This window comes from Enhydra lutris, unplaced genomic scaffold (genome assembly GCF_002288905.1).
Source record: "Enhydra lutris kenyoni isolate GAN:26980312 unplaced genomic scaffold, ASM228890v2 scaffoldscaffold35, whole genome shotgun sequence".
In the NCBI taxonomy this organism is placed as follows: domain Eukaryota; kingdom Metazoa; phylum Chordata; class Mammalia; order Carnivora; family Mustelidae; genus Enhydra; species Enhydra lutris.
The window spans coordinates 1,350,148-1,493,071 of record NW_019154119.1 but is presented as its reverse complement, the minus strand read 5'-3'; the positions used below and the strand labels follow the sequence as shown (position 1 = coordinate 1,493,071).

General features: G+C 50.9%; 2 protein-coding genes across 2 annotated transcripts in view; both read right to left on the bottom strand.

Moving 5' to 3' along the window:
- Positions 1 to 45,400: 45,400 nt before the first annotated feature.
- Positions 45,401 to 121,026, bottom strand: LOC111154055 (polypeptide N-acetylgalactosaminyltransferase 14-like). The gene is made up of 16 exons (XM_022513416.1): positions 120,981 to 121,026; positions 115,669 to 115,781; positions 115,200 to 115,369; positions 88,299 to 88,397; positions 80,767 to 80,834; positions 79,556 to 79,621; positions 79,285 to 79,406; positions 71,694 to 71,781; positions 70,904 to 70,988; positions 68,137 to 68,240; positions 61,019 to 61,145; positions 58,920 to 59,012; positions 55,332 to 55,415; positions 54,729 to 54,873; positions 47,132 to 47,251; positions 45,401 to 45,966 (listed from the first exon to the last, which is right to left on the bottom strand). Exons 1-16 carry the CDS (start codon positions 121,024 to 121,026, stop codon positions 45,808 to 45,810), a joined length of 1,689 nt encoding a protein of 562 aa, XP_022369124.1. The 3' UTR covers positions 45,401 to 45,807.
- Positions 121,027 to 127,930: 6,904 nt separating this feature from the next.
- Positions 127,931 to 142,924, bottom strand: part of LOC111154121 (polypeptide N-acetylgalactosaminyltransferase 14) — a 203,971-nt gene continuing 188,977 nt past the window's right edge. The window contains exons 11-15 of the mRNA XM_022513524.1: positions 141,449 to 141,541; positions 137,861 to 137,944; positions 137,258 to 137,402; positions 129,662 to 129,781; positions 127,931 to 128,496 (exon numbers count right to left, since the gene is read on the bottom strand). Of these exons, the coding sequence (XP_022369232.1) occupies positions 128,338 to 128,496; positions 129,662 to 129,781; positions 137,258 to 137,402; positions 137,861 to 137,944; positions 141,449 to 141,541 (601 nt within the window). The 3' untranslated portion in view covers positions 127,931 to 128,337. The remainder of the gene's footprint in view (positions 128,497 to 129,661; positions 129,782 to 137,257; positions 137,403 to 137,860; positions 137,945 to 141,448; positions 141,542 to 142,924) is intronic.

Genomic DNA, 142,924 nt, shown 5'->3' with positions numbered 1-142,924 from the left:
TGATGAAGTTATCTTTTTCAATACCAATATCTTTCTATTATGAATTCATAATTCACATGAATTGGCCATATGTACAAGTATATATATGTATATATATGTGTATATATGTATATATATATGTGTATATATGTATATATATGTACATTCAGCAAATATACATATATTTATATTTATATATGGCTGAATTGGTCATTGATGTCTATAGTGGGCCCTAGAATAGACTGTAGTGTATTATACTGTGGAATATTATATATCCACCAAAAAGTATGAATTGGAAAACTGCCAGCTGACTTAGAGGGAATTCAATGGGTTTTATCGGAAGAGAAGAGATACAGAAGGGTATGTATAATATAATCTGTATCCTTTTAATAAAATAACTAAAATGGGTAGTATAGTATATATGCATATATTGACTATATAAATCCATACAGGATTATACTTTTAATATACCTATAAAAACAGAGCAGGGAAAAAGATCACTCTGGTGGTAGTGATTGGGAAGATACTTCACAGGAAGCAAAAATGGGAGGTACAGAGACCAGTTGGGAGACTCCGGCTGTAGTCCAGGAAAGACATGGTTAAGACCTTGACTACATCAACATCAGAGCCCAGGGGATTGAGCATCTCTCAAAAGTTCTGCTGGGATATTCTCTCTGGGGCTCTCTTTTGGGGGTCAGATTTCCTGCTTACCTTTTCTCCTGTAGACTGGATCACAGGCCTGCTGGTTTTCTGCTCCACGGCCAACATCCATTCCTCCATCCCGGATTCTCTCTTTCCCACAAGGCCAGGGCGTAATGAAAGCATTTTCACGGTTTCTCCCTGCCCCCAGGCTTGCCCTAGTCATGGTCCTGAGCATGCCCTCATATCCTGCTGACATTCTCCGTGAGTTTGGACCATGGAATCCCAAAAAACAGACCAGGTCAATGAGACATCTAAAATAATATCTTACCAGCCTTTTCCTATATTTATCTGTGGTCTATATGAATAATAAAGACATCCAGCTATGGTCTTCCTTTACCTCTGCATGTTTTCTGTCTTCATCCTTCTTCTGGGACTCAACCCTACTCTGTCTCCATCTGAACTTTTGGGTTCTCTCGGAACTGCATATACTCCTCCATCCGAACCCAACTCTCTTTTCTTCAGACCTAGACTAGCGATTCTCACATTGGGGTGGGTTAGCATATCAGAATCCTCTGAGAGAGAGATTTTCAAAATACACATGCCTGCTCTCCTCCCCATGTGTCATAGGTTCTGGAAAGATGAGCTTTCCTTTTCTTTTTTTCCCCGCCAATGATAGCATTAAGATGATACCATTTACTATCTCCATTTTACAGACTAGGAAACTAAGGGTCAATGAAATTCAGTGATATTCCTAGGACCTTCTGACTCTAGAGCACATGCTCTTTCCTCTGTATGCCCAGCTTTTTAGGAGAATTCACCAAAGGCTCTGAGGAGGTGCCTTTACTTTTTAGAGGAACCCCTAGGGGTCTACTACCCAACAGCCCGTTGTACTTTTCCCTTTTCTGCAAGGAAGCACTGAGCTTGTAATATGTGCCAGGGATTATGGTAGTGCTTGGAGCTGGGGGTGAGCAAGTTGAAGGACAGATGTGGAAATACGAACATAAACAAAACAGGGAATCTATTTCTGATGATCATGTGGCTAGTGGGTGAGGACATCAGTGAAAAGAGGCACTTGCAATCCATGTGACTGGTACCTTTACAGACCGAAGGAATTGGGGATTTATCTTACCTGTGAGCGAGTGTGAAGGCTCCCGGTGATCAGGCATTTAAGATCCACATACTGGGGGTCCCTGGGTGGCTTAGTTGGTCGAACATTTGACTCCTGATTTCAGCTTATGTCATGATCTCAGGGTTGTGAGACTGAGCCCCATGTTGGGCTCCATGCTGGGTGTGGAGCCCGTTTAGTATTCTCTCTCTCTCTTCTGTTCCCACAAGACCCACATAACATAAATGGGTCTATTTAGAATTACCTGTTTCTGAAAGAGAGTAGTCCTGCCCCTCCCTCTGAATATGTAAAGCTTACCGTCTTGGGGACCATCATATTTAACCTGGGGGGCAACTCAAAGTAGAACAAAGTCTACGATATCTTGTGATTTCTCAGGGCTCTGCATGGACTTGGCTGTCATGAGGTTTTGGCAGTAGGACCTGCTAATGCTTCACAGCATCAGGCAGATAAAACAAAAGCACCAATAAACACATAAGTGAGTAAGTGTTTAACGAAGTGAGTGTGATTTCCTAAGAATAGAGGTTCAGCAAGTGAAGAAAAAGGAGGAGAAGATAATGTAGAACAGATCAGGGAGTATAAGCAGAGGCATGAGTTCAAAACACTGCCTTAGTCATAGGTCACGGCCTGTGGAGCTAGCCTGCCTGGGTTCGAAGACCAGCTCTGCCACTCCCTCAATGCGTAGTCTTGGGCCGCTTGCCCAAAAAGAGCAGGATATTTCTGATTCTGGAACAGAGAAATTTGGGGAGGGAAGTGGGAGGCAGCAGTGACATTTAAATTATAGGTTGGTTCCAGATTGTAAAGGATCTTGCGTGATTTTAGACCTGAGTTGGGGGAAACTGGGAGCAAGAGTAGATATTTAAGGTGAGTGTGGCAAGGTCAAAAAATTATTTTAAATCACTTCTCCATAACTCACCGGTGGTTTCCCTACCTGGCGGGGATTCCCATGAAGCATTTGCAGAATGCCCGTGAATGGAACCAGCCACAGAGAGGTGACAAGAGAAACACACAGCTGCTGTGGATGTGTCGTCGTGTATCTCTTCAAAGCAGAGTAGAACCCGGGGAAGGAGGGAGGTGTCCCAGGGTGAGAGTGGGAGGGGGCCGACAGAGCCAAATACGTCTGCAGCTTCCGCCTTTTGGGCCCAAGGACTTCTGAAACATCTGCTCTCCCTCTGCGCTTTCAACCTATAAAAGCTGCCTCTTTGATCTAAAAGAAAAAAATGGATTCAGCCTCTAGGTTAATGCTGTTGGTTAAGTATTTCAGAGAGGCTGCCTGATTTGGCCTGAGCCGAGAACCAGACATCAGAAGCAACTGTGGAAATAAAGCCAATCCACTTAACCTGTATGAATCACAGTGTTCTCGTTTAGAAAGTGGGTGAGGTAAGCATTCCATCATCCCAAGGAGAAGACACAGGATGTCAATACAAAAAGCAAGTCTCTTCATCAGATGGGCGCTGCTACAATCGTGACCTTTAACGACACCCTCAGAACCACAGTGGCTTACAATAGGAAACACTGAACTAGCTCACAAGTCTGTGGGGTCCAGTGGATCTGGGCTGAGCTGCTCCTGGCTGTGATTCCTCAAGTGCCCGTGGGCAGCCAAAGGTCCCCTGATCGACTCTGTGGATTGGGACTGGGCTCTCTCGTATGACTCAGAGTTGGCTAGCTATTTCTTATCTAGGATGGCCTTGGGACGACTTGAATCCTTAGCTCTATTCCGTGGGTGCGTCCTTCTAGTAGAGATGGCGCAGGGAATGAACACGGGGAAACACACAGGTGCTTTTCAACCCTCTGCCTACATCACGTCTTCTACAAGCCCATTAGCTAAAGCAAATCCCATGGTTAAGCCTGGCATCAGAATGGGAGGACGCTGCAAAGTTACAGGGGCATAAAGTGAGGAGGATGCAGGGAGGGGCTGCAGAATTAGGACCATTTCTGCCACCTACCATGGCCTCTATAAACTGTAAGCTATGCAAATAAATGTAAGGTGATATTACCATCCAAAGGCAATTTAATCAGTGTATGCTTGTTGAATTGATTTACATGAGCCACTGGCCTGTCTTGGACCTGATTACTTTCACAAGTTTTTCCAATTGTCCCATGGTTTTTTCAGAGCTAAAATAAAACTCCATTTAAAAACAATCTATAAATTTTTCTTGGACAGCTGAAGCTCTCCGATTTCTCTCCGTCTGATACAATACTGTGTGTGGGGGTGGGGGTGGGGGTGGGGGCCGTTAGTGGTGATTTTCTGTTTCCATTTAGCTTAAGTCATCAGCGATAACTTTAACTTGGCAGTTTCATCAGGGCTCTTTCTAAATGTGCTGACATTTCAATTAAATGTCAGTGGCATCATTCTGTTTACCAGCTGGAAGATTTGTAATGGGGAATATTGGTAGTGCCAGAGACTAGAGATTTCCATTTGGTGAAATGCCAGCCAATGCCTTTTGTCTCAGCTACACCCTGAAGGTTCTCTGCACGTGTGTTTTGACAGACTGATCATCCCTTCAATATGTCCCTGGTGCTCTAGGTCAGGAATTTTCAAACTGTTCCCTGAGTCCTAATGGGGTGCTTCTGGGGGTTAGGTCATTTATTTATTTTTGGTTAAGACATGGAATAAAACTGTTTCTACCCTCCTGGTTTAATTAAAGAATAGCCCAATTTTGCAGGGCAGGCAAGACAAACCATAAGAGACTCTTATCTCAGAAAACAAACTGAGGGTTTCTGGAGGAGTGGGGGGTGCGAGGGATGGGGTGGCTGGGTGATGGACATTGGGGTGGGTTTGAGTTGTGGGGAGTGCTATAAATTATTTAAGGCCGATGATTCACAGACTGGTACCCCTGAAACAAAAAATACATTATATGTTAAATAAAAATTATCATTTATAACTACATATTTATATATACAGTTGACCCTTGAACAACACGGGTTTGAACTGCACAAGTCCATTTATAATCGGATTACTTTTTTCAATACAGTGTGGTACGGCATAAGTATTTTTCTTCAGATTTTCTTAGTATTTTCTTTTCTCTAGCTTAATTTATAGTAAGAATCCAGAATATACTGCATACAACATACAAAACATGTGTTAATCAATGTTTATATTCTCGGTAAGGCTTCTGGTCAACAGTAGGCTACTAGTAGTTAACTTTTTGGGGAATCAAAGGTTACACGTGGATTTTTGAGTGTGCCTGGAGGTCGGCACTCCTAACCCCTGCCACTGTTCAAGGGTCGACTCTATTAGGCTTTTCACTGGGAGCCACAAGGAAATAGTTATTCTAATGACAGGCAATGGAGCTAGCCTGCCTGGGTTTGAACCCCAACACTGGCCACTCCCTAGCTGTGTGATCTTGGGCCACTTCTCCAGGTCTCTGGGCCTCCGCTTCCTCAAATGAGCATAAGAATATCATCTATTAGAATTCTGAGTGTCATAAGGTAAAATATTTGAAGCACTCAGAGCCGTGCTGACGTATTAGTTATTAGGTATAATTAATATGATACAAACAAAATAAAATACAGATAAAAATCAGAAGCTGGAGCTGTATAAAAAAATGCAACTGTCATCCTTGGTTCCTGATCTCATCTTATTTTTTAATCAAAACAACTTCATTATTGTCACTGATTGTTAAAAAAAAGGTAAATATTAATTAGAAATTACAAAATAAACACAAACATTTCAGATGATATTTTGTTTGAGGGAAAATGTGTTCTGCCACTTCAAACATTTAAAAGCCACTGCTCTGGGCGCCTGGGTGGCTCAGTGGTTTAAAGCCTCTGCCTTCGGCTCAGGTCATGATCTCAGGGTTCTGGGATCGAGTCCCACATCGGGCTCTCTGCTCCGCAGGGAGCCTGCTTCCTCCTCTCTCTCTGCCTGCCTCTCTGCCTACTTGTGATCTCTGTCTGTCAAATAAATAAATAAAATCTTAAAAAAAAAAAAAGTCACTGCTCTTAGCCCTCTCATAGATTCTGATTTAGGGACTGAAAAATCAGATCCAGTAGGGATCCAGGTCCCAAGCTCTGTGGCCCAGGAGGGCAGGTTCTAGGCTGAGGGTTCTCAACTCGTGAGAGTGTTAGGTGACAGTCACCTTCCGTGGAGATGGTAATTGCCTTGTGCACTGACGGGGGAGCTGAAAGTGGCTCTCTGAATGCTTGCTACTGCACGAGGTGTCGGAGGTACGTGTGGCGGACCTGGGCCATCCTTGCAGTTAGGGCCCCCTTCTAATATTGTGGTTCAGCAGAATCCACAGATACACCAGGACTCCGGGGGTGGGGGGCCGGGGCCTGTTCCTGCCTCTCCACTCCTGCCACCCCGTGGACAGACAGCTGCAAATCAATTTGGTTCAAGTCAAGGAAGAGCCTGGGGGGCCAGCAAGTCCAAAGGGCACAGTGGCTGGCCCCATCTTCTGCTGGGCCACCATGATGTAGTGCTTCTCACTCTCCCGGGGCTTGGAGGAAGCACAGAATGGGGTAGCTCACTCACTGAAGGGGTGGCAGGGGGCCCCACGAGTGGGAGTGTTCCCGGCTGCCAGCTGTGCTCAGTGCAGCTGCCCACAGTGGATAGCATCCTCCCCATTTTACAGATGGGCACACTGAAGTCTCAGTGACCCTGCTGGGCCTTGAACTAATGGTTTCAGACTCCAAGTCCATTGTGATATTTTGTCTCCCACCTACCCCCAAGGGACTGCTTCAAGGAGGAGCTGGCAAGTGCTGGAGACTTGAGCTTATAAAATAATGCAAAGTTGATTAATCTACATTATGGCTATTTTTATTGATATTATTATTATGGAGCCCAAGTCAGCCACTTCTGGCTTTGCTCAATGTCGTATATGCCCAGGTCTCAGAGAGATCCGGTCTATTCTCCCTCAGCTGTGTGGGCAGCCAAAGGCTACTTCATCATGGGCTCCTACTTCCACTGTAGTGGCTTTATATTAATCTACAAAATAGAATTACCCTATTCTTAACATTTCTGTTGTGGTTGACCATGTACACTGTTTTTCCTTTGCACTTTTCACTGTAATGCATATATTGCTGTAATAAACATCTTTAGGTTTAATGCCAAAACACCTCTCTCAGTATACAGGTATTTAAATGGTTTTTTTTTTTTTTTTTTTAATGATGGCAAGAAAAAAAGCTCAGTTCTGAAAGTGTTGAAGGAGCATAAACATCGGGTTTGCTCAGACACCTCCCTTGGCTGAATGGGGATGGGGGCTACTGCAGGGGAGGGTGGGACCAAATTGTGGAGGGCCTTGAATGGCACCTGAAGGTATTTGGACCCTTTTTCTTGGCAAAACGGTATTGCCAAAGAGAATGCCAAAGAGAAATGGAGCGCAGAATGTGCAAACTGGATGTGGGGCTCTGTATGTGAGGTTGAAGGAGAGAACTGAATGGAGCACAGGGACAGGAGGTCAGGTCCCTACTGCTGTGTGATTATAGCTCTCCCAGTGTCTGTGTCCCTATCCATGGGATGATTGGTTAGAGTACAGAGGAAGGGTCCCAGCCCTGGAGCTAGCCAGACCTCCAGGTAAATTCTCACATGGCTACTTATCTACCTGTAAAATGGGAGAGAATTTTACAAACCCCACAGGATCATGGTGATGACTACAATGACGGTGTAAGGAATGCGGTCCAATGGTTGCACAAGCTTGGATAAGCAGTAACTGTTCCATCCTCATTAATTTTACAGCCTGGAGATTGCCTGAACTGTCTTCTAGCTCAGTTGTGCCGTGCTTCTATTATGGGATGCGATAACAATTTAGAAGAATGAGGGCCCAGAAATTAAATCAGTGGTTAATGGATTCATGGTTTAATCTATCTAGAAAAAAAAAAAAATCCCCTCCTGGGATGAGCCCAACAGAAAATATCAATAAAGACTCAAACGTTTTGCAGAGAAAAAGTGATGTTGACCCGAGGGGTTTCCTTTAAAGTGTGTTTAATTCACACGACTTGGCGTTGCCCAGGCCTTCCGGGTCAGTTTCTCCCAGCTCCCGGGTGAGGAATGGAATGACACGAGGAATACACCTTGAAATTCTTGGATGATAAAAAGGATTAAAAATCAATAGTCTTTCTGCTTCAACTCTCCCAATTTTGTTTTCATCTCCCTTCTGTAGATAGAAGCACAGCTACTGAAGAATGACTAGTGCATCTGGAGGGAGGGGCTGGTGTGTTTTGCCAAGGGGTATGGGGAAGTTTCTCTAAATGTCAGTGCCGACTGCAAACTTCCACTGCGTCAATGTCTGGCAGAGGCTCGGGTGCTGGGCCTTGGGGAAGGGAAAATGTTAGCACTGTGCCCTCCCACATGGTAGTCACTGGCCACAAGAAGGAAAAACTCAGCTCCTCATTCCAAGCCACATGGGACCAGTGGCTAGTGTACCGGCATGGCCACAGAGCATTTCTCTCACTGCAGAAAGAGCTCTACTGCACAGCACTGGTCTAGGGATGAATTTGCTGAGTCCCCAAATATTAGAGAGCACCAAGAGATATTAGAGATGGTCTAGTCTTGTTCCAAACCAAACCAGGAGGCAGAAGACCTAGTTCCCATCCCAGCACTGCCAAAACTCCCACGTTGCCTTGGCCTATCAACTAAGGATCACACGCCTTGGTTTTCTCATCTATAAAATGGGTTTAATCACTCATTCAGTCTGTTAGCTAAGTATTTTTTTAAGAGATTTTTATTTATTTATTTACGTTAGAGAGCAAGAGTATGCATGAGCTGGGGGGACGGGGCAGAGGGAAAAGGACCAGCAGACTCTGCGCTGAGCGGAGAGCCTGACATGGGGCTCGATCTCACAACCTTGAGATCATGATCTGAGCCGAAATCAAGAATCGGATGCTCAACTGACTAAGCCACCCAGGCGCCCCTCAGCTAATTACTTTTTCATGCCTACTAAGGTGAGGAACTGTGCTATAGACTTAACATGAAGACAAGGTTCCACTGAATTTCTAGCAGTACCCCTCAAGTCTGATTGAAAGCAGTGTCATGGCACTGCCAGCAAGAAACTCCCAGATAATGTGCATTGAGTGCCTTCCCCTGGGCTTACCACCCAGGAGGGGCTCAAGATGGTAACTGTGCTATCAGAAGTCACTGAGGACAAAGAGCTCCTTCCAGAGAACTTTTTTCTGGATTTCCTTTCACACTTTTCTGGTCTTTACATATTTTTGCAAGAGGACAATGGCTTAGAGAAAAACAGAGCAGGGATATAGACGTTCTGTGTCTGGGCAAGGTCTACCCTCCCACCCTGCTCAGATGAACTTGGAATATCTGCTCTGGGGGGAGAAGATGGAGGGATTGCCTCCACATCACATCTTGGGCCGCAGGCGTCTTAGCCATAAAAGCATCTCCTATTTACAGGGCATAAGTGAGGATGTGGATGGAGGAAGTAAAACCCAGACAGAATAGAAAACCCATCACACTCACGGTTGTTGGTACTCAGCCTCCTGAGGAAGACAGCATGGGCCATGAGGACCACACTTCAAGTGCTGAGGCCCATCTGGCCCTTTCTGCATACATCAGCGTGGGTCTGCTTCTGTCATGTGTAGACCAAATGAGGACCCCTCAGCTCCATAGCTGATGTTTCCAGACGAGTATTCTGGGCTAGAGGAGATGAGATCCAAGGTCCCATTTCAGCCCTACCATTCACTTAGCTGAATGATCTTGGACAAGGCAACCAATCTCTCAGGTTTGTGTATTAGTTGCCTACAAATTAAGCCTCAGGCAAAGATATTGGTATTTTGTGACTAGGAAGGGTACTCTGGAGAAAAATTGCCAATGCCTGTTCTACTATCCTATGCAAGAAAACATAGGATAGGTCCTGAAGCTTCAGGACCATGGAGAGAGAGCCAAAGGCTAGGACAAGACCCTCAAATCTTTCCTCTACTACAAATCTGAACCTGCTTGAATGCCCCAGCTTCCTTCCCTATCTCTAACCATGGAATCTTCGGGATAGTTGGGCTCCAACCTTCACCTGTGATCGAATCCCCATGGCAACCTCTCTGCACATAGGTCACATAGCCTGGGCTAAGACAGTACCAGTGACCAAGAGCTCACAACCTCTTATGCTGGCTCATTCCATCTTTAGGCTGGCCTAGCTAGTAGAACTGATTTTGAGAGCTCGCCCTAATTTATTGTTAGTGACTGCCTAGAGGACAAGTTAAGGTGGATGCAGAGGCTGTCCAGGTTCAGTGGTAGAGGATAGATTAATGAACTATGTTTGTCACTGATATCGAAGGGGGCAGTTGTGGAATGGATGCAGTATATCTGCACGCCCCCACGGCACCCTCGCCCATGCTAGAAGCTCTTCTTTCTATGAGTCATCTGCTTCTAACTATCAGTCCATGTTTTTCCCTGCAGCAGCTCCAGGTTGGGACACGATCATCGGGCCAATCAAAATAATCCCACCTCCCATACTACAACGGTTAATTTAGAAATGAGGGTGTGATCCCATTCCAGCCAGTGAGATGTGATCAGCAATGTTTGCTGAGAGCTTCTATGAGCTTTCCTCATTTTTTTTTTTTTTTTGAGAATTATGGGAGGTCAGTTCTTGCTTTTCTACTGATAGTGAACAAGAGAGCATGTTGCCTTTACTGTTACTGGTGGCCCCACAAGCCACTGTGGATAGCAGAGAGGAGGAATGAAAGAGTCTGAGACCTAGATTATATCATTGAGCCCCTGAATCAACCAGACCTGAAGCCCATCTTCTTCTGGTCCTCCAAGCTATGTCAACTAGTAAATGTTCCAGTTATTTAAAACTATTAGAGCAGGGTGTTCTGTTATCTGCACTAATTCTTCTGGGGCCATGCAGATGTAATGAGTCTAATTTATGTTGGAATGTCTAAAGATAGTGCCCCCTACTCTTGTGTCTTCTTTTCTCCAGGTTCACCTATTTCTTATATAGATTGGCTAGGAGTAATTAAGTATTTTGCAGGCTCTCTTCTGAGTATATTCGAATTGTTTTAAGTAACTCTATAATACCTGATAATAGCTTCTACTTTCCATCTCAGCATCTGGTGAGGTCTGTAGAAAAGTGAACGCCAACTGTGTACTCTGCCACCCAGCCTCCTGACATTGCTTCTGGAATCCATATGCTGCTAATGGTCACATGGGGTTTCTCTTCCCCAGTGTGCCCAAGGCTGCCAAGTTCTTCCTGGCTTCTGGGTAAATAACTCATGTTCTCGTCACTGCACGTCACAGATAGAGAGTTTTCAGTGGGATTCAATGTAATTGCCACCATCTATCACTTTAATAGCCTAATGAAGGTGAGATGTAATTAGAAAAGGTGTCACTGGAATATGGAGTTTGTTTTACAATTATCTATACAGCCAGGGGGACCATCAGCACAGAACATTGCCTTTTAAAGATTTTTTTTTTTTTATTTGACAGATAGAGATCACAGGTAGGCAGCGAGGCAGGCAGAGAGAGAGAGGAGGAAGCGGGCTCCCCGCCAAGCAGAGAGCCCGATGCGGGGCTTGATCCCAGGACCCTGGGATCATGACCTGAGCTGAAGGCAGAGGCTTTAACCCACTGAGCCACCCAGGCGCCCCAGAACATTGCCTTTTAAAAGCCCAAGAAACATGTGGCATAAATGTTCATCTTTGAATGACTTAAAGGGACCAGTGGTCAAATTCCACTGGGTTTTCTTGTAGCTCCTTTGAATACTGATGATGCAGGTTGTCTGTGTTGGACAATAGTTGGGCTCTGAAGAAAATCTCACAAAAACAGAGTTTTCGTAAATCAAATCCTTATTTCCTACTGACTTATGTTGACACTGCTGAGCTATTTCTCATTCTCTTGTCACCTCTTGAATGTTCTTGGCTGCCCCTTCTTTGATGAACAGTTAATGATTTCCAAACAAACGTTATAATCATCCTGGACTCGCTAGAGAATAGAACTCTGGGAGCAAAACATTCCTCTTCTTCAACTGAAGAATTTCTCCCTGAGGGCTTTTTTTACTGTCATAAAATACACATAACATGATATTTACCATTTTAGCCATTTCAAGTGTGCAAGTCAACGGCAATAAGTGTATTCACAACGTTGTGCAACTATCATAGTTACCCATTTCCGGAACTTTCTCATCATCTCAAATAGCAATTCTTTCCCTGTTAAACAATAACCCCCACTGCTCCCCTCCCCTCAGTCCAGGGAACCTCCCTTCTACTTTTTCTCTCTGTGAATATGACGACTAGGTACTTCAAATAAGTGGAAACATAGAGCATTTGTCTTTTGTGTCTGGCTTATTTCACTTAGCACAATGTCCTCAAGGTTGCTGCAGCATGGGTCCAAATCTGCTTCCTTTCTAAGGCTGAATAATATTCCATTGTATGGCTATACCACATTTTGTTGGTCCACTCATCCATTAATGGACACTTAGGTTGCTTCTGTGTTTTGGATATTATGAATGATACTACGGTAAACATGGGTATTTAATTATATGTTTCAGTTCCCTTTTAATGCTTTAGGTTATATCCAGAAGTGGAATTACAGGATCATGGCATAATTCTATGTTTAACTTTTTGGAAACTTATGGCAAACCGCTATACCATTTTCCACAGTGTTTGCACCATTTTACTTTCCTGCCAGCAATGAATAGGAGTTTTAATTCTTTCACATGCTTCCTTGCACTTGTTATTTTCTGCTTTAAAAAAAACAAAACAAAACAAAACACTAACTATGCTAATGGATGTGAAATGGTGTCTCATTGTGGTTTTGATTTGCATTTATCTCTGGGGTTTTAAATATCCAAATCCCTCCAGAGGAGATTGCTAGTCCTACTACGCTATGGTAGCAAGGCCTCCAAAGATGGGGCAGGATCCATTTGTAAGAGCCTCCCAGAGTCTCAACTATCTGGAATGTAAGCCACAAATTTTTGCTTCTCCTTAGAGATGGGTCAAAGCACAAGGTTATAATCTAGTTGTGTTGGGGGAAAGAATTCTGGACTTGGGAAAAAACAGATATGGCCCTCAACACTATCTTGTCATTGGGTTATCTTGAATGGATCACTTGGCCTCTCCAAATTTCAATTTTTGCATCTGTAAAATGAGGGCACTCTGTACTCTGAATGGAACATAAAATAATATGATGATATGGAAGTACCGGGCACTGTTTAGCACATGTCAGACCCTCATTAATAGGATCCAACTATAGAGATATTCATAATTGTACCTTGGCTTCTACTGGGCTCAATTTGTCCAAATGTGAACCTTATAAATCCCATGAAGGCACACAGACTAAATCATGTTTCTTTGGAATCCCTGTAGCCTAGTTCAGCCTGGGCTCTCTATTAGTTGATGGTCTTAGTATTTGGACAGTGGCTTTCAAAGACCATAAGAGGTGGAACAACAGAAAGAAGGCTAGTCTCTAAGTCAGCAAGACTCGGGGGGTGGGGGAGCAGTACAGAGCCAAACACTTCAACAACATCAGTGAAATTGCTAGACCTGAACCAAACATCTGTAGCTTACATGTAGAGTATCCTATGGTCAACACAGCATTTCTTATGTATTATTAATCTCTTCTAATCCTCACAACAGCCCTGTGAGAAAGGGTCATTCCCATTCTCATTAGTCAGATGAGCAAATCAAGGCTCTGAGAAATTTGGGTCCAGGATCCAGGAATTTGTGCGGTCTGGACTTAAGACTTCTTCTTCTTCTCCTTCTCCTTCTTTTTCTTCAAGATTTTATTTATTTATTTGAGATAGAGAGTGAGAGAGAGCACAAGCAGGGGGTAGGGCAGAGGCAGAGGGAGAAGCAGATTTCCCACTGAGCAGGGAGCTGGATGCGGGACTTATCCCAGGACCCTGGGATCATGACCTGAGCCAAAAGCAGACGCTTAACTGACTGAGCCACCCAGGCGCCCTGGACTTAGGTCTTCTGATGCCAAGTCCACAGCTCATCTGATGACAGTTCTTGCTGAGCTCTGTGACTCAACCCCATGCCAGATTCTGGTTTGATGACAGGAAGAAAAGCGACAGAGATCAAAAGCCATAAGAGCCTTTTCTTGCACCTTCCTTACACCCAGAACTTTACCATCCATGTAACCTACCAGGCACTCTGTCACATTCATGTATGAACATTTGCTGAAGTGGAAATGAGGATTCTCCCTAGTATTATCTTCCATATTCTCTGAAACATTCGTTCAACAAATATTTGTCAGAATCCAAAAGCCTAGAACAGTTTCTTTGGCTCAGCTATGGAAGGACCTCCTTCCCTGACTGCCTTCTTCTCTCTTCCTCCTCTCCAGCCCCAGGGCCCCCACTGCCGTGGTTTGAATGTGGCTTATTCCACAGGAAGAAATCAACAGCAGACAGACCGCTGGATTGCTGACCCTTATTTAGAAGATACTGTCAGTGGGAAGAACATTGCCACCAGATAACGATCACTTGCTGCTAGATAAATGCCAGGGCTTGTCTCCTGATGGATGTTGTGCAAGGAAATAACAATTATTCACCATAGCTTTGCTGGATTGCTGTAGTGCTCACCCTTGCCAAGGGGCACTGGCACCCTTTGGGGAACTGAGCCACGGGGGACAGAGCACAGCCTACGTTTAACACCCGGTGTCTAGACCAGGGTCTAGAGGCAGGAGATGCTAAACTGACAAGGGGGAGGGAGAGAGGAGGTTCCATCTCCAACCTGTTATGTGACTTTGGGGTGCTTTCCTGATTTAACAATGCCTCTGTTTCTCTACCTAAACTGTAATGGTTTCACTTGCCACCCAGGGCTGGGAAACACTGAACAACTAACATGACAATGTCAAATGGCATTGCTCATACTGATGAAATGTCCATATCAGCTACATTTTCATAGAGAGGTTGTGTGGGGGCTGGAGAGTTGGAAGGAGAGAGTAGGGAGTGAGAGAGGGGCATGAAATAGGGTGGAGGCAAGGGCTCCCCAAGTATGAGGACACTGGCAGTGAAGGAAAGCTCACAATACTCCTGAGCCCGCATTCCCTTCAAGACGAAAGAACATTGGATTTGGAATCAGGTTGTTCTGGATTCAAATCCCAGAGCAGCCGCTTAGTAGCTGTGCAATAATGAGCCAGACAAGGGCTTGTGGAGTTTCAATTCCCTGATTTTAAAGTGGGAACATGACAATATGACTCTGTCTGAGCCTGAATTATTGCAATAGCCCCCTGACCTCCTGCTTTTCCCTTTACCCCTCTTCAGAGCTGGAGTGAACCTTTTGAAACATGGTCAGATCATGACACTCCTGTATTTCACCCCTCAATGGCTTCCATTTCCCTGAGAAAGTCCATCTTTAGGATGGCCTAAAAGTCCTCCCAGGTTCCTGTTCCTTCTCTGACCTCATCTCCCACTTTCTTTGTTCTACTCAATCTCCTTGGCCCTTCCCACTGGCTCAGTGCCTTTGCACTGGCTGTTCCCTTGGCCCAGATACTTGCCTGACTTACTCCTTCAACTCCCTCAAGTGCTTTTTAAATTAGTTTTTATTCAAGTATAATTAATACATTGTTATATTAGTTTCAGCTGTACAATATAATGATAGGACAGTTCTGTGCATTTCTCAGTGGTCAAGGTAAGTGTAATCCCCTTTATCTATTTACCCATCGCACCCACCTCCCCTCTGGCAACCACCATTTTGTTCTCTGTATTTAAGTTTGTTTTTAGTTTGCCTCTTTTCTCCTTTGTTTGTTTACTGTGTTTCTTGAATTTCACATATGAGCGAAATCATATGGTATTTGTCTTTCTCTGACTGACTTACTTCACTTAGCATTATACCCTCTAGATCTATCCATGTCATTGTGAATGGCAAGATTTCATTCTTTTTCATGGCTGAATAATATTCTTTTGTATATAAATATCACATCTTCTTTACCCATTCTTCTATCAATAGACACTTGGGTGCTTCCATATCTTGGCTAATGTGAATAATGCTGCAATAATCCTTCTTAAGGAAACCTACCCTCCCCATCCTTTTGAAAATTGCAATTTCAGCTCCCTCTAATCTTCCCAATTTGCCTTATCTCACTCTGTTTCTCTCTGTTAGCATATACTACCCTCAACCATACTAGATACTGACATTATCAGGTAGTCATTACATTTATTGCCTCATGAGAATGTTTGACTCCTGATGGCCAGGGATTTTTGTTATTTTTACTCAGTGCTCTATCCCCAGCACCTAGAAAAGTGCTTGGCACATAGTAGATGATCACTAAATAAGTATTAAATAAAATGGATGTTTAATTACACCTGTCTTTCAGGGCTTTGTGGAGGATTCGAAATAATAGATGTAAAGCATCCCCAATAGGACTCCATTTCTGGCAGGTGTTCAAACGTCATTAGTACATGAGCACATAAGGGGTGTGGTGTGTTGGAGGCCGCAGGCTCTGCCAGCTTCACTGATGGACATACGAGACTTTCTGGGACCCACATGGGAATATGGATATCAGCATGGAGGGACATGCATATGTCTACAATTACACTTTGCAGAATGTACTATTATCTTAATTGTCACTGGAGATGAGGTAAAAAGCCTCAGAAAAATTAAGTATCTTGCTCAAAGTCACACAGGTGGGCTTCTAATGGAATCACCCCCTCCCTCCCAGTAAGGGGAATAATTGCACTCATTTTGCACAACTGGTGGCTCGCATCTTAAAAAAATGTTTCTTGTAAGAGTGTAAAGAAAATTGAAATCACCTATAATATCATCACCCAAAGTGAAGTATGATCAGAATTTTGGTATGCATCCTTTCAGGCTTTTATTTTGTGCATAGATTATAAAGAGTATTATTTAAGAAAAGTGGGCTTGCACTATAAATATTATATATCAACTTACTTTTTTTTAAATAAAAAACTATATTATGAAAAAATCCCCCAAATTTAAAAAAAACTAAATTATGGACATTTTTTCATGTCTGCATTTATTTGTTTTAATGGCTATAGAGTATTGCATAGTAAGAGAGAAAATTCTATTGATGGAATTTAATTTTTCTCTAGTTTTTCCCCCCATTACAGATAATGCTACAGTGATCATCCTTGTACATATTCCTGTTTCTGTGGGCTAGAAACCTAGAAGTGGATATTCTAGACATGAGCATTTTAAATTTTGGTTAAGCTGTCTCATTGTTCATAGTAGTTTTTGGAGCAATGTTTCTGCCCAAACTCATTGTTCATGTGGAATTTTTCCATACTATATCTGTCTCTTCAGTTTGAAGAAGAGACAAACATTTCAGCTTAAGAACATGAGTTTAGAACATTTCCCCCTGCAGTCTTAAATAATCAACCAATGACTGACCCATGGCCCACGGGGTTCTACTGGAAAGCTCCCTGCAGAAACTGTAGACTCTTTGTCTCCTAAATATCCAACTTTACCATTAAGTATAATGTAAGCCACACAATTTTTGTCCATGTGTTTTATTCAACTGAAGAAGTTCCTTTCCCTAATTTTCAAGTATCTTAATCATGAATGGGTGCTGAATTTTGTTAAGTTCTTTTTCTGAATCTATTGAGATGATCAGATCATTTTTCTTCTTTGTTCTGTTTAAATGGTGAAATACATTGATTTTCAAATGTTGGAACAACCTTGTGTTCCTGGGACAAACTCCACTTAGTCACGATGGATTCTCCTTCTTGCTGGATTCTACTTGCTATAGACTGCTTACGATTTTAATATCTGTATTCATGAGGACTATTCATCTGTAATTCTCTTTTCTGTAAAGGCTTTGTCTGATTTCTGTAGGTGGCCTATGTGACTTCATACGATGTAATGGGGGATGTTAGCTCATCCTCTATTCTCTGAGGGCATTTGTAGAAGATGGACATTTCACGTTCCTTAATTTTGATAGATAAATTTCAAGAGTGAAAGCATCTGGATTTAGAGTTTTCTTGGTGGGAAGGCTTTAATAGCTAGGTGGGAAGGCTTTAATAGCTAGGGCTATTCAGATTTTCTGTTTTGTTGTGTCAGTTTTGGTAAATTTTGTTTTTGAAGGAATTTGGCCATCTCATCTAAGTTATCAAATTTATTGGCATAAACTTGTTTATAATATGTCCTTATGACTATTTGAATGTTTGTGGGATCTGTAGTGGTAACAGATCCTCAGTATAGATTATTTGTGTTTTCATGATTTAGTAACTTGTTTTCTCTCTTTTTTTTTCTTGACCAGTATTGCCAGGGATTTTATTGTTTTTATTAATCTTTACATAGTAACAGTTTTTGGTTTTGTTAGTTTTCTTTATGGCTTGTTTTATATTTTATTTATTTCTGCTCAAATCTTTATTATTTTCTCCCTTCTCGGTACTTAGGGTTTAATTTGCTCATTTTTCTCATGGTAGAAACTCAGATCATTAATTTTAAATCTTTCTTCTCTTTTAATAGAGACACTACATCAGTGAATTTCCCTCCAGTGCTGTCTTAGATGTGTCACACAAGTTTTGATATGTTATATTTTCATTACTATTTAGTATGAAATATTTTCTCATTTTCCCATGGTTTCTTCATTGGCCTGTTACTTATTTAGAAGTGTTAACTTCTAAATATTTAAGGCTGTTGTATGTATCTTATATTGGATTCCTAATTAATGCTGTCATCATTAGAGAACATAATCTGAAAGACTTCAGTCTTAGGAAACGTATTGAGACTTACTTTGTAGGCCAGCATATGCTCAGTTCTTCTAACTTTCCAGCTGGACTTTTTGGAGACCCATGAACAATTCAGGGATCCATTAAGAATTTGGGCAGAATTTATAGGAATATTTTGTGTCTCCTCACTTTGTGGCTCTCTCCTTTCCATGATTCCCTCTTCACTTCCCAAGTGCTCTGGCAGCCCTGAAATCACTCTTTTGGCTCCTTACGCTTGTGAGTCAGTGGTTTCCTGGTTGAGCTGTAGCCTCGCTCGGATGTGTGTCCTGACCTGGGAGTATAGGGGAGGAGCCAGCAGGTGAAAATTTGTATACATGCGAATCTCACTATCACATATCTTTTCTTGCAAGGGTTAATCCTTCTCCAGTTTCTGCCTCCCTTTAATCATTTTTCAGGGCCTTCCACTGGCTTTTTGGTTGTTCGTCTGGAGTTTATAAGTCTACCTGGAGGACAGTTAGTCTAAGACAAGATACCCTACCATTACAAAAACCAAACACCGGTCGTATCTGTGCGTGCAAATTGCTTGTTTTACATCTTCCACCCTTTTGTTATTGACATATTTATGTTTTCTTATTCATTTATAAACTCTTCCTTCTGAGCTCATTTCCACATCTGTTCTGTTCACGACCTATTTGAGCTGGCTGGTAGAACGGCTCCTGTTTCACACTCTTGTAACAGGACGTAAAGGATAGCAAGAGAAATTTACAACTGGATCAAGAACAAACGTAAATATGGAATTAGAAATCACTTCAAGGTGGGATCCACCTTCGCACCGTGACCTCGCTGCTGGCTACACGCTATGCCTGTCCCCAGACCAATTCGCTTAGGCTCTTTTTCCCATTGTGATGTTCTACACATGATGTGAATGCAGACTTCCTCACCACGGTGTCTAGAGAGCAAACATCACTGAGCACTGGGTCAAGAGACCTGGAGTGGGATCGCGCTCATCATGGTCACACCTATGTCATATCACACCATAGTCAGTTTATAAGAAACTGTTTCTCCACCTGAAAACTGTCACAATGAAAGGGGATTGTGCTGTGGATAGAATGAGGTGGGCGAAAATACCAGCTAGCAAGACGTGGGGCACACAGGAAATCTCCCTGAAAGAGGAACTTGAGTTCTTTCTCGAGCTCTCACCTGTCTAACAACGGAGAAGAGAGGCCAAGGCTATTGGCTATGGGTGCTACAGATTCCACTGTGGGGCTGGTGTGCATGTGGGTGGGGGTAGCAGCCCCACGTGGCTACGGGAGAGAGGAGAGAGGGTGGGTGGCTGGGACCAGACTCCTCTATGCACTCGCTCACTGGAGCAAGATCAAGTAACTTCTGTTCTAACCCATTACAGGTCAGACGATCTATTGGGCGGAATTACTGTGGGAAAAAGCAAGCAAATACAGGAGCCTTGAACCCAGCTAGTATGGGGAAGTTTGGATTCAATTTCCGGCCTCTCTCACCCATGACGCCAAGCATTTGCACACACGTGGATCTGCTGGACAGTGTCCCTGGTTTAGAGAAGGCACTCAGTGAATCCTAAGATCTGAGTCTGAATCTGACCTGCCTTGCCAGTAACTTCTACTGAGCCACATGGAACTGAACCTGAGGACCCCGGACAATCTCCATCACAAAGCTGCCATGCTCCTCTGCACCCAGTGAGCTGATTGCTGCCCTGGGTGGGGATGGTGGCTGGGTACTGGGAAAGAAACCCGCTTAGGTGGAGATCTAGCGTCCCGGCTCTTGTCTGCCTCTACCTTCCCCAGCTGTCTGGCCCGTAAGGCATGGGGGACAATGCAGGCTGGTGTCCCCGTTGGCTTGAGCTGTCAGAACAGAACCCTACAGACAATGGCTTAAACAACAGAAACTTTGTTTCTCACAGTTCTGCAGACTGGAAGTCCAAGCTCAAGGGGCCATCAGAGTTGGTTTCTGGTGAGGCTCCTCTTCCTGGCTTAGAGGGGCCCACCTTCTCACTGGGTCCTCACATGGCTTTTCTTCTGCATGAGCACAGACAGAAAAGAGCGAGCTCTGGGGTTTTGTCCTCTTCTCAGGTGGCTACGCTCTTATCGGAGTAAGACCCCATCTTTATGATCTCATTTAACCCCTACTTCCTCCTATGAGGTCTATCTCCAAATATAGTCATATGGGGGGGGGGGGTTTGAACATATGAATTTTGGGAGGGGGCATAATTCAATCCACAAGAGATGGGAAAATCAGAGCCATGAAATGAGGGCGCCTGGGTGGCTCAGTGGGTTAAGGCCTCTGCCTTCAACTCAGGTCATGGTCCCATCGAGGCCCGCATCGGGCTCTCTACTCAGCAGGAGCCTGCTTCCTCCTCTCTCTCTGACTGCCTCTCTGCCTACTTGTGATCTCTCTGTCAAATAAATAAATAAAATCTTAAAAAAAAAAAAAGAAAAGAAAAATGAAGAGGGGAGGGCCCAAGGGGGCCAGAAAGCAACAGAAAGACCAGAGCAAACCTTGGGCTCTGTGAACTCGGCTGCCTGATGGGGGCCCAGCTCTCCTGGCGCTGGGCCAGTCAGCTCAGAAACTGTAGGTATTTGGTTTGTTCCAAGATGCCCACTCTTTGTGCTGAGTGGAGATCAAACCAGGCCTCTTGGTAGACAAGAGGGTGCCCATAAGCTTGTGTGTGTGTGTTTTTTAAAAGATTTTATTTATTATTTATTTGACAGAGATCACAAGTAGGCAGAGAGGCAGGCAGAGAGAGAGGAAGGGAAGCAGGCCCCCCGCTGAGCACAGAGCCCGCTGTGGAGCTCGATCCCAGGACACTGGGACCATGACCCAAGCCGAAGGCAGAGGCTTTAACCCACTGAGCCACCCAGGTGCCCCAAGATTGTGTTTTTAAGGCAAGGAAAAAAATTACATTTCAGATCATCATACAGATACTCTCAAATACACAAATGGGGGTAATGACCAAGTTCCATGGGGTCTGACAATAAACTGAGGACACACCTGAAAGCTTTGGAGAATATGTACTGGGACAGGACAAACCTCATCTAGCTTCCAAAAATCCAGAATTAAAAATGAAAAGATAATCAAGGGGTGATTCTCTCTCTCTCTCCAGTCAGACTCTCCATAGGGTTCCCTCAGGCCGTGTGCTCCCCGACTGCCACTAAAATATTATTTGATTTACAAATTGTAATTATGTCTTTTTCCAGAACACATCTATTGTGTACCTAGCTACCCTGGTTTGACATAGATTCCTTTCGTCATGTTCATTTGAGCATTTCTTGTCCTGTGTGAGGTACTGTGCTAGGCACAAGGATATGGTGGCGAGTTAGACTCAGTACCTGACCCCCAGAGATTGGTGTTTACTGGGGTAGCTGCCGTGTGTGCTGACAGCCAGAATGCTCTTCTAAAAATGTCCACGGAGTGCTCAGAGGGCACAGAGAAAGAAGGAGTGGCTTCCGTGGTGGCCATGGTGAGAACACGTATCCCAGGGACCTCAGCAGAGAAGGCCACCCCTGAACCGGAATTCCACTCAACCATTCAGGTCACAAATATTTGGTGAGCACCTACTATGTGTCAGGCCCTGTGCTCGGGTTGGCAGTACCACAGGGATGACAGGCAAGGTTCCTGCTTTCAGGGAGGTTCCAGTGTAGCCACAGAAATCATGAACAAGTAAACAAGACAATTATAGATGGTGATGTGGCCAATAGGAGAAGTAAAGAGGGGAGTGTGATTGTCCCTACATCGGGGAGGCCTATTTTAAATCCTGTGGGTGGGGAAGTGTTCCAGGAGGGGGCATTTGGGCTGACATTTGAAAGATGATATGAAGTCTCTTACAAGCTCCAGATAGAGGAGTCAGCAGGTGCAAAGGTCCTGGGGCAGGGAAGAGATCAGGCATGCTGGGCAGGGCAGAAGGAGAGATGCATGGTAAAGAACTGCCTTCCTACATTTGGGGAAAAAGTAGGGGGTTTAAATGGGAGAAGGAAATTCACTGGGTTTTATGGTTAGAAAGACAGTGTGTGTTCTGTGGACAGTCTCAGCACTTCCCATCTAGTTTAGGACAATTCTCCCTCCCTGACTGATCCTGTCTTTATTTAAAATGTTCATCTTTTCCTCATCATGAATGTTTGCATTTATTTTGATATTTCTCTAATATTGACTAAAACACAATTTATCTTAATTACTACATTCTTGGCACCCCCTTAAATTTTGTGCCTGAAGTCCGTACCTCACTCTCCCCATGCTAGTTGCAGCACTGGCCGCTGGGCCCCTTACCCTCCTCCTTCAAATCTGAGATGTGGCTCAAAGGGTAGGGAGTTGGAGATGGCCCAGCTTTTCTTTTCCTGCTGAGAATGTCAACCCCCCTCCCCCACCCAGGCACTTTTCTCCGTGTGTCACCCCATGCGGACAGAGACAGAGCTTTTCTCCATCATCTGATCTCTCTTATGTGCAGAGGAGTCAGACGACCACCGTCACCCCCAGAAGCCAGCAAGCAAGGACAGCTACAAGATAGCACGGGAATCCAGACTCTCAAGACACCTGGCAGTAGAGGGTTCCTCTGTGGCCCTACAGAGCTGGCTGAAACGCCCCTTGTCCCACACAGGGCACAGCCATCTTAGGGGAGGTTTTCCTTTCTACGTGGAAGAGATAAGGGAACTGACAGAGTCTGGGGAAGGGCATAGAAGAAGGAGAACTTTGAATACAGGGCCTTTGGTAAACTCTACACCCAGCAAGGTAGCATGCTAAGTAGACATGGATTTTGATGTCTATACCTCGGTTCCTCTGAAACCTTGGCACATTTCCTGGTAAGTAAGTAAGACGCCCATGTGAAACAGAAACCTCTGTTGGAGATGCTGGGTGAAGCAGAAGCATCCCGAGGGGGAGCCTGGCTAGGTCAGGGGCCTGGGGCTCAGCTCTGTCTCACTTTCTCAGCCACACCATCTCACACCTCCGCGTCTCTGTGATAAAATCCCCACTCAGGCTTCCTAATTCCCTACTGGACTCTGGCTCCTTAATGGCTAGAATATGTCTTAACCACTTTTTTTTTTCTTCTTTTTTAAATCTTCTGCATGTGCTATGTGCCCGGCACCTAGTGCATCCTTACTACATCTTGGTTACATGAAATGTTGAACGATGTGTAGGATAAAACAAAAATTGCCAAGGGGGCAGTGAAGTCCTATACCAAGGAAGAAGGGGCTGAAGGCACCCTGGGGCCCCTTTCAATTGTCCTTAACTCATTAATCCTTGTCTTCTCCCTACCTTCTCAGCTGGATGTATTCTTATTAATAAACTCTTTGTCCCATCAGAGGCTAAACTGAAAAATTCTTTGTTCTTAAAGAACTTTGAATAACGTCTCAGGTGTAGTTAATATACTGGAGGGGAGGCTGGATTTAGAAAGAATATGGATTTTATGCACAACAGACCTAGGCTTAGAAATTGCTTTTACCCTTTTCCTAATGGTTTTTTAAGTATTATGTAACTTTTGAGCGCCAGGGATATGCACTCATGCAAATTCCTCCCACTCTTGCCACGGTCGATGGTGACCTTTTTGTAGGAAAACCAGCACACAAATTTCGTGTGAAATCTTGTGCAGACCTCATTTTATGAGTCTTCTCTGCAGGATGTGGCATCATTATACTCTCTTTCCAGAATCCTCTCCTCTCCTGGCTGCCACGATTAAAGTTCTGATTCTCTTTCTTCCACCTGAAATGCTCCTTTGATTTTCTCTCTCAGCCTGCTGTCTCTGTTTCCTCCTCCTACCCTGTGAACACCGGAATTCCCTGGGATCCTCTCCCGGGCTGGCCTCACTGTCCTTGTGCCCTGGGCTGTCACTGATCCACCTGTGATTTCCACCCCTTTCCCTCCTGCTTCTGCTTCATCCTGGGGCTCCAGGTTCATATTCCCAACCTCCTCGGACTACTCCATTTGGGTTCTTATTGTGTCCCAAATTAGATTTGACTGAGAAAAAAAAATGGCTTTTCCTCTCCACCCCCTAACCTTCTCCTCCAACCTGGATTTTTTGTCTCGGGTGATGATTTCACCACCGATTTAAGCAGGCTAGAGCTATCTTTGATGCTTCTTGCCGGCTCATCTCTCCCAGATGGGCTATGGGTTGGTTTTTTTGTTTTGTTTTGTTTTTGTTTTTTAAAGATTTTGTTTATCTATTTGACAGACAGAGATTATAAGTAGACAGAGAGAGGCAGGCAGAGAAAGAGGGGGAAGCAGGCTCCCCACTGAGCAGATAGCCCAATGTGGGGCTCCATCCCAGGACCCTGAGATCATGACCCGAGTCGAAAGCAAAAGCTTAACCCACTGAGCCACCCAGGCGCCCCTATGGGTTGGTTTTGAGAGTATGTCTAATCTGTCTTCCTCCTCTCCATAGCCATTAGCTCTGTTCTATTTAAACCCTCACATTTTTTTTTTCTCTTGTAAAAACTTTGCACATCCCCCAAAATGGGTTTTCCTCTCCTCAACCTCCTACTTTTCCAATCTGTCCTCCACCGCTGGGTCTATTTCATTGCTGTTTTACCATTTAAAACCTGTTGCTGGGATCGTTGTTCTTCACTGGCCAAATGAATGGACCCATGGAGCCATGGGACCAGCAAGTGCCTGGGACAGTCCCACGCTGCGCCCCTGACCCCCACCCCCCACCACTGCAGTCCCCTTACCCTGCCTGGGGAGGTGGGAGGATAGAGCTTCTATCCATACTGGGTATCTGCACTGCAGGAGCTAGTAGTCAAGCATCCTTTTTCTTCCTCGTTCCCACTGTAATCTCCCACTCGAGTGGAAGCAAAAAGCCAGCGTCAGAACTAGGACTGAAAACTTCAAACATGTATGGAAATAGAAAAGTATAATAAACCCCAATGAGCCATTACATAGCTCCAACGATTTTTAACTCGTGGCTCATCTTGATTTTTCTCTTCTCGGTGCAATCCTCCTCTCCCCACCCTGGGTTATTTTGAAGCAAACCCAAATTTAAGATGTTGGGTTTTAACAGAGTGAAAGCACCAGGGACGCAAGCCCATCGGGGATTGACAGCGTTGGTGCCCGTGTTTGTCCTCAGCACCTCTCAGTGTGACAGCTCATAGGGACAGGGCACTGCAAGGGACTGTGGGAGTTGGCCGTGGCTAATCATGGCTCATGACGCTCTGCTCTACTGTCCTCTGTAGGTGATACCACATGCTCTCCATGGGTGCAGAGGGCTCCTTGGGGTCACATACCTGGTGTCCCTGCATGGGGTTCCCTACCAAGCCCTACACTGCCCTCTGCTGGAGGGATCTGGGGCAGCTGACAAAACACTGCCCACCCCCACCCCCAAGCGGATGTCTCACCAAATGGGGGCTCATCAGACTTTGCAGCCAAAGTTAGAATCCATTCTTAAGCTTAATGGGAGGCTGAGGGAGAAGGAGCAGCAGCATAATAAAGGGAAAGAACCCAGAATTAAAGTGAAAATATGGTGTCCGGGTTTCTAAGAATCCCTTGGAGGGACCCAACAGTGCTGTCTGGGGCAGGAACAAGGGTGACCGAGACACAGGTGGCAGAGCGAGAGGATACTGTGCCCAGGCAGCCGGAATACAGGGGTGTCAGGCCAGAAACCGCAGTGGTTCATTTCCCTAGGGACTCGGCACAGCCTTTTTTGTAATCAAAAACATTTGCAGGGCTCTGGGCTCAAGATACAAATTTGCATATTGCTTTACATAAGTCAGCATATGGAGTTCGCTCACCCCTAACACCAAGAAAGGGAAATTAAATTCAATTAGATTAATTAGTACAACTGATTGCAAATTGTTTTCAGACCTAATATTAAGGGTGCTGCATGCAGGAAATACAGAATAGATGTTTTAATTGGAAGGGGGGAGGGGAGGCTGGGAGCGAGGCCGCCTGGGGAGCCCCGCCAGGTTCGCCAGAGAAGATAGAGAAACACGAGCTGGGAGGAGGTTGCCTGTACTTCTTCGGGACCTCTTAGCCCCCCACCCAACCCTCACCCCGCCCAGTCTGTATAATGGCTCCAGACTGGGCAGAGGCTGACTTCCTTAGGGAGGATAAGGCTTAGGCTCAGGCCACTTTCTGGCATGATCTCTCACAAGGCTTCCTACCCAGTGCGGCATTTGTCCTTTTTTAAGAGAGCCCACCAAATCCTAAGAACCTACAGTTGCCCCTGTTACTCTTACCCCTCCCCCCCCTCCTTTGCGCCTTTGATCCTCTACCTTCCGGCTCTGTTTCTAGGAATTCAGGGTGGGAGAAAAGGGCCCAAGGGAAGAAAAGTCATAGGGGGGTGGGTGCTGGGGGAAATCCCTGCGTTACCAGCCCTCCAGATCCACCGTGAGCATAAGCCCGGCCCCATCAGAGCTGAACCAGTCCTAACTCCCAGTCGGGTACCCAGCCTCAACCACTAGCTTCCCAGGGCTGGAGTTAAACCGCCCACGCTTACCAGGTGTCTGCCTGGGCCGGGTGTGTTGGGGCCTGCCCCTCCCTGTCCTGCTGGAGTTGCTCAGTTTATGAGGAGGACGGGCAGCTGCCCCGTGTCCTGCGCTAAGAGGACCCCCATCAAGAGTCCCAGCTCACCTGGCTGGGGGCTTGACATCCCGCAAACCAATTCCTTGCCTTGTGGGCTGCCAGCTCCACCTGACTTTCTCCTGCCATCCCCCGTGCCCCCCAGCCTCTGGCCTCCTCCCTTCCCATGCACATTCTCAGTAAAAACCCTGAGGATGGGCTTCCTGCACCAGGAGACACGGTGGGTGGCGCGGGGATTCCGGGGTGGAATGTGCAGGGTCTTGGAGACTCTTACATTTGATCAGGTGGGAAGGATTCATTCATGTCTGTATTCCTTCATGCAAGCATGTATCATCTCTTGTGCGCTAGGCCCTGGGAGATGATTCAGAGGTGGGCCCATCCAGCCTACCGAAGAGCGTTATGACAAGTCCAGAAATAACCATGTGAGACAGAACAGGAGAAGCCTTCGGAGAGACACAAGTGGGTTCTAGGTTATTTTGAGGTAGGGAGAGCACATCTGGGTGGGCAATCAAGAAAGACCTCAAAACGAGACCATGCAAGCTGGGCCTTCCAAGCAGGGTAGGATGGCAGCAGGTGGGGGCAGAGAGAAGGGCCCATAGTGGAGGCACCCGCACAGTCCCTGGGGACAGTGGCATTCAGCTGGCTTTAGAGTGTGGGTAGAGAAGAAGTTGACCATCTTGGAGAGCTTTGTGGGCCGAAGACAGCCTGAAGGTCCGTGAGAAAAAGGAGAAGCATAGGAAGGAGTTGGGGGAAGGGTGGGAGCACAGGGTTTGCGGGGGCACGTGCAGGTGTCCAAGGCCTGTTGTTTCTTTTCAGAATTTCCTGGCCTTTCCCGCTCCTCCCAGCCCACGGCCAAGAGGGAAGTTAGTGGGCTCCCTCTCACTGCCCTCAAAGTCAGCCTCGCTCAGATGTGGAGGCTTCCCTGCACGGTTCAGGCTGGAACCCCCTCCCTCCCGACCCCAAGCCCCCACTAGCACCCAGAGTTCCTCAGTGGGGCCTCACACTTTGTGAACACTTTGTGAATACGTCTCCTTGGGCATCCGAGGAGTCGCGGTGGCTCTCCGTCCAGGCGGTGGCCCGTTCCGCGGCACAACGAGCTCGCTCCTGACATTGCTAACCACCCGTCTACTCCCAATAAAGCCCACGCTGGTGGGTGCTGCGCGCGCAAGGTACTAATCGCTCTTCCTGGCTCATTCAGACCACAGTCAGGATTATAAAGGCCCATGAATCAGAGATGGCAGCCCAGAACAAAAGCTTTACCTCCAGCTGTTTTGTTCATTTTCTAAACAACAACAGAACATTCCCTCCTTCACCATGCCTCCCTCTTGTTTCTTTGTGTTTAGGATCCATTAGGAGTCAAATGCATTCATTGAAACCTCCGGGCTAATGCTGCTTGAGGGAGGGAGGCCAGAAATGTCCATCATCCCAGGAAGCTCCAGGTCCCATGTTACTCACCTCTGCTCTCCTTGCCGGGGATCACCTCCCACCTGGAAAGGGATCCCGGGTTCCGTCCTGCCTTGCTGGGCACAGTCCATCTCCCCTGCTGGCTTTGCTCCTCACTTGACCATCTTCCAGACTACACCTGCTCGGGAGACCTGGCCCTATCTCCTGGCCTAAGACTTGGCCCCCATCATCTATATCTCTGCTCAAGTACCTGACAACCTGGTCTTGCCTGGTGCCAAAGGTCATCCTAGGGGCCTCCCTTATTTTTTTTTCTTTTTAATTGAGGTGAAATTCACATCATGTAAAACTCACCATTTTCAAGTGAGCAATTCAGTAGTATTTAGTACATCCAAAATATTGTATAACCACTACTATCTTGTTCCAAAATATTTTCATCACTCCAAAAGGAAACTCCATATCCATTAAGCAATTACTTTTCATTTCCTTCTCCCCACATTGCCTGGCAACCACCAATCTGCTGTCTCCCCGGATTTACCTATTCTGGAGATTTCGTATAAATGGAATCGCGCAATATGAGAACTCTTGTGTCTGGCTTTTTTTTCACTTAGCATTATGTTCTCAAGCCTCATCCCCGCTATAGCGGGAATTGGTGCTATGTTTTATCTTACATGGGATAATGTCTCATTGTACGCTTGTAACGCAACTTGTGTGTCCATTCCTCCATTGCTGAACACACCTATCATTTCCATCCTTGGATGTGGTGAATAGGGCTGCCATGAAGACGTGCGTGTGTGTGTGTATTTGTTTGAGTAGCTGTCTTCCTCTCTTTGGGGCATATATCCAGGAGCAGAACCCCTGGGTCCTATGAAAAACTCTATGCTCAACTTTCTGAGGAACCACCAACTGTTTTCCATAGGAGCTGAGCATTTATATTCTCACCAGGAAAGTACGAGGGTTCCAGTTTCTCGACATCCTTGTCCCAAATTGTTTTATGGGTTTTTTTTTGTTTTGTTTTTTGTTTTTGTTTTTGTTTTTGTTTTTGTTTTTTTTTTGGATGATAGCCATCCCAGGGGTATGAAGGCTATGTCCTTGTGATTTTGATTTGTAGTTTTCCAATGACTAGTGATAGGGGGCATCTTTTCAGGTGCTTTTTAGCCATCTGTAGACCTTCTTTGGAGAAATGTTGATGTAATTCCTTCCTCTATTTTCAAATTGGATTGTTTGCCCTTTTGTTGTTGAGTTCTAAGAGTTCTTTATATATTCTGGATACCGGGCTCTTATTGGATATATGACACGCAAATATTTTCTCCCGTTCCGTAGGTTGTCTTTTCACCTTATTGATGGTGCCCTTTGAAGCACAAGAGCTTTGAATTCTGATGTAGTCCGATTTATCTGTTCTTGTTCTTGTGTTGCCTGTGCTCTTGGTGTCCTATCCAAGGAATCATTACCAAAATTGAGACCATGAATATTTACCCAATGTTTTCTCCTAGGAGTTCTATGACTTCAGCCCTTATATTTGTGTCATTGGTTCATGTGGAGTTCATTTTTGTATATGGTGTGAGGCAGAGATTCCCAACATACCCTTCACTCCTGCGCTCTAGCCCACCTCAGCTTGGGGTCCAGCCTAGGTCATGTGGCCTGCTGCCAATGGTCGCTGACGGCTGCACAGCCCAGTGTTTCTTGCCCTGGATTACCTGTAGGTCAGGGACACCCTTCCATTCTATTCAGTCTCCGTGATGTGGATTGCTTGTTCGCCCTGCTACCTCTTGCCTGAAATCGGATGCCATTAGATAGGGCTTCCTCTCGGCCAACCAGCAAGGTCTGTTCCTCCAGCTACCATCTCATTCCTGTCACGGGTCTAACCCAGATGCTCTCTCTCCCCTGAGACGGAGCTCTCTCGCTATTGCCAGCACACCACTCTGGCCATGTCTTATGACAAAATCAAGTTTCCCCAGCAAAGTGCAGTTGTTAAGGGTGTGGACTCTGGAACTGGTGACCAAATCCCAGCTCTGCCACTGACTACAAGCGTGACTACAGAGAGCTCTTGAACCTTTCTATGCCTCGGTTTCCCCATCTATGTCTGGGGACACCTATCTCACAGGGTTGATATGGCATTTCGGTGAGTTAATATATAAAAAGCGTTATGAAGAGTGTCCCACACAAGCTAAAACCTCCATGAGTGTTAGCTCTTCTCAAGAATGTCTAAAAATACTCCTGGTCCCTAGGAGGGAAGGGTATTACAACTGACCCGTACAACATTTTAGCATGGATGAGTTCATTGTTGTCCCAGGTCCAAGGTCAGGAAGAGGTTACCTACCAGACCAAGGAGAACAATAAACCTACTCATGTCAGTGCCCACAGAGAGGCACAGGGAAAAGGAAAGAGAAGGAGGAGCAGGGCCCCAAACCAATTTTGCTGGTTGCAAAATTCTGTCAGAGCCTCCAGGCTAGATAAATCTACAGTAAATTCAGACGCATGATACCTGTGATCTAATAAAAGCTCCAGAAAGCAGGAACTGATTTTGCTGACTTGTCCTCGGTTGTTCTCTCTCTTTTTTTTTTTTTAACCCTGATCTGCCTGCTACTGAGCTCTGGGGGGAATCTTGCTATCCCGGATTTAATCCATGGGGTGGTTTGTATCGTGGGGCCAGAATCCCAAAGGTCCCCCAGAGTCACCTGTAAAAAAGCCAGGGAGAAGGACCCTTCCCTGTCACCACCCTCTTGGCTGTGTCCTTTACAGAGCTGCTGCTGATTCATCCCCAGGAGGGAGGTTAGCACTCGGATTTACTGTCTGTCTGAACAGGCTCTGTGCAACACGACCAAAATAAAAGGGAACGAAATAGAGCTGTCTCAGCAAAATCTGCTGAATCAGAATTAACAAGAAAATCTTGTAACTAATGATCAGAAATTAAAATGTACTCAGGAGCTTTACTTTTAACCAAATAGCAGGGCGGCAGGGTGATACTGCGTAGCAAATTGGGACAGCTCAGATTATGCTGGAGGCGAAGGGCAGACTACATGCGGCTTATCTAGATGGGAGGCTGGTCCCCCAGCCACCTGGGGTACCGCTTTTGGACCAGAACCTCCTCCTCCCCCCGCCGGCCAGCCTCCCCCCACATCCTCATGCCAGCCTCACAGTACAGGTGAGACATGTTCATCCCATGTCTCTCCATTTTACAGACATGAACACTGAGGTGCCGAGCGGTTCTGCCAGTAAGTGGTAGAGCCTGATGAAGGATTCAGGTTTTTGAACAGTGGGAATTCCTATACAGAGTCATTCTTGTCAAGAGTTAAATAATCTCCTATAGTTTAACTTTCCCAGAAACCTAGATTCTCATGTACTGCACACTTGAAAGACTGTCTACCCCAGCATGCTGGCAAATCCTAGAGTCTGAAGTGCAAACGTGTGGTTATTTTCTGTACCTTAAATGTTAACAATTGGCTTTCATTAGAGCAAAAGTCAAATATTTTCTTGCTTGCCTAACTCTAAAAGCACTTAATTTTTACAGAGTAATTCAGATTTGGGGCTGCACTGAACCATGAATGTTTTCAGTTTCCGAGCAAATGCCTCAGACAGCTGTGGGGGATGAAAAGAAAGGGTGTCGAGTGAAACGGGCCTGCAGGCTTTCTGTGCCACCTCGCCTTTCACACCACTCTCCTGGCCATCCCATTATCACCACCACGATTAGCCACACTTCACCTCCCAGAATAATGGACACCCACGAGGGAGGAGCCCACGGTCTACATGCTGAAGGGGAGACATAGAGTGATTTGATTGGAGTTTTATTTGCAGATGTCTCCCTGGGAAGAGAGAGGGGAGGTGGCTTCTCTCAGATAGAGGAGCTGATGCTTTAATTACAGGGAAGCGGCAGGGAGTCGACGGCAAGGGGAGAAGAAACCAGTCAGGAGACTGGGCTGCCAGGCTTCCTTAGAGCACTTACTCATCTTGAGAGAATGATTCTCTGTGCCTCATTTCTTACATCTCTAAAATGGGGATAATCACGTCTTGTCGGGTTGTTGAAAAATCTCAAATAATATATGGAAATATATTATTTATGTATGTATGCAGAAGTATATGTAACTATATATGGGTGTATATGTATAAACACATACATATGCAGGGTTTATCTTAGAGGAGGGATTCAATAACATATGATTATCAGTAGGAAGAGTAATTATAGTTGTACCTGTACTGTAACAGCAGGAGACACTTGTAAGTTTTCTAGATTTGACTTTGCTCTCCTCTATGAATATACAAAAAGCCTGGCTGAAATTCTTTCAGTGTGACATGCTTGGAAGCCATGTCTTCCTCCTTTGTCTGTTCTTTGTCTGCATCTCTCATTAGACTGAATATTGTAACCCTCAATAGCATCTTTTCTATTTACGGGACCTGTGGCATGGGCAGATCCAGATGGTCCAGACAGTGGGGCAAGATACCAGGATGTGGGTGTGGGGGTAGGGGTAAGGTAGTGGAGGAAGGGGGAGGGAGGACAGGACTCTTGGTGAGGGCAAGTGAGTCCACAAAGCCAACCTGAGACCAGAGGCCAGGGTGAGGACCGAAAAGAATCAGGGTGGGAGGACCATAGCTGGGGGGTGATACGAAGTTTAGGGTCTGGTATTTAGGCTCTGTCCAGCAGGGCAATGGATTGGCCGAGGTTCCAGTGGGCAGATAGTCTGCACCAGGGACAGGAGGCCCAGGTCATCAGAACTCCAAATTCAGGCATCAGTCATGACAGGCAAAAATATACAGATCCCTATCAACTAGGAGGACACCAGAATCACTTAGCGGAATTTCCCAAAGTACAGCTTCCCAGGCCCCAGCCACTGAGATTGGGGATAGAGTAAGTCAGAGGTACTGCTGGAAGAGATTATGGGCTTCCCCACTCTGCGAGCACACATGCAGGTGATGACTAAGGGAGTGACCTTGAAACTTAGGACTTAATGAAGTTTTAGCAAGAGGCAGAAGGTCCGCAGGGAGCTCAGGAAGTGAGTGTGATGAGTTCACAAACACTCCGTGAAGGAAAATTTTTAAAAAGAAGGGAAAACACCACCTCGAGGGTCAAGAAATCAAGGTCAAATGACATAAAAAGAAAAAGGAAAAGCAGTAATTTTCTTCACAAAGCTCCATGCAGAAATGTTTCTACCAGGATCTCTGGATCTCCCGTGAGAATGTCATGTGCCAGATACTCCCCCCAGACCAACCCATGAAGACTGGCAATGTCTGTGTGAGAGAGAGTGCAGGTAAGGTGAATCAGTGAGTATTTGAATCATACATCCTGCTGATCTGATCAATTTCTGGTGAATTTCCTCTGTACCATAATAAGAGTCTCAGGCTCTAAGCTAAGGCCCACCCCTGAGACAGTGGGAATGGGGATGGGGATGGGACTACTGTGAGGACACAAGGGTCATGGGGAATTGGTTTACCACACATATTTATTTCTTTTCCTTCACAAAAATATGCTTGCTAAAATGTGGTGGCTCAGCTCCATCTCCTAACTTACAACCAGAAATCCAAACCTGACATCAGATGTTTTTCGAGAAACTAGAGGAACCAAGAGCAAATACCTGCTAATATTGACCAACCGACCATGAGGATCTCCTCACAATGAAAAGCCCAGATCACTTTTGATCACCTTATGTTTCAGCTCACCAGGTGGCATGCCCTGTCCATGCACACAGGATGACAGTCTGTTAGTGTCTCTTTCTTAAATATACCCTTACGTTCACAGTAGGTGGAAATTTGAGGAAACCCTCCAAACTAAAGGACAGAGAACGAACCAAACAAACAAATCCAAAGAAAACTAGAGAATTCCATAAGAGGGTTCAACGGAGAAGAAAACCATGTAATAACTAAAGAAATATGTCAGAAAAATCTCCAGAAGTGTAGGATACAGGAATCTCCAAATTGATATGTCCAAGTATCAGAAGACCAGGTATAAGAAGATGGTCCCAAGTCTTCCAGGAAGGGAGGGAAAAAAAGGCAAGAAACTAAAGGAAATGATTACCCTGATATCAGTGGAAGAAAAGCTTTAGGTAGTTCTTGACAGCAATGCCTTCAGAATGCGGAAGGAAATGGACCTTCACGTGAGTATCTTATACACAACCGAAGTACAGAATACATGTGAAGCAGAAAAAAGACATTCTTACAATTCAAGAATTTTACCTTTAAAAAATCAAATCCAAAAAAGTTTACCTCCCATTCTCAGGAATGTCCTCTAGGATGTAGTCTAGGAAAAAAGAAAAGAAAAGAAAAGAAAGAAAAAGAAAGAAAGAAAGAAAGAAAGAAAGAAAGAAAGAAAGAAAGAAAGGAGAAAAAGAAAAAGAAAAAGAAAAAGAAAAAGAAAAAGAAAAAGAAAAAGAAAAAGAAAGGAAATCAAGAAATGAGATCTCTGATCCAGGAAAGAGGGGAACCAAAATTAGAGATCAGAAAAGAGAATCTCCAGGATGTCACACAACCTGCAGAGAGCGCTACCAGGAACACTGGGACATTGGACAGAGAGCCTCTTGAGTGAAAATTCTTAAGGAAAGAAGAAGGAAATAAGACGGAATGAGGATTTGCTTGAAATCACAGGAAGTATTATTAAGACATGTTGGAAAAATTGGAGAAAAGTGTGAGAGGTTCCCAGAAAACCAGGGACATGAAAAAGAGGAAGCAATTATTAATTCTGGGAAAAACAAAAGATTGTAAAAGAAAGGAGGTTGGTCATAATTTACCATTTGGCTCAGTGTATAAGTGCTGATTATTGATTTTGCCAAAATTTATTTTATAAATATGTCACTGGGATAAAAGGAGAGAAATGTGGGCAATGGTGTGGAAAAACGAAGTCCTTATCTCCCATGGCACAAAGTCAATAGATAATGTCTACAATTGATATTTCAAGAAACAGATGTGTAATATTCAATTATAGAGGTAAACGCAAGGGGAAAGCCCTACAAGTGTGAAGGATGGATGCTTCTGGGGAAATCGGGTGCATGAGAAATAGGAGATCCCTGTATGTAAACAATACTTCAAGCAAGTATTCTTTTGATAAAAAAAAATAATTAAATGTAAAATCGAGTTTTTTAAAAAGACAAAGATAGCTGGTGTAGCCCTTAATGGCCTGACTCTCTTTTTTTCCTTTCAATCCACTGGCCCAGCCATTATCAATTCAAAACCTCAGCTCTTCTCATCATGAACAGGAAAGATAACTTTTAAAATGTGTGACATTTTGAACTTCTTAGTTACACTCTATATAACATCATTCTCCTGTTTTTCCTGACTAGATTTTCAAAAGGTTAAACTTCCTTGGAGAAAGAAAACCAGAACAGGGGCCTGGGATCTGGAGCTCAAGGAAGTGGGTTCATCCTGGTTGGGCCGGCTGTCAGCGCTCACTAATGTCCTAGGACTGGTTACCACACTGCTCGGAAACACGGAGTCCTGCTCTGTAGATGAAGAAGGAAACCAACACCTTCCTTGTGGGGTACTCACGGACAGTGTATGCCCATTTTATCTCACTGCAGCCCGAGAAGACCTGGCTACCTACACAAAGTAGGCACCTGCTGAGTACTGATATGAGTGCAATTTCTAAAGACATTTCGAAATGGAAGCAAGTAGCTGTGGTGATTTGGGTACAGGTTTGCCGAGAAGTTGGAGCTGGACTGGAAATGCTCTTTCCAAGTTCTGTTCATGCTCAGTCATCTAAACTTTTCTTCCATTCTGCCATAGAAATACAGAATTCAAGGCCATGCAGTTGGGCTGTTGCCATGAGAAGGAACAGCTAGAGAAGAGGCACAGGTCATCAAATCCGTTTTCCAAGTAATGACTTTGTTTTGTAACAGAATTCCTGTCTGACTGCATGGGGTTACCAGCAGATGCAAGGACTTGAACTTCAAGACATGTTCCCACATTGGAGCTTCTGGTTCTGGAGTGTGGACTATGTCCTGTGGTTGGAATGCGTGTGCCAGTGACCACCTTGCCTTCTTGAAAGTTCCCCTCCCCAGGCCCCACTTCATAGGTGGGCTGTTATCCCAAAGCGCACTTGGTCAGGATGTCCCAAAGTCACCTGTTGCAGGAGAGGGCGATCAGAGGTCATTCCTCCGGATGCCTGGCCTGCTGCCTTGTCCTTCTCAGATGGGCCAGTCCTGCTGGCGGGGGAGGGGGGCATATAACCCCGAGGGCAGCTGGGAGCTCCTTCAAGGCAGCTTCTGAATGCTCTAGATTTGTAGCATCAATTCCCCAGGGCGGCGGGACAGAAGGGCTGATTTTCCATCAGCAGAGGTTAGATTTGAGAGTTTTTCATTTGCTTCATGATCCAACAGAAGGAATTCTTGGTGGTTAGAATGAACTATGGCCTCTTTGTGCTGTCCAAGTTGCCAGGGCCTGTTCTGGAAAGAAAGATGTGTATGATCCCAGCCAGCTACTAGACACAGGAAGCAAGCGGAGGAGTGGCTTCATCTGGAAAATCTGGTTCGGTCCACTCAGGGCAGTTCAGAAAGTTCGGCAAGCCCACTCTGAGAGCCAGACCCTGCCAGATGCCATGTGGGCCCCATCCTTCAGGGATCTTACAAAGAAACGGCAGTGGGAGGGCAGACACATAAATGGGGGTGCTCCTCATGCAGCAAGAGCTACATCAGCTTTGCAGAGGGTGCCGTGGGAACGCAGGAGCCCAGGCAGACCCGAGGTGTTCTATGAGGACACAGCCACTTGTGTAGGGATACAGGAGAGCTAGCCTCCCCATGGCCTTGTGCTGGGGAGCCTAGAAGGGATTTCCTAGGGGCTGACTCTGTCTTCCTTTAGCTCCCCATTCTTCTCTAACCTCAAAACAAACTATCAAAAGTTCATAAAGATAATGGGTCCATTTTTTAAAAAGATTCTATTTATATGAGAGAGAGAAAGAGCATGAGAGAGAGAGAGAGATCACAAGCAAAAGGGAGGGGCAGAGGGAGACTCAGACTCTCCACTGAGCAGGGACCCCATTGTAGGACTCGAACCCAGCACCTGGGTTCATGACTTGAGCAGAAGGCAGACAGACGCTTAACTGACGGAGCCACCCAGATGCCCGATAACGAACCCACAGTATTACAGCCTGGGTTGAGCCAGGTACTGAAAGACAGTGTGGAGAAGCCAAAATGGGTTCCTGGGGGCAGGGACTGTACCTCCTCTTCCTCCTGTCCTCTCAGCCATCCCATCCCCTGTGAAGCTTTCCCATCCCCTCCCTGATGCCCCTTGCATGCCAGTGACCTCTGTTACAGCCAGGAGCACGTCATTCCCCTATCCCAACTCTCCCTGAAATAAAATCTATTTCTCCCTCCGTTTGTTGTTCTTGAAGGCTAAGGCCTGGTGGCCAGCTCTGGGTATAGCGCCAGCCAAAAAACAGGTGCCTAGTAAATACCTCTTGCTTGGTGATTTCCATATACATTTGGGGGGCTGACCTGCCATGTACTTTGTGAGGCAGCGTGGTCACTGAGAAGAGACAGGCCACTCTGCCACTTATAGAAGTCAGACAACCTTGACCCGTCATTTAACTTCTCTGAGACTCAAGTTCCTCATCTGTGAAATCATGAGGGTAATACCTACCTTCGCAGACTGCTGTTAGCATCCAGCAAAGCAGGGACTGCAGAGCACATAGGCATACAGTTGGCACATAATAATAGCTCACTAAATGCTAATTTCCTTTCTCCCTTCTTTACTGAACAAATGGTTGGTGGGTGAACGAAGCTGAGGTCAGTGTGGCTCACCAGTTGTTCAAAGTGCAGAACTAGTGAACTCAAAGCTCCCCACATTGCTTTTTCTTTCTGGTAGGAACACAAATATTTTTGATTTTATATTTAATGCGAGGAGCAGCTGAGCTGAGTGGTTAGGAACCCAAGGCTCTTGGAGTGGACTTCTTGGACCTGAATCCCATGTCCACTACCAGTTGTATGACTTTGGGCAAATGACTTCACCTTCATGGCTCCCAAGTTACTCGTTTGTAAAACAGAGAGATAATAGTAGTATTGTTATCATGTAGCTATTACTTTCATGAGGACTGACTCAGTTAAAATCTTTAAAGCTCTCCGAACAATGCCGAGCACAGAGTTAAGGGCTATGTAAGGGGTTGCTATGTTACTGTTCTTCTTTTGCGTGTCTAAAATGTTTTATAATTAACTAATTAAGCCTGGTTATCAGATTCTCAAATAGAACAATTAAATGTGGGACTATGAGGGCATTTGTTCAGGAGGCAGAACAGGACCCCCTTGGCACACGGGCCATTCTCCAGTGGCTGCCCTCACCTTCTGCTCTCCTCCAGTGGCCGCCACCCCAGTCGCTCAGAATCATGTCTACTTCCACTCTGACTGACGGTGACATGGTTTAGGCCCTGTAATCTTTCTCGGACTATTTCTGGAGTCCCATACTTGCCCTTCTCCAAAGAATCTCACCTCCAAAGCTCCTTACTTCCTGCTACTTAATCCATCTTCCTCCTCTTACACTCTGGTCACTATTACTCTCTTGCTGTACCACCTTCAGTGGCTCACAGCTACCTGCCCGATCAAGTTCAGAATCTTCTACCTGGCATTTGAGTCCTCCTCTCTGACCCACACTCTCTTCTGTGTCTTCTAGACCACCGGCTGGTTGACCCGCTCCACACTCCCTGGAATGAACACAGACGATGATGAGATGCCCAGCACAGGGGGATGGCCAAGGGCTGCAGACAACAAAGGATGAAGACTGGCCAGAGGGACTGCATTTCCCAACTGCTCTCCTCTGCTTCCTTCCCCTCCTGGGCTTGCCACCAATTCTAAGCCCAAGAGCGGTGCTGCTGGGTGTCAGGTCCTCTGTGACCCTAGGCAACCCTACAGGGGAGTCTCAGGCCCGGCCTGATCGCTGTGTGACCTCTGAGGACTGAGCTCAGCCTTCGACATTCTGCCCTGTGTCTGGGACATGGATGTTCAATCCTCACAATAAAATGATAAAGACAACAAACATTTGATATGCTGTATTCCTGGTTCTGTGCTGAGAACTCCCCATTTCACTTAATCTCACACTAAAATGAGGAGATAGGTAGGACTATTGCCCCATTAACAGAAGAGGACATTGAGCTCAGAGAAGCCAAGTAATTTGTCCCTAGTCACACAGCCAGGAATTAGAGGAGCCAGAATCTGAAGCTCCATTATCTGACCCCAGCCCACGGGGCTAACTGTGGTGCTTTAGAGGAGAGCACGGATTGAAGACAAGGGGGAGATCAGGCTCAAGGGAAGGCTATTGCCTCTAAGGCAGGGAAGGAGAAAATAGGGCACTGCACAGTGACTGGGGAAGGGCTGGCTGAAGGGACAGCATCAACTGAGGGTTGGAGGAGGCCCGAGGCACAGGCGAGGGGTCGGCCTCGAAGGAGGCTATGGCGGAGAGAAGCAGCTCATTCCACATGGCCTCAGAGTCCTGCATTCATGGACAAGAAAAGTTATTTTCAGTAAAGGGCAGGAGAGGACCTGGGTGTGTGTGGCGTGAAGGGGTTCGGTCTCCTCCACGTGAGGACAGGCCCAGGGCATCTCCTCAAGTTGAAGGACAGTCCTGCCAGAAAGACTCCCTTGATCTTCCCCCTCCATGCGTTCGCTGGAGGAGAACACTTCTGGAACAGAGCTTGGTCTGTCCTTTGTCCCAGCCTCTGGTTGTGAGCTCACCTTGTCCCACCAAAGCACCCTGCAGAAAAGGATGGGGGCAGGGACTCTTCTCCCCTCCTTTTCTGGGGACGCTCAAAGGCCTGGCGGGAAGCCGTCTTCCAGCGGGTGCGGGGTGGCACCTTGCACACAGCGCCCCTCCCCCACCCAGCTTGCCCTCCTGTCACCGAAGGCCCTTCACCCCGGCGCTGCGGCCGGCCCGGAGCGGAAGATGCCCTCAGCAGCTGGCACATCTCACAAGGCCATGCAGCGAGCCTCCTGCAGGGGAGCTCAGCGCTCCTGGCCGCGCTGGACAGTGAGTTATTGCTGCCTGTTATCTCCAGCAGCAGGTGGAGGCGTCCTGGGCTGCTCCTTCCCGCCGAGCCAAGCCACACAATATTTACCGGCTCAGATGAATAAGGTAACCAGCCCTGTCACCGCACAGACGAGGCATCTCTTGCCCAGAGTTTTGGTGGTGGTGGGTTTTTTTTTTTTCCCCCTCCTTTCTTTCTTCATTATGTTTGTAATTTTGTTTTATTATTTCCCATTGGAAGCCGTGAAACGAAAACGATGCAATCTACTGCTGAGAAATAATGTCGTGCTCCAGTCCTTTTCCAATAAGCCCTGAGGTGTGCGCTGTGACGGCTTCATTAAATTAGTCGGCTCCATGGCAAATGGGAAAGCGCTCGGAGCTTCGGAGGGTGCTAATCCGAGTCGGGCTGCCCGAGACCTCGGACCACCAGGGAGCCTGTGAGGTTTGGCTCTGAGTGTTGGAGAGAAGAGGCTCCCCCCTGCCCCCTGCGAGGCCACAGAGGCCTCCGTGTCCACGCAGCTGCTAGACTTGTCCTGGAACCCTCAAACCTTCACTGTCTCATCTGGGAGCCTGCCGCTGCCCAGGCTGTGGTCACCTGCTGAGGGAACGGACAGGTTAGGGCACTGGGTCTCCAGAGGTGTGTGGTGGGCAGTGGCTCAGCGTGTGGAGTGGGGGAAGGAGGGGGCCTTAAATCTGTAGAGGTAAACCACATGGACCAGAGATCAAGGGCGAGCCTGTCCGTGAAGGCCAGCCAGGACTCACACTGCCAGCTGCTGGGGAAAATGCCCGAAATTCTTGCAGATGAAAGGCAGGCGCTGCCCGTCTACTCTTCTGTCACCATCCCCCAGAGTTTATGAGAACAGTTTCTCTCTTGCTGGGCTCTATGGCAGTATTAAAGATTTCCATTACTGATAGTTCTTTCCAGTTAGCACTTTCAGTATTAAATTCTGTCATTACGAAGTAAAATATGCATGATCCCTAAATCTATGGGTATTATAACAAGATTTCATTGTTATAAATTTGTCTTCTTGGTCCTCCGCTTCTGTCTTTGCTGTCTTTTTAAAGCCCTAATGTCTGATAGCTATAGCCAGGAGGTAATTAGGAAGTGGTACTAAAGAATCAGAGGCTTATTCTCTCACTCATTCACAGAAATTTATTGAGTATCTGCACTAAGATATGGTGTCCCGCAGCCAGCAGGGAAGACAGTGGTGACAGCTAATTACAACACTAAGGAATTTTGGTCTGAGCGGATATAGGCAGCCCCCTCCCACACACATATGTAAATATTGTATAAAATACAATAACAATTTCAAATTGCAGCTGCACTTGAAAGAAATGGGAAATCCCAGATTTAAAAAATGAGTGCAAATTCAAAGCCAGGGTGGTGAGTGTGAGCTGAAGGGGAACTGAATCCAGATGGCTGGGGTTCCAACCCCAAGAGGAGGCAAGATGTGAAGGCCACAGACTCCTGGGTGGCTGGGACCAGAAACAAGACCCTACATACAGTTGGTGGCTTATAAGGCTAATAGTCCCCACTCACCAGCTGGGCGAATGGTGATGGGATGACAGCAGGACAATAACTGGGGTAGGGAAAAGATAATTTGCAAAAGATCGGAAATCAAGCTGGTGCCAAGTGTAGATGTGGGGTCCAAATTCCCATTACTTTTACAGAGTGGAAGCCACAATCAGAGAAATCAATGTATAAACTAGTTTAAAGTCAATGAGAACCAACAGAGGCAGACTCAAACCTTCCCTGACAAATGCCTCCACAACCCAGGCACCTGGGATGCCCAGAGAAAATGATTCCTGTTGAAGAGGAGCTCACACGAAGGAATTGCACGGCACATAAGGAAACAAACTGGCAAGAGAGCAAGGCTCAGATTCGATATGCCACCAGCTTGATCACCTATGCTGCTCCTAGGATTATCCAAAAGCTCCCATTTCTGCCCGTCCACTCGATATCATCATCCTTCCAACTCTAATCCAGACACTTGAGCATGCCCAGAGCCCCTGCCTCTTTTCTTTCCAGTATATATAAAAAAAAAATGTATAAAAATCCCTTCCATTTAATTTGCACAAACACCAGTAAGATAACTTAGCAGCCCCCCCCTTTTTAAAATATTTTATTTATCTGACAGAGAGTGAGAGTATAAGCAGGGGGAGCAGCAGGCAGAGGGGGGAGGGGGAAACAGGCTCCCTGTGGATGCTGAGATCATGACCTGAGCTAGAAGCAGACACGTAACCGACTAAGCCACCCAGGTGCCCCCTAGCAGCCCTTATTGTTTGTATCTGAGTCCACTAGCCAGATGTGATCTCAGGTGAGGGGGCTTCTATCATACCTGGTCACCTCCTCACTGGGCAATGTGGTGAAGCTATTCCAGGGTAGTGACCCCAAGCTTGGGGTCTCAATTTTGTGAGCCTTTAGAATATGAAGAGTGTAGGTCCCTTTTGTTTTCATAGGCTGATGTCATTTGACAAACTTTTACTTTCACCTGTGACTACTGGTGGCCTACTGAGCAAGCTCTTCCAGATTGCTGAAATTTGGCACCAAATTCAATGATCAAGTTGACTGAGGGCTCTGTTCAGCATCCACTGAGAGACTTGACCACCAGGCAAAGCTTGGCCACAGTCAGTCAGCTATGCAACTGCAGGCCACGACGTTTTAGAGCAGGTCACTGTCCTGTGAGGGCCTCGTCAGCATTGTCTTGTGCTGGGGGAGGTTTGGAAATACTGCTATTTCTGCTTTCAAATCGTAAATTACTCTTGCTTTGGCTTCACCACTAACACCTTAGTGAACGGGTAACTCTACATGGTTGTCAGGATTCCTGTTTGTCTCATCAGAGTTGTCACCCCTACAATTGGCTAGAGGAGCCTTAAGACACATGCCCTATAGCTCACATGTGAACCGTCCACGTCTCCATTAGTGGATTATTGTCCACATGCTTCATTATTATCCCAAGGCCTTTCACTAGTAAGAGGGGGGTCAGGAGGATGGCTGAAGTCAATGGCATTGCTGAGGGCTAGCTCGTTGGCCACATCAAAGCAGCCCAGATAAAAAATGTTTGTCTTCCTGGGATGTTTCCCCATTTCCTTGGGTGTTCGAGAAGGGACTTAGAGCCTCCTACACTCTGTAACTTTTTAGGGGTAGTAAAATGTGAGTAAAGTTACTTCATCTTGGGCAAGGAAGAGTTTTTCCAATCATCCATTTAAGAAAGCTTTCACTGAGAGCTTAATGTGCCCAGCCCAGTGGTGGGAATAAGGCAAGCGACAGCCTTGCTGTCACCAGGGAACTCAAGGACAGGCAGAGACACAGACGGAGACCAAGAATGGGCGAGGGCATCGGGTCCTTGGGTTCTCTTAGTGCGGTACCTGTTTCCCCTCCTCAGGGGAGGGGTGCTGTTGAACCTATCTGGACTTTCCTTCTTCTCTGCAAGGCCAGTTTAAACCCTGTGGACATAGCTCAAGGAACCATCCGACCTCTTCTTCAATAGATGTCTTTGTCTATCCCATGGCCTCCTCTCCTTTCCATAGCGGGGAATGAAATAACCCCACAAAAGAGTCAAATCATAACTAAAGAAGGTCATAGGAAGATTGTATAAACAAATACAACCTGTAGAGAAGATTCTGGGTGTGCACACTCAGCTTGTGACTTCCTACCCTGCAGTAGTCCTCAGTAATGATGAGCTTGAACATGGCCCTCACTGAAGGCTTTCTGGATGGAGAGGAGACAGACACCTGTATAGGGCCTAGTAGTTACTGTGACAACCAGAATCCAAAATGGCTCCCAATGATTCCACCTCCTGGCATCAGCTCTCTTGTGTAATTCCCTCCCCTTAAGTGTGGACCGAGCCTAGTGGTTTGCTTATATCTCATAGAAGGTGGTAAAAGCGATGGACAGACTATTGTGAGATTAGGTTCTAGAAGACGGTAACTTCCATCTTGCTGGCATCCTCATCTCTTGCTCCTGGACTTGCTTGCTCTGGTCAACTGAGTGGGTAGGCTGGAGAGGCCTGCATAGCATGGAGCTGAGGGCAGCTTCTGGTCAGCAGGCCGTGCAAACCAAATGCTGCCAACATGTACGGAGTGAGCCTGGGACAGAGCCTCCTGGTTGAACCTTGAGATGACGAGGGCCCCTGACAACACCTTGACTGCAGTCTCTTCAGTCGCTCTGAAGCCGGGGACCCCATGAAGCTGTGCCTAGATTCTTGGCCCATTGAAACTGTTTGAGAACAAATGTGTGTCGCTTTAAGTTGCTGTTTTGGGGGGGTCATTTGTCACTCAGCAGTAGATAACTAAGACCATTCCCAAAGTGCTTGTGGCAAACGAACCTCGGCAGAGAATGTAGGGGCCTATTTTGGGAATTTTTCAACAATATGGATTGGTTCTTTTTTCTTTAAAGATTTTTATTTATTTATCTGAGAGAGAGAGAATGAGCATGTGCTGGGGGAGGGGCAGAGGGAGAAGCAGGCTCCCGGCTGAGCGGGAAGCCAGATGTGGGGCTCAATCCCAGGACCCTGAGATCATGACCTGAGCTGAAGGCAGAGGCTTAACCCATTGAGCCACCCAGGCGCCCCTGGGTTGGTTCTTTTCTTAAACCCTAGCTAATAAGAGTGGACAAACACAGTACCCAATTCCCAGGACACAGTGGGGATTTATTAGAGTAAAAAACACCCTGCTAGTGGCCATAGACTATAAAGCCACGAGGGCCCACGGAGATATTTAGGGCAGTGGTTCCAACCGGAAAGTGGAGCGGGGCATCAGAATCAGCTGAGGAGGGGCGCCTGGGTGGCTTAGTGGGTTAAGCCTCTGCCTTCGGCTCAGGTCGTGATCTCCGGGTCCTGGAATCGAGCCCCACATTGGGCTCTCTGCTCAGCGGGGAGCCTGCTTCTCCCACCCCCCGCTTCTGCCTCTCTGCCTACTTGTGATCTCTCTCTCTCTGTCAAATAAATAAATAAAATCTTTAAAAAAAACTATTAAAAAAAAAACAAAAAAGAATCAGCGGAGGAGTCTGGACCCCTCTGGGATCTCCTGAAGCAGGAACCTGGAGCCCTGAACAGACATGATTTCTCCAGGTAAGAGACTGTAATCTTGGGTAAGAACCACGGATCTGCTCTTGTTCCCCAACGTAACGTATTGGGAGATGAAGGGCCAGAGAAGTTGTGTGTCTTTTTAAGCTCACACGGCCTGTCATGGCAGCCATCGTCCCCTCTGAGTGGAGAACTCAGCTCAGCGCGGTGCTAACGGTAGTGGAAACAGAGAGATGCACAGAGAAAACTTCTAAGGTTCCTTTATTTGTTTTGAAAACAACCTCTATTCTTTCTCTCTCAATTTAGTCCCGGCCTCGTCACAAAAAATGCTTTTCTCCTTGGCCTCCTCTGTAGGAAAGGGAACAACATAACACTCCCCGTGTGAGCTCTCTCCCCAGATCTCAGGCAGGAGCCGACCAGGCCAGGACTGGAACAGAACAGCATGGAGAACACGGGTATCTGTCTCTGAGCCCCACTTGGCTTGCAATCCCTTCCTCCATCCTCCCTGAGACATCTGCTCCTGCCCGGGGGCTCTGCCTCCACCTCCCAGTTCAGAGCATCTACGGAAGCTGTGGGCTGCTTGTAGCCTGATTTCCAGTCTGCTTGGCATCCGGGGAAACGGCACCCACAGCTCCACTGGTTCCGGCTCGGGTCCTCAAGAGCTCACCAGGTCCCAGTGCTGGCTCATAAGTGATGACTCGCACGGGTTGACCACGATTTCCCTGCTATTCTCAGAGCCATCACCAAACATGTCCGTGTCTAGGCAGAGATGGGACGCTATGTGTTCGATGCGGGAACCAGTCTTGGTCCATTGCTGAGAAGACGGAGAGGAGAGAGCATGAACCAGGATTCTCTGGCTAAGGGCCCAGGTTCTACCCATGATGTCAGAAGTTCCAGAACAATTAGGCATGTTTACAGCACATGGCTAGGGTCGCCCAGAGACTTGATTTTCATGGTCTCATGGAGGAATAAAATTGCAACTAATTGCTTTTCTAGGCATTATTGTTGGTTTTTGGTTTGTTTTTTGTTTTTGGATAAAAAAGTAAAAGCAAAATCAGTATGTCTGGTAGGAAAACTCATTAGAAGGTAATAACTTTCCAAGCAACAGGCCAGAGAACAGGAAGCACGTGAGTCATGGGAACAACCAAAGAAACGATGTGCGGTCGGTGTCTGCACGTCGGGAAGATGTGGGAACGAGCGGGGGAGGGACGCAGGAGGGCAGTGGGGCTTCTGGGCAGCACCCGAGGCCAGCAGCCTGGACTCCTCCATAGCCGTTCAGCACACAATGGACCCAAACAGAGAGAGGGGTCTTGTGCTGCTGCCCCCCGGGGCTTTACCTCACGTGACAAAGTAGGAGGGGACAAACATGGTTTGGGGAGCCACCAGGGCACAGGGACAAAGGCCCACTTCCGTTAATCTCTCTCAACAGCTGCTCTGTGTGGTGGGCCTCATCACCTCCATTTCAGAGAGGAAGGAAACCAAGTCCAGTGTCACATGGCCGGTGAGCCAGACAATGGCATCTGAATGTCTGTCTCTCTAATGCCAATGCCCAGTGAGCAGGTGACTGCATGGGGTCAACAGCTTAGGCCCGACAGGGCACAGGGCACACTCAGAGTGGACATCCTGCCAGGGCCCAAGGCCCCCCGAAGGCCAAGATTCTGGTACCGCTCATCCTGCGGTCCTGAAGGCTTTGCCCCTATGCCTTCCTGCTCAGGGATGCCAGGTTGGTGTCAGCACTGGACAGGCAAGTACGAGGTGCGCATGCCCACTGGGGCCCTGCCAGTCCACAGGCATCCAGGGCCAAGCTGACCGCTGCTGCTGGTGCCCCTGCCCTCGTCCCCTAACCAGAAGGGCCTCTTTCTGATCAGCCCCTCCACCTCTAGAGTTTCTTTCTGGTCTTGCACACGAGACCTGGACCTACACAGGACTGCCTGTCACTGAAGGCGACCACACCCCGTGGGCACCCGCCGAGCTCTCACCTGCTTGTCATCTCCGTTCTTGCAGAGGACAAGAACCACCGGGGCGCCTGGGAACACAGTGATGACGGACAGGCACAGCTCCTCCTGGAGGATCTGCTGCGTGTATGTGAAGGCCCATATCTGGAGGGGAAGAGGCCAGAAGGTTCACATTAGGATCCTTGGAAACCTCGTGAGACACATCTGGGACTATGTGAGAATTAGAGTAAAAAGCACTGGAGGTCCCAGCAGGAAGAGACTGTCAACAAGGTCGCCTTGGAAAATGGGACCCACTAGCCAGAAACTCCCAGGTCATGTCCCCATTGAAGTCTCCATCCCCACATCTGGGAAGGGGACCAGTCTGGACACACAGGCCACCTCTGGGGGCTGCTGAACAATTCTGGGCTTGAGGCGGGGAAGCCTGAACAATGCTCCAGCCCAGCTGTGGGGTCTCTAGTTTCTCTGTTTGGATGTGTGTCTATTGCCCATCCTTGACAGTGCAAGTAGCTGCGTGGCAGGCCACTCCCAGCTGTCTTTAGAACGTTCCTTCTTTGAAAAGGAGTCCAATCAGTCGCTTGAGAACAGGAGTGTTATCGTAAGAGACAGATGTGAGGACGGAGGTAACAGGGAGTGTGCCGAGGGAGGGAATGGAAGAAGAGCAGAGGGAGAGCAGGTCACGGGACAGAACATGATCCCCGCAGATGCGTACACTCCAGCACTCCAGGAGAACAGAACATTGGGCCCCAGAGCCCCTGCAGGGAGGGAAGCTGAGAAAGTCCATGGACAAGGAGTATGGGGAGAGGAAAGGGGCATTTCATCTGAGGGTCATTGCAAAGAATGTTTCTCCATTATTCCATGCAATGCCAGAGATCAGAGAGCGACAAGCTGCTAAGGCGCCCAAAGTATTTCGAGTTCTTAGGTCAGAAGGACAAAAATGGAAGCCTCCATAAGGTCTCTCCCAGGCTGTGAAGTAGGAGCCTTACCATGGGGCAAAGAAGGTGACCGGTGAATTGGATACCCTGGGGAGAGCTTCAGAGAGGAACCGTCAAGTGCCGGACACCTTCTCTACTCCACGCCTGCTGGCCAGCTGACCCTCAGCCTCTGGACCAGGCCGCTGGTCAGCTACTTCTCCTTGGCCCGAGAATGAAAAAAGGGTCCCTTAGCTGGGGCCCTTGCTCTAGGCCCACGTGTCCCGTAAGCTGACTGTTGTCATGTGCTCCTCATTCTGCACATTCTCTAGCTCATGGCAGCCCCCCTTCGGCCCCCGCATCCCTCCTGACTTCTGCCACCTGGTGACATCTTCGATGTCTTTCTGTGCCCTGGCCTGTCCCCCTCCTTGCCTCCAGGCTTGCGTCCTTCTGCTGCCTCACTGGACCACCTGGATGCAGAACCCTGCCTCTCCTGATCTGGGACCTTCTCTGTCCCTGACGCCTGGATGGTGCCACCAGCCCAGGGGGAGCCACTGTCCTGCATGTGTATTCTCATGTCCCTTCTCAAACTGCCAGTGTTGGAAGAAGACCTAGACCAGAAGGGACTCCCTGGGGGATAAGGGGATGGAAATACGGATGGATAAAACACTGGCTGTGAGCTGAGAATTCCTGAAGCCTAGGGATGGCTACAAGCTACTCTTCCATATAGTTCTAGATCTATATCTATTTAAATTTTTTAATACTAAATGTAATGAAATGTACTCCTTGGGACGTATCAAGAAGTTCTCCTCTGGACTTGAACAACACCATGCTACGCATGCCATTTCCTTCCCTCCAGGATTAGCTGAAAGGGAAAGGCGTCTGTGTGCACAGAGGTGATGTAGTAATCACAAGCTTGTTACCGATGGCCTGAGCACTGACTATGTCTAGGTGCTGTCCTGGGGGCTTAGCACAGATGACTTTAGTCTTCATAAGAATCTTGTCCTTCATAAGAATCCCAAATAGGTATTATTATTATCGTTCCCGTTCTGCATGACGAAAGGCTCACAGAAATTATACAATTCTCTCCGACAGACTCTCTCTGGCTCCTTTGCTGTTGCTGCCCCCAGAGTCCCAGCTCCTTCTATCCCAGTTTAATCACAGGTAATGCCTGTCCCTGAGCTCCCTCTTCTGGGTTGTAAACAAGAACACTATAGATCACCTCCACCTCCACAGCAGAGAGCCAGCCAGTTCCCACTGGCAGCCCCAGGAGACCGGGAACAAAGGTCACACTCTGTGTGGGGGACGAGGGAAGGGGCAGCCAAGAGAGCAGACCCCTCCCCAACCTGGATGGGCACTGGGGAAGAGTATGAACGGAGGCCCACATTCTACAGACTCCGCATCAGAGGGGCACACACAGCTGGCTTCCCAGGCCTGCTCCCCTCTTCTCCCCACCCTGGCTCCATGCCCCATCATCAGCTCCCCTATATGCTTACCCACGCTCGCTTGGCCACTCTCCTTTAAAAGGCCCCTTTGGGCCTGAGTGTGTGCTAGGGGCACAGTCTGCCCTCCGGAGATCCATGCAGGGCCTGATATCAGGCTAGGGCCATCTGGATGGGGGATTCTGGGGCTCTGGTCTTTAGGAGTGTGATCTAGAAGGTGGGAGCTGGTCTTGGGTGCGTGTCCAGAGAATTCTGTACAGGAAGGGGCGAGAGAGGCCTGAAGCCCAGGCCCGAGTCCAAGGGCAGGTCTGTCAGGGAGCCAGCCGCTGCCCGGGCCCACCATACAACCGGCCTCAGCTTTAGATTTCTGCCATTGTCGAAAAATGAGCCTGAACAGTCAGAGATGTGGCAAGAAGGAAAGGTCCATCTCTCTGACCCATTACCCCCCACAGCTGCTGTGAGCCATGAATTAGCATTTAAAAAATAAATCCTGTAATTATTTTGATTACTACAATACACTGGCTCTGTATATTTTACGTTAAAAGCATTAATTAAACATAAACACTTGAAATATACCACAATTTCTGAAAATCTCATCTTGGCATTTCTTCTTTTATAAAAACCCAGGGGCTTTAAACACTGGACGTGCTGGGGGTGCTGTGACGGTGGGAGGGGAGTGGTCCTTCTTTTGACATCTGAGACACGCCATCCACTAATGCCTTTCGGGAAGGAGCGCAGATGGTACCCGGGTGGGGCCGGGCTCGGAAGAAATCACCTTAAGATCCCCAAGGGGAGAAGGCGCACAAGCAGAGAGGGAGGATGGAAGCCTTTACACCAAGTGGACTTTCCATTAGCTGGTGCTTTACTGGCAGTGAACTAATTCAGCCTCACAATTTCTCAGAGGAACACAGCTCTCTAGCCACATCTGCAAGACAGGAGTGAGGGAAGCAGAACACAGAAGCAGGTGGGGCAGGGAGCGACGAGAGGTTCTCCGATTCCCACTCTGCAGCCTGTCAGGCTTCCAGAATGGCCTGTGATGAATGGGTTTATTAAATGAATCCCAGAGTCAGAAATGGATTCAGGAAGGTAGCAGGGGCTGCTCAGAGATCAGTGTACACTGGGCCATGGGCTGACGGCTTCATTAGGGGGGTCTGGCCAAGTCACAGACCTCCCCGGCCCACAAGCGCACAGACACGGCCCTACCCACGGGAGGTAACCCAGAGGCTGCGTGGGCAGCCTCACCCTCTCACGGACAGGCCAGTAAGGGGCTGAGGAGAAGGTTCACTCCTAGTCCTCTAGCTCCTTTGCCCTTGCCCTGGAAGAGGGGAGCCGACGATGGGGCGGGGTGGTCCAGGCTGGACAGGTTAATGGCCTTCTGTGCTTAGCGGGAGTCTCTGGAGGACAGTCCCTGCGTGTAGAGGAGGGAGCAGCCTGGCAGGTGCGGGCGGGAGACTCCTCTGTGGGCAATGCCCAGCCAGCTGCGTCTTGAGGGCTGGGATGAAGCAGGCCGCAGCACCCATCCTGGCAACAAGCACCCAGCCTGGGGCAGCAGCTCTCGACTGGGCTGATCTTGCTTCTGTTTTCTATCCAACCATCTGTCCATCTGTCCGTCCACCCACCATGTGCCAATGTTTGGAGGCCTTTTTTTGATTTGGAGGCATGATTTTCTGATGGCTATGACTGGAGGGAGGGTTGTGTTACTGGTACCCAGCAGGTGGGGAAAGAGACGCTGGCAAACCCCTACAGTGCCCAGACAGTCCCCACAACACAGAATTAACTGGTATCAATGCCAACAGCGCTGGGGTTGAAACACCGTTGCCTCGTGGGAAGGGCCTGGTCCCTGGAAGCGGAAGGCCCACCATTCCTCCTGTCTGACCCAGGTAGCGCGGGTCCACCTCTCTCAGCCTCGCTTACCGCATCTGTGAGACGGCGGGGCCAGCAGGACAGGGCTCAGAGGGCCATGGGATAACTAACCCAGATGAGGCCTATGGAACCCACAGCCCAGTGGCTGGCTCTGGCACAGTCTCTGGGGACAGTGCTTTGGTGACACGTGGAAGGAGCCGTGGTTGGGTGAGGGGACAAACATTCACACGTGGGGAGAAGGCAGGGGCTGTGTTTTCATGAACACAGAAGCCTGAGTCAGTTACTGATGGTCATGAGCAACCGGTCCACACGCTCTTCTATGTGGGGAACTACACCCGATGGGGAAATGACCCCAAATGCCAAGCAACACTGCTGGGTGTGTTGTGGTTAGATGGGCAAACCAGCTCATTTCTGAGGGCTTCCGGTTCTAGATGCTTCACATTCACCCTCACAGTGATCCTGTGAGGCGAGTACGACTTCATGGAAAGGAACAGAGAGCGGGGGTCAGTCTGGGCAACGCCAGGAGCAGACCACGTGGTTGACTATGAACACGGGCCTCTCGGTGAGATTGGACCTGAGCTGAGAGCATCTGGGGCCACCGCTGGCCTTGAAGAACTTAGGTCACACTGACGGCCACACATGTCCCTGCAGCCCTCTTCAGACACGGTGTCTGGAACAAATGAGAGGGAGCAAGCTACACTTTCGTTCAGCCAGGCTCTTGGTGCACCCAGTTCCCAAAGGACCATGCAAACACACCGACCGCCGTGCTGGGGACAGTGTCAGCTGCACAGACACAGACTGCTGCCTCTCGCTGCTGACCAGCAGCAGCAGGGAGACCCAGCGGGCTCAGAGACATGCTGCCTGCCTTTGACTGGGGACCTTTGCTGGACTCACTGCTGGGGTCTTTTATTTCTGGTTCATCCTATCCCTTCGCCCCAAGCTGTCAGGATACACTTTATATGCATATGATTAAAACCCCACACCCAGTAATCTGTCGTTGGGTCCTCTGCCAAGCTGGGGAGTGGCTGCTGGGGCTGGAGAAGGAGGCCCACCTTCTCTCGCCCACCCAGATGTCCAGCTGCCCACGTGCATCCTTCCCAAGCCAGGAGCCCAAACTGCCCGGAATGCAGGTAGATGAACACACTGTGAAGTTTTCCTGTTTTTCTCCCTGTCTTTAAATTGGGGATAGCAGTGAGACTGCTGCACCTGTCTTCCTTCCATCTTTCACACACATATTTTCCCAGAGAATCCAATAAAGTTAAGGGGAAACTCGTTAACCTGGAGGCTTCTTGGGCTTAGTGGGTTTGCAAACTGATGATGTATTTCTCTTGTATTCCACCCAAGGCAAGAGCCTGCCCTCGTCTTCCGTACATAGCAAGATTAAACATTTTGTTCCCAAGGTTGACAAGCTGGCCAAGGAAGAGAAGTAAGACAGGGGTAGGGGTGGATGGGCTGGGGGTGGGGCAGGGGCGTGAACCTGCATCCGAGGCCGAGGTCTGATTGTCTCCTTTCAGCAATGAGGACACCGATGTACGGGGGGGGACACACCCCTGAGAGCATGTAGCCAGCGGGAAGCACAACTCTGAGCTGTTGGCTTAGAACCCCGTGATTTTCTTTTACTCCAGATATCTGGGAACCCTGGAATCCTCCACCCAAATGGCCTGAACTGGACTGCAGGATCCGTGTAGATCTTACCCTGCGTCAGTCCTCCCAAAGGCAGACTGAGTCCCTACAACACACAGCTGGGCCCAAAGGGGACTATTTAGAAGAGAGTGACCGAGGTGGATATGCAGGCTGGGAGTGGGGAGACAGGAAGTAGAGGGAAGCAGGCCCAGGTTGGAAGCCGGTGCTGTGTGTGCTCCCCACCCCAACCCCACCCTGCTCTGGTAAGGAGTCCAGAATGTGGGCCTCCATTCATACTCTTCCCCAGTTCCCATCAATGCTGGGGAGGGGCTTGCTGTGTGGCCTGCCCCCTCCCCAGGCCTGACATGGGGTGTGACCCTCATTTCCCTTCTCATAGGGACAGACGAGACCCCTTCTGGACAGGCCAAGAGGTTGTGCAAGAGGAGAAACGAATATAGGAGGAGCCAAGAAGGCAGAGCAGGGTCAGAGAGAGAGAGAACTCCTGGAGCCCCACCGCGGTGGCGGAAAGGGCTGGAGAGCACAAAGACGGGACTGTCTTTCTTATGCCGGAAGGAGGGAAGCTACTGAAAGGACGAGAAAGGTAAACAGGTCAGCCCTACAAGGGTGTACGCTCACACGCATGTGTAAACGCACATGCACACACATGTACACTCGGGGATTATTCTAGCAGAAATAGTTATGTAGATTCCTATCCATCTAAAGTGGGTTTATACCTTCAAAAAACATGGACGTGCATCCCAGCCCCGCGGTTGGCCATGGGCCGCTTTAGAAGGGAGCTGAGTCTAATCCAGCCCGGCCCCTCCCTGTTCCCCGACACGCAGACAGGGGCCAGGAGCACCGTGGGCCCTCACTGTCCTCTGTGCAAGCAGACAGAACATCGATCTCAGAGTCTTCTTCCATTTTCCCAGAATTTACACTCCTGCTGCGCAAACCCAACTGTTCTCTCCAAAGCGAGAAGGAGTGATGGTTGGCCCTATCATCTAGAAAGGACTCTTGGCTCACTCAAAGACTGTTACAGGGCAGCCCAGCCCAGGTCTTCACGTGTGCTTTGCTTCCTGGGCTGCTCCTTCTCCCCCTCCTCACAGGGCCTATTTCTACTCCTTTCTCAGGATGCAGCTCATTATCAAGTCCTCCGGGAAGACATCCCTGACTCTCGTGCATATGGTGGAGACCGTCTCTCACTGCTTCTAGAGCAGCCTGGACTGAACTCCATCCAGGACAGAGTTTAACAGAACAGCTGCTTACTTGCTTGTTCCCGCGTTCGATCCCCCGAGGGCCCACAGAGACCTGCGACCTAGCCATTCATCTCCGTGTCTTCCCAGTTAGCAGAGAACAGAGATAGTTATGGAGTGAATGGATCAGTTTGTGGAGGGATGAAAACTAGGATTTGTGCATCGATGAAACAAAGAGAGGGCAGGGCCAAAGCTGGAAGCTTGGATAAAATCTCCAAGACACCGTTTCCAGAGAAAAGAATAATGACCTAAGAACCTTCGTGAGCACTCACCACAAACCCATCAAAGTGGGGCAGGGGAGCCAGCAAAGAAAGAGAGAAAAGAGGACTGCAGGAGAATCTCTGTCCTTCAGAGAAACTCGGCACCTCTGGAAACCCAGTGGAGTGACGCGGGTCCCAGAGTGAGGGGAAGTTGTACTTCTCCTGCTCTGTGGCTAGGCTCTGGGTATAACGGGACACCTGATGTCATATAAAAGCAGGTGGCGGAGGCAGAGTCCCTGCACACGTTCTGGCACCCCTAGCCTGTTACGTACCTGGGATTTTACATCCTCGCCTTTGTTCTTGACACAGGGGCTTAACCTGAGGTTGTAGGTCTCCATGTTTTTCTGCCTTTGAGACTCTAGGCATTTCTGCCTCTGTCGGATGCTGCCCTTCTGGATGGAGGAATCGCTGGGGATTCTGGAGGAAAGCCACAGAGACGTGAGAACCAACTGCCCTTTGGCTGAGTGACACTAGCCACTGGAGAGGTAGAGGCAGGGTTCTGAGGATGTCAGGGGCATTTTGCCCAGGGTGGTGGCTGCCTCTGGGCACAAGGCAGCGAGGAGAGACCCAGGAGCCACCACGGCAGATGGAGCCTGGCGCGGAGACAGCGCTAGCGGCAGGTCACACCCGGGACTCAAATCCCAGCAGCTGCGAAATGCTGCTAACCTCCAGCCCTCCCTCCCTCAGCGAACCTCCAGCCCTTAAGCTACTGATGAACTTAATTCCTCTTCTGATTTCAGGAGTAAGGGGAGCCAACTGGTCTACTCAGACCTCCCTATTCTTAACACCCTGTAGCCGCCTGGCCACGGATGTCCCTTGTCCAGACCCAGTCAGCTGAGGGTCTCTCCTGACAAGTCAGAAGGCAGGGTGGGTACCTGAGTTCTGGATAGACATTCTCCAGGTACCACTTGAAGCTCTGGCACTGAAGATTCTTCCTCAGGTCCAGTCTGCTCTCAATGCTGGCAGGACGTGGGGCGGGGGAGACACAGAGAGATGGGTCAGAGGCAGGGACGAGGCTGAGAGACAAATGCACATGCTGTGCCCAGCATGTCTCTCCCGAGGGTGATGGAGAAACTCACCCAGGGAGAGTTCCAGAGCTCCAGGCAGAGCTACGGTAGCTCACAGCAAGAGCTCACAATGGTGTGGTACCGACACGGAGGATTTGTGCTTTCATTCAAAAACAGAATTCAGGAATGTTTTATTTTTCTTTCAAAACAAGGGTACGAGAAGTAGTATGTCTGTCACTGATTCACCACTGGGGCCCTGAGTCTACTTACCCACAAATCTCTCTTTGGCTTCTGCAGCCAAAAAATACCACTCCTGCCCACCCTACCCTCAAAGAATCAGCTTCTGTGGCTGGTTCTGGGGCCCAGTCACACCTTTACTCATCAGATATTTATTGAGCACCTACTGTGTGCCGGGCATTGTGCTCAATGGTGGGCTTCTGAACAACAGAGAACAGTGTTGCGTGGGGCTGAGCTGTGTGCACACACGAACGTATGTATGTTCTGGGCTTAGCAAAGCGTGATGTGGGGACATCTGAACTTGAACAGCATCTCACAGGGGGCGATTGGGTCTGGCAGGGCAAGGCTGGAGACCGGGAGAGCTGTGGGAGGGGCTGCAGAGAGCCAGCTGCTGGTCGTGCTCTCAGGCAGGGAAGTGGGGGGCGGAATGGAGAGAAGGGACAGGTCAGGTCCCTCCATTTATCCCTGCCACCGCCACCACCATCCTTACTCCATTTGCACCTTGTCCTTCCTGGGTGAATCCATAGGACCGGCCCTGCTCGGCCAGCCTCACCTCTTCCAGCTCACACTGGGCTTCTTAGTTAGCGCTAACAACCTTTCCTCACCAGACTCAAAGCAACATGAGCCAAAGAATGATGTCAGTTTTTTTCTTTAGAGTTGAATGTTCAGTGTTTAGCAAAAACCTTGGCACTGCATGCATGAAGGAGGCCGTAGCACCAGGGCTCGGGGGCTGCTGGACCCGGGCAGGTGGGGGAGGGAAGAATCAAAGTCGACACCCAGACCTGTGACTTGGGCCAGAGGACGCAAGGAAGAGTGTTCCTGGAGATGGGGGAGACAGGCTGGGGAGCATGTTTCGAAGCACCATGGCTGAGTTCCCTTTAGGACTGGAGTTGGAGCAGCCTGGGAGGTGTCTAAGTGGAGATGTCCAGTTTGCAGTGGGATGGAAGGGGCTGCAGCTCAGAATGAGAGGCCCAGGTCAGGGACAGAGACCCAAGAGTCAGTAGAAGCAGTGGTGATCGCCAGGGGGTAATGCGCAGTATAGAGACGGCGATGATGGACCCTCGGGGAGGACCACAAACACGGCAGGAAAGAGAAAAGTGAGGCTGCAATAGGACCAGGCAGGCGGAGACTGTAGGCACGGTCATCGTGGTCAGGAAGGGGCTCTCAGGGACAGGGGAGGTTTCCAAGCACACTCCGGAGAGGCGGGGCATGAGCTCCCCAAGGTGCACACTTTCTTTTCTTCCCTCCTATTCCTTTTTCAATCATTTAAGTTTTAAGATGTGAGACCCTGAATCAGTTTAAATGCTGATGGGGACCGTGCATTAGCAAAGACAGATCAGGGATGAGGAAGCAGAGGGCAGGGTCTCCTAGAACACTGGTTCCCATACCGGCTGCACATCAGAGTCCTGAGGAGTGCGGGCAGGGGGCTGCCTTTCAACAATTCTCCAGCCCAGGCTGTACCCAGACCGGAGCAGTTCTCTGGGAGTGGTACCCGTAGCTTCTGAGACCCCCTGGGTGACTGCAGTGTGTAGGCTAGTTTGGGAAGCACTGGCCTGGCCTGGAGCTCTGCTCTGTCCGGACAGGCCCTCAGACCCACAGCAGGACGCTACCTGGGAACTTCCTGGAAATGACACCCTAGGGAATCAACAACCACATTTTAACAAAAGGCACAGGAGATTTGTGTGTATTCAAGTTTAAGAAGCCCTGAGCCAGGAGGCAGGAGAGGAGGAATCCAGGCAGAGGGAGCTGGACAAGTGTCGATTTACGATTTACGAATGAATGCTGATGAAGGGTGGTCCCCATTACAAGTGGAGGGCTGGTCTAACACGGCAGGGGGCACACCTGTCTCAGGAGATGGAAGAAGAGTGGGGTGGAGAGAGCGAAGTTTCCGGTCGGTTTGTCTCGGGAAGTCAATGCCATCTCTCTCAGCTATAAAACAGGTGTCTGCTGTGAGTGACAGGTGGACTTGGGGGGAGGGGTGGGGAGACAGGAGAGTTTTAAATGGGGACTGGGGACAATGATGGCTGGGAAAGGCAGCACGACTGACAAGTCTACTAAGGGCCTGCCTGAGCCTGACGGCCACCGTGTGTTAGCAGCACCTGCTGATACTTTCCAGAACCTTCAGCAGCCTGTGCCCCGGAGAGGGAAAGGCACAAAGTCAGGTGCATCCAGGATTGAGAAAACTTTGCCTGAGGGGCTGACAGATGCACAACAGGGCCAAAGATCTGATGATGATGTCTTTTAAGCCTTCTCTCTAAGCAAGAGAGCCAAAACCAAGCAGGGGAGGGAGGGATGGAGGGAGGTGAGGAAAGGGAGGCGCACAGCCATGGTCAGTGGGCCGGGAGTTTGATGAGGACTCAGGACAAATGCCTTGTGAGGTTCTGAGCAATTGAGCTGGGGGGACAGAGACGCAAACCATTTTGGCCGAGTCTGATTTAATCCTCTGGAGCAGGGACGGGCTCCTCCTACACGGTGTAGGCGGCAGAAACCCATCCACTCCCCAACCTTAGCCTGGCTGAGGGACATCAGCATGACAAAAAGCCACTGGTTTTCCCTCCAAATAATCAGATGCTAACCAAAGATGAAGTTTCCATTTTTCTCTCATCAGTTCTGTGGTGGAGAATGCAACATATGGTTGGGGGATCGGACAGGTGTGGTTAGAGCCTCATGTCCCCAGTTCGGTGATGTGATCAGGGCAAGTAGCTTAACCTGCAGAAAACTCAGTCTCCTGTCCTGTGAAATGGAGGCAATGAAACCCACTTCTCAGAGTCTGGGGAGCACTCCCAGGAGAGCCTTCGTGGCCTCGGCACAGAATTCTTTCCCTGTTCTTGTCTATCTGGACGAAGCCGGAGCACGGCTCTTGGGGACACCTGTAGGATACTGCTCCATGGAGGAAGGAGGGTGCTTTGGCCTTGGGGGACTCAGAACCAGGAAGAGGAGCTCTGAGCTGGAGGGACTAAGGCCATTGTGTCCCACACCCCACCTTTCTGGAAAAAGAAACATCCCTCTATGGTGCAAGGCACAGCACACCTCCTGGGGCAGTGGCCCAGGTTGCCACTTGTTCTGTAAGAGCTGCTGAAAACCCTGCATCCCCAGGAGGGCAGGAGCAAGAAGGACTCGAAAGAGAGTGGCCCCTGCCTGGGCAACCGGATACACTGGCTGTCAGGAGCCAGCGCTCCTCCTGACCCCCTGCACAAAGCAGCCAGAAGGGACACTTACTTCCCAAAGGGCCTCTCCAGAGCGAACGGCCGGGCAGCATAGTAGTACTGCTTGTACTCATCCATCCACACCTCAGCTGTCCTCTTGGTGTTCCTGGGGAGACAGGGGGTGTCCCAGAGCAGTCAGTATGCACACGCAGCAGCATCACCCAGCCGGGGCCCCCCACGATCCAGTAAGAACTCTCCTCCGCAGGGGCTGAGCCTGGCCACATCCCACCCAACCTCCCAAGGTGCCTTTACTCCAAGACACAGGACAAACTCTTCCTCAAAAAGTAACACCTGAAAAATTGTGCCAGAAATGGAACTTTTGTGGCTCAAAAAGAAAAAGGAGGAGGGGGCTGGGAGAGGAGAGTCCACACACCACATACGCCTGTGTTGCCAGGAACCAAGAGGAGAGAGGCAGGGTGGGCAGTGGCCACCTCACCTCCCTCTGCACACAGGCTCCCACCCCAGGTGTTCCCCCTTTCTGCAGGGCAAGGGCTGGGGTCCCAACTCTGGGCAGGACAGCTGATCACATACAGCGTCCAAGAGCAAGGTACAGGTGTCAAGAATCAAGTAATTAACCCAACTGTCAGCTATCTGGCCAGCTCACTAGGCTTTTCCATCAGATGTTTGCTCTGGGGCTGACCTCAAAGGTCACGGAAAATGAGAGAGACTGCCATGGAGGATGTGTGTCCCTGCGCAGTGGGCAGGGAGGCAGCGGTACCAGAAGAGCCTCAGGGCAAGAGAGAGGCCATCAGAAAACAGACACCAGGGGCAATGGAGGAGCAGTCCCCGCTGGGGCCCATATCCGTGACCTTGGGGCCCAAGTCTGTGACCCTGGCGCCTCACTCAACAGGGCATGCCCCTGCAGATTTCCGGTTCTGTCTGGAGCAGAGGTCTTCCGTGGAGGTCTATGGCAAAACTGTCCCAGTCAGTGGACCCAAAATGACAGTCACACACTGGCAGCCTTCTCTTGGTGCAGGGAAGGCAGTTACCAGCGCTTTGCTGGTTCCTTGCCTGAGGCCTAACCATGAGCAAACTGCATGCCGCCTGACCCACTGGCCAGGGCCCAGACTCAAAGACAGAGAATGTTCTGGAGCCCAGGACTGTCCCCATCGCTCTCCTATACCAGGTGTCGCCTGCTCACATTTTCCTCCTGGAAACCCAAGGCCCAAGGCAGCCCTGTCTTCAGTGCTGGATTTCTCACCGCCCCATCCTTGCTCAGAGGTTTCTGCAAAAGGTGTTAACTTTCCCCCTGGTCAGAGCCATGCCAACCCCAGGATGCTCGTGTCAGGATGTAACCCATACCTGCCCATACATGTGAAAACTGAGGACAGAAGAACACAGATGAGGAAAATGATGCCCCAAATGAAGAAATGCTTAGCTCCTCCCTCCCCCAAATGGACAAGACAGAAAAGAAAAAAAGGAAAAGAGGGATAAATGGGTAAGTGAAGCCGTCAGATGATGAGCGACAAAGGGGATAAAGGGAAAAGGTGAGAAGCTGGAGGAAAGAGGGACATACGCAAAATGTTCCTAAAACAGAGGCAAAGCCCGAAGGAGAAGGAATCACAGAAGGTGTATGAAGGGACAGAGCAGGAATGAGCAAGTGGACACCACGGGTGTACTGAGACCCTGGGATCTTTATCTCATCCCCTAGCAGGAGGTGCAGACACCCTAGGGAAGAAGCCCAAGGCCAAGCATGTGCGTAGTAGCTGCTTGTGGTCCCCTGTTCTCAAATCCTTCCAGTGAACTTTCCCTTGGTGACCCAGGCTGAAAGGGGGAGCCGCAGATCTTCTAGAACTTGGATGCAAAAATGGAATCTTCTCCCCAAAACCCAAACAACCCCAAACATCCAAAGCCCGACGGGACAGTGCTGCCCAGTGACTCGCAGGCCTCAGCAAGCCACGGGGATGTCCGTGGTGGAGAAGAGCTTCAGACCGCCTCCTCCTGCTGGGTGGGCCAGTCCGACATCCCTGGCTTAGGCAGAGTCCCAAGGAGCATGATTGTGGCTCCTGAGCGCCCAGAACACTCAGGCAACCTACCAGACTACTGGGGACAGCCACAACCCTTCACCAGGCTTTCTGCTGCCCCTACAGAACCCCTGGGACTCGCACTTACTTTATATACGTGTTGGCGTTTCCATCTGGGAAAACATACGGGTGTTTCTTGCGGAAGACATGGCCCACTCGGCTGCAGGGGACGATCTCGAGGCTGCCGCCACACATCCACACCCTGAAGGAGATTTCTGCAAGATAGTCGTGCCCCCTCAGCACGGCTCTGTGCTCTCCGGAGGGGAGGGGACACAGGATGGCAGCATCGGGGGCACCAGGCCCAAGGAAGGGGTCAGGGCCTCCTGCTGCATCCAGCCCGGGGCTGGGGGTCAAGAGCTGGCTCCACAGTCAGACTGTGTGCTCTGCTGGCTGGGTGACCTCAGTTTCAGCAACCGGGGCTGATGATAACTCGCGGCTGGGAGGGTGATGCGTGTGAATATGGAAACACACAGGGACTGGCTTGGAGGAGCACGTTCATGGGGGGAGGCCGTATTTGGGGACCAGCCTGGTGCAAGGCCCTGCTACAGCCTTTGGGTGACCCAGACTGCTGCTTCTGGACACATGGAAGATGGATGAGACATGCTTGGATGACCCTGGCGGGTAAGAACCAGGACCAAGGAGAAAGAATTTTCCATTTAAGAATATAGGAGACTTTCCCGACAGTCCAGACCCAGATAGAAGAGACTGTCATGGAGGTGGTGAGGTTCACACTCTGACTGGCCAGCGATACCCATGGGCAGGCAGGATTCCCAGCAAGTTCCTGGACGAGGCATCCAGGAGAGCACCTCCCAACACCCGGACCACAATTCTGCCCCTCTGTAGGGGTGCCTGAATTATAGCCTGGGCGGAGACGTCTTGGCAGTAGCCTAGAAAATGCTGGAAGCCTCTGAGCTGTTGCTGGGGTCGCTCCTCAGGGCGGAGATGTTGCACACATGCCCATTTCTTCCCGGCTGGCTGTTGCAGCTGCAGGAGGAGAGGAGTCCCCAGAGGCAGCCAGGATCAGGCTGGGGCATGCCTCTCTCCCCTGGGACCAAGGTCCGTGGCGGCTTGAGGCAGTGCCCCTGCCCCGGAAGGAAGCAGTGGTAGACCAAGGTGGTGGAGGGGAGTATCAGTGACTGCTCGGCAGTGTTGCAAGGGCTTTACCTTCTCTGCAGACAGTGCACCTCCTTACTGACTGCACCCCGTGCATCCCACAGGGTACGCTGCTGCTGGGAAACGTCAGTTTCCCATTTGGGAATTTCTGCCTGGTTCGTGCTTCTGCAGTCAAGCTCAAATAGAAGGGCAGGCTGGCTCAGGAGAAATCCATGCCCTGGGTGACTTCTCCTGCTGGTGGGGGGGAGGGGCATGGAAGCAGGCTGGGGTCCAGGAATAGGAAAGGAAGATGTGAGTATTCTAGTGCCTTCTTACCATATACATGCACGGCACCCTCCAGCTCCTTGGGCACCACCTCCCTGGGTTCCTTCACCTGGGTCCTCTCTCTCTCTTTCCACTTCCTGCTCTGCGTCTCCTTCCTGTCCAGCTCTCCAAGCAGGTGTCTGGACACGATGTCTTCATCGTGATCCTCACCGGCTCTCTCACTTACCTGTCCTCAGCCAGACTTTCCCTATCCCCTACTGCCTCCTGCCCTGTGTACCTGAGCTGCAGGCAAGGCTCTGTGGACACCAACCCCATTGCCGTCACCTTCTTGACACCTGGCTTTCTGCGTGCCCAGGTGCTGTCCCAAATGGGCTACGGCTCATTCCCAGGAAGTTCGGGGACACGGTAGGGACAATGTGTGTGCGCTAGGATAAAGAAAGAACTCTTTCAGGATTGCTTCCAAATGACAGCAAGAACACGGAGGGAGGGAAACAGGAAGAGCTTGGCCTTGGGGTCCGCAGCCCCGACTCCACAGCAGCCCCCAGGCCCGTGTCCATGAGGATACCTGCTTCACCTCACCGAGGGTCCATGCTGCAGGATGGCCATCCACATCAAATGAAACACAATTTTGAGACTACAGGGAACACTTAAGTAGGATGGAAAGATGAGCCACAGCTATGATCAGACGTCCCTGAAGCCAGTCTCTGAAGCACAGACCCTGTTAGCACTGGCCTCCTGTGCCTGCTTCCAGCTTTCTTCTGCCACCAACACCACTTGAAATTTGTGGACAGAACACTCCAGATTTTGACTTTCTATCAAGCCCCCAATACGTAGCAATGTGGTGTTTGGCTGGGGCACTGTGGAGCTCACATGTCCCAGACTGGTATTCATGGGGGTGGGGGTGGGACATGTAGCATAAGAGAGCTTAGCTGACCGCCACCCCCCACCACTCCACCTTGCCGTGAGTGCACTGGGGGGCTGGCTGCAGGGGTCAGCCCGTGGGACTGTCAGTGCGTGTGTGACTTCAGTCTCAGGACATCTTCCTAAACAGTGTGCTCCAGAAGTCTGCTGTGCTCCAATCCCTTCCTCCCCAGGATCTCAAAATACGGTCTGCTCCAATTCCAAAAAAGGAAAACCATCTCATCTTTCAAAACTAGAGACGGAGATCTGGTTTACTAGATATAACCTACAAATTTGGTGCCAGCCCTCTTCCCAAAATACGCATACGTTTTGGCCATGGTCTCTTCCTTTCCATGTATTCAAATAAGACATATGTCCCTCCTCATTTACAAAGCGAATCCCTCCAAACGATGCTTCAGTTCCCTCCCCCACCCCCTCCTACCCCAGCAACCTGTTTCTCTGTGCTCCCCTTGCCTGCCATCTTGCTTCCCTCCACATCCCTGAGTCCTACCTTCTGCCACTGTAGACACAGGACCCACCTTGGAAAGTAGTCATCTGACCCTGGTCCCTCACCTTCCTTCCGGTCTGCTGGCAGTCTTCCACCCCAAGGCTCTGTCTTTACAGGGTCCCCCTGACCCTGTTTCCTCGGCTGACCTCATGGTTCACTTGATGCTGAGGGCTCCCCTTCATCCCTCCCCAGCCCCAGCTCTGTCCTGGCTCCAGCACCGGCTTCCAGGGGCCGTGTGATGCTCGACTGAGGGGCGCTGGACCCCAGCAGATAACGTGCACCTTCTGCCCCTGGCCGCCCGTCCACAGGCCACTGCTGCCTGCCTCCTCTCCCCCACCTGTCAAACCCGCCCTCCTCCTCCTCATTGTCTTGCGTCTGGTGCTTTAGCTGAAAACTGCCCCGTATCTCAACCCTGCAAACGTTGAGTCATGGGGGGGAAATGACCTCTTTATCCACCCCTGGTGAGAAGGGGCTGAGCTCTGTTTGGTCTCTCTCCCTCTGGTGGTAGCTTGTTAGTCATCCTAACGACCGTGCTCATGGTTGTGGATGTCCTTATGTTATGATCAGCAGTGGTCCGACCTGACCCCTGCCATCCAGTGCCTGGGGGCTGAAGCACCGCTCCCCGCTCCAGAGCTCAGCCCTCCGTCGACCAGTGCCGCTCCGGGTACAAAGACATTGCCTTCGAGGCTTTCAGAGGCCAATAAGAGAGGCTTCTCTAAGACCAGCCACTACCAGCACCTCCATCCAGTCCTGACAAATGTCCGTCTTCGCGCCCCCTCAGTGCCGCCGATGCCTCCCAAAGGTGCCTGCACCCCGAGAGGCAGGAACAGCTTCTAGGCTTCAGGGTCCTGCGTGTTAGAAAGGTGGTGACCGGAGACCCGGGGCCTGACTCGGGCAGTCTGGAGTGTGCAGCTGAGCGTGATGGTTCACAGGGATATTTAACACCCAGAAGTGGAGCTGCCTGCCCTCGTCTACACCACTGACGTCAGCATGACTGTCCCCCCGGGGATGTGCTGACTCGGGAAAGTCTCATAATCCAGAGGCGCCAGGCAGGGGGGGGCTCATGCATCAGAAGGGCTGTGCGGGGAGGTGTGGGGCATTGCCCAGACCCTCCTCTTTCCACGTCTGCGGCTCCTGCCAAGTCATCACTTTCTTAAGTGAAGGGGACGGGGCGAAAAGACAATGGAGGGATTCCATAGGGGGGTTCTCGCTGAGTCAGCGCCGCCACAACCTCCCCGGTGATGAGCTTCGCACAGGCCCTAATCCACTTTGAATTGCAGACAGGGAGACGGGTAATTATTCTACCCTCATGGGGGGCACTGCTATCTTATTTTCTTTAGACGTCAGACTCCTATGTGAGGGTGAATCTCCTCACCCTCCACCCTCACTTCTTTCCTCCTGTGACCTCATCAACCCACTGGCTGTCCGACCAGGGCCCCGGGGCCCCCGTCCCCACCCTCCACCAGCCTAGTGTCTATGCGCCAAGCCCATGACTGCTGGATGGGAAAGGGGATGCTTTCTCCCCAGAAGCCAAACTACAGCTATTCGTACACCATAGCTCGGCCAGACCCACCAAGGTTCCAATTCCATTTTCTAGTCTGGTTTCTGGAGGGAGCTTGAGACACAGGCTCCGCTGAATGCGATGACTCCAGCTTGCACGGAGCCACACGTCCCGTGTACGAACAGACACTGTATCCACAGCAGCAGGGCCCCACTGTACCCTGGCCAGCTCAGGACAGGGGACATGGCGCGGGCAGCGGTGGGCATTGAGGTGGCTACTGTTATCCCTAAGTCCACACATAGAAATGCACCAATAGAAACTCTTCCTTTTAATGATCTTTTAAGTTCTCAGCACTCCTGGGCCTGGAAGCTCTGTTATTATTTCGCAATGAACACATGGGACTTGAGCAGAGATCATCACATTGGTCCGTAACACTGTACTTCATGCCATGTGGGACAATCACGTTGCACCCAGGTCTCCTGCCGAACAAGCACTAGCCACAGGCCCACCGTGGTCACCCAGGGCCATAGACCGCAAAGGCCGAGGGGGTGTCCTTAACTTCCCATACTCCATACGGAACAGGACAAGCCACAGCTGCGGTGGTTGCCTGGTCTGGGAAGAGGGAGGGAAGGGGATTTCAGATTGCGCTCTCTGGCCCAGTGGGAGGCTGGCTTTGAGGGGAACAGAACAGTCCTGGGGATGGAGAGAGGAGTGCACGTGAATGACACCGGGGCTCTCAGGATGTGGTGAGCTGGGAGGTGCAGAAGGCCCCCTGCCATCCCCTGGAGAACTCTTTCCCTCAGTATCATCTCTCCTCTGAAGGTGAACCAATGCTCCCCAGTCCCAGCAAACCCCCGATCATCACTCCATCCTGACGGGCTCTTCCAAATCCCCACGTTCATGCCCTCAGGTGCCTACCTATGCTCCCCGGCAGAGCTGGACTGCCCCACATGATGTACGTACTATCAGAAAAGCACTGCATCTTCTGACATACCAAATGCTAAAAAAAAAAAAAAAAAAAAAAAAAAAAAGTCCAAAAATGGCTTTCAAAGCGCTAGGAGCGGGCTATAACATAACGGAATGTTGTGATGGGAGAAAAAGTGTCTCCTGGGATAACCGTCTGCAATGCTTTTTCCTGGTTTAAAAAATTCTGTGATGGACTGTAAAATGCTTCTTCCACAGCTTCTCAGAAGCCCCTCCTGCGTTCCTCATTCAAATCAGCACTTGGGAGCGTCAGACGACTGGCAGGCAACAGCTGAGGTTGCCCCTGGACAGGCGCAGGTGCGCGTCCACACCGCCATCCACAGAAGGGACTGGCAGGCTGGACCAGAACGGGCCATCATGAAAAATAACGTGCCGCCTGAATCCCAAAGTGACTGCCACATGGAGGAAAGGTCACACTCACTCCCTCTGCAAGGTTGAGGGAGGCTGTGTCAGCCCTACCAGACACAGGCTAGCGTGAGATGGGCTAGAAGCATTTTCTAACAATTCAACACACAAATTCGCAACGACTCAGTGTGCCGAACTGTGAAGCGGTGAACGCTATTGTCATAAATGGCACTGGAGCAGAAACGAGAGGACTGCTGTCTATCAAACGGGCTGCAGGAAGGAGTCACTTGACGGCGGGAGGAAAGGCCAGAGCACATCGCTACGGATCACGAGAGGGAAGGACAAGGCCCTATCGGGCCCCAGGTTCTCCTGGGCCTGTGCAGGCAGCGCTGATCTTCAACCTGTAACCGATTTCCCTGTTACGTTCCAGGACTGGGTGCCAGACAGGGGAATCAGTTTGGTTTCGGGGGCTTGGGCTTTTTTTTTTTTTTCCTGCTTGTTTGCTGAGCTTCTAATCTGGGTCCCCGAATGGTACTTGTCTGATGGATTTCTCTACACTGCCCAGTTTGGGAGAACAGATGCTGTGGGTCAGGCTGGCAGCCATAAATTTCTGGAAAATAACTCTTAGTGACTGAGGAAGAAAGCCATAAAATACTCCGGAGGCAGGGACAGGAGAAAACAATGGCAGAGGACGATGCATGGGATTACTGCTGAACGCCAGACAGGGCCCACGGATCATCCGTTCTCGGGGCCGTGCCACCGCCTGGGGACCCGTGCCGAACAGTGCCCGGTGACACACCTGCCTCTTGCTGTCCTCCTCGGTGCTTCATTCAACAAGTAGTTATAGAAGCCTCCTTCATGGGGGCACTGTTAGAAGCCCCGGAGATGGCTGGGAACAAAACAGAGCTGAATCCCGGCCCGAGGCAGGCTTGAGCTTGGAGCACTGAACTCGGGGATTTGAGGGTAGGTGCCTGGGGGTGAAAAGGATTGATGGCGACCCCTGTAACATTTGGTAAACATCTGTTGGCTGCCCCGTGCACACAGTACTCAGCAGCGGGTTAATGAAGAGGGTCTGGGGTAGTCGCTACGGAAGTCTGGGAGCGTCTGGCCCTTATCTCAGTGAAAGAGGAAGGGGTGAGGGTGGAAGGGGGCACGGGTTCCCAAACCACAGTGGTATAGAGCTCATTCTGCAGCCCCAGGAGAGAGAGAAGTCTGGGACCCCCCCCCAAGGAGCTCATAACATTGAGCTACCCTACAGCCGCCGAAGCTGCTTCTTCGGGTTGTTGTAAAAATCCGTGGAGCTAGGTCTGTCAAACTCCCAGCCCCGTCCTGGCATGACCAATGTTCCTTCCCTTTCCCTGCTCCCAGCTGGCCTGTTGTCAACTTGCCCCTGATGGTCTTCCTGGGGAGGCTTTCCCCCTGGAGAAATGCCCCGTTACCTCCAGCTTCCCAGCAACCACTCCTCTCATGCCCCACCTGGCCTTGCCCCCAAGGAGTGACCTACTGCCCTCCTTAGGCCCTCATCTCAGATGCCTGTGGGCCCAGGACACAAAGATGCCACTGGCCCCTGGATGCAGAGACAGTGACTCACCAAAATTCTCTCCACCCCAGATGTCCATGTCCGTGTCGTACTTCCCCAGGTAATTGAACCAGGATTTGTCCATCACGAAGAGCCCTCCAGCTATGATGGGAGTCCTGTGCATTCAGAAGGGAAAGAGAAAGTTATGGGAGAGCAGAGAGGGATCACCATCCCAGTCATCTGCCCCACCAGGCAGAACCCCACACGCTTCTCTCTCCACTGCTTTTCCACTTTACAAGGGTCAATGTGTTACCTAAAACAAGAACAGACTCCTGGGTTTTTCCTTTTGATTTTAAAACTCCTGACCTCACAGACAGGCTCATTTTCTCATCAGCATGCCTTCTGTAGAGGGCCAGAACTTGCTCAGAAGCCCACTGTTCTGAGGGCCCGGGGATCCTCTGCCGGAATCTCCTATAGGCTCTGCCCAGCGTGGCTCTCTTTGGGGGCTCCACTGTTGGGAGCCCAGGCAGAGGAGGAGGACTGAGGCAGCACCCATTAATGGCACACCCATGTTTTGAGATTGGGCTCTCTCCCTTTTCTTCCCCCCTTAACTCTCAGTGAGGGGTTATGTCACCCTAAAATAATATATTCGGGTCCTAACCCCCAGTACCTCGGAATGTGGCCTTATTTGGGGAGAAAGTCTCTATAGAGGTAATCAAGTTAAAATGAGGTTATCAGGGTGGACCCCAACCCCACGTGCCTAGTGTCCTTACACAAAGGAAACGTGGAGCCAGAGAGACAGACTTGCACAGAGAGCACATAATGGGAAGAGACACAGAGAAGATGGCCATCTGAAAGTCAAGGAGGGGGCGGCTGGGTGGCTCAGTGGGTTAAACATCCAACTCTTGGTTTTGGTTCGGGTCATGATCTCAGGGTCCTGGGATCTAGTCCTGCATCAGGCTCGCCACTTATCAGGGAATCCACTTCTCCTCCCTCTCGCCCTCTGCCCTTCCCCCACGCTCCTATAGTCTCTCTAAAATAAATAAATAATTCTTTAAAAAGAAAAAAAAAAAAAGAAGAAGAAAGCAAGCCAAGGAAAGAGGCCGGCATAGCCCTCAGAAGGAAACAACCCCATCGACACCTTGATTCTGTGGTTCTAGCCTCCGGACCTGCAGGACGGTATGTTTCTTCCGAGAAGCCGCTTCGTGGGTGACATGTTGCTACAGCCCCAACAAACTAGCACACCCTCACCTTCGTCTTCTTCCTTGGGGTCCTGCCCCCACCTCCCCTGCCCCTGGCCACTGAGAGAGAAGCCAGAGAAGCCACTCGGAAAGCAAAGTCCTGCTGAGGAAGGCAGGCGAGCCCAGCAGAGTCCAACCAGATAACCCAGTGAGCACCAGGACTTGTATCTAGAAGGATCAACAGCGGGGAAAGGCAGATGAGCCCGCAGGGACCTGGCCCCTCATCTAGTAGGGCCAGAGAGTTTTCTCCCATGTCAGGTAGTTGATGGATAGCAGGTCAAGAAACCTGGTCTCCCAGGGCCACGACCCCCGGGCGTTCCCTGGACTGAGCCTGGGAAACACTCGCTCTCTGATGAGAGAGATATTCCCACAAGAACAGAAGCTGCCCTGAGACACCCACACACTGGGCCACAGAAGGTAAGTTGCACCAGCACAGCTGCCCTTGTCCTTGACTTGGCTGGCTGCCCCATCGGGGGCCGCCCACAGGGGGTAACTGAGAAGCTGCCCCACGTGGTAAAGAGGTTCAGAAGTAGAAGCCACTAGCCAGCATGCTGTCTGGCTCCAATCTCCCTCTTGGCACCGCTCCAGCTCATGAAGGCTGGGAAGGGGGAAGGGGCCGGCAGGTGGGTGAGACATTGGTCCCCGGCGAAGTCTTCCTAGCCATACACATTTGTCGGAAGCGTCAGCATTTGGCTCTTCCGAGCTCCTTGCTTCCCATCTGACTTAAGCTGATTCAGTGCAAATGATCCAACATTTACCACATGGCAGGTCCGAAGATAGAGAGATGCCCACGAAGAATCTGGGGCATCCCTAAGTCACTGGCCAGAGAAAGTGCACCCTAGGGGCCTTTTGCATACGTCTCCAAGCACTTTGGACCCCCGACACCCCACCTGAGGCCCACAAGGGTCAGTGTGGAGATCCACGGTTCTGGGGTAGGTGCGCCCATCTTTGGTAGGAACATACAGACCATACGCCCTAGAAGCTGAGAACCCAGGCTCCCGCACAGGGTGGACATCATGCTCCCGTCTACCCCGGTCCTCTGAGAGGCCCCAAACCCATGTGCTGCGAGCCTCCTATGTGAAGGGAGAATGCAGACCAGGAGAAAGCATCCGCGGCTCTGCTGAAGAACCCAGAGTCAATGCGACATCCTGTCTTTGCATGGGGCCGAGCGCAGATGTGGGTGTTACTAAGCAGCAGGAGCTGGCAGTAAGTGAACTGACCTTCTTTGGCTGAATCCTGACATCCAAGACCTAGCAGTCCTGCTCTGGCCTGAACAAACCATCTTCCCCTCGTCAGAGGCTCAAGCAGGACCACCTGGGACCCTCCAGCATTTAATGGGAAGCCTAAGTACATGGTAGCACATGTATGGGAGGACCACACTGAGCAGCTCCTTAGTACGGGTCTTACCAGGCCTCTGTCCCCTTAGAAGTCTCCTTGAAGACAGAAACTCCTAAAGTAAGGGTAAAGGAGGGCTGGCCTGCCAAAGGTTCTTTTGGTCTCTTCCCAATCTTTTGAGCGTCTAATATGAAATGCCTGCTGTACGATGTGGCAGAGAGAAGGACCCAGTGGTGATGCTACCCACCCCTGACCTGACTTACCTTATGGGCTCAGCAGGGTCCAGACGCCGAGCCTTCTGCTCTGGGGAGAGTTGCTCCCATTGGAAGTGGAGGCTCCAGTCAAACCCTAGAACAACACCCACTCAGCTGATGTGCACAACACATCCCTTTTCTAGAAGCTTGTGAACACATCCAGGGAAGGTGGGCCTGGAGACAGCAGGTCTCACCCAGGCTCATCAGCAAGGAGGCAGTTGGGTGTCCCTCTCACAGTTTCTTTCTACTTCTTATTCCCTCTCTGAGCCTTCCCTGCTTGGCACGGTGAGGGGATAAAGGGCAGATGATAGAGTCAGGTTCAACAGAACCCAAGGGGGACAGGACAGACAGTCATGGGTGCGGCCCTTGGTCAGGAGTCTTGGGAAGGTGCGAGCAGGTTTTTATGGGGCTGAGTCATCTCAGATCGGTCTTGGGGGACCAGCACTAGGTCCTGAGCACAACCATGGTGGGTCTCAGAGAGTGTGTGGTGCCCAAGACTGTGGTGCCGGAACAGGTGAGGCCCCACCTAAGCCAGGATGTCCTTGCCTTCCCTCCTCATCCCAGGGTGAGCCCACATCGGAGCCAGAGCTCTGGGGTCTGGATGCGTCCTGCACGGGACCTGGGCCGTTGCATTCATAGTCTCAGTGGTTAAGGCTACTGTTGGGCTACTGACATTACAGGACACAGGGCTGGACGTTCCAGACAAACAACTAGAGACCTCTCCCCATTCTTCCCCTAGAAAGATCTGACCGGGGTAGTGGTGGTTCCTTGCTGGGGAGAAGGCGTTGGTCCCACTCACCCCCTCTGAGCTCCGTGGCGGACTCGATGTAGTTGAAGTTGTCCAAGCTGATGATGTCAATCACAGGGCACACCACCCGCGTGTAGTCCTGGAAGACAGCAGACTCTGGGCTCAGTCTGGGGTGTCAAGGAGCCAGGCCAGGTGTCAGCGGGCATGGAAGGGCCCTGCCCTCATAATGCCAAGCTGGTTTTGTGGCTTGACCAAGCACTTCTATCTTTGGATCTCAATTTTCTCATCTATAACATAGAGCACTGGAGACTGTGACTGCCCTGGTTCTAATGCCTAAAATGCTAAAAACCTTTCTCTGACTTCTGGTGGCTTCCTCAGCCCCAAAAGCCATCGGAGCATGGTAGGGACCCAGCAAGGGCCAAAGAGTGAGGACACTGAGGAAGGGGAAGGCAGGAAGAAGGGGGCTTTAGAAGTCAGCCACCATTGGTGGGCTCCAAGGAGGCAGAAGCCACAGGCAGCCCGGAAGGTGACCTCAGTCTGTAGTTGCATGAAGCAAAGCCGCACCCGCACAGGAAGAACACCTTGGAATTTCCAAATATTTTAATCTGATGCGTATGTTTCTAGGCAGGTGAGATATAGCATCTCTGGAGACTCTGTCCTTCAGATGTCATCTGTGGTCCTCACTGATCTATGCCTCCAGCCCTGACTTACACCCCCTTGCTCCCAGACTTGGAGGGACTAGGCCACTGGCCCCTTCCATGGGGATTTCACATGGACTTTCAGTGACAGCTTCCTTATCTTCTCTCCAAACGTGCTCCTTTCCCTTGGGTTGCCTGTTTCTGCTAACAGAACAATCACGCAGCCCTCTTCTTCCCAGCGCAAAGAAGCTTTGCCTCTGCCCATCACCCTGATCAGTCCTGCCAATTCGAACTCCGGAACTACTCTTCTGAGCGTGGCGTGCTTCTCCTTTTCCCTCACACCTGGTGGACCGTGGTGGACTCCTGACCTCAGCTCACCCTCTTCCCTTTGGTGGCCGGGGAAGTTGTCATTTGGTTGGGAAAATCTCACTCTGTGGCTCAGTTGCTAAGACCCTGAATTGCCCAGAAGATAGGGCTCACGCTCCTTAGCCTGGCATGCGGGACCATCCACAAAGAGCCTGTATCTCACTCTGCAGCCTCCTCACCTGCTGCATCCCATAGACTATCCTGTCCACAGGCATCAAAGCCACCCAGAAAATGTTTTCAAAATATGCAAGACATATTCGCCAGTGCCTGGGGGCTGTCAGGGCATTGCATGGGTTTCTAAAGTCTTCCCCGCTCTGGGTGAACGGCTGGTACCTGGCTCACAGGAGGAGGGATGGGGAGCAGTGGGAAGGCCACCCCACAGCCAACCAGGAACCAGACAGGCCAGGAGTACCGGCAGGTGTGGGCAAGTCAGGCAGGGCCTCTTTTGCAGCCTTCCGCACTCCCCACCTCCCCCCCGACCCCCTGCCCCCATTCCCATCCCTGGCACGGGTGCAAGCCTTTGCTTCTCCTTACAGCCATTTCATTTCCTGGTTCAATCTCTCTCCCGAATGAGGCTGTCCTCTTATTTTAAACTCAGACTCACCAGGTGCCTGCTTTTATGTTCACAGACTTCGTCTGGCCCTCGGCTTCCACATGTGACTCATCCTGACAGTGACAAGGTACCTCAGAAGCCGAGTGGCCCGTGTGGAAAGAAATGCTCATTTTCAATGCATTGCTTCTACCTCAGGGACATGCACAGATGCTTCTTCTGCAGCCAGCATGACACCTGCCCAGGTGCCTCCGCTCTCCGGGCTCTCCTTGGGCAGTGTCACCTTGCGCCTGTGTGTGCATGCGTGTGTGCGTGTGTGTGCGCGTGCACGTTCAGCCATCCACACTCATTCCCACCCATAGACATGATCCCAAAGACACTCCTGGGACTTGAATTCTGACACGTTCTCACAAGTTCAGAGACCAAACTTCTGTGAGTCGGACATAGTTCTCATTTTGCCTTTGCTTGTTGAGTTTCGGGGTCTCTGTAGCTTTACGAAGTCTTTATGGGGAGGCTCATATGGTCAAGGATTCACCTTGCCCACAGGTATGCTTGGCCCTTGCCCGGCTTCTGGGCAGTAACTTCTGAGCCCTCAGAACGTCCTGCCTCTGTTTACCTGCGTGCCTTGGGATATACCAGACAGTCTATGCTAACAGTGTGACTTAGGCTAAGGGCCTTGGTCTGCGTGCGACCAGCTCACCCTGACCTCTGGAGGCGCGTGGAGACCATGGGTGGGGAGTCAGCCATAATTCTATGACTGATCCCCAAAACAAACACAAAGCCCAGACTCCAAGGCTTCGGTGGGTTTCCCTGTTTCTCAGTGACCTGTACGTGTTCTACACCATTGCTGGGAGAAGGAAGTGCTGTCTGTCCAACACCACCGAGGGCAGTCCACCGGAAGCTCACGTCTGGAACTTTCTCTGTGTGCCTTTCCCTGCTGCGGAGTCTCACCTGCATCCGTTTTGCTATACTAAACAGCAATCAGGACTAGAACAGCCTCGCTAAGTTCCAAGTCCTTCTAGTGAATTACTAAACCTGAGGGTGGTCTCAGGTTTAGTAACTGCAATCCTGGTTTTTTAATTTCTCCTCAATATTTGGAAACCGAAATATGAAATAAAATGCCGGTTGCTTACCTCTGGCCACAACCTTTCCGGGAAGCCGCCCAGGGACTCAGCCTCTGGGGTGCATGGGCTTTGGTACCCTCTCCCTATAGGTTCTGAGGGCTTTTGCCCTTCTCTTATCCCTGCTACAGCTCATGTGTGGTGTCTGCTTGAGTCATGGAGACCAGAGAGGTGATGAGGGACCTTTGGGGCTAAGAGCTGTGTGGAGACACGACCTTCAAAAGATGCTGTACAAGGCTGTATGCCAAGATACAAACCTCTCTGAGGGACCTAGGGGGTCATTCCTGCTCGGTCCGCCTGTGTAGCCCTCAGAACCAGCCCTCAGCCTGCTGGGCGCGGGTGATCCTCTGGCACTGGCTGAAGAGGCTGAAGAGGACACAGGTCAAAGGCTGGCAGCAGAGTGGGCAGGTCGGTTCCTGCTGAGAAAGATGGCCTCTCCTCCTACAGGTTCTGGGATAGAGGGACTCTCCATAAAGATACCCAGACCCACCACAGGTCCCTGCTTGTGTGCTCCAGGAAGCTGGTCTCCAAGGCTAGGCCCACAGGTAGGTGTAATCAGGCAGCTGGACGAACCCCTGACAGACCCAGAATTGTACCCCTTCTTCCTCCTTCCACAACACAAATCAGAGCCCAGGCCCCAACCCTGCCCCATGGACAGGAGCCCAGCAATGACAGAGACTGAAGGCACCACCCAATGGCCATCAGTGCTCCCTACGGTACACCTCTCCTTCTTCCACTCATTCATATAATTAAAACCATATTGGGAACAGACCCTGAAAACATTCCGAGAGATGGCCACTTGGCGGGCTCAGCTGGTGAAGCATCCAACTCTCGATTTCGGCTCAGGTCATAACCTCAGGGTCGTGAGATCGAGCCCCATGTCAGGCTCTGCACTGGGTGTGGAGCCTGCTTAAGATTCTCTCTCTCCCTCTCCCTCTGCCCCTTGCCACCCCTCTAAAAAAACAGTAAATAATAATAATAATAATAATTAAAAACAAAACCTGCTAGAGAGATAGATCATCACTCATTTGATCAACCAGCTTTACAGAACACTTCTTATAGTTTAGGAATTGTGACAGGTACAAAGATAAATAAGGCCTCACAGTCTAGGGAGATGGGGAACAGGGGACAGAGGATTACGATGGGGCCTCTAAGGCAGCCGGGAGGGATGGGTGCAGGAGAAGGAGGGGTCCTCAAGGAGGTGACAGGAGACCTGGGTTCTTGTCCTGACTCTGCCGTCTAGAATCCATGTCACCTTAAACACACCAGCACACACTATAAAGCAAAGACAAATTATTATTTGAAAAACTATCTTGCCTTCCTCACAGGGCTTTTGGATGGAACAAGGGAGGGAGGCGTGTGAAAGACTTTGAAACATATGTAAGCCATTATTTATATAAATTTACCAAATGTTACAGGGACTGAAATTTCTCAAAATCACTTTTTCCAACCAAAGAAATATGGAGATGAGGAGCGGGGGGGAAAGAGGCCTCTGTTAAAAAAAATTAAAACCAACCTGGTGCTTGTTTCAAGTATCATCAAGTAACTGAAGGGAAGAAACAGGACGTCGAGAGGGTTCCGTACGGGCAAGACCAGCTGAGGACAGCTTCTGACAGCCCAAACCCAGCACTTTCTTATCTCTTTCTATTTTTGAAAATCCCAAACTCCAATTACAGCTTAAAATTTCCACTTCCACTTACAAGACAAATCACGTTTTACTCTGAGACAAGACAAAAAGACGCGTGTTAACACGGGCTGACACACGCCCACATCCCTGTCCTGAAGGGGAAGTCTCAGCTGAATGTTCCATCAACAGGAGTCAGCGTCTGGTAAAAACCTCTGCAGCCCACAGAGGCTGCTGTGGCCCCTGCAAGGGGCAGGGTCCGACCACAGCCCCAAGTCTGTCCAACCAGTCCTCTGCTACCAAAGCTTTAGGTCAGACAGTGGTGGGGACCGGGGAGGGTGAGCCCTATTGTGGAGCCAAATGCCTCCCACAGGAGCACTGGACTGCGAGGAGCGCTCACACGGAGGAAGGAGAAGATGCAAGCTTCATTAAGGCTGTCCGAGGAAAGCAAGGTCCCCTAACATATCCTGCAGGGCCACATCAGCCTGGGGGGTGGGGGGCAGGCGTCCTAAAGGTCAAACCTTGAACTGCCACGTGACCCCACCATACCGCTCATTGGTATGGACCCCAAGGGACTGGGAGCAGGTACTTAAACTTACATACTAATGTTCACAGCAGTGCTATTCACAAGAGTAAAAAGGTGGAAACAACCCAAAATGTCTATTAGCAGAGGAATGCGTAAACAAACTGTGGTATTCGGGCAGTAATTTCTGCGACATCAGACAACTTCTTTCTAGATACGTCTCCTGAGGCCAGGGAAACAAAAGCCAAAATAAACTGCTGGAATTACATCAAAATAAAAAAGCTTCTGCACAGGGAAGGAAACAATCAACCAAACTAAAATACAAGCCACTGAATGAGAGAATACATTTGCAAACCACCTATCTGATAGTTAGTCTCCAAAAATAATAAAGAACTTACAAAACTCGACACCAAAAACAAAACAAAAAAACCCCATCAATTAAAAAATGGGCAGAAGACCCAAGCAGACACTTCTCCAAAGAAGACATCCGAATGGCCAACAGACACGTGAAAAGATGCTCATCGTCACTCATCATCGGGCAAATGCAAATCAAAACCACAATGAGATACAATTCCACAGCTGTGAGAATGGCTACAATCAACAAGGCAAGGAGCAACTGTTGGAGAGGATGTGGAGAAGGAGGAAGACTCGTGCACCGTGGGTGGGAATGCGAGCTGGTGCAGCCCCTCTGGGAAACAGTATGGAGGTTCCTCGAAAAGCTAAAAATGGAGCTGCCCTACAATCAGTCATCACACCACCATGTATTTACGCCCCCAAATACGGAAACGCTAATTCAAAGGGATATATGTACCCCTATGTTTATTGCAGCATTATCTACAATAGCCAAACTGTGGAAGCAGCCCAAGGGGCCACCAACTGATGAATGGATAAAGAAGATGTGGGAGAGAGGGGGAAGGAGGGAGGGAGGGAGAGAGAGAGAGAGAGAGAGAGATCCAGTGGAATAGTACTCAGCCACAAAAAAGATGAAACCTTGCCATTTGCAACATCACGGATGGATCCAGAGGGTATAACGCTAAGTGAAATAAGTCAGTCAGAGAAAGACAAATGCTGTGTGATTTCACTCACATGTAGAATTTAAAAAATAAAACAAATGAGCAAAGGGAGGAAAAAGGAGAGAGAGAGAAACCGAGACAGAACTTTAGCTGCTGGGAACAAACTGATGGCCACTAGAGGGGAGGTGGGTGGGTGGGGGATGGGTGGCACAGGGGAAGGGGATTTGGAGCACACCTATTGGGATGAGCAATAGATAAATTGTTGAGTCACCATATGGTACACCTGAAACTAATAGAACACTATGGTAACAATACTCGAATTAAAAAAATTAACAATGTGGTATATACCGTGATGTTGTGATACAAGACGAAATCTCCATGTGGTCTTTGTTTGTGGTTCATCAAACAAGAGCTTCTGAAACCTTTGGGATTTCGTGAGTGGAGGGGTGACGGGGCATCTGTGTGATCCACGGCAATCCTCTCTCACCAGACCTGAGTTTATGCTAATGAGGCAACTGTTCTGGGGTGGGGGGCATGGACCAACCACGTGACAGAGGGCTGGCACTTTCCGCCCCACCCCCAGTGCCCCTCCCCTCTGGGACACAGAGAGGGGAAGATCTGGAAGGGGCTCCAGGGCCCTTCAACTACATGGTCTGTTCCTAATCTATTTCTCAATGCAGACCTCTTCACCTGGATTGTGGAAGAAGGAGGGGAAGAGAGGATTTTCCTAAAGGGCACTAAGTGTCCCTCTCAATCTCAGGGCAGGTGATCCTGTGTGATCACGTCTGGGCCCCCGTGTGAGAGCTCTGCTCACACACCGAGGTTCTCTCACCAGAACGAACAGAGTTGGGAAGGATTTCCCACTTCTCTGAGTGGTTCACACACAGGGATTCTTTGGTCAACACTGTCATTTTGAGGGGCGGGGAGGGGCAGGGGAAGCAGGGTAGCTGCCGCAGAGAGCCAGGAGGAAATCACCACGCCTCAGGGCAGACGGTGTGGGGGCTCTGGTGTGCGTGGTGCCCGTCAGGAAAAATCAGCCCAAGTTACACCACTCCCCCCACGCCATGGCCTCATTTGCGAAATGGGTATCTGAAAAATACCCAGCCTCGTACTTCACAGAGCAGCCGCGGGAGTCAGAAATGCAGGGAGGACAGCAACAGCCCAAATGCTAGGCTCCTACAACACAGTGCCTTCTGTAGATCAGGACAGGGGTGGACGGTCTTTGTGGAAGATCGAACGAATGGGGAACATTAAGGTTTTTTTCACTTTCAAAAGTAGCGACTGAGAATGGAGAGAGGAAGCATGCAGAATTTCGGAGCAATTTAAGGGCAGGCAGAGGCCAGGAGCTCAGGTTTCTCAGCATCCCGTCCACCTGCCTCGGCCTCCAGGCAAGGGTGATGCATGGGTGGAGGGAAGACAGAAGCCTCGGGAACTGGGGGACAAGAATCAGTTAACTCCGCTGCCTCCTTGTCACAAAAGGCACATATCAGGGCTCCCTTTCTGGAATATTCTATTGTCTGCACCCAAGAAGCTGCAGGCGTCACGTATCAGCAGCTGCCATTAGCCCCACTCACAGGCCTGCCGCGGGTGACAGCATGAAACGGAAACACGTCCCCAACTTTGCCCCACCACTGCCCACTGTGTGACCGTGGATCTCAGTGTCTTCATCTATATAACATGGGGCCAGCGATGAGTCTCATGCCCCTCCCAGAGGGCCTGGGAGGGAGCGGCATATGTGAAGTACGGGCTTGAGAGAGCCTAGGGAAGGTGGGGACACAGCCCCTGACCCTCAGTCTGCCCCACTCACCTCTTTGACTCTGTGCAGCAGCGGCTGGAGCCAGTCCCTGTTCACCTCGCAGTGGCTGTCTAGGAAAGTCAGAGTGGTGCCCTTGGCCACATTAGCACCCCGGATCCGGGACCGGACCAGACCTGTGGTAGGGACAAACAGGCATGTGGATGCCCCATCCTCTGTCTTCCAGAGAGTTCATGGAGGAGCAACAGGACAGCCCCCTCATGCTGAACACAGGTGGATGCACCCCCCCAACCCCCCCCACTCACACCCCTCTACACAGACCCACCTTGTCGCTCGCTATTGCGTATGCACTTCACCTTGGGCAACTTGATGAGCTGTAAGCAGTCCTCAGCTGTGAAGACAGAAGGTTATGTGGTGTGAGCATCCCAGGACTCGCTGGAGTGATGTGAACCCGAAGATTAGGCAAGGCAGCCCAGCCTGCCGTCCCTGTTCCCAACCACAGAGCCCCGTCCCAACGCCAGCATGGTTGTGGGTTTTGGATGAGGCTGACCCAACACTTCTATCCATATGCAATGTGGCCCACTCTGTGCAAAGTGACCACAAGGGGCCCTCTTTGGAGCAGGTCAGTCACACAGCAGCACCTGTGTGCTTACTAGGAAGCACTTCCTGACGGGGACACCTGGTATGGTATGGTCACCTGGAGAGCCTTTTCCTTTTCCATAGACCATTAAAAATATGAGACCAGAGTCCTGCTCACTCTAGTGGGGTCTAGCAAAAACTGCTGGGAGACCACACAATGGATGAGATGAATGTTGGAGTTTCCTTTTTGATTATGCACTTCCGATACTGGAGACCTTATCTGTTGAGTGGTCTGTCCACTGTGCCCCATCACACAGAGCTGGACTAACTCTCCCCATTCAGGGGAATGTGTCAGGATGGGCAGGAGGAGACCCTATCTTAGGTATCACCCCAGATCTGTCTCTGCCTTGTCTCCTTACCCCATCCCTTGCTGGATTTATCAACCCTGGGATGCCACCATGTTGGTTTCACTTCACTGGTCTACCAGCCTTAGCCCCTCTCCCGTGGAGCCCACCCAGCTCTTCATGGGAATGAAAGGAGAGGGTATTTCTGGCTGTGATCAGGCTAGCAGATGATCACAGATACAAGTCAGAAACTCTAGCAATAACAATTGCTCTGGGTTCTGGGTCCTAGGGTCAATCCTCCAAAGGTGTCCCTGTCCAGAAATGTAGGTTGGGTGACAATGACACACATACACACACACACACCAACCCAATCAAGGATCAACTAAATCTACTGCATATGTCCTCAAAGACTCGCAACCGGGAATCCAAGACATTGTTTTTAAAATGCAAGGTTCGTCTCCCTCCTGAGCCCCTGATGGACACTCAAAGTCTTCCACACGTGCTGTAAACCCAGGCTTTCCTCCCTCCCCGGAGAACCAGTGGCCTGGCCTCTGCCTGTTACGCAGGAACAGAAACCTTCACCTACAGAGCAAGGGGGCGAAGATATACTTACGGTCATTGCTGAAGTCATCCACTAATATGATCTCCTGGATCAGATTCATTGGCGTGCGGTTTAACACGCTGCGAGGCAGAGGAGGGAGAGAATTATGACGTCTAGCAGCAAACGCCTGTATTAACCAAGCTTTACCTAGACACCATTGTATTTGAGGAATGAAAACTCAGGGCAGCCCAAAGGGCTCACGCAGTCACACGGCTCACCTGTGAGCCCCTGGGACACGACCCTGCCTCCTGCTAGTGAGTGCGGCCGCGGGTGCCCCATGCCAAGGCAGGAACCCAGGAGTCATCCTCAGTGACTGCCCTCCCCCGCCACCACCCCAAACCCTGTACCGGGTCAGTGACCGAGACCTGCTCGTCTATGAGAGAAGGTCACTCAAACCACTTCCACCTCGTCCACCTTTGCCACGGTCAACTTCTGCCCCATTTTTTGCAGCAGCCTTGACCTGACTGGGCGGTCCTCGCAGGGCCTCTGGAGTGAGCCTTTGAAGGCTCGATCGGATGGCTCATTGTGAGACTTCCCTCACTAACGCAGACAGACCAGCAGACAGAGCCTGCACAGTGGCTCTACAACACCCCTGCCCAAACCCTCAGCATGCTCGCTCTTCACCATGTGGCCATGGCCCCCATTGGCAGCCTCCTCACGCCCAGAACCCTCGTCTGGTGGCATCCTGCTTGTTCCTAATGGGGACCCCTGTCTCCCTCGAAGCCGTGGTCTGCAATGCCCCTCCTGTGCCACAAGGACCCGTTCACTGCACCCCTCCCCCACAGCCACCTGCTACTTAGCGAGCACTGACTCTTTCCTCTTCCCGAGGCCTTCATCGTGCCCGACGCTGAGGGCTGGTTTGCTAGCCCTACGGGATGGTCGTGTCCCTGGGGGCAGGGTCCCTGTCGGGACTCTCTGTGCTGCCAGAGGCCAGCCCAGAGCCGTGGCCCGTCATTCCCTCCAGGGACGTGTAGTGCCCACCTCCTATGCGCTCAGCACTGGGTCCACGAGGAACAAAGGGGATGTCCTCTCTGCCTGCCAGCAGCCCACTGTCTAGGAGCTCCTTCTTACAAGCTGTGTGATCTGGGGCTAGTTACTGTTCTGTGTAGCAAGAAGCCCCATCTGTAAAACAGGGATAAGAATATCTGTACCTACCTCACCGGACTGTTGGGAGAATTGGAGAGAGACTGTTTCTAGAGGATTCAGCACCATGTCTGGCTCGAAGTGGCAATTACTGCTATTTTGGGGTAGTAGGAATGAATGATCTCGGGATTGACTTCATGTGCTGGCCTGGGCTATGGATCGGGACTCCCAGGGCGAGGCTGGGTTTCCATGTTCCTTTGGGATCTCCCAAAGGGGGCTGTAACCCACTTCCAAAACCCCCCAGACTGTACAGCTCCTCAGACAACTTCTGGGGCCACACCACTTACGGTGGGGTGCCCATGGTCCTGCACGGGTCGGAAAGGGGTTCACATGGTGCTGCTGGCGGAGGCGCTGTGAGTTCCCTCAGGAGGGCAGATCCGAGCCCTGTTTCTGGTGAGCCTCCCTGTCTAAGCAGGGTGCAGAGACTCTCCAGGAGGAGAACTTTGCCTGGAGGTACTTTTATTTATGAAGCCTTAATTCTCACCATGGCAACTAGTATAAGGTGGGAGAGGAACCCTGACTCCAAGCCCTGAGCTCTGCTGTTGGGAGGTGGGGACAGGGAGGGGCAGGCGGTGGTGGGGGGAGACCCTCACCACTTGGGATCAATTGAGAGACCCAAAGAAAACACACACCGACCCAATAACCAGTCTTGTAATCAGACAGGGAAGGGGGATGGGGAGGGAGGCAGCAAGAGAGGGAAAACCTGCTTGAAGAATAGCCTCTAATGAGGTTTGATTAAGGCTGCAGCTTCTGCGTGCGATTCCCCCCAAATCCCCGCCGGCTCTTTGAAATTCAAGAGTTCTCTTCTGTGAACATCAAAAGGTAAATCGTGTGCAGCTCCGTGCTGGTTGAACTGAGAGATGATTAGCGAATAAAAAATGTCCAGGTTTTAAAAAAGAAAACAACCCAGAAATCGTCAGCACTAAGTGCTAATTAGACCATTTCCTGGTAACACCTGGCTTGTTTTTGCTCCTCTAATCAGAGCAATTGGAGTGAGAGCGGGGGGCTCCAGGAACATGGGTCTGGACCGGGAGGGCCTGCGAAAGGCAGGTGTTCTGGGCTCCTGGGGTGGCTGGAGGAAGAAGGTCAAGTGTAGTCCAGGGGAGCTGACCTGGCCCCATATGGTCCTCCCCAGGGCTCTCCTTCTGCACATCCACTGCCACTCCCACCACCCCGCCCCTGGTTGCTCTGTGCTCCCCCTCCCAACGTTGCTGTCCCCAGTCTGTCCGCCAGGACGCTTCACTAGCCCCTCTGCCACGGAGCCAAACCTCCCTTTCCTCCAGCTTTGGATAAGCCTCTCTCTCCCAGGACTGCTCCATGCCCTTTCTCGACAGCCTCAGCTGGGGAGTAAGTGCTCGCCTCACTGGCGTACCCGGGGCCCACTCTGCCTGGGAACTGTTCTAGAACGGGGCCTCCCTTGCCACAGCTCACTTCTCTGCCAGAGGGGGGCTGTGTAGCCAGCACCCACCTTCACCTTCCGCTTGGCTGCCGCCGTGCCTGTGCGGCAGGGCCCACACGGAGCCTCCCGGGGTGGGGGGCGGCGGGCATGGCCGTGTGAGCAGCGTGGGAGGCCGGGCGGTCCGCCATCCCGAACAAGACGCCAGGCTGCTCCTAGCCTTCGTTTTCATCTGTAATTACATTTTCCTTGTAAAGGCAGGCGATATTAATACTTGACCTACTTCACAGGCTTTTGTGCATCTGGAATGAGGAAATGTATTTGAAATTGCTTTGTGAACTCTGAGGTGCTCTACGCGGGCTGGGTTTATCAACTGCTCCATAAATACCAGCGGAATGAAGACCTGGGGCCCGGCTGGCAGTTGAGTTTGGGCGCTCTGCAGCTCGGATGACTTGGGGTCAAGTACTCTACCCACGCCGGCTCGAGAGCATCAGTGACGAGGTGCTTAGGTACTTAGCTACTGAACCTACAACACCCGACTTCCTCAGCTGCGTGGAAGGTGCTGAGCACTGAGCTTGGCCCCGCAGCTGCTTTCAGAATCTGGGTATGGATAATAAGGAAGATTCTGGTTCTCAAACGGTGATCCCAGGGCCAGCAGCCTCTACGTCACCTGGGGACTCGTTAGAAAGGCAAGTGATTGGGCCCCACTCTGGACTTACTGAGTTAGAATCTGGAGGATGGGACGCTCCAGGGCTTTCTGATGTGGGCTCCGGCCGGAGAGCCACACAAGGCGGCTGCCTACCCAGGCTGGAGAGCCATCATGACACCTGCTGTGACTTGCACAGGCTCCCTCTGTGCCACATGCTGCGTCAAGGACTTTACCCACCTGAACTCACTCTTCCCCATCACCATGTGAGGCAGTTATCAGTAGCTCTCGTCTTATAAAAAGGAAACTGGGCAGAGAGGTCAAGGAGCTTGTCCAGGGTCACATGGTGGGTAGCAGAGCAGGCAAATCTGGCTCTAGGGTCCCATTTCTTATCCACCTTAATCTAAGACATTGCTCCTTGAAATCCAGGGTAGTTTCACAAAACAGCAATGGTTAAAGAGATTTGGGATATAAAGAGATCAATTGCACAAGCTCTTGAGCGCCCCTGGGGGTGGGTAGGGGTGAAGGATGCCGGGAAAGGAAGGGGACAGCCCTGGGTCTCACATATACACAGGGACCCCCTGCAGTACCAGACAAGATAAACTGTTCCTCAGGGCTTATCTTCTCTTTGTTTAAGGAAAGAAGTACCCTCGTTGATCTGGGTTGTGACTCTTTCCCTCCCCGTCAGCATCCCCATCAGGCTTCTGCTGGCTCTGAGTGCCACCATGTGTGCCCTTCCAGCCCCCAGTCCCACAGCTAACTCAGGAGCTCAACGGGCAAGAGGGCTCGGGCAGGGATGAACAGAGGGACGAAGGCTTGGCCAAGTGCTGGGGGAAGGGAGGGGAAGAGAGGGTACATTCAGTCCTACCCTTGAGCGTCTTTTTGTGAGAGCCTGGCAGCAAAGTCATCAGAATTCTGGAACATGAATGATGGAGGATCTTAGAGAATACCCTTGCACTGGGGACAACAGGAGAGGAAGTGATCCTCATTCAGTCCCATCTCAGGGCCACTGATTTATTTGTGCCTTGGGATAGGGAGTGTAAGAACGGTAGAGAATCCCAAGGAAATAATACCTGCCATGGAAATTTCTAGAAGTCATCTTCCTCGCTTCCCCCGCTAAAATTCTCCTTTACCCTGCTTAGGATAGAAAAGCCTGTCTGTTCACACACAGGTCCTCCCTTCATTCTGAGGTTTTCGTGTATCATGCTTGGATCAGAGACGGGGCGCCTGGTTTATATCAGAAGTTCCTCAGAGGCGGGAAATAGATCCATGGGCTCTCCTGGCAAAGCACCCAGTTTGGTGTATGGCCTGGGACTTCCTGGGGGCCTTCTGAAAAGTATGGTGTTGATGGGCCTCAAGCCCCCTTTCAGAACATAGTGTACCAGGCCTCAGGGAAGCCCCCATCAGGCCAGCGGACAGAGTCGCTGGGGCTGCGCCCTTAGCTGTCCCTCCCCCCACTCCCCAGGGAGTCCAAAACCCGAGTCTTGGCTCCCGTGCCTCCTAGCCCAGTGGCCCGGGGTCTCCATTCACCTCACGCACCCCTGACTTCACAGGTTCCAGATGGGACTGCAGTTGAAGTGAGAAGAAATGTGTTCTGGAGACCATAAAGCTCAGCATACATTTAAAGTATTAATAACATTATTATAATACATCATTATTACAATTATAAGGAGATGGAGGAGTAGCGGGAGAAGGGAAAGTACGTTATAGAGCTGGAAAGGATGAGTCTATGGGCAGCAGCTGAAGTGACCCTGTATGGGAAATATGGGGGGGTGTTGGGAGCCCCATGGGGTCTTTGAACACCCCCAAATGTCCCAAGGTAATGTCTTCTTTTGGGAAGTGTGATAGAACTGCAAACACTGGAAATGTGAAAGGTATTTTTAGCCCCGCCCTTACGGATGGTGTCAGTGACCTACACAATGTCACACGGCTAGGAGGTGGCAAAGGAAGGACTGAACCCCAGGGACCCACAGTCTATTTTCTTTTGAAAGCCCAGTCGCTGTGCAGATACAGACATAGCTAATGTCTGCTAACCACAGTGGTCAGTCCCTTAGCTGACTAAACCCAAAGCAACTCCATGTGGTAGCTATGGTCATGATTCCCATTTCCCTGACTAGGCAACTGAGTCACAGGGAACTTAGAGATGAATAAGATGTAGTCCCTGCCCTAAAGGAGCTCCCTGAAGATGACATCTGGGAAAAATGCCTTAAGTGTTAGAGTTGAGATGGGCAGTAAAGACCCCAGAAGAAGGCCCTAAATGTGTGTGTATATGTGTGTGTGTTTGTGTTGAGGGGCTGGAGGTGTCTGGTGTCAGAGGACTCCTGCAAGGAAGAAGGGAGGCCAGCCCAGAAGGCAAGGAGCCTCTCTCTGATCCTATAGTGTCCTCATGGAAACATCTGGCATACATGCCCAGACATGACCTTGTGGAACAACCACCATGGTGGGAAAGGCAGAGGCTGCCCTAAGTCTGTTCTAGAAACTCTACCTCATGCCCAGGCAGACCATGACGGCAGTGGGGCTGTGGTCTGGCATTTTGTCAAAGCAATCAGCTCTGACAGTGCACCTGCTCACCCTGCCCGGCCCAGGAACCACGCTCTCCCCACACCAGAAAAGACCCAGGTAAATCGGAGGTCCCCAGACCCCTGCCCCTACACACACCTGCTCAGGTTTACAAATCCGAAAGGTACTTTATTCGTCTACCGCGAGGCTCATGGTGACTCCTGACAGTGACTCAGGACATCTTCTTGTTAAGATCTGAAGGCTTTTTGGGAAATCAGGTGCGGATCTCTGGACTGGTGGGGTGAATGCAGCAGGTAGGACAGACAGGGCAAGTAGCTGGCAGAAGGAATGAGCCAGCCAGCTGCCAGGGACATCTGGGCAGCAGACAGAGCTGCCCCTGTGGACAGGGGGAAACAATGTGCATTCGGGCAGGCCCATCCCTGCATTTCCATGGGATGCATGGACACTGCATAGAGGACGTTCATTGTAAGTGACAGGTGGTCCCCAAGACTTGGTGCCCGCCATCAGGGTGAGCCTACTACTGACTCCCTCCCACCACCTGGAGCTTCCCTGTCTGCCCCCCCGCCAGGAACAGGAAAGTGTGGCTTCGTGATGGAAATGACGAGAGTTTTTGCCTTGCTTGACTGTACTCTCTAGGCCCTCCCTCCCTGTAGGATCAGCGACCCTGTGCTGTGCTGCCTACCAGACAGGGATGGGCTCATGCGGGCCGTGTGTCCTAGGGGCATGGAGGTATGCATGTGCTCTGTCCCAGGGTCAGCCCCAATACCAGGGCTGCTGAACACCACCCGGAGACCAGCCTGGCCCTTGGAGAATGCTGAGAAGAACTGAGGTCAGAGAGCAAGGGTTTGAACCCAGCTTCGCCACCATTGCTGAGCAACAGGAGGCTTTGATTTAGTGTCTCTGAGCCTCAGTTTTCTCAGCTGTAGACTGGGTACAGCAGCAGCCTCACACCTCCCCAGCTGAGAGCATGAGCCCAGGCATGTCTACACACCAGGGGCCTCCCGACTAATGGTCACCATTGCCACCATCTGAGATGCCAATGCAGCCCAAGACCCAAAAGAGGAAAGGGGGACAGATGGAGGGAGGGGAAGAGGGGTATGGGAGCTCCAGAGTTACAGAAGGACATGGTATGCAGAAGGGGAGCCAAAACAACGAGGGCCAAGCCCCCAGGGCCCCGACTGTGTTCTGAGGAGAGTTCTACTGGGAGCTGGTGCTGGGACGTTTGCATGTCTCAGACTCATGCAGGCCACGGGCCAAAGGAAGGATGCACCTGTTAGAGCAAGAGTGGGGTCCAGACTCAGGACTGAGGGCGGGTGGAGAGGCAGAGTGGGGCTGGGGCTGGAACAGAAGGGAGATGGCCGGGAAAGCAAAGGTCAGTCACTGCCCTCGGGCTGCTCTGATGCGTACCACGGCTCCTGGCCACGTGCGAAGCTGTGGTGAGGTGGGTGCTGGGAGAGGCGGCACTTGGCAGACGCAAGTTCTAATCCCAGCCCAATGCTGGGGTTGGGTATGGACTCCGCCTCGCCAGCCTCCACAACCTTGGCAGCTGTGGGAGTTAGAACTCATTCCAGAGGTAGTCTAGTACCACAGTCAAGGGCGAGAGCTCCAGGTTCTCTGTGGCTACCAGTGACAGGCGAGCTGGAGAGCACCACGGGCCTCTGTCTCTCCCCTATGAAACGGTACGCGCTGCCCCCACAGGAGTGCGGGGAGTGACGGAATGGATGCATGAGTGTCAGACAATGTGGGCATGGAGTCAGAAATGCCCGATGTTTTTCCGGCAGGGCCATTCCCCCTCCTGAGGGAGGGGCCTGGCGGGGCCAAGGAGGAGGGTCATCTTACCTGCGGATGGTTCTGAGCAAGGTGGAGCGGGCCTCGTTGTGGAAGGTGATGATGATGCTGGTGGGGGGGAGGTCAGCGCAGTAGACCAGCAGGGTGCATCTGGGGGAGGAAAGGCATGAGGACACATAAGGCCTTGGGGGGCAAAGCAGATCTAAATGGCTGGAACCAAGGGCACTGCGGCAGTCCCCAGTACAGACAGAGGCCTGGCGTCTGGGGGGACCACCCCAGCTGCACAGCACGGGTGAAGACCCCAGGGCAGGGAAAGCCCAGAATGACTGAAGCTAAATTGCCCACCTCCACAGGGAAACCTGGGCTTGGATCCAAGTTAAGTTAGCATACAGAACATAAACGTGGGACCAGTTCATGCACAGGGGCTCCTAGTGGCCACACCAAGCCTCCCCCAAGTCTTGGGCTCTGCTCCCTGGTCTGTGTCCATCCAAGTCGACAGAGGCTTCACCGTGTCCTGGGCCAGCAGCTCCAGCCCATCTCCCCCATGCTGACTCCTGACCTCCTGCCACACAGGCGGAAATCTGGCAAGTTTAACCAGGCAGAGCCCTAACACCCTGGCACAGACAATAAAACTCCATCTTGAAAAAGCTTTCATTTCCACGTGTCCAGGATCATTTCGTGTGACAATTACATCTGGGGTAATTTCAATTTAATACCTCGCTGCAAGGGAAAATTGTAGCCCGCAGCCCGAAAATTACTATAATAATGAAAATAAACCCGCCAAGTGATGCTGGCGCCACCAGGGACTATCCCTGGGTAAGTGCTTCCTCCTGTTTCCAGCTCTTCCAGGGGCTGTCCAATTACACGGAGTGGTATTAAACGAGGAAGTAAATAACAGACATTTGGGGAGTCAAATGTTTCTTCTCTTCATTTTCTAATTTTGTCCTCGGCTCAGGGCTTTGAGTTTGGGGGTCTGGAGATCCAAGGCTGGACTTCCAGGGCCCCGGGAGCTGGCTGATACCATTGGCAAAGCAGTGTATGCAAATGTGTGGGTTGTTTGTGGTTTGGTTTTGTTTTTCTCTGGGAAGATGATTCATACTTTTCACTGGATTCTCAAAGAAGTCTGTGGCTGAAAACACTTTGTCTCAATCCTAGGCCAACGAGCCTGACGTTCCTTTGGCCTCCCTGAGACTTGAACACGTTCCTCCAAAAGCAAACACTGAACAGGAGAATTTGCGCAGAGAAAGCGGGGCCCTCGTGCTCAGGGCCTGAGCACAGCTGGGCTTGGGTCACCTGCCAGGAGCCAAGAATTAGGAAAGGAAGGCCCCAGGGGAAAAGATAGTGGAAAGTTCAGTCATGACCTTCAGGCCTTCCCCGTCCGCGCTCTCCCAACCCGCCAAAGACAAGGCCTCACCACATCATGTGAGCTCCGTCTACTAAGAAAACCCTCCAGAATCCACTCCTGTTCTGTTGTTCGCATGGGCCCGGCTCCCAGAGCCCTCACTCCTCTCAGGGATCCCTGGGGCAACCTACTGACTGGGCTTCCTGCCTCCACCCTCTGCCCCTGCCACTCACATCCTGTCTACAACACAGCTCTGTGCAGGCCTTCCTCTGGCCAGAAGCCCTCAGTGGCTCCTGATGCAGAAGGTCCAAACTCCCTATTACAGCCCCCTGAGACCTCCCTCGGTGGCAGCATTTGCTGCTAGAACTCTCCTTTACTACTCATCCTAGGACTTCTGCATGGAGCAGCGTCCTTCCTCCTTTCTCCACCTAATGAGCTCCTACTCATCCTTCAAGATCCAGAGCAAATGTCCCTCCTGCTGTGAAGGCCTTCCCCATCTTCCCCACATAAGCAATGACCTGTCCTTTGTGCTTCTGTAATTCTGTACAGATCTCTTTTCTAGAACTTTTGGAAATGGGACAGTCTTCCGCACCTGAATATGAGTTCTAGGGAACTAGTCCCCTATCTCTAGGGAAGGACGCTTGTCTCTCTCCACATCCCCCAAACAAGAGTTCAGCATACTAGATGCCCATTCATGGGGAGAGGAAGAAGGAGATTTGGGAAATGCATTCCTAGCTCAGCTCTGACTTAAGAACTGATGGTTTTTGAAGGTGTGGCCACCAGCATCCCTGAAGGTGTCCAGCAAATCTCATCTACTGGTCCTCATGCCTTGCTTTATTCTGTCCCTCACTGAATCGGGGCTAGCTCCCACGACCAACAGAATATGATGGAAGTGACCGTGGGTGACACCTCCAAGGCCAGAAACAGTGCAGGCTCTGCTTTGGCCACCTGGAGGGAAACCAGCTGTCAAGGACATGCAAGCAGACCCGTGGAGAGATACTCATGCGTGAGAGAACAGAGGCCTCTTGCCCCCGCCGCCACCAACTTGCCAGCTGCGTGAATGAGCCACCCTAGGAGGGAGTCCCCCAACACTAGCCCAGCCAGCAGATGACAGAAGTCCCAGTGGCTCCACGCCGGACCTCCCAGAACTCCGGACCCACAAATACTATGAAGATAAGCAACAATTCCTGTGGTTTTAAGCTACTAAGTTTGGGCGGTGATTTATATGCATTTGCTAACTATTATCAAACGGGAAGGAAAACGCTTGGACATGGCCCCCAGGGAGAAGAGATCTTGAACTTGCCTATCTTCATATAGAGACCTGAGTTTAAATTAGGATCAATGAGGGAGAAGGGCGGGAGGCTAGTTGAGATGGACTTGGTTGGTGGGATGGGGAGGGAGGCCCTCAGCTGCTGTGCTACAGGGTCCGTGAGGGTGTGGAGGGAGTTGGGAGACCCAGGCAGCGGGGGAGGCAGCAGTGAGCATGGTGAGTGCTGAAAGAAAGAAGGTGGATGTCAGGGAGACGAGGGGTGATCATCTGTCTTTTCCAGGAAGGTAATAAAGCTGAGAGCTTTGCAGGACCTCCTCGTCTCTGTCAGAGAGGGGACAAAAAGAAAGACTGACCCGAGTGACTCCCAAGACCACGACTGGCAGGGTTGGGCCAAGGCTCAGGTGCTGGCACTACCTTGGGGATGGCCAAGGGACCCCAAGCCCCAGCCTTGGTGATGGAAGTTCTTTAGGGCAAGTTGGTGCGGGAGGGTGGTAGTGGGAGCCGCTCAGAGAGCCTCCGGGGACAGAGGCTATTTCTCCTGCCTTGGCCAATGCAGCTGAGAGAGGCAGGCGTGTAAATGCACAAGGGCCCAGCAGCATGCGCACATGGGCGCCTGCAGACCAGAGAGGCAGACATGACGCCACCTGGGCTGCTGAAGTCTTCACGGACAAGGAAGTGCTGGATGAAGTAGGGATGGACAGAGAGAAATGGGGTAGTGTCCCAGCCCTGGCATGGTTCTGTACCCGCAGGTTGAGTGCCACATGAGATGGTTCATAGAATATTTGCCGGGGGGTCATACCCCACCAACTGGCTGTAGGACTACGGGCCAGGCACCTCCTCTCCAGCTTGCTGTCTGCTCATCTGTAGGACAGGGGTTGGGCTCTCCTGCTTAAGGGAGCACAGGAATCAGAAGCTCTAACTGTAACTGATCCCAAATAAAGATGGTTGATGTGACAGAACCCCACAAAGACCGTCCTGCAGCATGAGCTCGACTGTGTGGCTGGACATTGAATTGACCTTTCCAAGCCTCCATTTTTCCTTCTGGAAAGTGGAGACAATTTTTAACTTGCATAGTTCTCCCCCTAGATTATTACTATGTTGTTAGGGAATAGTCCAAGCTTGACAAACCCACCGGGGCCGTTATCTTCAAGAGCGAGTTCAAATGTGCAGAGTACTGCTCCCATGGGGTGGTTCTGTCCTGTCTGACAGAGGGTGAGGGGCCCTGAGAGGCCCCGAGGGGTGCGAGGAGGCAGGGAGAGCAAAGCAGCCAGCATCGGTGTTAGAGAAAGGAAGCCGGACTGTGATGTCAGTCTGAACCTTGACTCTGCTGAGAACTGTGCTGTGGGCCCTCAGGCACATCGTTTGCCTTCTCAGAGCCTCGGTGTGTCACCTCTAAAATGCAGACAGATACCTCCCTTACAGGCTTGCGGCGAAGACCACAGACTGCAGACAACGCGCAAGGTGTTTAACAGAAGCCAAGTAAACAGCTGTGAGAATTCTTATTAGCATGGCTCTGGGCGCTGAACCAGCCTCCATGCCCTGTTCTGCGCTTAGGGACTAGAACCACGAACTCATGATTCCGAAAAGGAAGGGGCCTTGGAGACGACCCAGTTCAACCTCCTAAACTGTGCAGAACTTGGTGGTGTGACAGGCATTGGCGGGAGGCGGGGCAATCAGGCTCTGGGCCCTCATTCCCCTCCCCCCTCCTGCAGGATAAAGGACGGGGGCGGTTCTTATCTGGGGGGTGGCGATCCCCCCAAGAGCTCCAGCGTACACAGGCCCAGGGAGAGTGGGCAGCAGGGCACTGCTCTGACCTCGAAGGCGTGGGCAGCCTGGCGCCTGGGACTTCACGGATTCTTCCCTCTGACCCTGGTCACAGAGTTTCCACTGTCTCATCAGACCCTCAAAACAGCTTCTGAGAACCTCCACTCCCCAGAAGAGAGGACCTGGGGGCTCCAAATCTCACTCAGGGTCACATACCTGGAGAGTGACTCAGGCGAGCTGAACCCAGGTCCCGTGACTTCTAACTGCCCCCCTGTCCCCAGCACCCCACTGCCCTGCTTGGGGACATTGGCACTGGCAGCAACAAGGCCGAGGGGTGGAGAAAAATCCTTCGGACTGGACTCCGTGAGGAGTAGGCTCAGAGGCTGGGCTCTCTGGGAGAAGGTTCTAAAAGATTAATCAAATGGCAAGATCTATTAGGACTCTGGGGGAATGGCAAAAACTGCCAATGCTGAGATCTGGCGCCCACAGACGGACGGGAAAGCATGTTTATAATTTATTAAAGATTCAGGGGTTTTACTGGCGAGAAGAGCGAGTGAGCAGGAAAGATTGCGGTGGGGGCAGAGCCCGGAGGAAAGGCGGACCACACAGTGTGGGGAGACTGACGCCAGCCCGCCCACCGGGGCTGCTATCCCCACGACCCCACGACCTCCTGAATAACGTACGCTCCGCTGAGCTCACTCCCCATGTGCAGTTTTTTTGTTCTGTGCTTCTCCTTTTTCTTTCTGAAAAATTCAACTGAGGCTCTCGATTTCCCCAAGTTCAGGTGTGTCTTCCTAAACCATCAACTTTTTGAGTGCTTAGTACCACTAACCGGCCAAGACACTTCCATGGAGCTCCTGAGACGCCAGCCCCAGGCGCAGGAAGGAGCTTCTTCCTCTTCCATCTCTTTCCATATCTCCATCATCAGTCCCTGCTCCCGTACCCATCCCTGCCCCGTCCCTACACTCCAACAGGTGCCAAGGTGGGTATGTCAGAAACATGCTAAGTGAAGGTCGCTGTCAGTTCCCATAGAAATGTAATGTGCACATGCTTTTTTAAAAAATTCATTATTTTATTTATTTATTTGAGAGAGGGAAAAAGAGAGAGAGCGTGCACACAAAGAGGCAGGGAGGGGCAGAGGGAGAGGGAGAAGCAGACTCCCCACTGCTGAGCTCAGAGCCTGACACAGGACCCTGGGATTACAACGTGAGCCGAAGGCAGATGCTTAACCAACTGAGTCACCTAGGCGCCCCATGCACCTGCCTTTTATTTTGTTGCCAAAACTGATGAAATGGACAGCTGCCTCTAAGCACTGTTATGATCTCATCACCATCCCCAATTTATCAGTGGGCAACAGAGGCTCCTGATGGTCCTATGTGGGCCTGCTGGGGCTGGTAACCAGGTCCTCTGACTCCTGGACACACACCTTCCTCCTACAGCATGCTACCCTTATGGAAGAAAAGACATGGCCATAAATTATTAACATCTGGTGTTTGACTCTGCAAAGTCAAAACAGGAGGGAGTGAAGGAGAGGAAGACCCAGGAACTCAGATAATAATAATAATTATTGTCACCAAAATGTTGATGGAAAGGCAGGCCCCTGGACTCCCCCACAATTGACAATGGCACCAAATGCGAGAAGAGAGACTCCTGGAGGGGGGCTCCCACATCCCAGAGGGAAGACAGAGGGCAGTTAGGAAAAGGGCAAAGGTCACACAGATATGCCACAGAATTTAAAGGAGATCACACAGGCCTGCGGTGGGACACCTGGGTGTGTTACCACTCAGGGTCTTGGCAGTGATCTCCCTTCTCTAAGCCTCAGCTCCTGGTCTACAGTGATGAAAATTCCACCTCATCGTGTTTTTAAACCACTACTTCGGGGCACCTGGGTAGCTCAGTCGGTAAGCAACCGGCTCTTGGTTTCCGCTCAGGTCATGATCTCGGGGTAGGGAGATCAAGCCCTGTGTCGGGCTCCGTGCTGTGCGTGGAGCGGGCCAGGGATTCTTTCTCTCCCTCTCTCCCCCGGCATACAACCCCCACTTGTGGGTGCATGTGCTCGCTCTCTCTTCCCCCCACCAAATAAATAAATAAATAACAAAAAAAACCCCTACTACTTAGTGACGCCCGCTGCTGGGCACTGTGCAGGGCACCTGGTGTATTTAAATGCTCACCACAACCTTATGAGGGGCCACTGCTTGATGGACTCACTCAGGAGGAGACTGAGGCATAGGGAGGTTAAGTAACTTGTAGCCAGTGCAGAGATTTGAACCTAGGCCTGCTAGCTGTCCTCATCACCATGCCACAACTGTCACCACACCACTACCTCTCCACGCCAGCACCATTCCAAGCACTAGGATATCCAAAAGCCTCCAGCTGCTGCTAAGTCCCATCTGTGTGCCCTATGCCCTGAGGACCCATGTGTCCCCACTCAAGTTACCAACCCAAGAAGCAGTTTCTACAGAGCTCTGGAACCTAGCTATTGCAGCCACCTGCTCAGAGGGGAGAGATGGGATGCCGCTCCTGGGCAGTTAGAGGAGGACAGGGAAATGGCTGACTGAGCCGCCACTGGGGGACCCTGACAGGGACTCCCACTTTCTGCCTGGATGCAGCCAGCAGAGTTGTGATTTCAATGAGGCCCTGGGTGGGGGAAGGACAAACCGTGCACACCTATTTCTAAATAGCTAGTGACCGTGACTCTTACAGTCCTGCCCACGTGGCAGAGGGCAGACTCAGGCAGAGAGATCGAATGGGCTATCTTCTCTGTGTGTTCCATTTCCCAAGCTCTATGGACATGAGGGCCAAGAGAAACACAGGCATAGCTTGGGGGTGGGACCCGTTTCCTGGGAGAACACTGTCCCCGAGGGAGTGACAATTTGAGGATTTCCAGGTGCAGAGGCATGGGGGCACATCCTCTGTCCCTCCCATACTTTTGTCTCATCTCCCCATGTCATGGCTCCAGCCTTGATGAGACCAGCATCTCCTCCTCTCAGTCCCCAGGACACGAACACCCACCCCAAAGCTGATGGGTGTGCAGAAGGATGAGGGGAGCAAAGCTCAAGGCCCAGGGACCTTTCCAGAATGTCAGCTGCCCTGGGACAGGGACAGCGAACATGCTATCTGCATTGAGAATCACAGGTTCTGTATTTAGAGCTGAGAGCTAATACATTTAGAGCTAATACATTCCCGAATCAGTTCTCTGTAAGGAAGCTGGCTCCCAGCCAAGCGGAGAAGGAAGATGGCCAAAAGGTACAAAATGCCAAACCTGCACCTGGCCTCTGGGTTCCAACTCGAGTCTTTAGAAGAGAAAAATGCAAGCAGTATAAAAAGTATGACAATGGTAGAATCAGAAATTCCTTTTAATCTCATTTCATGGGCAACACGGATACACTGTAAGGCATGAAATTTTTATTTCATGTCAATTTCACTGGGATTTCACATGCAGATTAATTTGTTCATCCACATAAACATAGAGTGCTCCTAGGTCTTGCCTCAACAGCTGTCCTCATTTAGGATTACAGAAATCCTGCATCTCATAAATGATACTAAGAATAACAGTGAGATCTGTGACTCCATTGTGCTGCCACATTTTAATTGCTGAACGCATTATTAAATTCCTTTACGCTGGGAAGAGGGTTCATGGGCCAGGGCTGGGGAATGAGCTGCCTTGAAGCCTGGTCGGGTACTGTGGTGGGCAGCAGATGACCTCCAACTCCCAAGTCCTTGTGTCGTCCCCGCCCCCGGAGCATGGGCTGACCCCGGTGAGTGGCTTCTCAGCAACAGAACACAGCTAAAGTGTTGGGATGCCACGTCTGTGATCAGGTTAGGAAAGACCGGGACATCCATCCTTGTGCTTGTACACATTGGTGAAGCAAGATGCCACGCGGGGCTGTCCCACATGGCTAGGAACTGAGTGAGCATGGCCTCGGGTCAATAGCTCGTGAGGACTGGAATCCTGCCCAGAACCACACAAGGGAGATGAGATGAGGGTCCAGCCTGGTTTTGCCCTCAGATGCCAGCAGCTCCAGCTGACCCCTGGATTCCCGCCTGGGAGAGCCTGCAGTTGAGGACACACCTGAGCCACGCCCGAATGCCTGATCCCCAGAAACTGAGATGATAAATGTCCTATTAAGCTACTAAATTGTGGGTAATTTGTTATGAAACAAGAGACAATGAATATAGGCCCCCTTAGCTGCCTGAAGAAACAAGGTCAGCAGCATTTCTCACTCCCCGGGGGGCAATGATAAATCCTCTTGGGCAGTTGGTAGCTGACCCCACAAGGTCCTTCCAGAGCCCCTACAGGACCCTCTGGTGGCCTCCATCCCCCAAGATGATGCTAGATATGGATGCCTGAGGGCCCTACACACACAGAAAAGTTCTCCAGTAGTACCTTTTGGGCTTGTACCAATCTTTATAGATTCAACTCCCTTAATATGAACCATACAATACATAAGAAATCGTCTCTTTGCTCACTTCTCCCATGGATGGGAGTTGACGCTGTCAGTCCAGCTCAGGACCTGCAGTTCATTTATTCCTCCTCAGGGTACCCCCTGGATTTCTCAGCCACCGACTCCCTGTGGCATCACATTTCTAAGACAATCTAAATGTTGACCATGCGAGGGCACTTCCACAGATTAAGGGCAGCCCATAGATCAGAATGGTGTTTCCAGAAAATAGCTCTACAAGCCCACTTTCCTGGCAATGTAAGAAGTCCCCCAGGTATCTCTGCTGACAGACTGGATGCTAACTGGGGAACGAGGACACTATGATTTAAAGGCCATGATATTGAACACCTGGGTAGCTCTTTGTTTTGGGTCAGGTCATGATCGCACGGTCGTGGGATCGAGCCCTGCATCAGGCTCTGCACTCAGTGTGGAGTCTGCTTTGGATTCTCCCTTCCTCTCCCTCCTGCTCCTTCTCTCTCTCTCACTTTCTCAAGAAAAAAAAAAGAGGTCATGATATCTGGACTCCCCTAAAGTCCCAGTCTCCGCTTCTACCTTGTTTTGCAGCCCTTGCAGCTGGAAGACCTTTCTCTCCTGGACTCCAGACGAACCCCGGAGTTGCTGCAACACTAGAAAGTACCACAGAGAGCATCTGGCTGGGCGCCCCCTACACTGGCAGCTGGTGGACAGTGTCTCCAGGAGAAGCCTATGCATGTTCTGTGAACGCAGTTGGCACAAGTCAAGTCAGTTGGGCAAATGAGAAATACTGGAAAACTGCTAGATCACCTTTCTGGTGATCGCCAATACACATGAACATGTTACAGGTTCTGAGACCTGCTAGCCTACTGTTTACCCAGCTTTGACCTCAAAACCTGCCCCCTCCCACCCGTGCATTTTTTCTTTTCTTCTAGCACACCACGCCTTACACATAGTGGGAACGTGCGCATTTACCGGATATACAGGGAGGACTGTGTGGGACACAGGTTTAGAACACATTGCTTCCGGCTCCCTCTATATTCACTGATGGCGAAACTGAGGCCCTGAACTGACCTGCCCAAGGCCACCCTGCTAGTTAGTGGTTTGGCGAGGGTCTTCTGGGCCTTACCACTGAACCTGCTGTTTCCTTCAAGGAACCAAGCTTGGGACCCCTGTCAGATGACTCAGAGAGGCCCCAGGCTCCAGTCCACATAGTGTTTCTGTTCACGTCTGCCTTCCAGTGCCCTCTCACCCCCCTCCCTACCAAATCCTACTACCAACATCCCTACTGCTCCTCCATGTTGCTAAACTAATGGAAACTTTTCAGTCTTTGCTTTACTTGTTATCTCTGTAAAATGTGACATGGAAGGTCACACATTTTATTAAATACTTGGTTCTTTGCCCTCGGCTTTGGTGAAATCACCTTAGTGTGTCTATCCTCTCCTTAGGCTGTCTCTTCTGGGTTTTCCTCTTCTTTCCCTCATCTGAAATTTTAGTGTCCCCTGCAAATTCTAGTAAACCATCTTCTTCTCAGTCTAACTTCTCTTTGGATTACTCAACTTTTTTCCAAGGCTTCAATTTCCTATCTATTTGCTAATGAGCCCAACCTTATTCCTAATCCTGAAGAGCACCTTCCCTTGGAGGTCCCCATGAGGTGACCTCTTCACCTACGCTCTGCCTTCAGCACCTTGGCCAAGCCTGCTGTGCCTTTTGCGTTCCCCAACCCACCATCTATGATGTACCCAAACCCAAGAGATATTCTCAAATCCTGCCTCTCCCCAGCCCCCTAACCTAACTAAAGGCCTAGGCCTGTCAATCCCTCTTACTTATCTCATGACCTGGCTGTTTCTTCACATTCCCATCATGTCTTGTCTGCATTACCGCAGCAACTTCCCAGCCAGCTTTATCCCCTTACAATCTATCCAGCATGCTGCAGCTAAAACGATCTTTCCAAACTGCAAATTTTTAACATGTTTCAACGCTACCTAACTGCTCGCAAAATGAAGCTGAAACCCTTAATCATAGCTTCCTATCCTAGTGACCCAGCCCCACTTCTGACTCCTCCCCTGCACGCTCCAAGTTTCGGCCAGGTTCTGCCTGACCCACTCTTCTCTCTACGGACCTCTGCAGGCATGGCCTCCCTCCCCGTGTCTGAAATGTACTCTTCTCTCTTTCAAGGTCAGGCAATTTTCTATTCTTCTAACCTTGGCTTGGAAGTTACTTTTCCTGGAAAGCATTTCTTGATCTCCCCAGGCTTTTCCAAGGTGCTCTCCTAGGACATCTTCGTAATTGATTACCAAACATTGTGAACTTACTTATCTGTCCCCTCTACTACTGGCTGCACCGAAGGCAAGGACTCATTTGTAGTTGGGACCTCAGAACCTAGCACAGAAGACATACAACACAGGTCTGAAGAATGAGTGGATGCATCCGTGAGGGAGGAAGCAGGTGGGCGCCCACTGGGGAGAAGTCAGAGGGGACAGTGTCCCTTGACAAGTTATGAGTTACATCAGCTTGAGGGAACTCCTGAGCTCTAAGCTGAGCAAGGTCCCAAGGTCAATCATACAGAGAAGAGAGACCAAACAAGTCACTAAGATTGAAGTTGGAATATGGAGCCCCAGTGGCACAAACAGGGAGCCTTGCATGAAGGGTGTCCTGGGAGACACCGGGGACAGTCATCTGATGCCTGTGGAGAGCTCTGACATGTTGGAATTGTTAATACCCAACTGTATTTAAAGGGCCGAGATGTTTTCCTTGCTTACCAAAGTCCCAGGGATGATGAACACTGTTCATGGAGGTGAAAACACTGTTCATCGAGGTGTCCATTGAACACTATTCAAGGATGATGAACACTTGCTCTCTCAAATGAGGGGAGACAGACTGAATCCTACCTGGACGGGGTTGCCAGACATGGCTCGGGCACCCTCTTCATCCAGACCCTCAGTGTCCAATGCGGTAGCCACTGGGCATTGGAGTGTGAAATATGTGCAAGATTGCAAAGACTTTGTATGAAAAAGAATGTAAAATAGCTCATCACACTCACTGTATGTCAAAATGGTCATATTTGGGTGTACTGAGTTAAAATGTATTATTAAAATTAATTTCACTTGTTTCTTTTGCTTTTTAAAACATGACTACTAGAAGATTTCACGTTACCTATGTGGCTTACGTCTATTTCTAATGCACATCGTTGTCCTATATATTCCTCAAGCTTAGCTTGTATACAATCCAATTTCAAATTTCACCCTTAGTGCCAGACAATGGTTTCTAGATGCTGGGTTCTTTCGTATGAGTAAAATAAAACCTTAAAAAATTTATAAAGACCATTATTAGGTTTGCAACATTTTATTTTGTGGGAGAGAACATATTTTTAAAATCCCATCATCTAATATCATCCTTTCATAAAAGGCTGTTTAAACACTAGAAAAGGATGCAATTTCAGAACCATTAAAAACCCTTTAAATCGTAGAATTAAGCTTTAAGAACATCTCACTCACGGTATTCCCTCTTGCCCCAACACCAAGGATCAGATTTGTAGTAATTCACACGTGAAAGTACAGCTCAGAGGTCTGCCCACTAAATTATGATGTGCCTGGGTTTGACACCCCCCCCTGCCCGCCCCATGTGCCATGCACACTGAACACGGAAGACAGGAAGCCTCTACTCTTTGCTCCAGAACCAACAGCCCCAGGTCTGTTCTTGGGGCTGCTGAGCCTCACAGCTTGCGATGGTTTTTAAGATCTCGGGTCCCCATTTATCTCCTCACATACTTTGCTGCCTGTGCAACTGGCTCAGAACTCACATCCGACTGGGGGATACAGATACGTCAGGCTGAACTTAGGCCTCCTGGAAACTGCCACTTCTCCCCTCTAGAGAGGACCCCCTTGTTGTCCCAGACAACTGATTTTGCTCCGTTACGTGGACTAGCTCCTTTGAAATGAGTGGGAGCCCGGAGTTTGGGGGAAGCCACAGGGAGGCGGCAGGACCGTCCCTCCAGGAAGCGTGACGGCTCTCGGGACACAGCCAAGAGGCTTCTCTCGGGACATTGCCAGGACCTGCGTTCGCTGGTACCAAGCACCTCCCAGATGGCAGCCGTGTGAGCCTGTGCTCGTGTGCTTAACGTGTGTGTGCACACACGCGGTGGGGGGAAATGTTCTCAAAAGACAAAGGCAGAGTGTAGCTGGGACCAGGAAGTGTGGAGCTGGGCCAAGGCCTATTTTTGCAATGTTTCTGAAAAAGATTTCCTCAGTGTCTGGGACAAGGGTTCCTTCAAGTCTTATTTTAGCCCTGCTGGAATCACATTACACAATAGTAGTAACACACAACACCTACTGACCCCTGGTTCTGCCTCAGGTCTTCTCCCAAGAGCTTGAGATCTGCACAGTGATTCTCTGAAGTCCTCCTCTCTCATCGCAGAGGGGACTGTGAGGGCAGGTCAGTGAGTGGCAGAGCCCCGAGATAAAACCAGATGGGCTGGCTCCCGACTCTGTGCTCTCACACGCTCATCTTGGGGACCCCTGGATGGTCATCTGACTCAGTGGCTCCCGGCCTTTCTTTCACCTTTCTCTCTGCTTTTGGTCTTGAAGGGCACATGCTAGAAGGTTCTGGAAAGATGGAAAAAATCACAAGTCTGGGCTGTCCCTCTCCTGCTAAAGAATAGCGGTTCCCTTTGATGCTCCCTGAGCAATTGCCTGATATTTCTCAGACTCTCCAGCTCAAGGATCAGAGAATAGGCAGTCCTTCCTTTTACCTTTTGCCTTCAATCCTCAGACTGAAGCAGCTGAGATAAAACCTGTGGCCCTAGTGAATCCAGGGATGCGGCCACTGAGCTCAGGGACCGTCTGCTTGAGGGCCAAGTGTTCCCCACTTCTTCTCCTGCGGACTCACAACAGTGTGCCCTTCTGGAAGGTCTGAAGGGGGAGGTAAAAAGCAAAGGCTTCTCACACCTTCCCAAGCTCTCCTCCTGGCCCGTTCATCCATCTATCCATCCTGAGTCGGTCCTGCCCCACATTCTGCCCCTTTTCTTATCACTTCCGCCTGCCCAAGCTGGGTCTGCACCTTTGCAAAGCCCCCTGACTATTCTTGCCTGCAGAGCCGCCCCACCATCTCCTTCCTCCCTGCTCTCCCTAGCCTCACTTGGTTCTTTGAAGCCAAGCCCTGACCGCATCCCAAGGCCCCCCAATCACACTAACCCCCAGCCCTGCCCCATAGCTCCCCTGCTTGAGCCTTCTAGTCCTGCTAACCTGGTCCATTCATTTCTCCCTTGAGCACGACCTCCACACGACTCCCCATCCCACACACCCCATCTTCTTGTCCAGGGCTGCCTAAATGCCAGCCTTATGCCACCCACGTCAGCGTCCCCTACCACATTTCTCATGGGAGTTACTCCCTTGTCTGTAAAGCTGTGCTGTCTTCTCCATGGGCAGAGCCCACTTTCCTAATTCTTTACATTTCTTAAGGGCAACTTAGTCAACTGACTGGAGTCGATGTCCTCATCTCTAAACCAGAATCACAGCAAGGTTGCTGGGCTGGGAGAACATATACAAGGTGCCTGCCACATGCCAGGGGAATACTTTGATCAATAAACATTGGCTGATTATGGTCCCGGATTTATGGGCTAACACGGAGAATCCTTTGTTGAGTGAAGGTGGATTTAAATTTCCCAGGATTTGATTTTCTCCCTCTGTTTCGAGGATTCTTTCCCATACCTGTGCTCCCAAACCCTCATGTTTTCAGGAGACAGTGTGACAGGGAAGCCAGCAAGATACGCTTTGGGTCCACAGTCCCTCAACCTGTACCGATGAGAGGCTGTGTGTCAGGCATGCTGCTGGCACACCTTCCCCGGGTCACTCTAGGTCACGGTGGGTGGGGGGGGAGATGGATGTGTGCCCCTGGGGTAATGGGTAACGAGTGCTCACAGTGAGCACAGGAGTGAGGGGGAGCCACTGAACTCAGCGGGAGGGGGTGAGATGTCTTCCTGGAAAAGACCCTCTTCACCCCACCCCAGGTTCCTGAAAGATGAAGGAGTGCCCTGCGCAGACAGAGCAGCACAGATGAAAAGCCATGATGCCTTGAGTACCATCAGGGAGCCACAGCCCCTGATTAGCTGGGGTGGACCGGCCTTTCGGAAGAAGCGAGCCAACGACATTTGAAAGATTTTAGATGGGAAGCCAAGTGTCTGCATTTGGAAAGATCTCCATGGAGGAAAAGTGGAGGACAGACTGGTAGGGGGCCAGATGCATGTTGGAGGGTGGTGGGGGCTACTGCAGGAGTCATCCTGGTGAGAGGGGACAGCCGCTGAGGATCAAGGCAGGCCAAGGTCTAAGGGCTATGTAGGAGGCACACTCAACGGAATGAGGGTGGGCCAAGTCAGACTCCAAAGGTGTGGGCTTGGGTCCAAGGTCAACAGTGGGACCTGTCCTGAGATGGAACGGGTGAGAGCAAAGTGGATGCCTGCTGTCTCAAGAGGTGGTACAAGCAGGCTCGGTGAGGCTTGGGGTAAGGAATAAATGATGTGTCCAGGAGTGCTGGGTGGCTCAGTAGGTGAACGCCCAACTCCTGATTTCAGCTCAGGTCATGAGCTTGGGGTCGTGGGATGGAGCCCCATGTCAGGCTCCATGCTCAGCTCAGAATCTGCTAGAGATTCTCCCTCTCCCTGTGCCCCTCCCTCTGCTCTAACAAATTAATAAAATCTTTAAAAAAAAAAAAAGATGTGTCCATATGATGCATCAAGGGAAGACATGGCAGAGCAGGGAAGGAGAGCAGAGGAACGATGCCAGCTCTGGCCGGTGTCAGGGTTATGGTGAGGGTCAGGTGGGGGCCGAAGGTGAGAGCTGTCCAGACACCCCTGCTTCAGTCAAATATCAGGGTTCCCCTGCTGCACCAGGGACACCAAGGACAACCACAGGGACATTAGCTGACTGTGCGTGCCCTTGCTAACCCAGACAGAGCCCTGCTGCTACGTGACTCCACAGGGCCCCCTTCTTCTGTCACATTGTGCCTTACTTCAGCTGCTTTTCCAGCCGCCCCCAGGCCCACCGCTCGCGTCACTCCATCCCACTGTCTGTCACCCTGGCCAGCACCGGCTTTCCACAGCCACCCGCCCCCCAGCTGTCACCTCCTCTGCTCTTTTCATCTGCTGTCAGACACAGTTCTGCTTCCTGGCCCCCGGCCCTGAAATCACTCCCTCTGCTGGCCTTGGCTTCTCTCCCCACTATTTTAAAAGTACACATTTCACCAGACGTGGCATCGCGCTTGCCTCATTGCTTATTTTACGCTCCGGTTTTTTAAGTTAAGTTTGACATTCAGGCAAGTGAAGTGTTTCGGCGCCAGGAGCCAAGGCTGAGAGGCAGGAAGCGCCGTGCAGAACTTCTCTGCCCGCACCCTCCCCGCCCCCGCACCACCCTGTTCCTGGAGCACACCCCAGCTCAGAGGTGGGGGACTGGGCACAGAGCCGGGGCCTCTCCAAACTCATTCACATAGCTCCTTGTTCCTTCAGGGCTGGCCCCCTCTCTGCCCTGCCTCCCGGGTCTGGGTGCTCCCAGGGATCCTGGGACTCGGGCCCACCGGACACTCAGCACAGCAGCTAACAGACAGAGCTGACCCGGGGCTAAAGACTGTGCTTGGCCTCCAGCATGGATTATTTCCCCCCCCCGAGGGCAACCCTGGCATTTACTATTATTTTCATTTCAAGACGAGGCACTGGGGCTCAGGGAGTTTGAGTAACTCACCCAAGGAGCAGCTGATACATGAGAGGCAGGCCCGATCTCAAAGCCCACAGGGCTAGGACGCCTTGCCCTGCCACTCCTTAACCAACAGCGGTGCCGGGGCTCCGTTTCCTCCCCTGCCCAATGGTGGTGACCCCTTCACCCCAAGCACTGCTAAGAAAGGGATGTGGGGGGGGCACCTGGGTGGCTCAGTCATTAAGTGTCTGCCTTTGGCTCAGGTCATGATCCCAGGGTCCTGAGATCGAGCCCCGCATCTGGTGGGAAGCCTGCTTTTCCCCTCTCCTGCTCCCCCACTTGTGTTCCCTCTCTCATTCTCTCTCTCTCTCTCTCTCTCTCTCTCGGTCAAACAAATAAATAAATAAAATCTTTTTTTTTTTTTTTTTAAAGGGACATGAGAAGGCTCTGTGCAGATTCCTGGAGCTACAGGGTGTGGTTACTCTTACTCTGAGCATGGCCAAGGTTCAGGTTTTACTGAGGAATCATACCAGGTGCCTGAGATCCTCAGGAGGACCTGGGACCTGTCCTGCCAGTCCCGTCTCTTTCTGGCATTAGAGATGCAGAGAAGGGGCACGTCACCCCAGCCAATGGTTCTTCGAAGCACTGGGGGGTAACGGGAACCCAACACGACAGTGTTCTGTGGTATAAAGGGAGAAAGTTCACATGTTCCGACTCCTTATTCCATGCTGAAAACCGTGGGCAGGTCCCCAGTTTTCAGTCAAGCCACCATCCGTGTGACGTGCTCACTCCAGGAGCAAACAACTCTGTTGTTGAAAGATGGTATCAAAGCAGCTTATGCTGGCATCTCAAGCCGGGTTGGGGGGTCTGGGGACCTCCACCCAGGGGAAGGCATAAGGGTGCAAAGAAATGAGCAAGCCGGCAATAAAGGACAGCTCTCGTGGTCCTGCAGGCCCTCAAGTCTCCTTAGGAAGAGAAGTGTGCGAGGGGAAGGATTCATCCAGGGCCATGGTGGTGCGGGGAGGGGGGATGCTGCTGAGCTGGAGGGAGTCGTGCTTCTGGAAATAGCCTCCAATCAGTTTCAGTCCCTCAGTCAGTTTCTGCACATTCTTATCAGCACCAGTATTTTCAACCAGCAGACAGGGCTGAAGTGACCTTAATAAGCATCTCTGAGCTACGTCTCTCTTCTTACCTGTGAGGAAACAGACACCCTGAGGGCTGAAGTGTTGAGCACTATCTTAGACAGGACCCACAGCTTCTCACGCTCTGTCTAATGGCTTCCCTCCCATTTATCGTGCACTGCCATGATGTGGGAGAAAATGTCAAAAGCACTCTGTAGAGAAATTATTGAGGACAGACTAAGAGGCGTTGTGCTTGGTTCTTGGGCAAAGGGCCTAGAGAGGTGAAGAGAGCAGGTGTGAAACACTTGACTGGCGACTGGCATGGTCCACGATCTTCTGAAAGGTGCCCCACCTCAGTGATCAGGGAAAGGCGAACCCCAACCACAGGAAGATACCACGACTCAGCCTCTCAAAGGCTCGAGTGAAAGAGACAACAGCCAGTGACTGACTGCAAAGATGTAGAGCCATGGAACTCTCGGACACGTACACGGCTGGTGGGGTGGACACACGTGTTCACCGAAAGACAAGTACAAGATTAATCAAAGGAACATGGTTCATCAGAGCCCCACACTGGAAAAACCCCAAACGAGGATTAACAGTGGAACAAATACATAAATTGCAACAGACTCACACCAAGGAATACTATACAGCAGTGAAAATAAATACACCACATCTCGGAAAACGTGGCTGGTTTCACACACTTAATTTTGAGGGAAGCCAGACACACAAGAGCACATACTGTCTAAGTCTGTTTATTTAAAGATCAAAAATAAGCAATGCTAGACTCTGGCATTTGAAGTCAGGACAGTGTTACCTACGGTGGGGAGTAGGTGCAGGGACAACAGGGTGCTTCTGGCAAACTAACAATCACCCTTCCCTTGACGGAGGTGCCTGATGTGGGAATGCGGGAGTGTTCTCTCTGGAAATTTCTTCAAGTGGCATATGTATGAAGTGTCAACCTTTCTGTATGTATATGGGACTCTGATTCTAAGTAAGATTAAGAGAGGTTCTGGATCTTGAGGAATATTTTGGTCTTGCAGACATATTTCAAAAGTCACGGAAGTGAAAGGATTCAATATAGCCCACGATCAGAGGCAAGAGCCACAGCCAAACTCTGTAATGCTTTCTCTTCCCCTGAGCACTCCAGCTGTCTAGCACTAAAGAGAACATTCCAGGATGCACGGTGGAAGTCCAGGGTCTCTTCTTCAGCCTTCTGCTTTCTTAAAAATGTATGTTCCAAAAACAATGGGGAATAAAAGGATAACTTAGAGGAGACAGCCATGATGGCACCTTCTCCTTGGTGTTACTGGCCCCCAAGTCCACGGGTCAGGGCTTGTTTTCAAGGCTAGTGAAGGGAACATTCTTCCCAGGGGAGTGGCCCTCTGGTGAGAAGGGACTGGTGGCCTGCGGAGGGCAGTGAGGAGCTCCCAGTCACCCAGCTGGCAGATTTGCCTCCTTGAGGAAGCCCCATGAGAGCAAGTGTTTGGACTGCTTATTGAGGGTAAGTCCCGGTGAGAAAATGAGTAAAGGAAACCTCAAGCTGTCTTTGCCTGCAGTGAATGAGAAGCCGCCACCACTTCAAACTCTCTTTCTCCTCCAATGAACGTTCGTTCCCAACGACCCCTCCGACTTCCTTCTTTCTCCCACTGGAGGACGCTCTCCCCTTTGTTCTCCAGACTTGCCTGTGGTTCCCCCATAGACTGTAGATCCCAAACTGCGGTATCTCTGCTCTTCGTGAACAAACTCATTTGCTCCTTGACACCTTTGTTGTTCGATTTTTAAGGTTAACACCTACTAACCTAAGACTGAATAATTGGCAGGATAAATTCTGCAAGGGAAATATTTCATTCCAGTTTCCCAATTCTGGGCACTGAACACACTTCTCTGTGTCTTTCCACATTCCTTTCCATCATCTCCTTCCTCAGGCAACATGTAATAAAGGAGGCAAACCCAGGGGGGAGGAAGGGAAATGTGCCTCCACAGCTAAAGCCATTTAGGGCCTTTCAAAGGCACACAGGTTCTTCTTGGTCTTGGCGACAGAACACAAGAAACTACTGACTCCGTTAGCTGCCTGAAATATGTTATATCCATGCCCCAAGCAAAGCTCAAATAGAAGGATCAAACTATCTCAACTGGGAAACAGAACCCTCACGCATCATCTCTTCTCCTTGCCCTACAAGCACGAGTAAAACATGTGCGTGCTCAGTGAACTTGGACATAATACAGGCTTCCTAATCGGGACAGAATATATACATATATATATTTATCTACATACAGACCTAGAACCCGAAAACTTGGGTTTTGAGTTTCAGCCAAACACTGACTAGCTGTGTGATCCTGGACATGTCCCTTAACCCCTCTGAGCCTAGATCTCTTTACCTAGGTATGTGCTCCATCTGCTAGTCTTGCTTTTCTGCCCAAGTCTTCATAGCCAGTACTGGTACTTAGTCCCAAACCCACAGTCAGACTGGACAGACTCCTTTTCCCGGACCTCACCATCTCCTTTTCCCTCCAGACCAGTTCTCGCTTCTCTCCCACCTCACCCTGGAACAAATTCCCCATTGTAGCACCCAGCACCCCCAACCTGAGGATGCCAATGCCTTAGAGCCAAGAGCCTACATCACACTCTACCCCGTTGGGATGGTTTTGGGGGTGCGGAGGGCATCACTGCTACCAGGTATTGTTCTGCTCGCACCTACCTTAGTATTCCCCACGGCCTCCTGTCCATCTCGGCAGGAGTTCCACTGACCCAGGACTGGCCAGGGATGCGTTGCTTAGGAGATCTCCTGGGGTTACTGAGATGATGAGGCTATGACAGGATGAAAGTCTAAGCATTCCAATGTTGACTGAACTGACTCTAAATTCCTTACCTTGAATTCAAGACTTGGCTACAACCCGACCCCAAGTTTCCCATCCAGAATTATTCTCCCCTCCATCACCCACACTCCAAGGAAATTGGACTGACTCCTGCAACAGTGTGGCTCTCCCACCTCCTTGTCTTTGCGTATGCTGTTCCCTCAATCTGGGATGCCTGCCACCAGTTAAAATCCTACCTGTCGCCCCCAATTCCAGCTCAAATGCCATTTCCTTCCAAAAGCCTCTGCCTCCCATCCAAGTGTAAATGCCTTCTCCTGGGTAGACCAGCTTAATGCTGTTTCGACTTTATTTATTTATTTTTTTTTTTACAGGAAAGCTCCCAACTCATGTGGTTTGCTCCATGTCCAAGACAGAAATAGTGACACCAAAACCAGGACAGGGCGGGAGATGGGCACTTGGGAATTGAGGACAGGAAGTCCATGCATTAGTTCCAGATTCAACGACAGGCCTCAGAGCAATTCACAGCTGAGCACCAGGAATCAGTCCCATATGCATTTTCTCCATAGACCATGAGCTCCCTGGGAGGGGGGACCAATTCCTAGCTTAGAGCTTGGCATGTGGTTATTGCTCAATAAACCTGTCCAGTGGATGAATGAGTGAAAGAACAGGAAAATGAATGAATGAACACGACACACAATGTCAAAGCTGGTGGGAATGAACTCAAACAAGGTGTGAGAAGACATTAGTGAAGGAAGCTTGTTCAGATGAATTCTCATCCACAATTTTCTTGACCAGTCCCCTTTCAAAGGCTGAGATGCTGCCTCTTTGGGAAATCTGCCCGAAACTCACAGAGGAGGCAGTGGTGGAGGGACAGGGGTAGCAAACAAGGACCTAGAGGCCCAGGAGTAGAAGGAATCCTGGCCCAGAGGCACCTCCCATCTCAGCTTCTCCCCTCTGGTGAGAACCTGCTCCTACACCTTGCCCCAGGGACTCAGACAGCCCCCAGGGCAGCAGACGCGTTCTTCCGGAAAGCCACTTCTAGGATGTGCAGAAACTCATTCTGCTGCCCCCCTCCAAGGCTCCCTGGGACTCCAGGATGCTCTAGAGGGAAGCGCGCTCACAGCTACTATCAACAGGCTCACAAACTCCTGTATTGAAAAATGGTGCACAGGAGGGACCAGAACAGAGCAGATGGGGAGAGCATGTTTGCAAAAGCTAAGTGTCTGTGATGGGTTTTCTCTCTCGTCCCCTCCGCGGATGCGGAATCACAAACTCTGTGCTAAGCTAGTGGAATAGCCTTGACTCGGAGGGAATATGAACATTTTTTATGCTTAGCCGTTCCAGCCGTAAAGATTTTTATCCTATTACTGCTAAGTGACGAGTACAAGGAGAGAAATGATGATGATCTTTGGCAGCCATTCCAACCGAGTAAATACGAGGAGGGAGACTGGCGATTCCAGACTGGGCCGCTGCCCCTTCATTTCCCAGGATGAAAAGGAGCAAAGGAAAAATGTCTTCCTGGTGAGACCTATCGAAGTGTGGAATTTTACCTCCAGGCAAGCGATGGGTATCCCACTGTTTGAACCATTTAGCACAGCGCCCTGGACAGAGGCTGGGAGAGTAGGCAGAGGGGAAAAATCAGCACCAGCCGGCCAGGAGGACGTGACCTAATGAGGCTTCCCAGCGGCAAGGTTTTCCAGCTCGTGGTTCCTGGGCGCAGTCCACCCTGCCACCTGCTCCCCCACAGTCAAAGCAACCCCATAATAAGTATTTCTAGACAACAGCAAAAATATACATTTGCTTTATCAAAATACTGCCCTCCCCTCCCCAGGGGGGGTGCCTCTGACGAGCGGCTGCTTGTCTGCTAGATGTTTTCTGTGCTGCTTGGATGAGGGCAGGGCCAGCTGCTGTCACCCAAATGTGGGGACAGTGGTGGCGGCGGGACAACTGGAAAACGAGGACTGTTTGTTGGACCATCCGTGCTCAATAAACAGGAGAACTCTGCTGGGAAATCATCTCAGACTCATCCTGGCTAGACGCCGTCCCTTTGTTACACCGACGGTTACACCATTGCCATCTCAATACAGACAGACACGCTGTCATCCTTGCAACCCCGGTGGACCTTGGCGGGGCCCCAGGAGTTAGGGCTCTCGTCCATGTTAACAGGATTGCAGGTCTCAGGGGACAAGATGGCAAGAGGTTGTTCTGACACCAGCACAACCAAGAGATTCCCATGGAGGCAGGTGGGAGAGCCGAGCACATGGATGTGGATACTTCCAGAACGAGAAGACCGGCAGCAGAGGATACATGGACTTGCAAGGTGCAGTGACTGTGCCCATAAAGCTTCAAAGCCTTCTAGTCCAACATAAAGAGAGAGCGAAGCTGGGAGAGGACGTGCAGAGGGAAGGCCACTGCTGGGCACCTGGTCCCCATGCCTCCCACTGGCCCTGGATCAGGGATGAGGAAACTGAGCCACAGCCAAGAGGTATTGAAAGGCCGATGATAGCAGCTGTCCATCTTGAGACCGTGAAAATGTTGCATGTTGGGTCAGGGGTGGGTGGGCAAGGGAAGTTCTGGTTGTCAACCCCAAAGGGTAACTATGAAGCGGATCCTTTGGAAACCAGAGATATTTGCTTTCTAAACTAGCCTAGATGTGGACATCCCTCACTGCCCACCCCCCCCATAAAGCCTGGGAATGGGGAGTTCCAAGCCCACCTCCTTGCCTCAGTCACTCTGCTTTCTAGGTCACTCCAGACATCCCCACAAAATACCCGGGGTTCCCTGGCATGGAGGACCAAGAGGACAAGGTGACGGTTCTATTCCACATGGGGAAATGAAGCCCCGGCCTCTATGGGGCTGCTTTTGCTTGGGGCCGGGCCATGATGTGCTTGGGAGGGCTTCCATAACTGCCAGTGTGCTTGGCTTTTCCATCGGCCCAGCTGCCTATCGGGCAAAAACTTCCGTGGCCTTGTCCCCTCCCCCCACCTGCTGCCTCCTCCGGCCTTGTGGCATTTCTGAATTCCTGGGCGATGCCCCCCAACGCCGGCCTCCCTGCAGCATGTGCTCTAATGCTCAGCTAATAGCTCCATCTCAGGCGCTCGTCCACACGCGTCCTATAAATCAGAATCCAATTATGGTGGTAAGAAAATTGGAAGCAAATTTAATAAGCTCAGGCCACTCCCCCATGCTGTTTCTTTGCTCTTCTCTTCCCAGTAATGAGAACTCCTTTCACGGACTCCTTTCTCCTGCCTCCTCATCTGAAGCCCCCAAGGATGGAAGGAGAGGAGGCTGGGGGCTGCTTCTCTGTCCTCTTTCCCTCTTTGCACAGAAGACAGATGGGGCCAAGTAGTCAAGTGTCTTTGCAGATTTCCTCTCCCTCTCCTTTGTTCAACAAGTGTTTCTTGGAATTCTATCACCTGCCAGGCACTGTACCGGAAGCCAGCAAAGATGTCTCCCCCTAAAGGGTGGAAGGCCTCGTTCTGCTGCTGGGGCTGTTGATGTTTCAGTCTTGAGGTAAGAAGTGGGGCTGGCTCTGCAGCAGGGGCTCGTTCTCGCTGCCACTCTGCCCCTCTGGTGACAGCTGGCCATGTCACATGGTGGGGGGTGCTACTGGCATTTGGTGGGTGGAGCCCAGAGAGGCTGCCCAGCATTCTACAATGCACAGCACAGCCCTCGCAGCAAATGCCAGCCACTGATTGAATCCCTGGGCGACGGGAGACAGGTCACCAGCAGCCACAGCTGGTTACAGCAGAGACGGGCAGGCTCCAAGAAGGGTCCCAGTGTTCTGGCAGCCCAGGCAGGCCGGCCCCAGGCATTACCTCAGGATGAAGTCAAGATACAGGAAGGCTGGTGTCACAGGATTAAGGGATTTAGCTGGTGGTTTTAACTTCACGGACACCAATTCCCTGGGAATCAAGGGCTAGAAGAACGAGATCCTGTAGACAGAAAGTCAATCCCCGGGGAGGGGTGTGCCCATCTAAGGGAAGCACCCTGGGCTTTGCTGGCAGTCTCTGGAACTCTCTTTTGCACAAGAGTGGTCTGGGCACAAAGTCAGCCCTGTACCACACTCAGCCTAGAGATGGCTGATGCCATTGCACTAGCCTGGGGCTTTGTACACAGTCGGCGTTCAACAGCCCTGCCATGGCTGCCTGGTCCCATGTGCCTGCCCTCATTCCCATTCCCCTGTCCTCTCCTCTCTCTGCTTTTTTAGATCAGGATGCCCAGATCTGAAATTCTCCAAGTCACACAATCCCCGCTCCCACAGGGCAAGGTGAGCGCCCGGAGGCAGACATATGGCTGACAAACTTTACCTCTTTGTCTTCCCTAAAGGGGCCTTAGATTCCATCTAAATCCTGTCCATCCCTCTTGCCACCCTGCCAGCAGAACACACTTACCTGACAGATACAACACACCGGCAGAGAATCCCGAACAGGACCCGGTAAACCGGAATCCTGGCGGACAGTCTCAGTTCCTCCCCCACATCCCGCACCTATGTCCAGTCCTCTTAAACCACTTTCATTTCTGCCTCTCGGATCACAGATGAGGGTGAACACAGAAATTTGTCCTGCTCAGGGTGTCCCCTGGAACCTGCCTGCTCAGTGAACGCCCCCCCCCCCATGCCTCCCTTCTACAGAGCTCGTGTCCCGATGTACCGGCTCCTTTCCTGGCTGGGAGGCGGCCCTTCGTCCTTCTAGAGCGCCTCACCACCCTGTCCAGGACTCAGGACAAGGGAGGGACCAGCCACCTAAGATAGGGGGACTTTTCAGCCTTCTTCTCCATTCTACCTGTAGTCTCTGCTCAGGGAAATAAAATTACTTAATCCTTTTTAAAAGATTTTATTTATTTATTTGAGAGAAAGTACACAAGCAGGAGGGGAGGGGCAGAGGGAGAGGGAGAAGCAGACTCTCTGCTGAGCAGGGATCCTGACACAGGGCTCGATCCCAGGACCCCAAGATCATGACCTGAGCCAAAGGCAGACACTTAACCAACTGACCCACCCAGCTGCCCCCAGGTTACCTAAGTTTTAAAGAAAATTCTATCAGATGCCAAGGGCCATGATAAGGGCTGCAGAATTCTGACAGCAATATTACAAGACTCTGACTTGAAGAAGCTTTCAGGCCAGCAGCTAAGAATGTTCGAGGTAGAGCCAGTGCCCCAGATCTCTGGCTGTGGGGCATTTCCTGCTGCTAAGGAGACTCTCGTGGGTACCTCGAGGCGGGGGGGCGGGCAGAGTTCAGTTTGCAGACTCTTGGAGTCTTCTGAAGACTTCTAAAGCCACAGATGCCTTATGGCTCAGGGCCCTATGAGGGGATCGGGACTCTGGCTCCTTTTATGAATGATGGTGATTGACAGGAGCCCCTCCATGAGATGCATGTTATGTAAATCAAGGTCTCTGGGTTGTACAGCCTAGCTAGGGAAACTGAGTCCACTCCCCTTCACAGACTGACAACTTAAGCACCACCAGATTGACCGGCATCCTAAGTCATGAAAATTTTACTGTCCTGCTCATAAACCCCAGTGTCCACAAGAGGGTCCCCACAGACCCAAAGACAGAAAGCTGAGAAGCTGACCCCAGTCCGCCAGCCTCTCAGTTTAACCACGCCTCCAAGCCCCTCCACACTGAACACGCCTGTCTGCTCTTTGGAGCTGGTGCCAAGTGCATTTCCCATGGGAGACAGAAACACGGCCCTGGGGGCCTTTGGCGCAGCTGGGCCTCCCCGTTGTAGGCAGGGAGGCCAGCACAGAGGGGCTGGGGTAGAGATGGACCAGCTTAGTCGGGCCTCATGAGGAAGCAAAGGACTGTATTGACTCTAGGAGGGACTGGTAATGAGGCAATAGGCCTTCACAAAGGCTCTTTCCCCCGAGAAATGAAGCTTTCTGCATTGTGTCAGGCCTGACCTCCTGCGGAGGAGACGGCAGAACAGAGGCTGGGGAACAGGGCACCCCACAGCAGACAGCAGGGGCATGTGAAGAAGCCCCGCATCTCACATGACGAAACTGGGCTGTCCGAGGAAATGACCCGTCCCAGTGACAGACGGAGCCACCAACCTGACTTCCCAGGGGTCCGCCGGTCTTGCCCTTCCTCCCTTTGAAAGCCGTGCCAGGCCAGGCCGTGAGAATCTGGCAGGGAAACCAGGCCCAGGCTATAGGGTCTCTAGTGCTCCATGATTTCGGGGTGGACACCGGGTGATGGGGGCAAAGTGCAGGCGAAGGGGCCTCCTCCATTTCCCCTGGAGGCACCTGGGGGGTGGCTCACAGCAGTGAGGAGCGCAGAGAGCATTAACTACTGTCCGGCCGGCAACAGACGCGTATGCCTGCCCCGATCCTTTGCCTGGGCACCCCCAATCCAGCCTGCAGATGTTACGTGCCTGCCCCAATCCTTGGCCCGGGTCCCCCCAACCCCGAGTCCAGCCTGCAGATTGTGTATGCCTGCCCCGATCCATGGCACAGCCGGCCCCCATCCCCCGAATCCAGCCTGCCCTTGCTCTGTCATCACCACCGGGTAGGGGAGAGAGTAACAAGTGGGAGTAGGGGGAGGTACCTCAGATGGCGGGTGTCAGGCACGGCCCGGCTGCTGGAGATCCGCTCGCTTTCCCGCTGGTTGAAAGCATACAGCTTATAGGGATCGTCACCCACACGCCACTTTTTGGCATTCAGATACTGCCGCTCATCAAACTGGTCCCATGGGTCTTCCCAGTCAGAGTCCAAAGTCTGCGGAGCACAAATGCGAAGTCAGTGAGAAGAGCTCCCAGCCCTCCCCCAGCCCTCTCTGCCTGTTGCTGCCCAGCTGCAGAGAACAGGTTTTCCCCAGCACAGTTTAGCCCAAGGATGGGGCCAGAGGTAGGAAGTTAATGAAACCTCAGCGACGATAATAACACACAGGGCGACGCGGTAAAGGCAGCTGCCGTTTGCACGAGGCGCTGTGCTAGAACCATTACTCATTCCCCCTGGCTGTCCCAGGATGTGGTCCCAGGACCAACACAAGAAAACAGCCTCCATGGGCTAAGTACCTTGCTCAGGATCCCACCTGCAGGAAGTTGGCAGGGCTGGGACTTGGGTTCTAGCACCCTGAGCCCGCAGGCCGCCTTGCCAGGGTAATCTGAGAACACCTGGCTGAAAAGCGCTGGCACAGAAGCAGGTACAAAAGGGCTAGGACCGTCATCCCCCTCTGCCATAGGACACAGACGATCCATCTGTAAGAGCGTGTTCCCCACTGGATGGATGCCTGCGTGTTCCCCTCTTCCTCTGACCCGACTCAGAAATCTGTGATTATTTTTTTTTAGATTATTTATTTATTTGAAAGAGAAAGAGCATGCAGAGGGAAGGCCAGAGGGAGAGAGAGAACCCCAAGCAGACTCTGTGCTGAGTGCGGGATCCCATAGGGGGCTCCATCCCTGAGATCAGGGCCTGAGCCAAAATCAAGAGTTGGACCCTGAACTGACTGAGCCACGCAGGCGTCCCTAAAGCTGGGATCATTTTTAAGAAGCATCAGTGCAGGAACAGTGCTTTAGAAATAGGTACGAGGTAGCTTGTGTACTCATGATCTTGTTCCGTCCTCCCCAGACGCTCTGTGCTGAGCTGGAACGACAAGTTCTCACCAAACTTCCGGGCTTGTCTGCACAGGTGGGACAAGGGTCGAGCCGAAAGCAGAACTCAGCCTCCTGGGCCCGCCGGTGCCTTCGCACAGCAGAGAAGGCAAGGGTATGCACACAGCGAGGGGGAGGCTCAAGCCCAGAGCTAGGCTGCCTTGGCTGCCCTGACCGTGCCAGCTCTTGGCTTCGGAGCCTCTGCACGCTGGCTGCTTCCTTTAATGGTCCCTGCCAGGGGAGGCTGGCACTCTATCTCTGGGGAGAACTCACTGACCAGGTTCTGCCCTAGAATGTGAGGGCTGGGGCCCTGGGGCTAGTAATGTCCCCAAGGATGGGATGCTCACTCGTGTGTTACTGGCCTCTGGTTGCGGTGCAAATGTGAGAAGCTGTCTGGACCCCGTCCCTCCTGTCGCTGACCAGGAAGCCCTCTGGACACATGGAACCTGATGGAAAGGCTCAGGGCAGGCCCCACAGATGGCCGGCCAGGTGCCCCTCCACCCCAGAAGGTGGCTCTGTGGGGTGGTTCACGATGTGCACATTTATCTCACGCACCACTCGATCTTATTTGGTAATTGATCTGCCTCTGTCTCTCTCTGTTATCTCCTTTTGAAACAGCATTCTCCTGCTAATAGCACAAAATGAAGCTTTGGAAACCAGCGATTTTTACCCAATAATTGATTTTTATGAATGTGCTGGGATACTGCTGCTACACAGGGGTTGGATGGAGTGTGAGCCCCCCCCCCCCACCACGCCCCACCCAGCCTGAGCTGTGCAATGTCACAGCCTGACAGAGAAAAAGAAAAAGAAAAAGAAAAAGAAAAAGAAAAAGAAAAAGAAAAAGAAAAAGAAAGGAAATCAAGAAATGAGATCTCTGATCCAGGAAAGAGGGGAACCAAAATTAGAGATCAGAAAAGAGAATCTCCAGGATGTCACACAACCTGCAGAGAGCGCTACCAGGAACACTGGGACATTGGACAGAGAGCCTCTTGAGTGAAAATTCTTAAGGAAAGAAGAAGGAAATAAGACGGAATGAGGATTTGCTTGAAATCACAGGAAGTATTATTAAGACATGTTGGAAAAATTGGAGAAAAGTGTGAGAGGTTCCCAGAAAACCAGGGACATGAAAAAGAGGAAGCAATTATTAATTCTGGGAAAAACAAAAGATTGTAAAAGAAAGGAGGTTGGTCATAATTTACCATTTGGCTCAGTGTATAAGTGCTGATTATTGATTTTGCCAAAATTTATTTTATAAATATGTCACTGGGATAAAAGGAGAGAAATGTGGGCAATGGTGTGGAAAAACGAAGTCCTTATCTCCCATGGCACAAAGTCAATAGATAATGTCTACAATTGATATTTCAAGAAACAGATGTGTAATATTCAATTATAGAGGTAAACGCAAGGGGAAAGCCCTACAAGTGTGAAGGATGGATGCTTCTGGGGAAATCGGGTGCATGAGAAATAGGAGATCCCTGTATGTAAACAATACTTCAAGCAAGTATTCTTTTGATAAAAAAAAATAATTAAATGTAAAATCGAGTTTTTTAAAAAGACAAAGATAGCTGGTGTAGCCCTTAATGGCCTGACTCTCTTTTTTTCCTTTCAATCCACTGGCCCAGCCATTATCAATTCAAAACCTCAGCTCTTCTCATCATGAACAGGAAAGATAACTTTTAAAATGTGTGACATTTTGAACTTCTTAGTTACACTCTATATAACATCATTCTCCTGTTTTTCCTGACTAGATTTTCAAAAGGTTAAACTTCCTTGGAGAAAGAAAACCAGAACAGGGGCCTGGGATCTGGAGCTCAAGGAAGTGGGTTCATCCTGGTTGGGCCGGCTGTCAGCGCTCACTAATGTCCTAGGACTGGTTACCACACTGCTCGGAAACACGGAGTCCTGCTCTGTAGATGAAGAAGGAAACCAACACCTTCCTTGTGGGGTACTCACGGACAGTGTATGCCCATTTTATCTCACTGCAGCCCGAGAAGACCTGGCTACCTACACAAAGTAGGCACCTGCTGAGTACTGATATGAGTGCAATTTCTAAAGACATTTCGAAATGGAAGCAAGTAGCTGTGGTGATTTGGGTACAGGTTTGCCGAGAAGTTGGAGCTGGACTGGAAATGCTCTTTCCAAGTTCTGTTCATGCTCAGTCATCTAAACTTTTCTTCCATTCTGCCATAGAAATACAGAATTCAAGGCCATGCAGTTGGGCTGTTGCCATGAGAAGGAACAGCTAGAGAAGAGGCACAGGTCATCAAATCCGTTTTCCAAGTAATGACTTTGTTTTGTAACAGAATTCCTGTCTGACTGCATGGGGTTACCAGCAGATGCAAGGACTTGAACTTCAAGACATGTTCCCACATTGGAGCTTCTGGTTCTGGAGTGTGGACTATGTCCTGTGGTTGGAATGCGTGTGCCAGTGACCACCTTGCCTTCTTGAAAGTTCCCCTCCCCAGGCCCCACTTCATAGGTGGGCTGTTATCCCAAAGCGCACTTGGTCAGGATGTCCCAAAGTCACCTGTTGCAGGAGAGGGCGATCAGAGGTCATTCCTCCGGATGCCTGGCCTGCTGCCTTGTCCTTCTCAGATGGGCCAGTCCTGCTGGCGGGGGAGGGGGGCATATAACCCCGAGGGCAGCTGGGAGCTCCTTCAAGGCAGCTTCTGAATGCTCTAGATTTGTAGCATCAATTCCCCAGGGCGGCGGGACAGAAGGGCTGATTTTCCATCAGCAGAGGTTAGATTTGAGAGTTTTTCATTTGCTTCATGATCCAACAGAAGGAATTCTTGGTGGTTAGAATGAACTATGGCCTCTTTGTGCTGTCCAAGTTGCCAGGGCCTGTTCTGGAAAGAAAGATGTGTATGATCCCAGCCAGCTACTAGACACAGGAAGCAAGCGGAGGAGTGGCTTCATCTGGAAAATCTGGTTCGGTCCACTCAGGGCAGTTCAGAAAGTTCGGCAAGCCCACTCTGAGAGCCAGACCCTGCCAGATGCCATGTGGGCCCCATCCTTCAGGGATCTTACAAAGAAACGGCAGTGGGAGGGCAGACACATAAATGGGGGTGCTCCTCATGCAGCAAGAGCTACATCAGCTTTGCAGAGGGTGCCGTGGGAACGCAGGAGCCCAGGCAGACCCGAGGTGTTCTATGAGGACACAGCCACTTGTGTAGGGATACAGGAGAGCTAGCCTCCCCATGGCCTTGTGCTGGGGAGCCTAGAAGGGATTTCCTAGGGGCTGACTCTGTCTTCCTTTAGCTCCCCATTCTTCTCTAACCTCAAAACAAACTATCAAAAGTTCATAAAGATAATGGGTCCATTTTTTAAAAAGATTCTATTTATATGAGAGAGAGAAAGAGCATGAGAGAGAGAGAGAGATCACAAGCAAAAGGGAGGGGCAGAGGGAGACTCAGACTCTCCACTGAGCAGGGACCCCATTGTAGGACTCGAACCCAGCACCTGGGTTCATGACTTGAGCAGAAGGCAGACAGACGCTTAACTGACGGAGCCACCCAGATGCCCGATAACGAACCCACAGTATTACAGCCTGGGTTGAGCCAGGTACTGAAAGACAGTGTGGAGAAGCCAAAATGGGTTCCTGGGGGCAGGGACTGTACCTCCTCTTCCTCCTGTCCTCTCAGCCATCCCATCCCCTGTGAAGCTTTCCCATCCCCTCCCTGATGCCCCTTGCATGCCAGTGACCTCTGTTACAGCCAGGAGCACGTCATTCCCCTATCCCAACTCTCCCTGAAATAAAATCTATTTCTCCCTCCGTTTGTTGTTCTTGAAGGCTAAGGCCTGGTGGCCAGCTCTGGGTATAGCGCCAGCCAAAAAACAGGTGCCTAGTAAATACCTCTTGCTTGGTGATTTCCATATACATTTGGGGGGCTGACCTGCCATGTACTTTGTGAGGCAGCGTGGTCACTGAGAAGAGACAGGCCACTCTGCCACTTATAGAAGTCAGACAACCTTGACCCGTCATTTAACTTCTCTGAGACTCAAGTTCCTCATCTGTGAAATCATGAGGGTAATACCTACCTTCGCAGACTGCTGTTAGCATCCAGCAAAGCAGGGACTGCAGAGCACATAGGCATACAGTTGGCACATAATAATAGCTCACTAAATGCTAATTTCCTTTCTCCCTTCTTTACTGAACAAATGGTTGGTGGGTGAACGAAGCTGAGGTCAGTGTGGCTCACCAGTTGTTCAAAGTGCAGAACTAGTGAACTCAAAGCTCCCCACATTGCTTTTTCTTTCTGGTAGGAACACAAATATTTTTGATTTTATATTTAATGCGAGGAGCAGCTGAGCTGAGTGGTTAGGAACCCAAGGCTCTTGGAGTGGACTTCTTGGACCTGAATCCCATGTCCACTACCAGTTGTATGACTTTGGGCAAATGACTTCACCTTCATGGCTCCCAAGTTACTCGTTTGTAAAACAGAGAGATAATAGTAGTATTGTTATCATGTAGCTATTACTTTCATGAGGACTGACTCAGTTAAAATCTTTAAAGCTCTCCGAACAATGCCGAGCACAGAGTTAAGGGCTATGTAAGGGGTTGCTATGTTACTGTTCTTCTTTTGCGTGTCTAAAATGTTTTATAATTAACTAATTAAGCCTGGTTATCAGATTCTCAAATAGAACAATTAAATGTGGGACTATGAGGGCATTTGTTCAGGAGGCAGAACAGGACCCCCTTGGCACACGGGCCATTCTCCAGTGGCTGCCCTCACCTTCTGCTCTCCTCCAGTGGCCGCCACCCCAGTCGCTCAGAATCATGTCTACTTCCACTCTGACTGACGGTGACATGGTTTAGGCCCTGTAATCTTTCTCGGACTATTTCTGGAGTCCCATACTTGCCCTTCTCCAAAGAATCTCACCTCCAAAGCTCCTTACTTCCTGCTACTTAATCCATCTTCCTCCTCTTACACTCTGGTCACTATTACTCTCTTGCTGTACCACCTTCAGTGGCTCACAGCTACCTGCCCGATCAAGTTCAGAATCTTCTACCTGGCATTTGAGTCCTCCTCTCTGACCCACACTCTCTTCTGTGTCTTCTAGACCACCGGCTGGTTGACCCGCTCCACACTCCCTGGAATGAACACAGACGATGATGAGATGCCCAGCACAGGGGGATGGCCAAGGGCTGCAGACAACAAAGGATGAAGACTGGCCAGAGGGACTGCATTTCCCAACTGCTCTCCTCTGCTTCCTTCCCCTCCTGGGCTTGCCACCAATTCTAAGCCCAAGAGCGGTGCTGCTGGGTGTCAGGTCCTCTGTGACCCTAGGCAACCCTACAGGGGAGTCTCAGGCCCGGCCTGATCGCTGTGTGACCTCTGAGGACTGAGCTCAGCCTTCGACATTCTGCCCTGTGTCTGGGACATGGATGTTCAATCCTCACAATAAAATGATAAAGACAACAAACATTTGATATGCTGTATTCCTGGTTCTGTGCTGAGAACTCCCCATTTCACTTAATCTCACACTAAAATGAGGAGATAGGTAGGACTATTGCCCCATTAACAGAAGAGGACATTGAGCTCAGAGAAGCCAAGTAATTTGTCCCTAGTCACACAGCCAGGAATTAGAGGAGCCAGAATCTGAAGCTCCATTATCTGACCCCAGCCCACGGGGCTAACTGTGGTGCTTTAGAGGAGAGCACGGATTGAAGACAAGGGGGAGATCAGGCTCAAGGGAAGGCTATTGCCTCTAAGGCAGGGAAGGAGAAAATAGGGCACTGCACAGTGACTGGGGAAGGGCTGGCTGAAGGGACAGCATCAACTGAGGGTTGGAGGAGGCCCGAGGCACAGGCGAGGGGTCGGCCTCGAAGGAGGCTATGGCGGAGAGAAGCAGCTCATTCCACATGGCCTCAGAGTCCTGCATTCATGGACAAGAAAAGTTATTTTCAGTAAAGGGCAGGAGAGGACCTGGGTGTGTGTGGCGTGAAGGGGTTCGGTCTCCTCCACGTGAGGACAGGCCCAGGGCATCTCCTCAAGTTGAAGGACAGTCCTGCCAGAAAGACTCCCTTGATCTTCCCCCTCCATGCGTTCGCTGGAGGAGAACACTTCTGGAACAGAGCTTGGTCTGTCCTTTGTCCCAGCCTCTGGTTGTGAGCTCACCTTGTCCCACCAAAGCACCCTGCAGAAAAGGATGGGGGCAGGGACTCTTCTCCCCTCCTTTTCTGGGGACGCTCAAAGGCCTGGCGGGAAGCCGTCTTCCAGCGGGTGCGGGGTGGCACCTTGCACACAGCGCCCCTCCCCCACCCAGCTTGCCCTCCTGTCACCGAAGGCCCTTCACCCCGGCGCTGCGGCCGGCCCGGAGCGGAAGATGCCCTCAGCAGCTGGCACATCTCACAAGGCCATGCAGCGAGCCTCCTGCAGGGGAGCTCAGCGCTCCTGGCCGCGCTGGACAGTGAGTTATTGCTGCCTGTTATCTCCAGCAGCAGGTGGAGGCGTCCTGGGCTGCTCCTTCCCGCCGAGCCAAGCCACACAATATTTACCGGCTCAGATGAATAAGGTAACCAGCCCTGTCACCGCACAGACGAGGCATCTCTTGCCCAGAGTTTTGGTGGTGGTGGGTTTTTTTTTTTTCCCCCTCCTTTCTTTCTTCATTATGTTTGTAATTTTGTTTTATTATTTCCCATTGGAAGCCGTGAAACGAAAACGATGCAATCTACTGCTGAGAAATAATGTCGTGCTCCAGTCCTTTTCCAATAAGCCCTGAGGTGTGCGCTGTGACGGCTTCATTAAATTAGTCGGCTCCATGGCAAATGGGAAAGCGCTCGGAGCTTCGGAGGGTGCTAATCCGAGTCGGGCTGCCCGAGACCTCGGACCACCAGGGAGCCTGTGAGGTTTGGCTCTGAGTGTTGGAGAGAAGAGGCTCCCCCCTGCCCCCTGCGAGGCCACAGAGGCCTCCGTGTCCACGCAGCTGCTAGACTTGTCCTGGAACCCTCAAACCTTCACTGTCTCATCTGGGAGCCTGCCGCTGCCCAGGCTGTGGTCACCTGCTGAGGGAACGGACAGGTTAGGGCACTGGGTCTCCAGAGGTGTGTGGTGGGCAGTGGCTCAGCGTGTGGAGTGGGGGAAGGAGGGGGCCTTAAATCTGTAGAGGTAAACCACATGGACCAGAGATCAAGGGCGAGCCTGTCCGTGAAGGCCAGCCAGGACTCACACTGCCAGCTGCTGGGGAAAATGCCCGAAATTCTTGCAGATGAAAGGCAGGCGCTGCCCGTCTACTCTTCTGTCACCATCCCCCAGAGTTTATGAGAACAGTTTCTCTCTTGCTGGGCTCTATGGCAGTATTAAAGATTTCCATTACTGATAGTTCTTTCCAGTTAGCACTTTCAGTATTAAATTCTGTCATTACGAAGTAAAATATGCATGATCCCTAAATCTATGGGTATTATAACAAGATTTCATTGTTATAAATTTGTCTTCTTGGTCCTCCGCTTCTGTCTTTGCTGTCTTTTTAAAGCCCTAATGTCTGATAGCTATAGCCAGGAGGTAATTAGGAAGTGGTACTAAAGAATCAGAGGCTTATTCTCTCACTCATTCACAGAAATTTATTGAGTATCTGCACTAAGATATGGTGTCCCGCAGCCAGCAGGGAAGACAGTGGTGACAGCTAATTACAACACTAAGGAATTTTGGTCTGAGCGGATATAGGCAGCCCCCTCCCACACACATATGTAAATATTGTATAAAATACAATAACAATTTCAAATTGCAGCTGCACTTGAAAGAAATGGGAAATCCCAGATTTAAAAAATGAGTGCAAATTCAAAGCCAGGGTGGTGAGTGTGAGCTGAAGGGGAACTGAATCCAGATGGCTGGGGTTCCAACCCCAAGAGGAGGCAAGATGTGAAGGCCACAGACTCCTGGGTGGCTGGGACCAGAAACAAGACCCTACATACAGTTGGTGGCTTATAAGGCTAATAGTCCCCACTCACCAGCTGGGCGAATGGTGATGGGATGACAGCAGGACAATAACTGGGGTAGGGAAAAGATAATTTGCAAAAGATCGGAAATCAAGCTGGTGCCAAGTGTAGATGTGGGGTCCAAATTCCCATTACTTTTACAGAGTGGAAGCCACAATCAGAGAAATCAATGTATAAACTAGTTTAAAGTCAATGAGAACCAACAGAGGCAGACTCAAACCTTCCCTGACAAATGCCTCCACAACCCAGGCACCTGGGATGCCCAGAGAAAATGATTCCTGTTGAAGAGGAGCTCACACGAAGGAATTGCACGGCACATAAGGAAACAAACTGGCAAGAGAGCAAGGCTCAGATTCGATATGCCACCAGCTTGATCACCTATGCTGCTCCTAGGATTATCCAAAAGCTCCCATTTCTGCCCGTCCACTCGATATCATCATCCTTCCAACTCTAATCCAGACACTTGAGCATGCCCAGAGCCCCTGCCTCTTTTCTTTCCAGTATATATAAAAAAAAAATGTATAAAAATCCCTTCCATTTAATTTGCACAAACACCAGTAAGATAACTTAGCAGCCCCCCCCTTTTTAAAATATTTTATTTATCTGACAGAGAGTGAGAGTATAAGCAGGGGGAGCAGCAGGCAGAGGGGGGAGGGGGAAACAGGCTCCCTGTGGATGCTGAGATCATGACCTGAGCTAGAAGCAGACACGTAACCGACTAAGCCACCCAGGTGCCCCCTAGCAGCCCTTATTGTTTGTATCTGAGTCCACTAGCCAGATGTGATCTCAGGTGAGGGGGCTTCTATCATACCTGGTCACCTCCTCACTGGGCAATGTGGTGAAGCTATTCCAGGGTAGTGACCCCAAGCTTGGGGTCTCAATTTTGTGAGCCTTTAGAATATGAAGAGTGTAGGTCCCTTTTGTTTTCATAGGCTGATGTCATTTGACAAACTTTTACTTTCACCTGTGACTACTGGTGGCCTACTGAGCAAGCTCTTCCAGATTGCTGAAATTTGGCACCAAATTCAATGATCAAGTTGACTGAGGGCTCTGTTCAGCATCCACTGAGAGACTTGACCACCAGGCAAAGCTTGGCCACAGTCAGTCAGCTATGCAACTGCAGGCCACGACGTTTTAGAGCAGGTCACTGTCCTGTGAGGGCCTCGTCAGCATTGTCTTGTGCTGGGGGAGGTTTGGAAATACTGCTATTTCTGCTTTCAAATCGTAAATTACTCTTGCTTTGGCTTCACCACTAACACCTTAGTGAACGGGTAACTCTACATGGTTGTCAGGATTCCTGTTTGTCTCATCAGAGTTGTCACCCCTACAATTGGCTAGAGGAGCCTTAAGACACATGCCCTATAGCTCACATGTGAACCGTCCACGTCTCCATTAGTGGATTATTGTCCACATGCTTCATTATTATCCCAAGGCCTTTCACTAGTAAGAGGGGGGTCAGGAGGATGGCTGAAGTCAATGGCATTGCTGAGGGCTAGCTCGTTGGCCACATCAAAGCAGCCCAGATAAAAAATGTTTGTCTTCCTGGGATGTTTCCCCATTTCCTTGGGTGTTCGAGAAGGGACTTAGAGCCTCCTACACTCTGTAACTTTTTAGGGGTAGTAAAATGTGAGTAAAGTTACTTCATCTTGGGCAAGGAAGAGTTTTTCCAATCATCCATTTAAGAAAGCTTTCACTGAGAGCTTAATGTGCCCAGCCCAGTGGTGGGAATAAGGCAAGCGACAGCCTTGCTGTCACCAGGGAACTCAAGGACAGGCAGAGACACAGACGGAGACCAAGAATGGGCGAGGGCATCGGGTCCTTGGGTTCTCTTAGTGCGGTACCTGTTTCCCCTCCTCAGGGGAGGGGTGCTGTTGAACCTATCTGGACTTTCCTTCTTCTCTGCAAGGCCAGTTTAAACCCTGTGGACATAGCTCAAGGAACCATCCGACCTCTTCTTCAATAGATGTCTTTGTCTATCCCATGGCCTCCTCTCCTTTCCATAGCGGGGAATGAAATAACCCCACAAAAGAGTCAAATCATAACTAAAGAAGGTCATAGGAAGATTGTATAAACAAATACAACCTGTAGAGAAGATTCTGGGTGTGCACACTCAGCTTGTGACTTCCTACCCTGCAGTAGTCCTCAGTAATGATGAGCTTGAACATGGCCCTCACTGAAGGCTTTCTGGATGGAGAGGAGACAGACACCTGTATAGGGCCTAGTAGTTACTGTGACAACCAGAATCCAAAATGGCTCCCAATGATTCCACCTCCTGGCATCAGCTCTCTTGTGTAATTCCCTCCCCTTAAGTGTGGACCGAGCCTAGTGGTTTGCTTATATCTCATAGAAGGTGGTAAAAGCGATGGACAGACTATTGTGAGATTAGGTTCTAGAAGACGGTAACTTCCATCTTGCTGGCATCCTCATCTCTTGCTCCTGGACTTGCTTGCTCTGGTCAACTGAGTGGGTAGGCTGGAGAGGCCTGCATAGCATGGAGCTGAGGGCAGCTTCTGGTCAGCAGGCCGTGCAAACCAAATGCTGCCAACATGTACGGAGTGAGCCTGGGACAGAGCCTCCTGGTTGAACCTTGAGATGACGAGGGCCCCTGACAACACCTTGACTGCAGTCTCTTCAGTCGCTCTGAAGCCGGGGACCCCATGAAGCTGTGCCTAGATTCTTGGCCCATTGAAACTGTTTGAGAACAAATGTGTGTCGCTTTAAGTTGCTGTTTTGGGGGGGTCATTTGTCACTCAGCAGTAGATAACTAAGACCATTCCCAAAGTGCTTGTGGCAAACGAACCTCGGCAGAGAATGTAGGGGCCTATTTTGGGAATTTTTCAACAATATGGATTGGTTCTTTTTTCTTTAAAGATTTTTATTTATTTATCTGAGAGAGAGAGAATGAGCATGTGCTGGGGGAGGGGCAGAGGGAGAAGCAGGCTCCCGGCTGAGCGGGAAGCCAGATGTGGGGCTCAATCCCAGGACCCTGAGATCATGACCTGAGCTGAAGGCAGAGGCTTAACCCATTGAGCCACCCAGGCGCCCCTGGGTTGGTTCTTTTCTTAAACCCTAGCTAATAAGAGTGGACAAACACAGTACCCAATTCCCAGGACACAGTGGGGATTTATTAGAGTAAAAAACACCCTGCTAGTGGCCATAGACTATAAAGCCACGAGGGCCCACGGAGATATTTAGGGCAGTGGTTCCAACCGGAAAGTGGAGCGGGGCATCAGAATCAGCTGAGGAGGGGCGCCTGGGTGGCTTAGTGGGTTAAGCCTCTGCCTTCGGCTCAGGTCGTGATCTCCGGGTCCTGGAATCGAGCCCCACATTGGGCTCTCTGCTCAGCGGGGAGCCTGCTTCTCCCACCCCCCGCTTCTGCCTCTCTGCCTACTTGTGATCTCTCTCTCTCTGTCAAATAAATAAATAAAATCTTTAAAAAAAACTATTAAAAAAAAAACAAAAAAGAATCAGCGGAGGAGTCTGGACCCCTCTGGGATCTCCTGAAGCAGGAACCTGGAGCCCTGAACAGACATGATTTCTCCAGGTAAGAGACTGTAATCTTGGGTAAGAACCACGGATCTGCTCTTGTTCCCCAACGTAACGTATTGGGAGATGAAGGGCCAGAGAAGTTGTGTGTCTTTTTAAGCTCACACGGCCTGTCATGGCAGCCATCGTCCCCTCTGAGTGGAGAACTCAGCTCAGCGCGGTGCTAACGGTAGTGGAAACAGAGAGATGCACAGAGAAAACTTCTAAGGTTCCTTTATTTGTTTTGAAAACAACCTCTATTCTTTCTCTCTCAATTTAGTCCCGGCCTCGTCACAAAAAATGCTTTTCTCCTTGGCCTCCTCTGTAGGAAAGGGAACAACATAACACTCCCCGTGTGAGCTCTCTCCCCAGATCTCAGGCAGGAGCCGACCAGGCCAGGACTGGAACAGAACAGCATGGAGAACACGGGTATCTGTCTCTGAGCCCCACTTGGCTTGCAATCCCTTCCTCCATCCTCCCTGAGACATCTGCTCCTGCCCGGGGGCTCTGCCTCCACCTCCCAGTTCAGAGCATCTACGGAAGCTGTGGGCTGCTTGTAGCCTGATTTCCAGTCTGCTTGGCATCCGGGGAAACGGCACCCACAGCTCCACTGGTTCCGGCTCGGGTCCTCAAGAGCTCACCAGGTCCCAGTGCTGGCTCATAAGTGATGACTCGCACGGGTTGACCACGATTTCCCTGCTATTCTCAGAGCCATCACCAAACATGTCCGTGTCTAGGCAGAGATGGGACGCTATGTGTTCGATGCGGGAACCAGTCTTGGTCCATTGCTGAGAAGACGGAGAGGAGAGAGCATGAACCAGGATTCTCTGGCTAAGGGCCCAGGTTCTACCCATGATGTCAGAAGTTCCAGAACAATTAGGCATGTTTACAGCACATGGCTAGGGTCGCCCAGAGACTTGATTTTCATGGTCTCATGGAGGAATAAAATTGCAACTAATTGCTTTTCTAGGCATTATTGTTGGTTTTTGGTTTGTTTTTTGTTTTTGGATAAAAAAGTAAAAGCAAAATCAGTATGTCTGGTAGGAAAACTCATTAGAAGGTAATAACTTTCCAAGCAACAGGCCAGAGAACAGGAAGCACGTGAGTCATGGGAACAACCAAAGAAACGATGTGCGGTCGGTGTCTGCACGTCGGGAAGATGTGGGAACGAGCGGGGGAGGGACGCAGGAGGGCAGTGGGGCTTCTGGGCAGCACCCGAGGCCAGCAGCCTGGACTCCTCCATAGCCGTTCAGCACACAATGGACCCAAACAGAGAGAGGGGTCTTGTGCTGCTGCCCCCCGGGGCTTTACCTCACGTGACAAAGTAGGAGGGGACAAACATGGTTTGGGGAGCCACCAGGGCACAGGGACAAAGGCCCACTTCCGTTAATCTCTCTCAACAGCTGCTCTGTGTGGTGGGCCTCATCACCTCCATTTCAGAGAGGAAGGAAACCAAGTCCAGTGTCACATGGCCGGTGAGCCAGACAATGGCATCTGAATGTCTGTCTCTCTAATGCCAATGCCCAGTGAGCAGGTGACTGCATGGGGTCAACAGCTTAGGCCCGACAGGGCACAGGGCACACTCAGAGTGGACATCCTGCCAGGGCCCAAGGCCCCCCGAAGGCCAAGATTCTGGTACCGCTCATCCTGCGGTCCTGAAGGCTTTGCCCCTATGCCTTCCTGCTCAGGGATGCCAGGTTGGTGTCAGCACTGGACAGGCAAGTACGAGGTGCGCATGCCCACTGGGGCCCTGCCAGTCCACAGGCATCCAGGGCCAAGCTGACCGCTGCTGCTGGTGCCCCTGCCCTCGTCCCCTAACCAGAAGGGCCTCTTTCTGATCAGCCCCTCCACCTCTAGAGTTTCTTTCTGGTCTTGCACACGAGACCTGGACCTACACAGGACTGCCTGTCACTGAAGGCGACCACACCCCGTGGGCACCCGCCGAGCTCTCACCTGCTTGTCATCTCCGTTCTTGCAGAGGACAAGAACCACCGGGGCGCCTGGGAACACAGTGATGACGGACAGGCACAGCTCCTCCTGGAGGATCTGCTGCGTGTATGTGAAGGCCCATATCTGGAGGGGAAGAGGCCAGAAGGTTCACATTAGGATCCTTGGAAACCTCGTGAGACACATCTGGGACTATGTGAGAATTAGAGTAAAAAGCACTGGAGGTCCCAGCAGGAAGAGACTGTCAACAAGGTCGCCTTGGAAAATGGGACCCACTAGCCAGAAACTCCCAGGTCATGTCCCCATTGAAGTCTCCATCCCCACATCTGGGAAGGGGACCAGTCTGGACACACAGGCCACCTCTGGGGGCTGCTGAACAATTCTGGGCTTGAGGCGGGGAAGCCTGAACAATGCTCCAGCCCAGCTGTGGGGTCTCTAGTTTCTCTGTTTGGATGTGTGTCTATTGCCCATCCTTGACAGTGCAAGTAGCTGCGTGGCAGGCCACTCCCAGCTGTCTTTAGAACGTTCCTTCTTTGAAAAGGAGTCCAATCAGTCGCTTGAGAACAGGAGTGTTATCGTAAGAGACAGATGTGAGGACGGAGGTAACAGGGAGTGTGCCGAGGGAGGGAATGGAAGAAGAGCAGAGGGAGAGCAGGTCACGGGACAGAACATGATCCCCGCAGATGCGTACACTCCAGCACTCCAGGAGAACAGAACATTGGGCCCCAGAGCCCCTGCAGGGAGGGAAGCTGAGAAAGTCCATGGACAAGGAGTATGGGGAGAGGAAAGGGGCATTTCATCTGAGGGTCATTGCAAAGAATGTTTCTCCATTATTCCATGCAATGCCAGAGATCAGAGAGCGACAAGCTGCTAAGGCGCCCAAAGTATTTCGAGTTCTTAGGTCAGAAGGACAAAAATGGAAGCCTCCATAAGGTCTCTCCCAGGCTGTGAAGTAGGAGCCTTACCATGGGGCAAAGAAGGTGACCGGTGAATTGGATACCCTGGGGAGAGCTTCAGAGAGGAACCGTCAAGTGCCGGACACCTTCTCTACTCCACGCCTGCTGGCCAGCTGACCCTCAGCCTCTGGACCAGGCCGCTGGTCAGCTACTTCTCCTTGGCCCGAGAATGAAAAAAGGGTCCCTTAGCTGGGGCCCTTGCTCTAGGCCCACGTGTCCCGTAAGCTGACTGTTGTCATGTGCTCCTCATTCTGCACATTCTCTAGCTCATGGCAGCCCCCCTTCGGCCCCCGCATCCCTCCTGACTTCTGCCACCTGGTGACATCTTCGATGTCTTTCTGTGCCCTGGCCTGTCCCCCTCCTTGCCTCCAGGCTTGCGTCCTTCTGCTGCCTCACTGGACCACCTGGATGCAGAACCCTGCCTCTCCTGATCTGGGACCTTCTCTGTCCCTGACGCCTGGATGGTGCCACCAGCCCAGGGGGAGCCACTGTCCTGCATGTGTATTCTCATGTCCCTTCTCAAACTGCCAGTGTTGGAAGAAGACCTAGACCAGAAGGGACTCCCTGGGGGATAAGGGGATGGAAATACGGATGGATAAAACACTGGCTGTGAGCTGAGAATTCCTGAAGCCTAGGGATGGCTACAAGCTACTCTTCCATATAGTTCTAGATCTATATCTATTTAAATTTTTTAATACTAAATGTAATGAAATGTACTCCTTGGGACGTATCAAGAAGTTCTCCTCTGGACTTGAACAACACCATGCTACGCATGCCATTTCCTTCCCTCCAGGATTAGCTGAAAGGGAAAGGCGTCTGTGTGCACAGAGGTGATGTAGTAATCACAAGCTTGTTACCGATGGCCTGAGCACTGACTATGTCTAGGTGCTGTCCTGGGGGCTTAGCACAGATGACTTTAGTCTTCATAAGAATCTTGTCCTTCATAAGAATCCCAAATAGGTATTATTATTATCGTTCCCGTTCTGCATGACGAAAGGCTCACAGAAATTATACAATTCTCTCCGACAGACTCTCTCTGGCTCCTTTGCTGTTGCTGCCCCCAGAGTCCCAGCTCCTTCTATCCCAGTTTAATCACAGGTAATGCCTGTCCCTGAGCTCCCTCTTCTGGGTTGTAAACAAGAACACTATAGATCACCTCCACCTCCACAGCAGAGAGCCAGCCAGTTCCCACTGGCAGCCCCAGGAGACCGGGAACAAAGGTCACACTCTGTGTGGGGGACGAGGGAAGGGGCAGCCAAGAGAGCAGACCCCTCCCCAACCTGGATGGGCACTGGGGAAGAGTATGAACGGAGGCCCACATTCTACAGACTCCGCATCAGAGGGGCACACACAGCTGGCTTCCCAGGCCTGCTCCCCTCTTCTCCCCACCCTGGCTCCATGCCCCATCATCAGCTCCCCTATATGCTTACCCACGCTCGCTTGGCCACTCTCCTTTAAAAGGCCCCTTTGGGCCTGAGTGTGTGCTAGGGGCACAGTCTGCCCTCCGGAGATCCATGCAGGGCCTGATATCAGGCTAGGGCCATCTGGATGGGGGATTCTGGGGCTCTGGTCTTTAGGAGTGTGATCTAGAAGGTGGGAGCTGGTCTTGGGTGCGTGTCCAGAGAATTCTGTACAGGAAGGGGCGAGAGAGGCCTGAAGCCCAGGCCCGAGTCCAAGGGCAGGTCTGTCAGGGAGCCAGCCGCTGCCCGGGCCCACCATACAACCGGCCTCAGCTTTAGATTTCTGCCATTGTCGAAAAATGAGCCTGAACAGTCAGAGATGTGGCAAGAAGGAAAGGTCCATCTCTCTGACCCATTACCCCCCACAGCTGCTGTGAGCCATGAATTAGCATTTAAAAAATAAATCCTGTAATTATTTTGATTACTACAATACACTGGCTCTGTATATTTTACGTTAAAAGCATTAATTAAACATAAACACTTGAAATATACCACAATTTCTGAAAATCTCATCTTGGCATTTCTTCTTTTATAAAAACCCAGGGGCTTTAAACACTGGACGTGCTGGGGGTGCTGTGACGGTGGGAGGGGAGTGGTCCTTCTTTTGACATCTGAGACACGCCATCCACTAATGCCTTTCGGGAAGGAGCGCAGATGGTACCCGGGTGGGGCCGGGCTCGGAAGAAATCACCTTAAGATCCCCAAGGGGAGAAGGCGCACAAGCAGAGAGGGAGGATGGAAGCCTTTACACCAAGTGGACTTTCCATTAGCTGGTGCTTTACTGGCAGTGAACTAATTCAGCCTCACAATTTCTCAGAGGAACACAGCTCTCTAGCCACATCTGCAAGACAGGAGTGAGGGAAGCAGAACACAGAAGCAGGTGGGGCAGGGAGCGACGAGAGGTTCTCCGATTCCCACTCTGCAGCCTGTCAGGCTTCCAGAATGGCCTGTGATGAATGGGTTTATTAAATGAATCCCAGAGTCAGAAATGGATTCAGGAAGGTAGCAGGGGCTGCTCAGAGATCAGTGTACACTGGGCCATGGGCTGACGGCTTCATTAGGGGGGTCTGGCCAAGTCACAGACCTCCCCGGCCCACAAGCGCACAGACACGGCCCTACCCACGGGAGGTAACCCAGAGGCTGCGTGGGCAGCCTCACCCTCTCACGGACAGGCCAGTAAGGGGCTGAGGAGAAGGTTCACTCCTAGTCCTCTAGCTCCTTTGCCCTTGCCCTGGAAGAGGGGAGCCGACGATGGGGCGGGGTGGTCCAGGCTGGACAGGTTAATGGCCTTCTGTGCTTAGCGGGAGTCTCTGGAGGACAGTCCCTGCGTGTAGAGGAGGGAGCAGCCTGGCAGGTGCGGGCGGGAGACTCCTCTGTGGGCAATGCCCAGCCAGCTGCGTCTTGAGGGCTGGGATGAAGCAGGCCGCAGCACCCATCCTGGCAACAAGCACCCAGCCTGGGGCAGCAGCTCTCGACTGGGCTGATCTTGCTTCTGTTTTCTATCCAACCATCTGTCCATCTGTCCGTCCACCCACCATGTGCCAATGTTTGGAGGCCTTTTTTTGATTTGGAGGCATGATTTTCTGATGGCTATGACTGGAGGGAGGGTTGTGTTACTGGTACCCAGCAGGTGGGGAAAGAGACGCTGGCAAACCCCTACAGTGCCCAGACAGTCCCCACAACACAGAATTAACTGGTATCAATGCCAACAGCGCTGGGGTTGAAACACCGTTGCCTCGTGGGAAGGGCCTGGTCCCTGGAAGCGGAAGGCCCACCATTCCTCCTGTCTGACCCAGGTAGCGCGGGTCCACCTCTCTCAGCCTCGCTTACCGCATCTGTGAGACGGCGGGGCCAGCAGGACAGGGCTCAGAGGGCCATGGGATAACTAACCCAGATGAGGCCTATGGAACCCACAGCCCAGTGGCTGGCTCTGGCACAGTCTCTGGGGACAGTGCTTTGGTGACACGTGGAAGGAGCCGTGGTTGGGTGAGGGGACAAACATTCACACGTGGGGAGAAGGCAGGGGCTGTGTTTTCATGAACACAGAAGCCTGAGTCAGTTACTGATGGTCATGAGCAACCGGTCCACACGCTCTTCTATGTGGGGAACTACACCCGATGGGGAAATGACCCCAAATGCCAAGCAACACTGCTGGGTGTGTTGTGGTTAGATGGGCAAACCAGCTCATTTCTGAGGGCTTCCGGTTCTAGATGCTTCACATTCACCCTCACAGTGATCCTGTGAGGCGAGTACGACTTCATGGAAAGGAACAGAGAGCGGGGGTCAGTCTGGGCAACGCCAGGAGCAGACCACGTGGTTGACTATGAACACGGGCCTCTCGGTGAGATTGGACCTGAGCTGAGAGCATCTGGGGCCACCGCTGGCCTTGAAGAACTTAGGTCACACTGACGGCCACACATGTCCCTGCAGCCCTCTTCAGACACGGTGTCTGGAACAAATGAGAGGGAGCAAGCTACACTTTCGTTCAGCCAGGCTCTTGGTGCACCCAGTTCCCAAAGGACCATGCAAACACACCGACCGCCGTGCTGGGGACAGTGTCAGCTGCACAGACACAGACTGCTGCCTCTCGCTGCTGACCAGCAGCAGCAGGGAGACCCAGCGGGCTCAGAGACATGCTGCCTGCCTTTGACTGGGGACCTTTGCTGGACTCACTGCTGGGGTCTTTTATTTCTGGTTCATCCTATCCCTTCGCCCCAAGCTGTCAGGATACACTTTATATGCATATGATTAAAACCCCACACCCAGTAATCTGTCGTTGGGTCCTCTGCCAAGCTGGGGAGTGGCTGCTGGGGCTGGAGAAGGAGGCCCACCTTCTCTCGCCCACCCAGATGTCCAGCTGCCCACGTGCATCCTTCCCAAGCCAGGAGCCCAAACTGCCCGGAATGCAGGTAGATGAACACACTGTGAAGTTTTCCTGTTTTTCTCCCTGTCTTTAAATTGGGGATAGCAGTGAGACTGCTGCACCTGTCTTCCTTCCATCTTTCACACACATATTTTCCCAGAGAATCCAATAAAGTTAAGGGGAAACTCGTTAACCTGGAGGCTTCTTGGGCTTAGTGGGTTTGCAAACTGATGATGTATTTCTCTTGTATTCCACCCAAGGCAAGAGCCTGCCCTCGTCTTCCGTACATAGCAAGATTAAACATTTTGTTCCCAAGGTTGACAAGCTGGCCAAGGAAGAGAAGTAAGACAGGGGTAGGGGTGGATGGGCTGGGGGTGGGGCAGGGGCGTGAACCTGCATCCGAGGCCGAGGTCTGATTGTCTCCTTTCAGCAATGAGGACACCGATGTACGGGGGGGACACACCCCTGAGAGCATGTAGCCAGCGGGAAGCACAACTCTGAGCTGTTGGCTTAGAACCCCGTGATTTTCTTTTACTCCAGATATCTGGGAACCCTGGAATCCTCCACCCAAATGGCCTGAACTGGACTGCAGGATCCGTGTAGATCTTACCCTGCGTCAGTCCTCCCAAAGGCAGACTGAGTCCCTACAACACACAGCTGGGCCCAAAGGGGACTATTTAGAAGAGAGTGACCGAGGTGGATATGCAGGCTGGGAGTGGGGAGACAGGAAGTAGAGGGAAGCAGGCCCAGGTTGGAAGCCGGTGCTGTGTGTGCTCCCCACCCCAACCCCACCCTGCTCTGGTAAGGAGTCCAGAATGTGGGCCTCCATTCATACTCTTCCCCAGTTCCCATCAATGCTGGGGAGGGGCTTGCTGTGTGGCCTGCCCCCTCCCCAGGCCTGACATGGGGTGTGACCCTCATTTCCCTTCTCATAGGGACAGACGAGACCCCTTCTGGACAGGCCAAGAGGTTGTGCAAGAGGAGAAACGAATATAGGAGGAGCCAAGAAGGCAGAGCAGGGTCAGAGAGAGAGAGAACTCCTGGAGCCCCACCGCGGTGGCGGAAAGGGCTGGAGAGCACAAAGACGGGACTGTCTTTCTTATGCCGGAAGGAGGGAAGCTACTGAAAGGACGAGAAAGGTAAACAGGTCAGCCCTACAAGGGTGTACGCTCACACGCATGTGTAAACGCACATGCACACACATGTACACTCGGGGATTATTCTAGCAGAAATAGTTATGTAGATTCCTATCCATCTAAAGTGGGTTTATACCTTCAAAAAACATGGACGTGCATCCCAGCCCCGCGGTTGGCCATGGGCCGCTTTAGAAGGGAGCTGAGTCTAATCCAGCCCGGCCCCTCCCTGTTCCCCGACACGCAGACAGGGGCCAGGAGCACCGTGGGCCCTCACTGTCCTCTGTGCAAGCAGACAGAACATCGATCTCAGAGTCTTCTTCCATTTTCCCAGAATTTACACTCCTGCTGCGCAAACCCAACTGTTCTCTCCAAAGCGAGAAGGAGTGATGGTTGGCCCTATCATCTAGAAAGGACTCTTGGCTCACTCAAAGACTGTTACAGGGCAGCCCAGCCCAGGTCTTCACGTGTGCTTTGCTTCCTGGGCTGCTCCTTCTCCCCCTCCTCACAGGGCCTATTTCTACTCCTTTCTCAGGATGCAGCTCATTATCAAGTCCTCCGGGAAGACATCCCTGACTCTCGTGCATATGGTGGAGACCGTCTCTCACTGCTTCTAGAGCAGCCTGGACTGAACTCCATCCAGGACAGAGTTTAACAGAACAGCTGCTTACTTGCTTGTTCCCGCGTTCGATCCCCCGAGGGCCCACAGAGACCTGCGACCTAGCCATTCATCTCCGTGTCTTCCCAGTTAGCAGAGAACAGAGATAGTTATGGAGTGAATGGATCAGTTTGTGGAGGGATGAAAACTAGGATTTGTGCATCGATGAAACAAAGAGAGGGCAGGGCCAAAGCTGGAAGCTTGGATAAAATCTCCAAGACACCGTTTCCAGAGAAAAGAATAATGACCTAAGAACCTTCGTGAGCACTCACCACAAACCCATCAAAGTGGGGCAGGGGAGCCAGCAAAGAAAGAGAGAAAAGAGGACTGCAGGAGAATCTCTGTCCTTCAGAGAAACTCGGCACCTCTGGAAACCCAGTGGAGTGACGCGGGTCCCAGAGTGAGGGGAAGTTGTACTTCTCCTGCTCTGTGGCTAGGCTCTGGGTATAACGGGACACCTGATGTCATATAAAAGCAGGTGGCGGAGGCAGAGTCCCTGCACACGTTCTGGCACCCCTAGCCTGTTACGTACCTGGGATTTTACATCCTCGCCTTTGTTCTTGACACAGGGGCTTAACCTGAGGTTGTAGGTCTCCATGTTTTTCTGCCTTTGAGACTCTAGGCATTTCTGCCTCTGTCGGATGCTGCCCTTCTGGATGGAGGAATCGCTGGGGATTCTGGAGGAAAGCCACAGAGACGTGAGAACCAACTGCCCTTTGGCTGAGTGACACTAGCCACTGGAGAGGTAGAGGCAGGGTTCTGAGGATGTCAGGGGCATTTTGCCCAGGGTGGTGGCTGCCTCTGGGCACAAGGCAGCGAGGAGAGACCCAGGAGCCACCACGGCAGATGGAGCCTGGCGCGGAGACAGCGCTAGCGGCAGGTCACACCCGGGACTCAAATCCCAGCAGCTGCGAAATGCTGCTAACCTCCAGCCCTCCCTCCCTCAGCGAACCTCCAGCCCTTAAGCTACTGATGAACTTAATTCCTCTTCTGATTTCAGGAGTAAGGGGAGCCAACTGGTCTACTCAGACCTCCCTATTCTTAACACCCTGTAGCCGCCTGGCCACGGATGTCCCTTGTCCAGACCCAGTCAGCTGAGGGTCTCTCCTGACAAGTCAGAAGGCAGGGTGGGTACCTGAGTTCTGGATAGACATTCTCCAGGTACCACTTGAAGCTCTGGCACTGAAGATTCTTCCTCAGGTCCAGTCTGCTCTCAATGCTGGCAGGACGTGGGGCGGGGGAGACACAGAGAGATGGGTCAGAGGCAGGGACGAGGCTGAGAGACAAATGCACATGCTGTGCCCAGCATGTCTCTCCCGAGGGTGATGGAGAAACTCACCCAGGGAGAGTTCCAGAGCTCCAGGCAGAGCTACGGTAGCTCACAGCAAGAGCTCACAATGGTGTGGTACCGACACGGAGGATTTGTGCTTTCATTCAAAAACAGAATTCAGGAATGTTTTATTTTTCTTTCAAAACAAGGGTACGAGAAGTAGTATGTCTGTCACTGATTCACCACTGGGGCCCTGAGTCTACTTACCCACAAATCTCTCTTTGGCTTCTGCAGCCAAAAAATACCACTCCTGCCCACCCTACCCTCAAAGAATCAGCTTCTGTGGCTGGTTCTGGGGCCCAGTCACACCTTTACTCATCAGATATTTATTGAGCACCTACTGTGTGCCGGGCATTGTGCTCAATGGTGGGCTTCTGAACAACAGAGAACAGTGTTGCGTGGGGCTGAGCTGTGTGCACACACGAACGTATGTATGTTCTGGGCTTAGCAAAGCGTGATGTGGGGACATCTGAACTTGAACAGCATCTCACAGGGGGCGATTGGGTCTGGCAGGGCAAGGCTGGAGACCGGGAGAGCTGTGGGAGGGGCTGCAGAGAGCCAGCTGCTGGTCGTGCTCTCAGGCAGGGAAGTGGGGGGCGGAATGGAGAGAAGGGACAGGTCAGGTCCCTCCATTTATCCCTGCCACCGCCACCACCATCCTTACTCCATTTGCACCTTGTCCTTCCTGGGTGAATCCATAGGACCGGCCCTGCTCGGCCAGCCTCACCTCTTCCAGCTCACACTGGGCTTCTTAGTTAGCGCTAACAACCTTTCCTCACCAGACTCAAAGCAACATGAGCCAAAGAATGATGTCAGTTTTTTTCTTTAGAGTTGAATGTTCAGTGTTTAGCAAAAACCTTGGCACTGCATGCATGAAGGAGGCCGTAGCACCAGGGCTCGGGGGCTGCTGGACCCGGGCAGGTGGGGGAGGGAAGAATCAAAGTCGACACCCAGACCTGTGACTTGGGCCAGAGGACGCAAGGAAGAGTGTTCCTGGAGATGGGGGAGACAGGCTGGGGAGCATGTTTCGAAGCACCATGGCTGAGTTCCCTTTAGGACTGGAGTTGGAGCAGCCTGGGAGGTGTCTAAGTGGAGATGTCCAGTTTGCAGTGGGATGGAAGGGGCTGCAGCTCAGAATGAGAGGCCCAGGTCAGGGACAGAGACCCAAGAGTCAGTAGAAGCAGTGGTGATCGCCAGGGGGTAATGCGCAGTATAGAGACGGCGATGATGGACCCTCGGGGAGGACCACAAACACGGCAGGAAAGAGAAAAGTGAGGCTGCAATAGGACCAGGCAGGCGGAGACTGTAGGCACGGTCATCGTGGTCAGGAAGGGGCTCTCAGGGACAGGGGAGGTTTCCAAGCACACTCCGGAGAGGCGGGGCATGAGCTCCCCAAGGTGCACACTTTCTTTTCTTCCCTCCTATTCCTTTTTCAATCATTTAAGTTTTAAGATGTGAGACCCTGAATCAGTTTAAATGCTGATGGGGACCGTGCATTAGCAAAGACAGATCAGGGATGAGGAAGCAGAGGGCAGGGTCTCCTAGAACACTGGTTCCCATACCGGCTGCACATCAGAGTCCTGAGGAGTGCGGGCAGGGGGCTGCCTTTCAACAATTCTCCAGCCCAGGCTGTACCCAGACCGGAGCAGTTCTCTGGGAGTGGTACCCGTAGCTTCTGAGACCCCCTGGGTGACTGCAGTGTGTAGGCTAGTTTGGGAAGCACTGGCCTGGCCTGGAGCTCTGCTCTGTCCGGACAGGCCCTCAGACCCACAGCAGGACGCTACCTGGGAACTTCCTGGAAATGACACCCTAGGGAATCAACAACCACATTTTAACAAAAGGCACAGGAGATTTGTGTGTATTCAAGTTTAAGAAGCCCTGAGCCAGGAGGCAGGAGAGGAGGAATCCAGGCAGAGGGAGCTGGACAAGTGTCGATTTACGATTTACGAATGAATGCTGATGAAGGGTGGTCCCCATTACAAGTGGAGGGCTGGTCTAACACGGCAGGGGGCACACCTGTCTCAGGAGATGGAAGAAGAGTGGGGTGGAGAGAGCGAAGTTTCCGGTCGGTTTGTCTCGGGAAGTCAATGCCATCTCTCTCAGCTATAAAACAGGTGTCTGCTGTGAGTGACAGGTGGACTTGGGGGGAGGGGTGGGGAGACAGGAGAGTTTTAAATGGGGACTGGGGACAATGATGGCTGGGAAAGGCAGCACGACTGACAAGTCTACTAAGGGCCTGCCTGAGCCTGACGGCCACCGTGTGTTAGCAGCACCTGCTGATACTTTCCAGAACCTTCAGCAGCCTGTGCCCCGGAGAGGGAAAGGCACAAAGTCAGGTGCATCCAGGATTGAGAAAACTTTGCCTGAGGGGCTGACAGATGCACAACAGGGCCAAAGATCTGATGATGATGTCTTTTAAGCCTTCTCTCTAAGCAAGAGAGCCAAAACCAAGCAGGGGAGGGAGGGATGGAGGGAGGTGAGGAAAGGGAGGCGCACAGCCATGGTCAGTGGGCCGGGAGTTTGATGAGGACTCAGGACAAATGCCTTGTGAGGTTCTGAGCAATTGAGCTGGGGGGACAGAGACGCAAACCATTTTGGCCGAGTCTGATTTAATCCTCTGGAGCAGGGACGGGCTCCTCCTACACGGTGTAGGCGGCAGAAACCCATCCACTCCCCAACCTTAGCCTGGCTGAGGGACATCAGCATGACAAAAAGCCACTGGTTTTCCCTCCAAATAATCAGATGCTAACCAAAGATGAAGTTTCCATTTTTCTCTCATCAGTTCTGTGGTGGAGAATGCAACATATGGTTGGGGGATCGGACAGGTGTGGTTAGAGCCTCATGTCCCCAGTTCGGTGATGTGATCAGGGCAAGTAGCTTAACCTGCAGAAAACTCAGTCTCCTGTCCTGTGAAATGGAGGCAATGAAACCCACTTCTCAGAGTCTGGGGAGCACTCCCAGGAGAGCCTTCGTGGCCTCGGCACAGAATTCTTTCCCTGTTCTTGTCTATCTGGACGAAGCCGGAGCACGGCTCTTGGGGACACCTGTAGGATACTGCTCCATGGAGGAAGGAGGGTGCTTTGGCCTTGGGGGACTCAGAACCAGGAAGAGGAGCTCTGAGCTGGAGGGACTAAGGCCATTGTGTCCCACACCCCACCTTTCTGGAAAAAGAAACATCCCTCTATGGTGCAAGGCACAGCACACCTCCTGGGGCAGTGGCCCAGGTTGCCACTTGTTCTGTAAGAGCTGCTGAAAACCCTGCATCCCCAGGAGGGCAGGAGCAAGAAGGACTCGAAAGAGAGTGGCCCCTGCCTGGGCAACCGGATACACTGGCTGTCAGGAGCCAGCGCTCCTCCTGACCCCCTGCACAAAGCAGCCAGAAGGGACACTTACTTCCCAAAGGGCCTCTCCAGAGCGAACGGCCGGGCAGCATAGTAGTACTGCTTGTACTCATCCATCCACACCTCAGCTGTCCTCTTGGTGTTCCTGGGGAGACAGGGGGTGTCCCAGAGCAGTCAGTATGCACACGCAGCAGCATCACCCAGCCGGGGCCCCCCACGATCCAGTAAGAACTCTCCTCCGCAGGGGCTGAGCCTGGCCACATCCCACCCAACCTCCCAAGGTGCCTTTACTCCAAGACACAGGACAAACTCTTCCTCAAAAAGTAACACCTGAAAAATTGTGCCAGAAATGGAACTTTTGTGGCTCAAAAAGAAAAAGGAGGAGGGGGCTGGGAGAGGAGAGTCCACACACCACATACGCCTGTGTTGCCAGGAACCAAGAGGAGAGAGGCAGGGTGGGCAGTGGCCACCTCACCTCCCTCTGCACACAGGCTCCCACCCCAGGTGTTCCCCCTTTCTGCAGGGCAAGGGCTGGGGTCCCAACTCTGGGCAGGACAGCTGATCACATACAGCGTCCAAGAGCAAGGTACAGGTGTCAAGAATCAAGTAATTAACCCAACTGTCAGCTATCTGGCCAGCTCACTAGGCTTTTCCATCAGATGTTTGCTCTGGGGCTGACCTCAAAGGTCACGGAAAATGAGAGAGACTGCCATGGAGGATGTGTGTCCCTGCGCAGTGGGCAGGGAGGCAGCGGTACCAGAAGAGCCTCAGGGCAAGAGAGAGGCCATCAGAAAACAGACACCAGGGGCAATGGAGGAGCAGTCCCCGCTGGGGCCCATATCCGTGACCTTGGGGCCCAAGTCTGTGACCCTGGCGCCTCACTCAACAGGGCATGCCCCTGCAGATTTCCGGTTCTGTCTGGAGCAGAGGTCTTCCGTGGAGGTCTATGGCAAAACTGTCCCAGTCAGTGGACCCAAAATGACAGTCACACACTGGCAGCCTTCTCTTGGTGCAGGGAAGGCAGTTACCAGCGCTTTGCTGGTTCCTTGCCTGAGGCCTAACCATGAGCAAACTGCATGCCGCCTGACCCACTGGCCAGGGCCCAGACTCAAAGACAGAGAATGTTCTGGAGCCCAGGACTGTCCCCATCGCTCTCCTATACCAGGTGTCGCCTGCTCACATTTTCCTCCTGGAAACCCAAGGCCCAAGGCAGCCCTGTCTTCAGTGCTGGATTTCTCACCGCCCCATCCTTGCTCAGAGGTTTCTGCAAAAGGTGTTAACTTTCCCCCTGGTCAGAGCCATGCCAACCCCAGGATGCTCGTGTCAGGATGTAACCCATACCTGCCCATACATGTGAAAACTGAGGACAGAAGAACACAGATGAGGAAAATGATGCCCCAAATGAAGAAATGCTTAGCTCCTCCCTCCCCCAAATGGACAAGACAGAAAAGAAAAAAAGGAAAAGAGGGATAAATGGGTAAGTGAAGCCGTCAGATGATGAGCGACAAAGGGGATAAAGGGAAAAGGT

Coding starts and splice junctions, on each gene's coding strand:
- LOC111154055 (XM_022513416.1), bottom strand. CDS start 121,026: ATGATTCTGAGCGACTGGGGTGGCGGCCACTGGAGGAGAGCAGAAG. Junction 59,013..61,018: donor AACGCCAACACGTATATAAA/GTAAGTGCGAGT, acceptor CTGTCTCCCCAG/GAACACCAAGAGGACAGCTG. Junction 55,416..58,919: donor CTGGAGAGGCCCTTTGGGAA/GTAAGTGTCCCT, acceptor ACGTCCTGCCAG/CATTGAGAGCAGACTGGACC.